Source organism: Martes martes, assembly GCF_963455335.1.
Source record: "Martes martes genome assembly, chromosome: 1".
NCBI lineage: Eukaryota > Metazoa > Chordata > Mammalia > Carnivora > Mustelidae > Martes > Martes martes.
In genome coordinates this window covers 207,455,275-207,591,390 of record NC_137888.1, presented here as the reverse complement: position 1 = coordinate 207,591,390, position 136,116 = coordinate 207,455,275, and the positions used below count along the sequence as shown (strand labels likewise).

Genomic DNA, 136,116 nt, shown 5'->3' with positions numbered 1-136,116 from the left:
TCCTTAGGGGGACCCTGGGGCCCCAGCCTGGGAGGTGGGGTGGAATCCAGGTGTCCAGCCTGCAGGAGGAGACAAAGGGTCCATTGTCAGGCCTGGCCTGGGTTGGGGGTCAGGGTCGGCCAGCGACCTCCCACTTTCTTCCCTGGCTTCCTGGGGCTTCCTGGCTCAGGGACAGCTGTCTGGACTCACAATAGCTGTGCCGCCCTCCTGGAGCCGCAGCTGGGTTCATCCGTGTGGGGGCTGGCCCGGCCCCTTCCTCTGCCATTGTCTCCCAGGCAGGGGGCTTCCTGTTAGTCCCCCTCCAGTCAGAGACCCCATCTGACCCCCCACTTCAGCATGGGCTGGCGTGGGTGCTGGGCATAGGCAGGCAGCACAAGAGGCTGGGAGGCAGGACCCTGGGGTCCCCTTGTCTCCCTCCCCACCGCAGCAAAGAGAAGGGGCATACCCTAAGAGCTACAGCTGCTATTCACTGAGCGTCCCCTCCTAGCAATCTGTGCTCTCTTTTATGACCCTCACCTGTGCTTGGCAAGGTACCAGCCATCTCACAGATGAGGAAACTGAGGCCCAGGGACATCACCTGCCCAAGACCCTATGGTCCCAAAGGGGAAGAGATGGGGCTTGCCGGGGACCTCTGATCTGAGATGGGCGTGCCCTGTGACTGCAAATCCGGTTATGGTGCTGTGCCTCCGAGAGCCCGCCGCGCGAATGGAAATCGCAGCACCTGCCTTCTAGGGCTGTGAGTAAGATCAGGGAGCTCAATCCCTGTAGAGTGCTTAGAAGGGGGCCTGGTATGCAGTAGGTGCTGGATGAGCACTGCCTTCCACCAGGATGATTTGTTACTGCTGTAGCTACTATCATCAAAACATAGAATAGAATACAGTATAAATAGTATTATTATTATTATTATTATTATTATTGGTTGAATAATCCTGGCTCAGCCACTTCCTAGGTGAGGAGCCTCGTGCCAGTGGCCCAGCACTCCAGGTGCCAGTTTCCCCTCGGACACATAGGGACCCATCATGTCCCTGGCTCCCTGCTGTGGAACAGAGGTCACAAGATTGTCTGGGGAGGTGGGGGTGGCACTGCCAAATAGGTCAGCGGGGCTGGAACTTAAGGACAGAGGGAAGGAGAAGGAACAGTGTGACACCCCAGCAAGGGCCAGATCAGGAAGCCTGAAGGGGGTTTCCTTCAGCAGGGGGCAGCAACAGGGGTGTGTTGGGGGGGTGGGTACTAAGTATGGAGCCTTACTGGGTGCAGGCTCTGTGCCACGGACTGCAGAGACGCGAATGGACCGGAGTCCTGCCCCCGGCACTGACACTCTGGCAGGGGTGTGGGCAGACAGTAAGCGAGGTAAGTAGGTATAGTCCGTGATGGGAGGCGGTGAGAATACAGAGAATCGAGAACATTGGGAGGAGCTGGGGTGCTGAGGATGGGAGGGGATCATATGTGGACTTGAGGGGTGGGTCAGGAAATTGAACCAAAACATGAAGGGGAGGACGGAGGGAACCAGATGGTTATCTGGGGTAAGAATGTTCCAGGCAGAGGCAACAGCTCGTGCAAAAGCCCTGAGGTCAGACTGTGCCTGGTGTTTTCCACAAGGAAAGTGGGAGCCAAGTGAGCACGGAAAGAGCAGGAGGAGGTGAGGACACAGAGGTGACGGGGCAGAACACACTGGGTCTTATGTACTGTGGGAGGACTGGGGGGTTTTTACCCATGAGCTGGGAGCCATGGAGGGCTCTTGAGCTGAGGAGGGGTGTGACCTGACTCAGGTGTTCGCAGGTGCCCTCAGGGTCACTGTGAGGGGAACAGAGTGTGGGGGCAGGAGCCAGAACACTAAGGCTGGAGATGACAGCCCTAGACCAGGGTGGGGGGCCAATGAGAAGGAGAGGTGGGGAGATTCTGGGTTATCTGAGGGCAGGGCCCCAGGACTTGCTGACGGGCCAGATTGTGGTGGTGATGCTAAGGTTACCCTTCCTTGTGCCTTCCCCAACCTTGGAGCCAACATCTCCGAGCCTTTTCTCCTGTTACCCTGTTCCTTCCTCACCCTAACTTGTGAGGCCAGTGGGCAGGCATTTTAACCCCATTCACCAGACAGGAAAACAGTCCCAAGGAATTCAGACCTGCTCCAAGGGCCCAAGACACACACCAGGGAAGAAAAAGCCAAAGAACAGATGGTTACCGAGGGTGAGGATAGGTGTGGGGACAATACCCAGGACGGCTCCTCCCGCCTCCCCCAAGCTGGACCCCCCAAGCCCCAGCTTCTCCAGGTACCCACTGTCTGACCTGCAGTCCTGTGGGAAGGGGATGTCCAGCCCTGAGGTTTCCAGATTCTGGGGAAAAAAAAAAAAATACAAAAATCCGCTCAAGACCTGGTCTGGCCCCCCCACCTCCCAGCCTCCTCCTGGGTCCTCCAGCCCCCCTGCCCAAACCCCGTGAGTCCCCAGCAAAACCCTTCCCATGCCCCACCCAGAACAAACGGATGGGGATGGGAGGGAAAGGGCAGGAAGGGGTTAATTCTGGCAGTGGCAGGGCTCCATCCATTCATGACCCTTTTTTTCCATGACCAGCAATCTTTCCCCTTCGACCTATCATGTACTTAATATTTTCTTTAATTTTCTACACTTCTGCGGCCCTGAAACCATTCATTTAAAGGAAACTTCAGGGGTGCCTTCAGTGGGTTAAGCCTCTGCCTTCAGCTCAGGTCCTGCTTCCCCCTCTCTCTCTGCCTACTTGTGATCTCTGTCTGTCAAATAAATAAGTAAAATCTTTTTAAAAAATTAAAAAATTAAAAAAAATAAAAAGGAAAACTTTATATTGACATTCTAGTTGCAAAACCCTCTCATTGCCCTAAGAGTTGGTAAATGGAAAAACAAATGATACTTGGGTTCAGGCTAGATACCACCACAGCTCAGCCCCAGGGCCCCAAAGGTGTTAAAAGACACATTAGCACCTCCGTGTAGAGACTTTCTTCTGGACCTTGAGCTGTGGGCAGGGACTGGAGGACTGGGTCCCTGCTCAGCCACTTGTCACCTGTGCCTCGACCTCCCCCTCTGTAAAATGGGAATCACAGCCCCACCTGCCTCGAGTTTGGCAGAGTCAATGGGTTAAGATAGATGCATAGATAATTCTAGGAGAATCACGCCTGGCTCCAATTAAACGTTTTATAAATAATAGTGTCTTTTTAAAAAATTATTTGATGGCTCAGAAGACAAGCCATTCATGTGATTTATTAGAAAAGGAAACAACTCTCTCATCATGTGATTCTCTGTTGCTGCCCAGGAGCCCCTGAGATGTTAAGTTTCCCACACAGGGGCAGGTTGGCCCAGAAAGGCCAGCGCCAGAAGCATGGCGGCCCCTGGCCGCCCAGTTTCTCCTCTTGGTTCCCGTTCTGGCCCCCGTGAGGGGCCCCTTCAAGCTACCCCCCTCACTCCCATTTGGACACTGTCTCTGGACCTCAGTTTCCTCACCTGGAAAGCAGGGATTGGGGGTGCTGTTGGCTCAGAGGCCGGCCCTGGAGACTCAGGCAGGCATGCCAAGGCAGGGACCACAGTTTGCCCCCAACACGTGAGCCCCAAGCCGTTTCCGACATAGCCTCCCCAACCTGAACACCCCTGCAAGAAGAGCCAGGCGGCGCCCCGGGCACAACCCCCCCCCCGCCCCTGCCTGCACAGTCCCACTTTCCACTGGGCTCTAGCCAGCCCAGGCTCATGGGGGCCAGAGTTTGTCAGTCGCTCACATGGTGGAACGGGAGGCAGAGGATTTGCGAGCAGAGCAGGTTGCTCACACGAGTGTGTGTGTGTGTGTGTGTGTGTGCCCGTGCAACGCCTCTGGGTCTGTGTTTACTGCACTTTTCCTGTTGGCTTCCAGCTGCCCCGCCAGTTCCGGGGAGGGCCCTGGGCCAGCCGCTGTCCTCTCCCCCCACCCCCCCCTTCATAAAGTCCCAGCCAGCCAGCCTCGGGACACCGCGCAGCTGCCCAGCCTGGGGAGACTGGACAGCCCTGCCCATCCTCTGCTTCCCCAGCCAGCATTTCAGACCATGGGAGGCCCCCACCGCTGCAGCTTCCTTCTCCTCCTTCAAGGTGAGGATTTGGGGACCCTGCTGGGAGGGACAAGGGGGCTGCGAAAGCACCCCTGGGCGCTTTGGCACTCCCTGCCCCGTGGAGAAATGGAAGGTGTGGCTGGCGGCTCTGGGGCCCCGCAGGGGAGGAAGCCACATGGCCAGGCGGGCACATGGAGAGAAGGGCTGGCAGAGCTGGGGCACCCCCAGCCTGGGCAGAAACCCCCAATGTGCTCTAGGAGCCCCCATGCCCACTCAGATCTCTGGGCTCTGTCCCAGAAACACTTTGGGGGCTGCCCCCCTAAGAGGAAAAACTGAGGCATGGGGGAAGGAGAGGAGGCTGAGACCCTGTAGGGAACTGCTTTTAACATAGGGCATGGGGGATGCTGAGGAGCTAGGAGACAGGACTGCTTCACTGGGGGGGGGTACTCCCAACATGTCCCCCATTGTCTCAGTGACAGGGGCAGCCCCAGAGAACCCCACACTTGCTCCCCCAGACCCAGCCAGGACTCCGCCGTGGGTTGGAGGAATTTTGCCAGCTGTGGGTTTGAACTTGATTTTTTACCGCGACTTCCCCCCACCCCACCCCTCCTCCCTTCCCGCCCCGCCCAGGGTGTCTCTAACGGTTATGGTTATCAGGACAGCTTGTTGTCTGAGCAACCAGGCAACAAAGAGAGTGGAGAAATGACATTTGAGGTGCCACAACCAGAGCTTCCCTGGGCCACAGGGACGGGGGTTCCCTGTGGTGGCCCAGGGTGCCAAGCGTGAGCAGAGCCCCACCCACAAGCTCCACCCTGGCTTTTCTCAGGAGCACGGCAGGAGTCTAAGTGGGACACAACTCATGGGGGGGGGGGGGCGTGTGTCCCTGGAGCCAAGTCATGGAGCCCCTGAGCTCACTTTCCACATCAGTAAAATGGGGGGAACCTGGTCTCCACTTTATAGGGTTAAGTGTTGAGTGAGTTCGACACAAACTATTCCTGGTTTACAGTAAGAATTGAGGAAACAGTATTTTATTTTTTATCTTAATTTGTCTTATTGCCTTCTGGGCAGACACTGGTGGGTGTTGGGTCTGGGCTAGGGGACCCTTAGCAGGAGGAGCAAGAGGAGGGTGGCTGCCCCGCCCCCTCCCCCCAGGGTCCCTAAGCAAGAATTTATTGCTCAGGGCTCCACCGGTGATGCAAACCAGATGCGACTGGGAGAGGATGACCAGCAGCTCCTCTCCCAGCTCCTGTTTGGGTGACTTCCAGGGCCCCAGATGGAGAAGACCTGGCCCGGCAGCCTTGGTTGGAGGGGGGGGGGTGGTGGCGGGGAGGAGATCCCAGCCCAGCCCCAGTGGAGAGGATAGGAGGATAGGGTACAAAAGAATCCCCACCCACACCAGGGTCTGGGGAACTTGAACTCAATTCTGCTTTCCTCAGTGCCCCTTTTCTCACCAGACTCCTCCTGAGCTTTTTCTGGGCTCCAAGCCTCAGTTTGTCCACCCATAGAGTGGACATGACCAGAGCCCCTGCCTCCTAGGGCAGTTCTGAGCATGACAGTTGCTATTTGGGGTTTTGGGAGCTGGGGACACATCAGTCCAGGTCCCACCCTGCCAGGGAAGGTGCTTTCGTGGTCTGTCCCACAAAGAGGAAGTGGGTGGAGGCTGAGGGACGAGTCAAGCCCTGTGGCCAGGGAGGAAGAAGAAAGGGATCCTCATTCAAGGGAAAGGAAGGGCATTCCAGCCTCAGTTTACCTTGGCTGGGAGGATCTGTGGGAGGGGGATCTCTGGACCCCCACCGGCCTAAGGGGTATCCAATTTAGACACAGGAACTAAATGTTTGGGGTACCCTCAAGTCTGTACCCCCCCATAGGCCCTCAAGCTGTGCTCACAATAGCCAAGCCCAGAATTCCCCTGGGAGCCCCATCCAGGGGCAATAGAGTGTGAGTCATCCCTTCCCCTTGGCCCAGGAAGTGACTCATGCCCTCCTGCCCTCCCTCCCGGCCCCCATCCTTCCACCCACCACCCTGCTTTGGGTCTCCCCGGATAAGGGGGTTGTCCATAGCTTCGCCAGCATTCCCAGATTGGCAGAGACTGGACACACCCCCGAGCCCTTCCCATGCCCCCACCTGCTGCTGAGCCACCCTCCTCCCCGTTCCCATTCACCCCCCTCCTTCTAATTGTGTCTCTGTCTCCCGATCCTTCTCTCACTCTCTCTATCTCTAAATCTCTTTGTCCAATCTCTGCCATCTTGGTCTCTGTCTTTCCATGAGTGCCCTACTTCTCTGTCCATGTCTAGCACTGCCTTAACTTCTGTCTCTTTCTCTCCCTCACACCTCTCTGCTCCCTCCCTCCGCGTTCTCCTCTCTCTCTGTCTCTGGCTCCTTCTCTCTCTCTCTGTTCCTCTCCCTCCCTCTCCTTATTTTCTCTCCATCACTATCTCCGAGCCTCTCTCACTGGTGAACAAGGAGCTTCCTGTCCCTAGAGCCCCTGCTGACTTGAGGAGGACCCCCAAACACATGCCTGGGACGTAGGGAGCCCCTGAGCAGCAAGGACGGCAGGAGAAGAGCACCCCCACCCCAGTGTGAACTCACAGTGTCTTCCTGTGTGCGGGGAGCCGGGGGTGAACTGTCACCACTGCGTCTCAAGCCAGTTGTTGGGCTGACAGATGTCGTGGGTGTGGTACGTGCGCACCTGTGTCCCTGAGCCAGGGTTCAGGGGGCTGGAGCTCCTTAGATTCAGGGGCATCTGAGAGAGCACTTGCTCCAACCCCTTCGCCTTCATGTAAAGCAACGATGATATAAACACTTGGACATACCAGGCAGCATTCACGTGCTTAGATCTCACACACCTCGAGGAAGGGTGGTCCGTCATCATTCCCTTTCAACGGATGGGAAAACTGAGACACTGGGAAGTGAGATCACCTGGCTAAGGTCTGGGATTTGAACCAGGGCCACCCATCTCCCATCTGTTTACTCAACTGTTGTCACAGGTCAGCAGGAGCCAAGACCCCCATCGGGCTTGGGCCCCTTCCTCACCCTCCGACTGAAACCCATCCCCAGGTGATGGTGGCAGACATTCTGGCTGTGAGCGCGGGTGTCCAGGGAGGGCTGCTCGCTCTCTCATTAGTGACGGACAGAGCCCCAGTCTGGGAGGGCTCGGCAGCCCTCTTCCCTCAGGTGTGTCAGCCTCAGTTCTCCGTCAATCCTTCCCTGCTCTGGGCACCCCCCAACACACACCTTCTCTCTCTCCCTTCCAGTGCTCGGTATCTTCCTGATTCTGTTGGAAGCTGGGTCCCAGAAAACCAGTGGTAAGTCTGCTGGGAGCAAAGTAGTCCACAGCCAGAGCCTGGGGGAGGGTCCCTGGACCCCCACAGCCCAGGCAGGAGGGATGCCTGCTACAGGGGGAGGCCAGGGTTGCCCCTCCCAGCAACCCCTCCTTTGGAGATGGTCCTGCCCTCCTCCTGAGCACCTGGCTCAGACCTTACCTTCTGACACTGGTAACCTTCCCCACAGACTGTGCTCGCTGGTGCCCTCCGAATTCCACGTGTGTCAATGCCACCGCCTGTCATTGTTCCCCGGGATTCAGTTCTTCTTCCGGGGTGATCTTCACCAGCCTCTTGGAGAGCTGTGATGGTACAGGGGCTTGGGGTGGTGGAGGGGCGCGGAGACGGTGGGGCATAGCCCAGTGCCTGTGAGGGATGTGAGTGGTGGTTGGGTTCTCAGCCTTTGGTCTTGGGATTGTCATCAAGGGCAGAGAAATAGAAAGGACAAGATAGAAAGGTGGAAAATAAGTAAATAAACATGGCTTTCTTGGAGAGAGAGGAGCTCTGGGGTTTGGTTTCACTTTGCCCTTCCAGGATAGGGGAGGAAGATGCAGAGCTGCCACCCACGCCCCACCCCCATCTCTGCACTCCCTACTGAACTCAAATCCAGGATGCCAGCCAGAGGACAGAGAAGAGAGCTGAGTGGGCTTCAGGAATGTCTTGCTCCAGCTGCAGCCCAGCCTCCGCAGCATAGCTTAAGAATCTAATCTTTTCCCAAAAGACACTGATTAAGCATCAGCCCCCATGCTGGGGAGTCAGGTGATGGATAGGGATCTCTTCCTGAAGGAACTCATGTCTTTGGGAGGTGACCCTTTGCCCCATTGTGTTCCAGACATTAATGAGTGTGGACCACTCTCGGCAGTGTCCTGTGGAAAATTTGCAGACTGCCAGAACACAGAGGGGAGCTACTACTGCACGTGCATTCCGGGATATGAGCTTGCTTCTGGGGCAAGAATGTTCAGAAATGAGAGTGAGAACACGTGTCAAGGTAAGAACTGCCCCACATCTTCCAGCTCCCTGTCCATGAGGTTGGAGGTCACCAGAGCCATTCCTGAATCATCCCCAGGGGCAGGGCCCAGGTGAGAGGGTGCAGCACCCATGTCTGCATGCCTGTGCCTGAGCCGCCAGCACAGAGAGGCAGGGCAGTGTGAAGGCCAAGGGCCAAAATCCCTGCTTTGCTACTTGATAGCAGTGCATCTGTGACACTGGCCAGGACACTTATTCAGAAATCACTGTTAATGTACAAGGTATGATAATATTATTGTGATTTTGTGTGTGTGTGTTTTTTTAAGAGTCCCTATTTTTTACAGATAAAAAGAAAAGTGGTTTTGCCTTTTGTTAACTGTGTGACCCCGGACAAGTTCTTTTGCCTCTCTGTGCCTCAGTTTACCTATCTGACAATGGCGCTTACCTCATAGCATTGCTGGGAAGATAGAGGCAGCAAAGCACAGAATCGTGGCTGTCTGATTTTGAATGACCCTCATAATGATCTAATGCACCCCCTCCAGGATGGGCACCCCTAAGGTCCACCCCAGGGTGGGCACGCAGAGCAGCTGCTCCTTGTGCGCCCCACACCATAGTCACATCTCTTGCCGTGGTCTTGCCCAGCGATGCCATGGTTCGGGCCCAGGAGAAGCCTGGCCTCCATGCATCATCAGGCTTTGCCCCTCTTCCAGGGAGAACAGCAGGCAGGGGAAGGGTCTTTGGGTATCCACAAAGGGCAGAAAGGGCCAGCAGTGGGTGGGCAGGAGCGACCACTTGCCCAGAGAGAGGGGGTTAGTGCAGAATAGAGAGAGAGAGAGAGCAGAGGAGGCGAGCAGGAGTGAGAGGTGAGAACGAGGTGCACCTGAGGGTCCAAAGGACTCTGGGGTGGGTCCATAGGCCTACCCCACTGTGGAGAAAAGAGCCCACAGCCTGATCCCTAGCCCCATCCAGACCTGCATGCAGACGGAGGGCTGCAGAGCCTCACTGGTGGGAGGGAAGGGAGGACCCGCACTTTTGTGGAGCCCAGGGGGAAGGCTCTGTCCAAGGCACTGCTGGTCCCTAGGGGCCTCTGGGTGAACATTGTGCCCCAAACATGTGGCCTGGCCAGAGGACAGAGCCTTTAAATGAAATGGAAAAAGGCTCATCATCTCCAGGTGAACACAGCATATTTGGGGAATGGAAAGTGGACTGGGTTTCGACTCCCACTTGCCTCCTGGGCCTGACACTTTTGCACTGAACAACCTGCACAACTGTACATGGCGATCACAGATCCCACTCTGTGTGCCTGGACGGGGGTGCTGCCCACCAACTGTTGTGAGCCCCCAGCACAAATAGGGGCTATGGTTACTGAGAGGCTGCATTGCTGTATTAGAACAGGCCAGGGCTGAGAGAAGGGGATTCTGTCAGGTGGGTAGGCAAGGACACGGACGAACAAGAGACGGGAGAGGGACCACTGTGGACCTCAAGCTGGGCGACAGTGAGAAAACAGTCTGCTGGCTTGGCCCAGGGCCTGCTGCCTGAAGACGGAGCTCTGCCATGGGCTCAGCCTTTGCCGCAGCTGAGGACACATGTAGCCGTGTCATGGCCGTGGGATCTGCTGCTGGCAGGAGACCCAGGCCCCTCTGTGGACCCCTTGCTCCACTTTCCCCAGGCATCAGAGGATGTCCTGGGCACCCGCCTGGTGTCCCAAACCTCTCTGAATCCCAAGGCTCAGAACTCTCCCCAGAGGGTCACTTTAGGATGTCTAGACTGTCCCCCTACATCGTGGGCATCTTATTTGCATAAAACAAGAGGCGAGTGTCATTCAAGACACTTTGCAGGAGGTGGGTTCTGGCGCAATATCCGTCCTCTTCACCACCATCAGTAACTGCCTGGATGTGACCTGGCCCCACTGGAGCCCACATGGGCCTACCCAGACCAGGAGCCCTCTCAGACCCTTGGCCACCATGGACCCAGGGACCTCATCAGGAAAGGCGGGAGGATGGAGATTTGCCAGGAGGCACACAGCCTCTCGCCCACCTGCACGGCAGGCCAGCATCCCACCTGGAGAAGGCTCCTCCTGACGCCCAGCCTCTGGCTTCTCAGCCATCCGGCCTGCCTGTTTCCCTGCACCGGGCTCTGTCCTGATCCTTCCCAGTAGCTTTGGTTCAGCCTGGATGACCAGGACCCAGAGGATGTTGTGCCTGGGGTGGGCCCGGTGACACCCACCCACCACCCCACATACACACATGCACACACACTCGGACAGTCAGGTGAACCAAGAAGCTCCTGTGTGGACCAGATGACCAGAGAGGCCATTATCCAGGACCACTGCCCCAGGTGTGACCCTCTGCTGAGGAGGTCAACCCAGGTCCCCCAGGAGCACCGGATCCCTCAGGGACAGAAGACGGAGCCTAGTCATTGGAGTCCAGTGTCTGCATCCCTGCATCCTGGTGGGAGGCCAAGGGCCAAGAAGACAGGAACATTTGCCACCTCTCACCCCCAGTACCTGCTCCCTCTCTGGCCACCACCCTCACCTACTGCTGGCCTTGCTCAGATGCGGGTTCTCACCACTTCCTGCCAGTCCGGGGGATGCCTTCCCAGGAATCAGAGAAACACATCTTCACTGCCCCAAGGCTGCCTGACTGGACATCAGTGACACAGTCCACCCCAGCCTGGTGCCCCCGTCCCGGCAGGCCCTGGCCTGTCTGGCACCATCCTTACTATCCCTGCCTTGCCCAAAAACCTCATCCTTGAAGGGCCTGGCTCTGGGGTGGGTCTTGTCCATCTCCGTGGAGCTGGAATCTCAGAGTGAGCGTGGATGGGAGCATCCTGTGAGCGTCACCAGGACTCCAAGCGAGAACTCAGCCAGTGAGTGGCCATCCTGGGGGAGTTAGGACAAAGGCCATCGCTGGGAGCTGTGACAGGTCCCAGTCGGGATTGCAGCATTTCCTCTGTACACGGTTCCTAGGAAGGCCCACCCTGGACTTATCCAAGTCCTCAGGCTGGGACACAGGTGGTTACGTGACCCTGCCCCAGCTGGGAGCTGCCCAGAGAGGAGGGAGCCAGAGCTGGCAGAGGGGGCGGACTTGGACCACTTCTGGCTACATCTGGAAACAAAACATCTGGGCCACCATGCTTGCCCATAGCACGCCTCCATGTGAATTAGAAAAGGCACCCGCTCACTGAGGAGGAGAGAGCAGAGGCTTCCAGATGCTTCTATCCGAGGAAACAGCTGCAGGCACCCATCACCCTCTCCTTCCCCCTGCAGATATGGACGAATGTCAGCAGAAACCCCGAATCTGTAAAAGCCGGGGCATCTGCACCAACACCCAGGGCAGCTACACCTGCGAGTGCCCGCCCGGCTTGCAGCTCAACCCGGGCGACCCGAATCTGTGCACAGGTAGAGGCCCTGGCAGACACTGTGAGGCTGCGCTGGAGCTGGGGAGGGGCCAAGGCGGATCCCACAGCCCCAGGAGGAGGGAGAAGACCCTCAGGTTCCCGAAACACCAGGGGTTTGTTCTGCCCAAGGAGTCACCTCCCAGGAAGTTCCCACCACAGAGCAGGAAGGCCGCAGGGCCTTCTGGGCCTGGGGTTCCCTTGTGGAGCCCTCGGCCTCTGTGTACGCTTCCCGGCCTCATCCCTTGTCCTCTGTCACATGGGAGCAGAGGGAGTTATCACTTCCAGTTTCCAGAAAGGGAACCTGAGCCAGAGCTGGGGAGGGAGTAGGCAAGAGAACTTGGAAAATTCAGGCCCCATGAGGCAGTCTCCCTTCTGGTTTCACAGTCTATAAACCGAGGACCATGGTCGCTGCCATGCCTGTCTTGCAGGGAAGCCATTGTAAGGTCCATTGAAGTTGAAGTTGAAGGTCACCAGGTGGTAGCAAGTGCAATAATGGTGGGGTCCTTGGTGCCAGGCAGTGAGAACGGGTGCAGTGAGTGGAGGGACACTGACCCTCTGGCTTTGTCCTCAGATGTGAATGAATGCACGTCGGGGCAGAACCCATGCCACAGCTCCACCCACTGCCTCAACAACATTGGGGGCTACGAGTGCCGCTGCCGCCCTGGCTGGAAGCCCGTTCCTGGGTCCCCCAATGGCCCAAACAACACCATCTGTGAAGGTACAGAGCTCAGATGCCACTTCCTGGAGACCCACACTCAGAACATCTGATCCCATATTCAGAGACACCCACCCAAACCAAGCAGAAGGAACCCCGGGTGCCCTGCTGTGCCAGGCATTAATTCTTTTGAGTCTGGATGGGAAGCGATCTGCGGTGGGGGGGTGGGGGGGGCGCGGTTCTGGGGAAGGAGCTGGGGTGCCCAGGAGCAGGCTCCTTGGAGACCCCAGGCAGCAGCTAATTACCACCTGGGACAAAGGTATTTCTATATTCACAACCTGCACATCTGTACAGGGCTTCTCAGCCATCCGGCCTGCCTCTGTTTCCCTGCACAGGGCTCTGTCCTGACCCTCCCTGGTGGGCTCCCATGTCAGGCTCCTCACACTCCCCATGACCCCTGCATCACTAGGATGTGAGGTCAGCAGGTGATATCACCTCCAGCCAAGGTGGGGATACTAACACAGGGAAGAGCGGGCAGGACACAGGGGGAAAGGCATCCTGACTCCGAACTTTGTGTCCCCAGATGTGGACGAGTGCAGCTCCGAGCAGCCTACGTGCCATGAGTCCACCATCTGCATCAACACCATGGGCTCGTACAAGTGCCGCTGCCGCCGGGGCTGGGAGCTCAAACCTGGATTCCAGAATAAGCAGCCCAACACCACCTGTGAAGGTACCTGGTCTGACCTGACCCCAGACCCCGCCCCCAACACACACAGACACTCTCACGCCTAATGAACTGCTGCTCTATCCCCTGCAGAGATGTCCTTCCCCATCTGGACCCCACCCCCCGGAAAAAAGACCCAGGTGAGTGGCCCCAGCAGGGACCGGGAGGCAAAAATCCCTCCTCGCAGTCTGTCCGATCCACCCTCTTTCCCCAAGCTCCCCACCCACACGTGAGTCTCTCTGACCCCCCTCATGTCCCTTCCCCACAGAGCATGTCCCACTTCTTTGAAAGAGTCCAACGTCTGGGCAGAGACTTCAAGCCAGCCTTGGCTCAGGACACCATGAAGGTAAGAGCAAGAGCTCAGGGGACCCCTGGACAGCATGGGGGGTGGCTGAGGGATGCTTCCATGGGGGTGGAGACAGCCCAAGCAGGGGTTACACAGATACAGACACATATACACACCCCCCACACACATACACACACACAGAAGGAACACAATGCCAAAAAATGGAGCAGTTAGGAATTTCACCTCCAAGGTTAGACCACAAAGGTTCAAATCCTCCCCATCCCTCCCACCCTACCCCCACCCATTGCTACCTTCTGCTATGTGACCTGAGGCAAGTGACTCCCCCTCTCTGGGCCTCAGTCTTAACTGAAAATAGTGCCTGCTCTATATAGTCAGTTCGAAGGTTTCATGTGAACTAATAGAAGTGAAATCCAAAGAAAGGGCAGGGCCTGGCATGCGGTGAGAATTCTGTGTAAGCTTTCGTCTCTGTGCTAAGCCAGGTGGAAACGGGTGAGGCCCTGTGTCCTTTTAAATTTTCCAGTAGCTACTTTAAAATAAACAAGTAAAAATACACGAGTGAAATTAGTGTGAAGACCGCATTTAATCCAGTGGATTCAAAATATGACCACTGCAATGTGGAACCATATTCCGGGTGCTCGAGAGCACCTGTGGCTCGTGCGCAACTGTTCTGGGCAGTGCAGACCTAGACCAGAGCCTGGCAGGAAGCCTGTGCCTGGGACAAGTCAGGCACCACTATTACAGTCCACGCACACAAGCCTCTAGTCAATCCCCTCCCTTGTCTTCTGACCACTGCACCATCTCAGTGATTCCCCCATCAACCCACTGTCCCCCAGGCCACCCCAGGTGGTTCTGCAGTGTGCCCCTTGGTGGAGGGGGCTGGTGAGGTCAGGGTCCTTTGGGCAGCCCCTGCGGGACAGTGACCCACCAGCTGTCACCCATTATTCCCAGAATCTCATCATGTCAGTGGATGACATGCTGAATGCTACCAACGAGACCCCGGAGACCCTGTCCCTGACTGAGAGGCACCGCATGGCCACCAACTATCTCTTGGGCCTTGAAACAGTCCTGAGAATGCTGTCCAAGGCCATGCCCGGAGCCTCCTTCACCTATGTTTCCCCTTCAGATACAGGTGAGATTTCGCCCTGCCCTGCCCCAGCCGGGGACCCCATCCCACACCCAGAGCCCCCAGTCACTGCCCCTCTCTCCTCAGAGCTATCCCTGATGATCCAGGAGCACGGGGATGGGGATGGAAACATCACTATCGGTCAGAGCCATGCACGGATGCTGCTGAACTGGGATGTGGCAACTGGAGCCAGGGATTCGGGTACCGGCAGGGAATCCGAGGGGATGCCCGCAGGACAGGGGTGGGAGAGCAGGGATGTGGCTAGAGGTGAGGTTCTGAATATCTAACAACTAGAAACTGAGCTATCGCTAGGGCCCCAGGGGGCATCATGGTGGGCTGGAGAGCCTGAATCAGAGGTCTTAAGAGGCAGGATGGGGCATGGGAGGAGGGAAGGCAGGAGAAGGTAGCCAGCCTGTGTACCCCTCAGGCCCCACCGTGATGGGCATCCTCTCCAGCTGGAACATGCAGAACTTGCTGGCCAATGCCTCCCTGAAGCTGGAGACTGAGAAGGAAGTTGAGCTGAGCAAGATCCACCAAAGTACAGTCCACGGAGCCCAGGCTGAGATCGTGTCGGCAGTCAACTTGGTCTTTCTGAGCAACACAAACACGGAGAAACTTGACTCCCCTGTCACCTTTGCCTTCTCCCACAGAGTGAATCCTCAGGTGGGGAGGAATCAGCCCTACTGCTCACCCCTTAACCAAGGTCACAGTAGTTCCTATGCAGCCCTCATTTCCCCACTCTGCTCCTTCTTCAAACAGACCTCAGGGCTTTGGCACTTGCTGTACCCTCTGTTTGGGACACAGTTTTCTCCCACCTGACTTAGTCCTTTACCTGGTTCCAGTCTTTGGAACTCCTCCTTTAGGCCTTCCCTGACCTCCTTATTTAAAATTACAATTTGTAGTTATGCCCCACCTCCCCCATGCTGTTTCCTTCTTATTTCCATAGCACCTACTCCCTCCTAACATGCTATCTAGTTGACTTGTTAGATTTATTATTTACATCTGTCTCCCGCACTAGCATGACAACCCCAAAAGGGCAGGGACTTGTGTCTTCCCCATTCATTGTGTGCCATGCCGGGGGACACAGCAAAGTAGCTGCTCAGTAAATATTTATCAAAGGAAAAGTAGCCCTCCTCGGGCTCAACCCAAGCCCAGGACCCAAGAATGGGCTCCAGACTAACCTTTCCAATCATTCCCATCTGCCCACAGCAGGAGGAGACACCTAGGCCACGGCAGGAGCTGATCTGTGCATTCTGGAAGAGTGACAACAGGAGCGGGCACTGGGCCACCACAGGCTGCCGGACCCTGGGCACCAGGAATGGCAGCACCACCTGCCAGTGCAACCACCTGAGCAGCTTTGCCATCCTCATGGCCCACTATGACATAGAGGTGAGCAGCCAGGGGCCACCCTCAACAGCCCACAGCTGGCCAGGCTGGCCTAGGTTAATATAGGCAGCTGTTTTTTTGTTTTTTTTTTTTTTTTAAGAGCTTATTTATTTGACGGAGAAAGAGACAGCAAGGGAAGGAACACAAGCAGGGGAGTAGGAGAGGGAGAAGCAGGCCTCCGGCTGAGCAGGGAACCTGATGCAGGGCTCCATCCCATGACCTGGGATAATGACCTGAAGGCAGCTGGTTCTTGATGATACGGCCCAACTGGCCTTATATGGTCACACAGGCCGGGAGCCCCACCTCATGGCCCCCAGCCCCTTCCCTGCACCCCCACCCCCACCCCACAGACCTCCCCATGGTTCAGCAACTAAACCGTGTGGCCTGGCACTGCAGACCCTGCTCTGGCTAGCGCCCCTTCTGACTGTCCATTTCAAATTGTTTTCAGTTGTAAAATATTACTAAAAGCTCCTAAGCGAGCACCACTTTCTGTTTGTGGCCTCAGAGATCCATAGGCAAGCTGGTCCACACGTTTCATTGGAATGGGCCAGGCAGAGTAGGGGAGGCTGTGGTTGAGGCCAAAGGTCCAGGAAGGACAAAAAGGTGGGTTTCAGCGAGTTAGCAATACGGCAGGTGGAGAAGGGGTGAAATTTGAGATGAGGGAGAAGATCAGAAAGGAGGGCCCATCAGTATTAGAAAAGAAGGATGTGGCCTTGAAGCTTCCCTGGGGACCTTCTCAGAAGTCTGGGTGTTTAGTGGGGAGACCCACCAGGAGGAACGGGGGACCCCTGCTTCCTCCATGGTTGTTGGGGGGAGGAGATGTGATATTTAGGAGGAGAGACACACAGCAGGCTTGCACAGGTGTTGAGGGCAGAGGATGCCAGGGTTAGGTGAGCAGCTTGATCAGAGACCTGCCAGGCAGGCCCCAGATGGGTCTCGGTGGTGGGGCCCATGAGGACAGGAAGTCCTCAAGGCGCTGACTGAGCCCCGCACACCCCACCTTGCATCTAGGACCCGAAGTTGGCCTTGATCACCAAGGTGGGGCTGGCGGTGTCGCTAGTCTGCCTGCTGCTGTGCATTCTCACCTTCCTGCTGGTGCGGCCTATCCATGGCTCGCGCACCACCGTGCACCTGCACCTCTGCATCTGCCTCTTTGTGGGCTCCGCCATCTTCCTGGCGGGCATCGAGAACGAGGAAGCAAGCATCCAAAAGGTGAGGTCCGGCGCAGTGGAGGGTCGCCCCCTCACCAGATGGCTGGGTCGGCGAGGCCCGGGACAGGGAGAGCTCCGCCCACTCCTGGGGCTCGGTGAGGACCACAAGCCCGGGTGGCACGCGGCTTGGCCATCGCGCGCGGTCTGCGCCTGCCGCCCACTCGTCGCCCACTCGTCGCCGAGCCCCTCACCCCGCGGCACCGCCCACCTGAGGGAGGGTTCTGCGAGGGTGGACCCAGCCGGCCCCGCCCGCACTGACGTCGCCCCACCTCCGCCCCGCAGGTGGGGCTGCGCTGCCGCCTGGTGGCGGGACTGCTGCATTACTTCTTCCTGGCCGCTTTCTGCTGGATGAGCCTCGAGGGAGTAGAGCTCTACTTCCTGGTGGTGCGGGTGTTCCAGGGCCAGGGCCTGAGCAAGTGGCAGCTCTGCCTGATTGGCTACGGGGTGCCCCTGCTCATCGTGGGCATTTCCGCGGCCGTCAAAAGTGATGGCTATGGTCGCAACAACTAGTGAGTGCAGGCCAGTGGTTGGGAGGGAGGGCAGGGACCCCAGTCCGGGCCACAGTGCCCTGCCCCTCTGTGGCTCTGACAGCACCCTCCCCTCTCACCCAGTTGCTGGTTGAACCCTGAAGGTGGCTTCCTCTGGAGTTTCGTGGGACCTGTGACCCTCATCGTTCTGGTAAGTGCCTCCACCTCCACAGCCTGAGGCACGTGGCCCCACAAGGAGCCCTGGGAGACCTGTTCCCTCCCTGCAGTTCCAAGGACTCCCCCTAACGTAAATTCTGTGCTGCCCTCCCAGTGCAATGCTGTGATCTTCGTGACTACTGTCTGGAAGCTCACACAGAAGTTTTCTGAGATCAACCCAGACCTGAAGAAACTAAAGAAGGCCCGGTGAGAGCTGGGGCCAGCGGGCAGGGGCTGGCAGGGAGGGGAGGGGGTGTGAGGGGGGGCCTTCCCCGCTGACAGCCTGTGCTCCCCGCAGGGTGCTGACCATCACGGCTATGGCTCAGCTCTTTGTGCTGGGCTGCACCTGGGTCTTTGGCCTCTTCCTCTTCGACCCGCGGAGCTGGGTGTTGAGCTACACCTTCACCATCCTCAACTGCCTGCAAGGCCTCTTCCTCTTCGTGCTCCACTGCCTGCTCAACAAGAAGGTGGGCGGCAGCCGCTATGGGTGGGGTGGATGGGGCCCCCAGTCCTGGGGCCTGCCCCTTCCCTAACCTGGCACCCTGGGCCCCACAGGTAAGGGAGGAGTATAGAAGGTGGGCCGGCAGGGTCACAGGGAACAAGTACTCGGAGTTCACCACATCCACGACTGGCACCAGCCACAATCAGACCCAGGTAAGGGCTGAGCCCGGGGTCGGGGTGCCGGGCTAGAGCGCACCCAAACCAGGCTCCCTTCTCATGGTGCTCCTTTCTCACCAGGCCCACAAGCCCTCCGAGTCCGGTATGTGACAGCGCAGGTCTGGCCAGGCCAGTGGCTCCTGTGGCCTCAGCAGCTTTTGCACGTGCCAAAGACTGTCCCCTCCTCCCTCACCACTCTGCTCCCTCTGCCCTCCTGCCTTGGCTGCCACGTGCATGATAGAAAGCAGGGGGGCAGCAGCTATAATCTGGCACTGACCCCAGGACACCCAGCCGGGTGGGACTGGACCTGCCAGGCCTGCTTCTGGCTGCCTCTCTGCTCCAGCCCAGCCGGGACCCAATGTGAGGGCAGAAGCTGGCCGAGGGCTGCAGCCCCCTTCCCTGCTGTACAAGGCCCGGACATACAGGACTCCTGTGCCCGGCCTGGCCTTTCCCCTCATCTGTCCTTGCCACAGAGCAAAAGGCCAAGGTGCTGGGGCTCAAGCTGCCCCTTAAGCTAAGACTGAGGCCAAGGGTGGGAGAAGGGCAGGGCCCCTCCTAGCCCCAGTGCCTGACGCTCACGGTACAGAGGCCCGTCTGCCCCTGGAGGCAGAAGGCTCTCACTGTTGTGAAGGTTGTGGATATTGTATGTTTTTGTTTTTTTTTTTTTAATCTGTAAAAAACCTTTCAATGTTGACACTTAAAAATTAAATATCACACTGATACCGAAGCTGGCTGTGGGTATGGCTGGAGCTCACTGGCCAGGCCTGCTACATCCATGAAATACTGAGAACTGACAGGGCGGGAGCCAGGATTCCGTAATAAAACTTTACTCTTACACAAATCTACAGCTTTTAAACAGTAAAAAGGCAGGCCCACTGGCACCTAGAAAGAAGCCTGGAAGCAGCACTCGGCAGACAGGGCAGCTCTGGCCATCAGCGCGTGGTTACCGGCTCTGCTCAACTGTAAGACACAGAGGGGAGGCCCATGAGATGAGGAATGGGGGTTCCTGTCTGGGCCCAGCCCCTTGGCCTGGCCCCACACTTACTGTATGTGGAAATGTCGATTTCTTCAGGAAGTTCGGCCACGTTCACCTCAAACCTGTCCTGAACGTCATTGAGGATTTTGGCATCATTCTCGTCAGATACAAAAGTGATAGCCAGACCTTTGGTCCCAAAGCGACCTGCACGGGCCACCTGCAGGGTGAGAAAAGCGGGGGGGTCAGGCCAGAGACACAACCTAACCTGGGAGTCTGAGGACAAGCAGGGCCACGTCCCCATGTGCCCCCACCCTGGGAGGGGGGCCTCAAGGAAGGGACACCTCTGTGGAACCACTCACTCGGTGGAGGTAGGTATCTGAGTCCTCGGGCATGTCGTAGTTGAAGACGATGTTGACTCGCTCAATGTCCATCCCTCGGCCAAACAGATTGGTGGCCACCAGGATCCGCCGCTGGAAGTCTTTGAACTGCTGATAGCGCGACAGACTGGGTGCAGGAGGAACAAGAGGTGGCCATCAGACACGGGGTTCCTGGGTGACACTCCCCATGAGGTGCCTGCCTGGGGGCCTCTGAGGGCGGCACGCACTCACCGCTCCTCCTGGGCCATGCCCCTGTGGATAGCGATGGCCGGGAAGTTCTGTTCCACAAGGAGCTGGGCCAGGGCCATGCAGCGCTGCACTGACTTCACGAAGATCACCACCTGCAAGGGAGGCAGGCAGGAAGGGTGGTCAGGGTCAGAGCCCCTTGCACCAGCCTCACACAGGCCCAGAACCCCAGGAAGACCCACACCGTGTCACCTGGTTAAACTCCAACACATCCAAGAGATCAAAGAGCTTGCGGTTCTTCTCACTGTCCTTGAGCTTGACGTAGTACTGCTGCAGTCCGTGTAGCGTGAGCTTGGTCTCATCATCCACAAACACCTCCATGGGCTGTGCAGGAAGGGGCAGGCGGGGTTTACTTCTGGGCTTCTGGCCTGGCCAGAATCTTCTAGCGAAGGACTCCATGCTGTGAGGCTTCCCGGAGGGCCTGCTGTCCCCCAGTAAACGCCTTTCTCCCAACAGCTGACCTAAGCTCTGGTCTGACTCGGCTCCCAGTCTGACAAGACACAGGAGGGAAGGCAGGCCCCTGGGCCCCCCAGCATTCGCACGCAGTGAGGGAAGCGTGGGTGTCCTGGAGCAGCAACAGCTCAGAACCAGAAGCCAGCAGGGCCAGAGCTGGCACACGGAGGCCGCGGCCGCTGTCCCGCCCCACTCACGTCTTGCATGAACTTCCTGCAGACGGGCCTGATCTCCTTGCTCAGGGTGGCGCTGAACATCATGCACTGCTTCTCGTGGGGCGTCAGCCGGAAGATCTCCTGCACGTCCCGCCGCATGTCTGCGTGGGGAAGGCGACAAGCAGGTGGGCTGAGTGCCTGGCAGACCGGGACCCCCACCCGAGACCAGCCCCAGCTCCTCCCAACCTGTGCCAGGGAGCCGTTAGCGCCATGACGAGGGCGGTGTGAGCCGAGGAGTGGAGGGAGGGGCGAGTCCCAGGTGCCTGAGGGGCTGGACTCGGGGTGAGCACAGGCGCGGGAGGAGCTGCCATCCACTTACACGCTGCCAGAGCGGAGCAGCCGTGCCAGCGCGCCTCGAGCCACGCTTCAGGGAGGGGAGCCTGAGGCAGAGACAGCCGCTGGGGTGAGAGCTGCAGCCGCCTCCCGGGACACAAGCCCCATCTCCCACTGGCCCTGGCGGGGCTCACAGGGCAGGCGGGGGCGAGAACTAACTCAGCAGGCGCAAGGGCTGATGTGTACACAGGCCCAGACATGGCTCATTTGGGCCCCGTGGCCCCACTCGGCTTGGGCTCAGAAGCAGCAGAGCACTCTGCCCACGCTAGAACTTTCCCTAAAATCATTTATAGAAGACCTGGGCACCAGCTACCCACCTGACCCCGCGTCTGGAGCAACCTTTGACCTATCCTGTCAGGGCCCACCTGGCTCTGAAGTTTGGGGGTTAGGGGTACTGTGAGGGCGGAGAGGGTGTGGCTGGGTGGGCCTCTGGCAGCTCCCAGACCCAAGCAGGACACTCACCCAGCTGCTCCAGCATCTTGTCACATTCGTCCAGCACGAAGTGTTTCACATTCTTCAGGTTCAGGCTCCTGTTCCGCACTAGTGCCAGGATTCGGCCTGGTGTCCCCACTACGACATGGGGACAGTTCTTCTTCAATACCTCTTCATCCTTCTTGATGGAAAGGCCCCCGAAGAACACGGACACCTATGTGGGTGGAGAGAAAGGTGCTTTTGCCTAAGCACTCCAGGCTGATGGCCACACAGCCTGTAGCCCTGCCAGCTTCTGCTCCAGCTGCCCCTTAGTCCCCTGGGCCTAGAGCCTGGCCCTGACTCTGGTGGAAAGCAGCCCCACGGCTGGGACCAGCACAGGCCTCTGGGGGCCATGCATAATTCAGCAGGCTTTTAAGGAACATAAACCACTGCAAACCTCAAAGGCAGCCTCTGCAGCCAAGCTTGGTAAATGGTAAACACTGGCTGGGCCAGAGCAGGGAGAGCAAGTCTGCAGAGGACCATGCAGCACACCCAGCCCAGGCTGAGGAGGCTCACCTTGACACTGGGCATGTACTTGGAGAAGCGTTCATACTCTTTGCTGATCTGGAAGGCGAGCTCCCGCGTGTGGCACATGACCAGGACTGAAACCTGCAGGACAGGTAGAAGAGAGACACTCAAGGCAGTGTCCCAAATCCTGTCCCAGCCAGAGCCCAAGCCTGTGTTCTCTCATGGGGGCCCACTGGGCCACTATCCCTCCAGGGTGCCTGCCAGACTCACCCCACACCTCCAGCCGCTGGAAGGGCCAGTCTGATGCTCTACCTTCGCCCCACCCTTCACCTGCCATTCACTCCCTATGTCCCGTCAGCTAACGAGGTCCGTCTCCCACTGCCAGGATCCACAGTGAGACGTAGCTGGTGAGGTAGCCCATGTTAATGGCTTCCTCAGAGTCTGCTCTCTGGCTGGCCCATGACCACCAAAGAAGGATGCTGCTCCTGCCTTCATGCCCACGATGCCAAGTGCTGTGACCACACCACAACCTCCCACTGAATCTCCCTCTCCTTCAGTTGACTGTAAGGAAACAAGGGCTCATGCAATGACACAGCCCAAGGATGTGTGCCCCAGTGTGACAAAAGCACGGCACAGGAATGCACCCCAATTCTCCTCCAGCAAAATTCCTGTGTGAGGAAGTAACTGTCAGCAGCAACCGTAATAACAAATCCTTATTCGATATAATCTCACCTGAATAAACCTGCACAATCTAGCAATGCACATGACAAATTAACAGCTGTATCTCTGGCAAGTAAAACCGTGGGCACTTTTCAGTTTTCCCCCTCAGCTTCCATTTTGGGGGAGATTCTGTCACAATCTTAAAAGCCTACAAAGAGCACATAGGAACGAGAAGGCCAAACAAGGGAGCCGTAGCTCCTGATGCCTCGGGCACTGGGCCCCACACAGAGGGCCCCCACCCACCTGTCCGCTGACTGGCTCAATCTGCTGCAGGGTGGCCAACACGAAGACCGCCGTCTTGCCCATCCCAGACTTGGCCTGGCACAGGACGTCCATGCCCAGGATGGCTTGCGGAATACACTCGTGCTGGACTAAGGGAGAGAGCACGTGTGAGCGACCAGAAACCGGATGCTCCCTGTGTGCGGGCTCCTCGCCAGGTGGCTGAGGAGGCCAAAGTGAGAGTGCTCAGAGAAGGTTCCTGGCAGGGAGAACCAGGGAGGCATACCCTCGGACGGATGCTCAAAGCCACAGTCCACTATGGCCCTCAGGAGCTCTGGCTTCAGCAGAAAGTCCCGGAAGCCAGAGCTGTGGATGGAAACATAGGAACCCTTGACGTCTTTCTTGGGGGGAGCAGGAGTGCTCTCCGGAGGAGCCTGGGGCTCTTCATCTTCCTCATAATCCAGAAGCTCATTTTCCACATCCTGTTCCGCCATGCTGGTAAGAAAAGAAGCAGGAAGAAGAGCTGAAGGAGGAGGATGAAAAAACCCACCCACTGAGGGTCATCGAGGGAGGCCGCCCAGCAGCTGCAGTCTGTTGACACAGGTCCAAGAAGGGCAAGGCACTGGAGCCGTCTTCCAAGCTGGCACAGAAAGGACCCAGATGACGAAGCTGATGGCCATCACTCTCTGACCCCCTTCCCTCATGCCTCGCCAACCCTGACTCCTGCAGAAAGTCCCACCATCTCCATTTGGGCAGCACCCCCAGCCTCAGCCTGTCGTGGTCACACCCTGTCCTTCTGTAAGCCACCTCATCTTTGTCGGGGCCCCTGTTCCCCACGCCCACACATGCACACACCCCTCCGCTTCCCAGGGCCTCCCTCTGCTCTCAGAGTGAAATCCCCACACTTCCCCATGGTTCTCACATCCCTCCTCATTGGCCCTTGCACAACTCATTCCACACTATCCCTTTCGAACCACCCCCAGCCTTGCCTGGCTGCTCAGACTCACCAAGCCCCTACCCCAAGCTTCTGCAGCACCTCGCCCCCACCAGGAAAACTCTAATGACCCACCTCAGCCCACCTAACCTAAAGGAGCTCCCTCCCCATCGCCGCCCAAGAAGTCCACCGGGCCTGCACAGGGTAGGCCCCCTGAGACCAGGAGAGGTGGCTGCCAGGATGCTGGAGAGAGCAGAGTCTGCCCTGCCCCAGCTCCGCCCGCTATTTGTGGTCTGCACAGGGGAATAATTAAGTACTCTCATGAACAGGCCTCCCATTGGGCCCCGGCCAATAAAAATAGAGCTGAGATGGTAAATAGAATTAATACAAAGGTTGCTTACCTCCTGGTTTTATTTAATCCAATACACGCCCAGCACCTACTGGGTGTGAGCTACAAGGGACCCAGGAGTGAGAATAAGATCTTTTGTACCCCCAATCCCACCCTAGCCTCCAAGTCTAGAGGGAGGAAGCGCTGAAGCAGTCAGTCAGTCAGTCAGTCACTCTTCTTTCTGAGCTGGATGCGGAGGGTCCTGGGCCTACTTTCCGGCCCTCCCTCTGTCATTCTCTCCATGACTTCATCCAGCCCCAGGGTTTTAACCACCTCTGTGAGGAAGACCTCCCAAACTTATGTCTCTATCCACTGACAGCTCCCTTCAACAGCCTCTGTTACCCAGCTGCCTTGCCTACATCTCCCCTCAGAACCTGAACTTAAAATACCCAGACCAAAACCCTCTGTTTCTTCCTGTAGACCTGCTTCTCAAAAAACCAATTCCATTCTCTCACTGGCTCTTTCTCTCCCCCTGTCCAGTCAGCCAACAGGTCCCAATAGGACGATTAGGCCACTTCTTACCGCTGCTACCTCACTGGTCCGAAGTTACCTTCACCTTTCTTTCTTTTTATATATTTATTTAAATAATTTCTACACCCAACGTGGGGCTCAAACTCAGGACCCCAAGATCAAGAGTCACATGCTCTTCTGACTGAGACACCAGACGCCCCCTCACCTTCCTTTTTTAAAATTAGAACAGCTTTGGGCGCCTGGGTGGCTCAGTGGATTGAGCGTCTGCCTTCGGCTCGGGTTATGATCTCAGGGTCCTGGGATCAAGTTCCACGTTGGGCTCTTTGCTTGGCAGGGAGCCTGCTTCCTTCTCTCTCTCTCTGCCTGCCTCTCTGCCTACTCGTGATCTCTGTCAAATAAATAAATAAAATCTTTTAATTAATTAAAAAAATAAAATTAGAACAGCTTTACTGATATATTCACATGCTCTACCAGAAATACATGCAACGATCACCACAGCTGGAATGCATTACACATTTCAGTTGGTCTTCAAAAAGACCGTACGTACCCTTACCTATCATCCTCCCCCTTCCAACCCCTTTGGCCACTGCTAACCTACTTTCTTTTCTATGAATTTGTTGTTTCAGACATCTCATAAATGGAATCACAATATGTCACCATTCATCCAGCTTCTTTCATTCTGCATGTTTTGACATTGATCCGCTTTGTGGTATGCATCAGTACCTCATTCCTTGTCATGGCTGAACGTTCCCCCGTAGGGCTACTGGTTCACCCATTGTCAGCTGATGGGTATTTGGGCACCATCGTCTCTTGCCTGGATTTATGCTAATAGTCTCCTCACTGGTCTCCCTGTTTTCCATCACCCTCCATCTTCTCTCCCCACAACAGCCAGAGGAAGCCTATTAAAGCGATGTCAGAGAATGTCACTCCTCTGCTCAAAACTCTCCACAGGCTCCCACTGTGCTCAGACTAAAACTCGAGTCCTCACCATGACCTACCAGACCCTACACGAACCGATCCCCTCCATGCTCAGACCTCATCTCCTCCATCACTCTTACTCACTGGCCTTGCTGCTGTGCCTCAGACCTGCCTCTGCACTTTTGCACTTGCTGTTCTTGCTGCCCACAATGGTCATCAATCCCCCCTACTTCCTTCAAACCTCTTGCTCCAGAAGGGTACTTCTTGCAGGCCACAACTAAAAAAGCACCCCTTTTAAGGTCATGCCTGATAGCCCTTTTGCCCAGAGCCTAAAACAGATAAGCACTCAACAACAAGGGCTGAATGAATAGAATTAGAATTAAGGCCTCAAGACAGAGTTTAAGCACTAAAGCATGCACATACCCTTACTAATTCTTGAAAAAAAAAAAGTAACCTGAACAGGAAGGGGTTATTTCCCAGGCAGCAGAGAAAAAGAAGAGGAGCTAGGAAAGGTCAGTCCCAAAACACCAGGCCCTTGTGAGGAATGGAGAGCAAGACTGGCTGGTAGAAGTAGATGCAAAGGACAAAGCTGGGAAAGCTGTTCAAGTTGAGGGCATTCATACTTTATTTGCTAACCTATAGGGAATCGCTGATTAAATTTTTGAGTGACTCAGTTGTCCCAGAGCAATTTACTCTGGAGTAGAAGACAGTGGGGAATGAGTCCAGAAACAGGGAAAACCAGTCACCAAAAGAGGATTAACCAGCCGTGGGGGTGTTATGAGGGAAGAAGGTGGATCATTCAGCAGGGCAGGGCAGGGTACTCCCTGGGCAGAGAAGAATGAGAGTCACCTACTCTGACCGTCAAACCTGGTGACCAAGAAGAGATGGTGCATTTAAAAGATACAGATCAAAATAAATCGTTTTGTTCTTATAGGGAGACAGATTCAGGACAGCCTGAGTTTGAGGCACAAACTTTTCTAGAAAGTGGCTAGACAACATGTACAGCTCAAAACAAATTAGAGAGGACGAGGACTGTTGGGGTTTGTCCCACCCAGCGGGGATAGCTGCGACGGCTGAGGCCCCAGAAGCAGATGAACTTGAAAGCTGACACCGGAGAAGTGACAATTTAGACACACCCACGGGTACCCATTCACTGTCAAAGTGCCCACAGGGAAGACTTCCACGTCAGTTTGCCTCTGAGACATCTTTTTTGCACTAAATCTCTGGAACCCCGAATCCCCTAAGCACAGAGCAAAAACACAGCAAAGTGGGGGTAGGCAAGGCCCTCGGACTTGGGGAAGCCTGTCCCGTCTACAAGCTCGGGTTTCTGCCACCGCAACCCCAGACCCTGGCGTCGCCCCCCCGCCCCCAATCCCTCCCCAAACGGCCTAGGCGGTCTTCTCGGACAGACAGGCTTTCTCTCCAAATCGGGTTCGACCCGTGGGCCGCCATGACAGCCTACTCCCGGAAGCGGGCACGCTCCTCGCCCGCCAACAGTCACGGTCCCCCTTTGCGCATGCGCTGTGGCATTCAACGGCCGAAGCCGCGCGGCAGGCTCCCCAACCGCCCCGCCCCGCCTTGTCTCGCGCCCCATCCTCTTCCTCTCACCCTTAGCCCCCGGCGTCTCCCCTCGCCAGCTCGCCCGCAGGTCCGAAGTCTCTGCACCGCGGCCCCGCGCCCCGGGCCCCGGGCCCATCGCTCACCTGGTACCCCGTTCGCCTCCGCGTGCTGCGAGAAGTGCCGTCCGACTCCGGTTACCGGTCGCGCGCCCCAGCACGAGCTGTAGGGCTTCCTGCCTCCTACGTCCGACTACGGCTCTGCTTAGTGGACTGCTGCCTTTTCATTCAAGAGAGGCGGAAGCGATGATTGGGTCCTGCAGGAGGCGTTTGGAGGCTATTGGTGAAGAGAGGAAACAGGGCGTGCCTCTTGCCTCGGGTTCATTGGTCAATCTGAAAGTAGGCGCCCTGGGCTGAGGCCGACGTGAGGCCGTGCGCTGTCACGTGACTGGCGGTTAGCCTTCGGCGGGCGTCTCCATATTTAGTGCTGGCAGCCGAAGTCGGGGATGATTTGCTTTTGGCGAGTGTCTCGCCTTTCTGTTACGTGGCTTCTACGCCTGGCATGGAATTCAGGGCTCTTGAAGTGGGCGTGTGCCCGCGGCCACTTAGTAGTCCAGGGTGGAGGCTCTGAAAGAGTCCTGAAAAGGATTGGGAGGTCGGAATGACTGCAGAGTGAAGAAGACAGTTTGCATCCGCCGTGACGGTTCCCATTTGCTGAGAGTCTTGTCCTGGGTCAGACTCTGTGCTGGTGGCCATGCAGGTTCAGGCCACAAAACCCAAACCAGGATGTTTTAGTCATAAAACTTTTTTTTCTTTTTCTTCGTATTATTATTATTTTTACTTTTTCCTTGTATTATATTTTCTCCACCTTACCCACCACCACCACCACCCCCCCCCCCAACTCCCGGTACTTTACTGAGGTAAAAGTTAATAGTAAAAAGAAAAGGTCCACTGAGTTTTGAAGATTGACAGCCAATGACAATTGCCCAATGAAGATACAGAACATTTCCATCACCCCAGAAAGTTCTGTTGTGCCCCTCTCAGGTGAACCGCCCCCTTCTCCCTGACCCCTAACCAGGCAAAAACACTATTTGTATTTCTATAATTATGGATTAGTTGTGCTCTTGAATTTCATAAAAACAGAAGCATGCAATAGTTTGTCTTTTGTATCTGGCTTCCTTTGCTCAAAAAACTGGTTGGTTTTTTTTTTAGATTTGTCGATGTGCTGCCTGTATCAATAGTTATTATTCCTTGCTGAGTAGTAGTCCATGGTGTGGCTATACCACAATATAGCCAATATAATTTCTCCATTCACCCAATAACAGACATTTGGTTGTTCCTAGTGTTTGGCCGTTATTAATGAAGCTTGTAGAAGTATTTTCATAAACATAAGTTCACTTCTCTAGGGCAAATGCCAAGGAATGGAATGGTAGGCTGTAGGTCATGTATATGTTCAATTTTAGTAGATCGTGACAGTTTTCCTAAGTTGTTCTGCTTTACACTCCCACTAGGCACCCTGTGAAAGTCCCAGTTACTCCCAATCCTTGCTTATACCTGGTATCATCAGTCTTTCTCAGCTGTGTTTTGATTTGGGGATTTGGGATGGTGGGGGGAAATGGAGGGGAAGGAGATAAACTGGTCAAACATAATAATCCTGCTACAGCAATCCAATCTCCCCAAGCCCCTGACACAGTTAAACCTTGCTCCACAGTTCTCCAGGGAGATTCTAGCCTTTCACTTTTATTTAGTGTAGGCTATTTTGGGGTCCATGTTCTAGACAACAGATTCAGAGCTGAAAACCACCAGAGGTAGAGCTTCAGTCAAAAAGCCCAATAAAGGGGTGCCTGGGTGGCTCAGTGGGTTAAGCCTCTGTCTTCAGCTCGGGTCATGATCTCAGGGTCCTGGGATCGAGCCCCACGTCGGGCTCTCTGCTTGGCGGGAAGCCTGCTTCCCCCTCTCTCTCTGCCTGCCTCTCTGCCTACTTGTGATCTCTCTCTGTGTGTAAAATAAATAAATAAAATCTTAAAAAAAAAAAAAGCCCAATAAAGAGAAACCAGTTAATTGAGAGGGAGGATTTACATAATAAAGGTAGATATTGTAGGTACCATAACACTTACTGAGCACCTCCCGTGTACCAGCTTGAGGGTGAGGCATGCAAAATTTAAGGGGCACCGAAAGCTGTCATCTAAATAAATAATTTTAATGCACTGTTTTAAAATCAAAATTAACTTTTTAAAATCTGTGATAAACAAAACACCAAAATGTTAAGTAAAAACAGGATCAGTAACAGTGCTGCATGGAGCAAAGCCATATCAGCGCCTGAGGCAAAAGGGAAAGATTAGGATTACTGATCCTGTCTTTATCTGGACTTTTTGCATTGATTCTGATTTCAAAAATTATTGCACTAAAGCATTCTGTCTTGAGTTTTGGGACTCCCTTAAATGTTGTGCCTGAAGCAAATGCCTCACTCTCACCCTAATTCCCACACTGGTGTGCTTGGTCTGAGAAATCTAAGCGAATCAACTGACTAAATCCCCCACCTGGAGCAGATTAGTGCATATATTAGCATATCCATTGTCAGGCGGGTGACCTGAGGTCCAGAGAGGGTTAGTCCCAGCCTGAAGGTCACACAGCTGGCAGGGACCCAAGCCCAAACCACCTCCCTGCATTAGACTTGGTCACATCCCACAAAGGTAGAGTTAGAAGTCAAAGCCAGGTAACTTGGAAGCCCAGAGAAAACCTGTCCCTGGGGAGAGAGGAGGTGCCCCACGAAAACAGAGAAGAGGCAAGTTTGGAATAATTAATCTAAAGTGAGTTACAGAGGAGACAGCCAAAGCCAGTTAAGTCCTGTTGAGAGGTGTGAAATTAGTAAAAGGAAATCTCACTAAAATAGAGTCGAGAGGCCAGAAGGGGGCGCTCTCACACAATACCACCCCTTGTCAGCATTTTACATTCTCACCTGGAAGAAGCCTCTACTTTTACTGCCTTGGCCGTGGGAGGATTTTCTTCTGAGCTAGCAACAGCCCAGCCAGTGAGAGACCGTCACAACTCAGCCAATGAAAAGCCATTACACTTTGAGGGGCACCTGGCTGACTTAGTGGGTGGAGCATGGAAACCGTCTCAGGAAGTGTGAATTTGAGGCCCACACTGGGCATAGGGATAGATAGATAGATAGATAGGAGGAAGGAAGGAAGAAGGGAGGGAGGGAAGGAAGGAAGGAAGGAAGGGGGGGGGAAGTAAAGAAAAGAAAGAGGTACCTGCATTATTCAGTTGGTTAAGCCTCCAACTCCTGATTTTTGGCCCATTATCTCAGGGTCTCAGGCTCTGCACTGGGCTTGAAGCCTGCTTAAGATTCTCTCTCCCCGGGGCGCCTGGGTGGCTCAGTGGTTTAAAGCCTCTGCCTTCGGCTCAGGTCATGATCTCAGGGTCCTGGGATCGAGCTCCGCGTCGGGCTCCCTGCTTGGCGGGGAGCCTGCTTCCTCCTCTCTCCCTCTCTGCCTGCCTCTCTGCCTACTTGTGATCTCTGTCTGTCAAATAAATAAATAAAATATTAAAAAAAAAAAAAAAGATTCTCTCTCCCCCTCTGCCTCTCTCCTGTAAAACAAATAAACAACAAAAAAACCCTCTACACTTTGAACTCCCAATTTATTCCAATGGAATTTCGTCTATAATAGCTCCTCCCAACTCTCTCTTTCCACTATGAAAGTGCATTCTTCCACCTTGTTCTCTGGACTTGCCTATGGGTTTGCCATAGCTTGCTTGTCGCAAATTACAATTCTCTGCTATTGCCAAATAAACTGATTTTGCTGGTAAAATAACTAATGGTTCTACTTATGTATTTTTTAAGATTTTAGTTATTTATTTGACAGAAAGAGAAAGAGACACAGTGAGAGAGAGAATACAAGTAGGGGGAGTGAGAGAGGGAGAAGCAGACTTCCTGCTGAGCAGGGAGCCCTATGCAGGGCTGGATCCCAGGACCCTGGGATCATGACCTGAGCCGAAGGCAGGTGCTTAATGACTGAGCCACCCAGGTACCCCTGATAGTTTTATTTTTAAGGTTAGCAAAATTCTGGGGAAACAGGAAAATACCCCAGCACACCTCCACCCATGCAGCCAGGGGGAGCTTCTACTGTTCAGAAACAAAACACCAATTTTAAGGCCAGAGAAGATCAAATCCTCCTAAAGCACATCCACCATTCAAGATAAACAAATGTTAACCTTTGTCATATTGGCTTGATTCACTTCAGAATTATTTTAAGATATAAACTATTTTAAAGCACACCCACTCAAAAAAAAATAAAGAAAAGAAAAAGCACTCAAATGGCTAAAAAGAAAAAAAAAAAAAACTGACACAACCAAGAGCTAAAGAAGCTCTGGCGTGACCAAGAATTCTCATCCACTTGCTAGCAGGCATGTGCAACGGGAAAAATACTTTGGAAAAAGATTTGGCAGTTTGTCATAACCAATCTTGGCACTACTGGCACTTGGCCTGGAACATTCTTCCCAGTGGGACCATCCTGTGCATTGTAGGATGTGGAACATCATCCCTGGTCTCCAGCCAGTAGATGCCAGTAGTGGTGACAACTAAAAATGTCTCCAGATATTGCTAATGTTCACCAGGTGGAGGGGGAAAAATCACTCCAGATGAGATCTTTTGGGTTAAATATGATGACGTCATGACTAAGCAATCCTCCTAGGTACAGATCTAACAGTTAATGAAACACTTACTGCCCCCAAAAAGATATGAACAAGGAAAGTTCTTTCCATAATAACCCCAAACTGGAAATAACCCAAATGTCCGTCATCAAGGGAATGGATAGGGGCACCTGGGTGGCTCAGTCGGTTAAGCATCTGCCTTCAGCTCAAGTCATGATCCAAAGGTCCTGGGATGGAGCTCCACATTGGGCTTCCTGCTCAGTGGGGAGTCTGCTTCTTCCTCTTCCTCGGCCCCTGCCCCCTGCTCCTGCTCTTTCTCCCTCATGCTCTCTGTCTCTCTTTTAAATAAATAAATAAAATCTTTTTAAAAACCCAAAACAATAGTGAATGGATAAAGAAACTGTGGTCTGACCCAGTGATTCCACTTCTGGGTATTTACCCAGAGAAAATGGAAACTAATTTAAAAAGATATATTCATCCCTAAGTCTCCTGCAGTATTATTTATAATAATAGCCAGGCTATGTAAGCAACCTAAATGTCCATCAATAGATGAATGTATAGAGAAGATGTGATATACATATACAATGGCATATTACTCATCTATTAAGAAAAAAAAAAGTGACATTTGGAACAACATGGATGGTCCTAGAGGGTATTATCCTAAATGAAATAAGTCAGACAAAGACAAATACCATATGATTTCACTTATAGGTGGAATCTAAAAAAAGAGTCAATCAAACAAAATCAGAAACAGACACACTAACACAGAGAACAACCTGGTGATTGCCGGAAGGGCAGGGGCTGGAGGGATGGGCGAAATAGGTGAGGAGATCAAGAAACACAAACTTCCAGTTTTATTTTTTTTTATTTTTTTAAAGATTTTATTTATTTTTCAACAGAGAGAGATCACAAGTAGGCAGAGAGGCAGACAGAGAGAGGAGGAAGCAGGCTCCCCGCCAAGGAGAGAGCCCGATCCGGGGCTTGATCCCAGGACCCTGGGATCATGACCTGAGCCGAAGGCAGAGGCTTTAACCCACTGAGCCACCCAGGGGCCCAAACTTCCAGTTTTTTTTGTTTTTTTATTTTTTTTATTTTTTTTATTTATTTATTTGACAGAGTGAGAGAGATCACAAGTAGGCAGAGAGGCAGGCAGAGAGAGTGAGAGAGGGAAGCAGGCTCCCTGCCGAGCAGAGAGCCCGATGTGGGACTCGATCCCAGGACCCTGAGATCATGACCTGAGCCGAAGGCAGCGGCTTAAACCACTGAGCCACCCAGGCGCCCCAAACTTCCAGTTTTAAAATAAATAAGTCACAGGACGAAAAGTACAGCATAGAGAATATAGATAATAATTTGTATGGTAACAGATGGTAACTATTCATCAGTGGGGAGCATTTCATAATGTATATAATTGTCAAGTCACTATATTGTACATCTGAAATTAATATTATATACAATATAATATTTATGCCAACTATATTCAATTAAATACATACACACACACTCATACATACACACATAATCAACTATTAATAAAAGAAGAAACTGTGGTCCATCCATATCCTGGCATACCAGTAAAAATAAAAAGGAATAAATTATTGATATATACACTATTATGGATGAATCTCAAAAACACATCATGTTCTTGGGGCTCCTGGCTGGCTCAGTCTGAAAAGCATGACTCTTGATCAGGGTCATGAGTTCGAGCCCCAAGTTGGGTGTGAAGATTATAAAAAATAAATAAAGAAATAAAATTAATAAAAATAATGTTTTTGTGAATATATTGAAAAATCAGTCAGATCGTACACTTAAGAAAAGTAAATTTTATGGTACATGAATTTCATTTCAATAGAAAAAGCAAAACATGTTGAGTGAAAGAATCCAGGCATAAAAAACACAGATTTTTTTTAAAAATCATAAAACAATCCCATGTGGTACGAAGTTCAAGTACAGGCAAAATTAATCTATGATGATAGAATTTCCCTAAGGTTGCCTGGCAAAGGACACAAGTCAAATGCATGCAACAGGGGAGAAGACTAGATGGTGACCACAGGCCACATATATGTATATGCATACATATATAAAAATTCACAGAGTAGGGGACCTGGGTGGCTCAGTGGGTCAAGCTTCTGACTACTGATTGCAACTCAGGTCATGATCTAAGGGTCGTGGGATGGAACCCTGGGTCGCTTAGTGCGAAGTCCTCTTGTCCCTCTCCCTCTAATCCTCCCCCTGCTCTCTCTCTTTTTGTCTTTCTTAAATAAATAAATAAAATCTTTTTTTTTTTAAATCGCAGAGCTTCACACCAAAGGATCTGTGCACTTCACCAGATGTAAGTTGTGCCTCAATCAAAATAATTAACAATCAAAAATTAAAATTAAAAGACACACCTTATAGTTAATGGAAGTCACCTGTGTTCACTTTCCCACTTCCCCTTGACTGCCCCACTGCAGAAACAACAACCTAAATAAAAAGAACGACACTGGAAAAAAAAAAAAAAGGGGATGACACTGAACCGACCCCTTGTTCTGTGCTTTACAAGACTTAATTCATTTAAGCTTCCCAGCAGCCCTATGAGGGCAGGTGCCACTCTATCAGCCCGTCTCACAGATGAAGAAACTGAAGCACAGAGCAGAGAAGTAACTTGCCCAGAATCGTACTGTTAGTGTGTGTAGTGGGGCCAGGATTTGAACAGAGATGACCTCACTCACCTCATCGTGGGTGCCAGGCACACCAGGAACTTGTTTCTCCCTGCCCCCCCTTTTTAAAAATAAACTTGATACAGAGTTTCACTTTCTGTTTTTCAGTAATTGATATAAGCAGTATCAAACGGTATCATTTCTTTCTTTCTTTCTTTTTTAAAAGATTTTATTTATTTATTTGACAGAGATCACAAGTAGGCAGGGAGGCAGGCAGAGAGAGGAAGGGAAGCAGGCTCCCCACTGAGCAGAGAGCCTGATGTGGGGCACAATGCAGCAAGATCCCGGGCATGATCCCAGAACCCTGGGATCATGACCTGAGCCAAAGGCAGAGGCTTTAACCCACTGAGCCACCCAGGAGCCCCTGTATCATTTTTTCCTACTTATTTTTTTTTATCCTCCCCCCAACCCAAAGTTTTTGAGTTTAGCTTTGTTGATACATTTAGCCTTTCTGGTATCAGATGAATCTACTCCCGTTTCTTTTTCTGCCCCCCAGTTGGCTGGTGGGAGACTTGGTTTGCAAAGAGCCTTTTGAGAAAGAATCCTCATTCAGTTCCTCCTCTGCTAAGAATCCATCAGCAGCACCCACGATCCTCAGGGTCAAGTTCGAACTTCAGGGAGGTGCTGGAGGCCCTCCATCCCCATCATCTGTAGTATCTGGAGACTGTCCCTGCTCCAGGTTCATCAGCACTAAACCCTCCAGCCATACCCCATGATGCTCTGCTTGTTCAACCACCTGTACATTCCATAGCTATTTATTCCAGCACTTCCCGTTTGCTAGACACTGTTCTAGAAGCTGGGGACTCAGCAGTGAACAAGACAGACAATGATCCCTGTTCTTGGAGAGCTGACATCCTGATTGAGACAGACAAGTAAGAAAATAGAGTAAAATCTATTAAAATTTGCAAGGAAGAAAAAAAATGGAGCGATGGGAGGGGTAGAGTTTAGTAGAGATGGGGTGGGGCCTGTTTTAGGTGGAGATGCAGTCAGGGAGTACTTCTCTAAGGAGGCATTTGAGCCAAGATGGAAATGAAGTGAAGAAGAAAGAATGCCAAGAGGAGAAGGAAAACACAGCAGGCCGAGGGGAACAGCAAGTACAAAGGCCCTGGAATAAGGGATGAGGAATGATAGGAATAAGAGTTTCCTAGGGGCGGTGAGGAGACCATCCGACCAGAGTGATATGAATGAGAGGCGCGGAATGGAGATGAGGGTAAGAATCAGGACATCCCAGCTTCTCCCTCAGCAACTTCTAGGACATTGCCCTGCTTTTCCTTTAATCAGACACCCTATTCATCTTTACCACCCTTGTAGTTTCCCAATTTGTCCTTAGTGTCAGCCCTTCTGCCTCTCCCACAGTGGGGCAGCTGCCTCCTTAAGGCATGGGCTGTCTTGGGATACCGTTCTTCTGACACCTCACACTGTGTCCACTCACACATTCTGCAAAGACTGAGTGAGCATAGGCCCAATGTTGAGCAATTTCAGAGAGGAGTGACAGTTAAAGAAAACAGGGCCATATTTATAATAAATATGACGGGGTATGGAAAGGTCTCTCGGAGGAGGTGGCATTTAAACAGAGACCTAAATGATCAGAAAAGGCTAGTCTTGGGAGATGTGATGGAAGGACATTCCAGACCAGAAAACAGCCAGTGTAAAGGCCCTGTGGTTGGAAGTAAAGTGAGAATATTTGAGGAACAGAAGGAAGGCCCGTGTTGCTGGATGGGGATAAGGGGAGTACAGGGGGATGTGGCTGGACAGGTTGGCACAGGCCTGATAAGACTACCCTGTAGACAGGGTGCCTGGGTGGCTCAGTTGGTTAAGGAAGTGTCTTCTGCTTAGGTCCTGATCCTGGAGTCCTGGGATCAAGTCTCACATCGGGCTCCCTGCTTGGCGGGGAGTCTGCTTCTCCCTCTGACTTCTCCCCTCTCATGCTCTCTCTCTCTCTCAAATAAATACATAAAATCTTAAAAACAACAACAAAAAAAGACTACCCTGTAGACCAGGGTGAGGGGTGGGTGTTTTTCCTATGACCTCTAGAGAACCAGGAACAGGTCAGGGTTTCTGAGGCCCCAGAGTAGCCTGGAGAGGGGCCAGAGCAGCTGCAGGGAGGCGCCAGCGCAGTTATCATATTTGGTTGAGATTGCACAAAAAGTCCTTGGTCTCCCTGTCTCAAGCCTGAGTGCGACTCTGTTTCCAGTGCCACCAAAGTCCCCAGCGGGCATCGATAAATATTCACTGAGTAAACGAATGTTGGAAGGTTGGAGCGAGAATTTGGCAGGGTTCCCCAGCTCCATCCAGGGAAGAGGGAGCCTGGGACCTGGCAGGCAACAGAAAACCCATCCCTGAACACAGTGGCCTGATCCCTGAGCCAGCTTGGAGCCTAGCTTTGCCACATCCTCTCCACCTGTAAAACAGATGGGCAGAAGAATTAGAAGAAGACAGGACAAGGGCTGTAAACACCCCAGCTCCATAACTGGGGATTCTCCTGACACCCCACCCCTGTGTCTGCTCGCTCATCCCACAAAAACTGAGTGAGCATAAGCCAAATGCTGGGGAATTTCAGAGGAGTGACAGTTTAAATAAATAAAACAAGGCCATATTTTAAATAAATATGATGGTATATAATGGTCTCTTGGAGAAGGCGACATTTAAATGGAGACCTAAATTGTCAAAGCCTTGGGGAGATGTATGCCTCAGTTTCCTCATCTGTAAATTGGGAGCAAAAGAAATAGCGCAAAGCATTCTTTAATTCAATTGATAAATAATCGAGGGGCAGCCAGGAGGCTGGTGTAGCTGAATGGAGTGAGAAAGGGGAAGAGGTGAAAGGCAAGGTGAAGGAGGTAAATTGTGCAGGGCCTGTGGTCTTCAGGCAGGACTTTGGCTTTTACTCTAAAGAAAGTGGGAGCCATGGAGGGATCTAGGCAGAGGACAGATGTGACCTGACTCAGGGGTTCACAGACATCCTTAGGCTGTTTTGAGGAAAATAAAGTAGGAAGTAAAGGGCAGAGCTGGGAGTCCTGGGAAGAAGCTCCTGTGCTGGTCCAGGTGAGGGATGAGACCAGACCAGGTGGGGTCCATGGAAGGGGTGACAAGTGGGCAGATTCTGGATGGGTGTCATTCTCCTCCTCCTCCTCCTTTTTCTTTCTCTGTTAAATTAAAAAATTAAAAAAAATTTTAAATTAAAAAAAAAAAAAAAAGGTTGGCGGGGGTGGGGAGAAAACATCGCGCCCTGGTCTCTAGGTAACCAAGGTTCCCGCAGCCCTCTGTGTTTGGACCGGTCCCTGCAGGGCTCCCGTGTTTAGGCTCAGTCGCCAGGGAGCGCTCCCCGCCCGGAGCCCCGGGGACCAAGGACCAAGGTTTGGCTCACTCACCGGGTTTCCAAGGGAGTGCGGGTTGGCCAAGAGCCAAGCTGCACGTTCTAGAGACCCCGACGAAGCTCCGCAGAGGCCTCCATTGTCTTCCGCTTGGGCACAAGTCTGCATCTATGGAACTCCACCTGCATGCAACAGCTCTGCAGACAAGGTCTGCATTGTACAACGGAGCGGAGAAAATTGAGGCTCAGCAGCCACGGGATCTTACAGCGAGTCAGTGAAGGAGTCGGGATTCAAGCCATTTTCCTAACAAGGGCAATAACATTAAAAATGACAACAGCTAACATTTATTGAGCGCTTACTGTGCTCTCAACACTTGGCACGCATGATCTCATTTAAGTTTGTTAACACTGAGGGGTGGGTGGATAAAACCCGTTTCACAGATGAGGCACTCTTAGGACTTTGGGGCTCCCCCAAGCATGGGATGCTGGAATTTGAACCCAGATCTGCCCAGAGCGTGTCTCCAGGTAATAGGGGAATCCTTCCCAGAAGACCCGAGCTTGCAAAGGAGGGGCGGAGAGATACATATTGTTCTTGTTTCTAGAGGGGCTCCGCGAGGCCCAAAGGCCTCTACCACTCCCGGCTTTAACGTGGTTCAGTCTTTTCTTCGGGTTCCCGCGCGCTCAGATCGGGGACCCCTGGGCAGAGTGAGGATGCAGAACCAGGCAAGGGCGTGGGGAGCAGACGAGGTGATTTCAGTCGCGGACCGGGAAAAGCCTGCAGGCGAGACCCCGCAGCCCCGGGGGCCGCCGGGAGCCGCGCCCCCTCGGCCCCGCCCCCTCCCCGGGCGCCGACCTCGGTGGTCACGTGACCGGGCCCGGCGGCCGCTGGGGCCGGAGGGCGCGGCGCGCGGACGCGGCGGCCTGGCCAGGCGGGGCCCGAGCGGAGCAGGCCGGAGCGGGCCGCGCGCTGGCGGGGGCTTGCGCCGCGCCCGCCCCTTCCCCGCCCCGCGCGGGGCGCACGCGCGCTCCTCTTGCCGCCCCTCCCTCCGCGCGGGGACCCCTGGCGGGTGGCGCGAGGACATGGCCAGCGACGCCGTGCAGGTAGGCGCACCTGTGTCCGCAGCCGTCCGGCGGTCGGCCAGCGCCGGGGACCCCCGCCCGCGCGTTGCCGGGGCCCCCGGGCCCCGGGCGGCCAAGGTGGGGGTCTCCCGAGCGCCCCGTGCCCCCTCCCTGGGCCGACACCGTGGAGCCAGCACTGTTCACTTTTCGGCAGGTGGAGGTACGCACCGAGGGGGAGCGGGGAGGTTCCGAAGGCCCCCGCCGCACCCCCACGCTCCGCCCCTCCCCGAGAATTAGAGGGGGAGCGGCGGAAGCGCTACTCGAGTGTCTGTGGCTGGCTGTGCGTCCCGGTGCCTGTCGCACCCGCCTCTCAACGCCGCACTCCCTCCTCCACCAGCACCCCGCCCCCAGCGTTCGGTTCCCGGCAGGTGCCACTCCACCTGGGGCAGGTGCCTGGCGCAGTGGCCCGGAGGGGAGGAGGCCGCTCATTCCGTGCCCCTCCCCCTCACAACAAAGCTCTGGCGCCCCCCACCCCCCACCCCCGCCTCCAGACTGAGCTTTATAATGGTCCCCACGCCACCCAGATTGGCACCTGTTGGCGGAAGTGCTAGAGTCACCTCATTAGGTTGAGGAATGGGGGACCCACATGGCTACGCTCAGGGCTATCAGGTGGAACCTTATCCCAGAGGGGGATTCTCTTGTACCTGGAACCCTACCTGGGCACGGGTGGCAGGGCTGGGTCACCCCTCCCACACACATAAACACACACAGCCTGGCACCAACCTGCCACCAGCCAGGTTCTCCATGTACCACCTTGTGAACATCACAGCCTTGGACTCACCTTCCACATCTGTGACAAGCAAGGCCTCAGTGACTCCTGAGCTTTGGTTCAGAATCCGAGGCACATCCTGTGGCTCTGGTGCCCTCAGTGCCTCAAAATCCCTCCGTTGTCCTGTGGTTGCTGTGTAACTGGGTTTTCGTCTCCTTCTGCACCTGCCCCCAACCCCTCTGTGTCTCCCCCCATGCTCCCCTGTCCCCCACCCCAGTCCTGCTGATGGCCTGTCAGCCTTGCCGTGGAGCTGGGCGTATCTGGTGTTGCCGATCACATAAGGTCAGACCTTGGGGCTGGGTGGGCTGGGGTTTCTGCCTCTACCCTCAGCCCTGGGAGGGCTCTAGAGGATTCCTCTGGCTCATGCATGCACTTAGCATGTGCGAAACATGACCCGGGTGGAGGCTGTGATTCCTGGAATGAGGCTGGACCTGTGCTGTGGTCCCCCCTCCCATCTCTTCCCCACTCTTTCCCCCTCCTGGTCATCCCTTTCTTGTGCCTGCTTGGGCCTGCCACCCCGTATTCTGTCTGTCCCGACGTATGCCTGTCTGTTCTGTGTCCGGCAAACGGATGTCCTGTCCAGATTCCGGAAACGCCCAAAGCATTGAAATTTCCGGACATGAGGGTCTAGGTCTCTGGCTGCTCTGGGAAGGGGGGGATTCCGCGAGATGGACCCTCTGGACCTGGGTCCCGTGTGCCACGGTGGGAGGTGGGGGAGTAGGGATTCTCCAAGGCTGGGCCAGGCTCCTGATCATGTGGTTTGCCTAGCTGGCCTTTGGGTGACCCGTGCCCTCTGGGTAGGAGTGAGTCACCCAAGGGAAGAGAACCCAGGAGGCTGGGACTCCCTTCTTCCCCCCCTGCTCTGGGTATTCTCAGGCCTCAGCTTCTATTCCTCTCTGCCTGGACTTTCCTTATTTGAGCTGGCTTGATCCTGGCTGTCCCCTGCTCTGCCCGCTAGGGATGGAATGGGGCTGGGTGGTGGGTGAGGACTGGTCACCAGCTAGCAGTATTAGGTGAACTTGGGTTTAAATTCCAGCTCTGTCACTTTCTCACTGTGTGTCCTGGACCCAGTGTCTTTGCCTCCCTGAGCCACGGTTCTGCCACCAGAAAAACCGGCATGTTCATCGATGAGGGTGTTCATTGTCCAAAGGAAGAGGTGTAGATGGGCCTGTGTTCTGCAGGTGGGGCTGCTGGGCAGTCCTTACCGGTGGTCGTGGTCAGCAGCCCTGGGTGTGAGTCTCTGTCCTTTAATGCATGGTTTCTCAATCTCAGCACTATTGACGTTTGGGGCTGAATCATTCTTTGAGGTGAGGGGCTGTCCTGTGTACGACAGGATGTGGAGCAGGTTCTCCGGTCTCGACCCAACAGACGCCAGGAGCACTCCCTCCCCACCACCAGCTGAGACAACCAAAAGTGTTTCTGGTTGTTGCCCGGTGCCCCTGGAGGTGTGTGTGGTGATCCCACTCCACCTGCCCCCCGCCAACCCTGTGCCCCAAACTGCAGCTGTATCCTCTCTCAGCCTGTTTCCTTGCCTGGAAAGTGGGGGAGAATTGTGGCAGCCGCTCGGGATTCCTGTGATGGGTTGGTAGGATGGTGACCTGCGCTAAACCTTGCTGGGGGCAGCTGTCCTCCGGGTTGGCTGGGAGCCAACAAAGACTTTCCTCATCTGTGAAATGGTTTCACCCAGTGGGGATTCTTATTTAGTGCCAGGCCTGATGCTTAGCTGGTGATCAGGTTGTGGGCACTCCCCTTTTAAATCCCAGCCATTCCTCCTGCTGGCTGTGGGGCCTCAGGGCAAGTTATGTCACCACTCCAGGCCTCAGTTTCCTTGTCTTGAAAATGGGGTGATAACAGCACCCACCTTGTGGACCTGCTTTAGGTGACCTAGGTGGAGCTCACAATAATTTGTCTTGTTATTAATAGTCGTACTTGGCCTTTATTGGGCTACTGGTTTGTCGGCACCCTCACCCCAGCCCTCCAGCACTGTCTCCTCATGTTGTAGGCCTCAGGGAGGTGCCTCTGGTCTGGGTGGGCCCCAGCTGTGGTCACAGCGGTGGGTGACCGGACTGAGAGGAAGCCAGAAGTTGGGACGGCCTGTGTCTGCAGGGAAGGGGCCGGCCCATAGGAGCACTCATTGGCTGGCATGTGCATATCAGCGTACATGGGGTGGGCACAGGGGCGTGCACCCACCTGCCTGCCTGTATTTTGTGCACATGCCTGTAGGTCAGCCCCTGGAGCCTATATACACTCAAGGGAGCCTGGTCTCCATGTCTACACCAGTAAGCGTGCGAGGTGTGTGTGCACGTTAGCAACCTCCTAGGACGTAGAGCGGGGGCTATCCCTGGTTGCCTCCTGAGAAGCAGACACTGAGGAGGACACTGAGGGAAAAGGTCCCCTAGATACCTCAGAGCCCCAGAGCTGGCCCCACGCAGGGGCTGCTGGGAGCGAGCAGGAAAGAGGAAGTGGCGGTCAAGAGGCCCTGACAGGGCTGAGGTTCAGGAAGAGGGCGGGGCCCTCAGCCGGGACCCAGGATGGCGGAGGCCAATCCCCCTTTGGGCCAGGAGCTGGAGGTGGGGGCTGGGGTCGGGGTTGGGGGGCAAAGAGGACCCCAGTGACCCAGGCCGGAGGCCCCGCCCTCTCTTGATTTTGGACCAAGGGGAGGAGATGGGTTTGGAGTTTTCTGGTTTGAAGATGAAATTATGTGGGGTTTTTTGAGGCTCCCAGGTCGGGGGAATAGAGAAGGAAGCAGACAGCGCTCTGCTTTTTTAGGGTCTAGTTGTAGAGAATGAGAGGAGGGGAGACAGAGCGTCCCAGGACCTCCTACTTTGAGGGTGCAGCAGGAGAGAGATGGGGCCTCAGGACGTAGTTTAGGGGTATAGCAGAGGAAGAGAAGCCTGCCCTTGGCACCTCCAGTTTGAGGGCATAGCAGAGAGGGAAAGGGCCTGCTTTCTGGATCTCAAGCCCATTGTTTTTTTGGCGGAGGTGTGTGGGCAGCAGAGACCTACCCTGATACTTCCTTGTTTGAGGAGCAGCAGAGGGAAAATGGAGCCTGCCCTTGGGACCTGGTTTTAGGGAAAGTAGAGGGGAGTTGGGGCCTATGCTCGGGACCGCCTAATTTAGGGGGACAACAGAAGGGAGGGGGTCTGCCCTCAGGAACTTTTTTGGGGGCGGCAATGGGAAATAGGGCCTGAACTTGGAGACCTCCTAGTTTGGGGGCACACTGGTGACATAATGGGGCCTGTCCTCCAGAATTCTACTGTATAAGGAATAGATGAAGGGAGACAAGACTGTATTTATGGGGTCCCCTAGTCTGAGGGGACATGGAAGGAAGAGGGCCCTATAGAAGGGACCTCACTGTTTGGGGTACTCAGGAAGCAGGGTCAGGACCTTGTCTCACCTCTCAGTTTTGGGGGGCCAGAGTTTATATCTCAGAAGCACCCAGGCCAGGAAGAGGCCAGGCCAAGCTGGCTGAGTGTGGTCCATGCCCTGCCCCAGACTCCCGGCCCCACTGACTGTGCTCCATCTCCTGCAGAGCGAGCCGCGCAGCTGGTCCCTGCTGGAGCAGCTGGGCCTGGCAGGTGCTGACCTGGCGGCTCCTGGGGTGCAGCAGCAGCTGGAGCTAGAGCGGGAGCGGCTGCGGCGTGAGATCCGCAAGGAGCTGAAGCTGAAGGAGGGCGCCGAGAACCTGCGGCGGGCCACCACGGACCTGGGCCGCAGCCTCGGCCCCGTGGAGCTGGTGCTGCGTGGCTCCTCCCGCCGCCTTGACCTGCTGCACCAGCAGCTGCAGGAGCTGCATGCCCACGTGGTGCTGCCCGACCCTGCAGCCGCTGCCCGAGGTGAGTGGGGCTTGGGGGTTCCACTGTGGTCTCTGGGAGCAAGGCTAGCCCTGTCCCTGCGGATCCCCAGGGAGACATGCCGGGTCATGACAGCCGCCAGCCTCGACACGCGATCAGATGAAACACCAAACCCAACACCCAGAGCAAGGTCTGCACTGTCACACCAGCACCTAGACAATACCCAAGGACCTAGACGCTGTTGTGGGAATACCCAGAGACTTCCACGCCGCCACCCAGCACCCAGAGAGATGCACACACAGTCACAGTGACACACAGACAGTGTCTAGAGCTGCTTACACATGGTTACACCAACCCCAGGATTCACACCCACACAGCTGTCCGACCCTTACAGACGCACATGGTCCCAGCCACAGCTGGTTGCTCCTGCATACAGTCAGACAAGGCCTGCAGACTCCGTTGACACCCACACAGGACCGTGGCAGGTCAGCAGCTGGAGAGTGACACTGTCATGTCCAGGCTCAGAGACCATCTGGTGCAATGAGCTGGGCACATAGGGTCTGCCCTTCCCCCAGTCACACCACTCCCCAGCACACACACAGCTGTGCCAGCATCCAGGGATGCATGGGTCAGGCTGTACCAACACCCAGACAGACCCGGTACAGACACAGTTGTACCAGCACCTGGAGACCTGAATGGACCGTTTGCCAACAGCTGGAAATGTGCTCAAGGTCACCCCAGCACCCAGACCTCACATAGTCATGCTGAGTAACACCTGCCATTTCATGTAGTTACATGAGCACCTGGGGAGACACATACTCAGCCATGCCAGCTCCCTGTGGGCATAGATGTGGCCATACCCAAACCCACAGCCAGGGAAGTAGTTGGGGGCTCCTATACACAGTCACACCAACACCAAGGACTCATGTACACTTGGATGCTTGTCCACACTCATTCATGCTGGTCCTGTGCTGGGGCTGAGGACATTTCCCTGGGAGGGCTGGGGTGGGGGGATCTTCTGGGCCCTGGCCCTCATTTTCTCCTCTCCCTGGCTTTGGGGGCAGAACCCAGGCTGGGCAGAGGGTAAATCCTCTCAGCTGGGCAAAGCCTCTTAGGCAGACAGAGGTGAGGCCTGTTGTGACTCTGTCCCACCTGCCCCCCCCCCGCCTTTAGATGCCCCCCAGTCCCCCGGGGCAGGTAGCCAGGCCTGCTCGGCCACCAACCTGAGCCGTGTGGCCGGCCTGGAGAAGCAGCTGGCCATCGAGCTGAAGGTGAAGCAGGGAGCAGAAAACATGATCCAGACATACAGCAATGGCAGCACCAAGGTAAGAGCGGCTTGCTCACTGGGAAGCAGAGGACGGGCTGTGGGGTGGGAACCGGGGAGCCACCTATATCTGTCTGTCCCTTGGGAAACTGAGACCCTTGGGGTTGAGGATGGAGGGACTGACAGGTGACTTGGAGGCAGGACCGGGATGTGGACAGCTTGTGGGGGCATATGAGAAACAGGGTGGCTGTGTGTGGCATTAGACGCAAGGCAGAGGCTGTCCCCCCAATACCCAGTTACCCCAGAGACTCGAGAGATGTCCACAGTCAGGGCGACTTTCACCCTCTGCTGGTGGCCTCTCTCTGACACATAGACACATGGTCAGGTCAACGCTTGTATGTACATATGCTATCATCCTAACATCCAGAGACACCCCCACGGTCAGAGCAACATCTAGAGACACACAGGGTCATATCAACACTTAGGCACACGTGTGCCCTATCATGACATCCGGAGAGACGGCAGTAACAGCGGAGACATGTGGAGGATAGCCACCCCGGCCTCCTCTAGACGCAGAGACACAGCCCATCATATAACACCCAGGACACATGGCACAGGCCCACAGCACACCTGGACACACAGACACACAAACCATGACATTCAAACCCAGAGACTGGAGCTGTCACACAGACACCCCCACAGCCCAGTTCTGGTGTCTCCCACACCCACCCTGTCCCCCTTGGACTCCCCGATGTGGCTGTAGTCAGGGCCCCACCCTCCCCAGGGGACCCTCACCCACATAGGTGCCATTCTGACAGCTGACAGATACAGTGCCTCCCGATGCCAGGCATGGGTTGGAGCCCTGCCTGCGGATTAGCTCCTTTAACCCTCAGCCCGGTGGCAGATGGTACTGTTGGTACTCCCCTCACTGCAGATGAGGGGACAGACCCAGAGAGGAGGACCGGCTCACCTGGAGTTATCCAGCTGTTAGGTGGCAGGGATTCTAGTGCTGGGGGCTACCTCTCCCCTCTGCACCCGGGAATGCACAGATAGCCCTGCTATCACACCCACACATCCTCCCCTATGACACAGTCACCAGAGCCTGCGCAGTGTGGATAGAAGGCCAGCAGTCAGACCCCATTCCCCAGCCTGCCCCTCACTGCCCTTTCCCACCCGCAGGACCGGAAACTGCTGCTGACAGCCCAGCAGATGCTGCAGGACAGTAAGACCAAGATAGACATCATCCGAATGCAGCTTCACCGCGCCCTGCAGGCAGGCCAGCTGGAGAGCCAGGCAGCCCCGGATGAGGCCCAAGGTGAGCCCCTTGCCCCAGTATAGTCTAGCCTGCGTCCTGCCACGCAGGACTCAGCTCCTGGCCCCATAGGGGGATGCTGCTTGAGGCAGGGAGGTTGCTGTTGTGACTCACAGGATGACCCATACCCATTCCTGACTGTCCCTGGGCCTGTTTCCTGTTTTGTCCCGTGGAAGCTTTGCACTAGGTGGTCTACTGGCCAACCACACCCCGGGGGCCCAGTCCGCCCCTGCCTTTTTACTGGTGTGAATAAAGTTTTCCTGACACACAGCCATGTCCATTCATTTACTATCTCTGAAGGCCACTGTTGCACGGCGGCGGCAGGGCCAAGCGGGGGCCACGGAGCCCACATATTCCACAGAGTTGAAAATACCTACCCCCGGCTCCTCAAGAGAAGAAATTGCGGGCCCCCGGACTAGGTGGCTGCCTTGTCACGTGGCCTCAGTTGTGTAGAACTGTGGGCGTCCACCGGGCATGTCTGTTTCCATGTGTGTGTCTATGTGAATGCCCGGGGGCACCTTAAGCTAATTGTCCACCTGAATTTGTGACAGGATCGTGACTTGTGCAAGGGCAACAGAGGCCGTGCTGTTCATAGGTGCCATTGCTGGGGGGACACTGACCGTGGGGACCAGGGGCTGTGTGTGTGGCCCGGGAACTACGGCAGTCTGTGTGTCACCACAACAGAGAGAGCGCTGTGAATTGTTAGTGGGTATTAGTGCGTTCGGGCTGCTATAACAACAGTTCTAGAAAACAGAAATGTCTTGCTCACAGTTCTGGAGGCGGGCAGTCCAGGATCAAGGTGCCACTCCCGTGTCTGGCCAGAGCCCTCTTCTGGGTTCACAGACAGCTGCCTTCTTGCTGTGTGTGTCCTCCCATGGTGGATGGGGTAGAGGAGCTCTCCGAGCGCCTGCCTTATGAGGGCTCCATCCTCAGGACCTGATCACTTCCCAAAGGCCCCACCTCCTGACCCCTAATACCATCACATTAGGGGTTGAGTTTCAATATGTGGATTTGGGGGGAAGAAAAACATTCAGCCCATAGCAGTGGGGTCTGTAACTCTGTGACAGTGTGTGTGTCTTTGGGGTAGGGGAGGCCTCCGTGTGATTGCTCACCTGTGCTGGGAATACTGACATGGGCTTTTCAGTGACTGTATATTATGGTGTGATCATGTCCCTGTGCCTCTGGGTGCCATCGTAACCTTGATTACTGGTGCAATTTTGTCCCTTTAAGTGTAAGAGTCTTGGTGACTATCTGGGTACATGTGACAGCAGGCCAGGGGGCAAGAGTGTGACTGTGTTTGTAAGATGACATGCCTGCGGACATGAGGTTTACTGTAACACTGTGTCTGTGTTGTTGGTGCCTAGGTGAGTGTCACACATCTGTGAGTGATACTGTGACTCTCTCTGAGTGCCACAGTCTGAGTTGGGGTCAATATACAGGACAGGGGGACTGTCCTTGGAACCTACAGCCATGGATACTGTGGCCACAGCCTTGTGCCTCTTGTGTCCTTATGGCTATCCCTGTGCCATTGGGTGACTGTGGCCATCCTATATTGGGCCATGGCTGTATCCCCGGGACTTCGTACTGGGACATAGCCAGTCTGTTTCCCTGCAATGTTGGGTCTCTGTGTCTGTGGGTGCCTCTCCATATGTGTGACAGTGTGATGGCATTTCTTCACCTGTCCCTGTGCGTTATCCATATGCCAGTGTGATTATGATTATCCCGGGGCCGGAGTTAGAGCCCCAGGAGCTTTGCCATGTGTAATTGTTTCCCATGAGGATGTTTGTGTCTTGCGATCATGTCTCTCTGCCATGTGACAATGTCCCTGTGTGGCAGTGTAACTGTATCTTTGTGAGAGTGTGTGTTCCTCTGCCTGTGGGTGACAGTGTGCCTACACTGGTGACAAAGCGATAATGCCACTGTTACCCTGTGAGTGACAGTGTGATGATCTCTGTGTGACAGTGCCCTTGTGCTCCCAACTGCTTTATATTTCACCGTGTGGACGGTCACATTCATTTACCTGGACTCCTCCTGCAAGAAACAGGGTTATTGCCGATCTTTTGTTCCTAGAAAGAAGCTGCAGTGAATACCATGTACACGTGTCAAGTGCAGAGGTGTTTCTGTGGGATAAAGTTCCTGAACTGGGATTGCTGAATCGAAGGGCAATTTCATTTGTGATTTTGATAGATCTGGCCATTCTGCCTCCATGTGTCCCTGTGTGATTATCTCCTTCTGGCTGTCCAAATGCCCACAGTGTCCCTGTGATAGTCCCTGGCGATGAAATGGGACCCTGCCAACACGTCTGTCCTTTAAGCCTGTGTTGATAGTGTACCTGTGTATATGACTGTCCCTGTATGACAGCCCAGCTCTGTCCCTGGGATGGTCCCTGTGGGTGTTTAGAAAAAGAGCGATTGCATCTCTGTGGGAATGTGCCTAACTGACCGTGAACCCTCGCTTGGGAAAAACGTGATGCATTCTGGTGGTAGGTGTATCTATCCCCAGTGCGCGTCCCTGCGCATGAGTGCATGTCTGGGGCTGGGGTGGTTGGACCCGGGTTCTAGGCTGGCCTCACCACCTGGTGCTCAACGCCTACAGGGTGTCCAGACCTGGGGGCTGTGGAGTTGCGCATTGAGGAACTGAGGCACCACTTCCGAGTGGAGCACGCTGTGGCCGAGGGGGCCAAGAATGTGCTCCGCCTGCTCAGTGCAGCCAAGACCCCAGACCGCAAGGCAGTCAGCGAGGTGAGGGGTGAGGCTTCAGCGAGGTGAGGGGTGGGCCTTCGGTGAGGGGCTGGACCCCAGCAAAGGGGCGGGAATCGGCAGCAAGGGCCTTAAGGGTGAGGCTTCTGCAAGGGGCGGTGCCTCGGTGGGGCGGGACCTCGGCCAGGGGTGGGGCATCAGCCAGGGGGTGGGGCCTAGCTTTCTGGGGAGCCCAGGAATAGGACCCAGAAGATTTGAGGGCTTGGGCCGGGTGAGACTTAGCCAGGCCCCACCCCAGCCCCACTCTGTCCCTCCTATTACAGGCCCAGGAGAAGCTAATGGAGTCCAACCAGAAGCTGGGGCTGCTGCGGGAGGCGCTGGAGCGGCGGCTCGGGGAGTTGCCCGCAGACCATCCGAAGGGTCGGCTGCTGCGTGAGGAGCTTCTTGCGGCCTCGTCCGCAGCCTTCAGTGCTCGCCTGACTGAGCCCTTCCCCCCCACGCAGTATAGCACCCTGTGCAAGCCCGCACCACTCACAGGTGGGTCCCTACCTACCCCACCCATACCCCACGTCCGCAGTTCTGTACTCCCAACCTCTCCCCCAAGTCCTGAGGCCTCCTAACCTAGATCTCTGCTTTCCCTACCCCTGGACTCCCATCCTACTATTCCTTTGTTCTCTATTCACCCCAACCCTGTAGCCCTGGGCCCCATGCACTCTGGACTTTTGGTCCCAGTTTGCCCTCTGATTCTGAACTCTTGCCCCTATGCCCACCATGTCCCCATCACTACCCCTTCATACCTGGCCATTTTTCCTTCAGCCATAGCCCTCCAGCCCAGTCCCACAACCCCTCACTCCCAAAACCCTGAGCCTTGAACCACTGTCTGCCTCCTGCCCCCAAAGCCAGCCAGCTCCTCCTTCCTTAGACCCCTCAGCCACTACTTCTGCCTTAGACCAGCCTTACCCAAGGCCCCTGCCCCCATCTCGGACCTCAGGTCAGCTCCCTGAGTCCTACCCTGAACCCCCTAGTCCAACCTGGCTCCCCACTGCCTCCATCATTGACCTATGCCTTAAACCTATCTTCTGTCACTAAATCCCAAGCATTCAGAGCCCCTCCCCAGCCTGGCCCGCCCCAGCCTCGCCCCCTCCCCCTTGCCCCATATTTCTCACTTCTGGGCACAGTCATCCCAGGATCAGACCCCCCCTGCTCCACTCTGATTGTCCCTCACCAACTCCCACCTATATGCTGGCCACTTCTGGACAGGCCCACTTCCCCTGCTGTCCCCTCCCCTTGGCTTGGCCTACCTGTGGGCCTCCCTGAGCCTGCCCCTCCCTCAGGAACCCTGGAGGTACGTGTGGTAGGCTGCAAGGACCTTCCGGAGACTATCCCCTGGAACCCCTCCCCCCCAGTCGGGGGGCCCGGGACCCCTGACAGCCGCACCACCTTCCTGAGCCGCCCAGCCCGGGGCCTTTATAGCCGAAGTGGAAGCCTCAGTGGCCGGAGCAGCCTCAAAGTGGAAGCCGAGAACACCAGTGAGTGGGCGTTGAGCCCTGGAGGGATGAGATGCCGTGGGGATCCTGGGATGTCACACACTCGTAACATTTTTAAAAAACTGGTATATTCCAGTCAGTAGGATGGATTGTTTTAAAAGAAAAAAAAAATACAAGTGTTAGGGAGGCTGTGGAGAAATTAGACCCCTCTGCCGTGCCGTTGGAAAGGTAAAGTGGTTCAGCCACTGTGAAAAATGTTACGGCGGTCCTCAAAAACTTAAACATGGAATTACCCTATGATCAGCGATCGCACTTCTGAGTGTATACCCAAAAAAGTTGAAAGCAGGGACTCGAGTTGGTATCTGGACATTCAGGTCTTTAGCAGCATTATTCACATGGCCAAAATGTGGCAGCATTTTGCCTCCCAGTGTATACCTGCATGCATTTTTCCAGGGTAAATTCTTAGGAGTATATTACTGGAAGTTGCATATGAAGTAAAAGTGAATTTGGATCTCTACCTCACACCATATGCAGAAATCCCCTGGAAGTTGGTTAAACACCTGAGGTGAAAGGCAGAACCATAAAGCTTGATTAGGGTTGCATGGCAGAGTGTAATGTGCAGGGGGAATTTCTTTACTAAGATATGAGCTATGCTCCCCCCAACTCCAAACATTTTCTGATACTCTTCCGTCCCCTCATTCCAGGCGAGGTCAGCACTGTGCTCAAGCTGGATAACACCGTGGTGGGGCAGACATCATGGAAGCCATGTGGCCCCAATGCCTGGGACCAGAGCTTTACTCTGGAGCTGGAAAGGGTGAGCTAGGTGGGGGATGGCAGGGCCTGGAGGAGGAGGAGGGGTTCCGGACCTTGGGCACCCCCAGTGATGGCCCACTTCCTCTCCCTCGAGGCTCGGGAACTGGAGTTGGCTGTGTTCTGGCGGGACCAACGAGGTCTCTGTGCCCTCAAATTCCTGAAGTTGGAGGATTTCTTGGATAATGAGAGGCATGAAGTGCAGCTGGACATGGAACCCCAGGGCTGCCTGGTGGCTGAGGTACAGCCCTGACCCCTGACCTTGCGAAAACACTTGCTGCATCTCCTGCTGCCAGTTTGCTAGGAGGGGAAGATCTGTTCTCGATTGGTCTCTGAACCTTGATAAAAAAACACATGTAATTAGTTAGTAATTAGTATTAGTTATGTCACTATGTCAGTGATACCACTTAAGCTGGGATTGGTTTTGTTCCAAGGGAAGAAATTAAAAAAAAAAAAAAAAAAAAAAGAAATTACAAAATTTTACCAAGCCAAAAAAGAAAAGAAAAGCTTGGCGACATGTCAGGGTGATTGTTACCAAAGCTACAGTCCAGTAGAGAGAAATTCCTTCCGCAGTGATGTCAGGGTTAGGGTCTAAATCGGGGTACCCAACCCTTGGCACTATGGACAGGTGTGCCCTAACAGGCCATATCACTCCTAGTTGCCCTGTGGGATTTCGAGAAGTGTCCCTGGTTTGCACGCACAGGAAGCCAGCACTACCCTTCCCCCAAGTTGCGACAGTCAAAACGGTCTCCAGACATTGCCACCCTAGCTGACCCCTTGTGGTGTGAACCAAGCCCTGTCCTACATGCTTTGCCGGCATTAATTTGTAAATCCTCACGACGACCCACTTCAGCCCAGTTCAGGAGGGATCATCCTTAGTCACATCTGACAGAGGAGGAAACAGGCAGAGTAGGAAAGTCAGCCAAAATTTTCCTCAATAATTCTTTAAATGTGCCCCTAACATATGCATGTGCCTGAAGGAAAAGAGCAGAAGGGCTGACTTCAGCGCCGGGCAGTGAAACAGTTTTCCGTTAGGAAGACCGGCCAAAACCAAGTGGGAAAGGTGGGGGTGGGAGTGGGGGCGAGTTCTGAGGCAGTCCTGCTCACCCTCAAGGTTCACTTAGAGCATTCTTTATGGTTTTTCTGCCTCCCCTAAAGTGCCAGCCAATAGAACTTTCTAGAATCCTCTTGTGGATGAGCCTACAATAGTTGCATTCTGTTGTAGGTGGAAATGTTCTATACGTGGACCGTCTAGCATATTAGCTGCCAGCCACTTGAAGTGTGGCTAGGGGGACCTGGGAACTAAAGTTTTAATGTTACTTAAATTTTACTGAATTTAAATAGCCTTGCATGACTAGTGGCAACGATATCAGACACACTTAAGTCACACAGTTCTGTGACTTTTGCACCTTCCAGAAGATGCTTCGGAGTTGGGAGAATTCAGCTAGATTGGGGGCTTCCCCATGTCCGCTGGAGGGCTTGTTGAAACACAGACTGCAGGGCCCCACCCTTGTGTTTCTGATTCAGTGGGTCCAGGCGGGGGCCCAGGAATCTGCATTTCTGGCAAGTCCCCATGTGATGCTGCTGGTCTGGGACCACACTCGGGGAAATCAAGACCCTAGATGATGTAACTCCAAATAGGTTACATTCTCTTAATGTGCTGTTTTGGATGTGGTGCCATAGTGATTGGAACCCCCAAAACATAAGGGTGTGCATACGGGTACTCCTAAGGGCTTCCCACCACCTAGAGGTGGGGGTGGGTTCCCACCCATTGGCCCCTCTTCCCAGGTTACCTTCCGCAACCCTGTCATTGAGAGGATACCCCGGCTCCGAAGGCAGAAGAAAATTTTCTCCAAGCAACAAGGTGAGGGGGTGGGCAAAATGGAGAAGAGGCCAGGGGTCTCAGAGGTATCATGAAGGGTGAGCCCATCCTTGTTGCCCCAGGGAAAGCATTTCAGCGCGCTCGGCAGATGAACATTGATGTTGCCACCTGGGTGCGGCTGCTTCGAAGACTCATCCCCAATGCCACGGGCACAGGCACCTTCAGCCCTGGGGCTTCTCCAGGAACTGAGGCCCGGTGCACAGGGTAAGGAGGGAGGTCCCTGAGGTCTAGGCTGTCCCTGCTTGCTTGCCAGGGTGCTGGGTCCCACACACACCCTCCTTCCTTGTTCTGCAGTGACATATCTGTGGAGAAGCTGAACCTCGGGGCTGACTTGGATAGCTTGTCCCAGAAGAGTCCTCTGGGTCCTCCTTCCAGCCCATCGAGCGTGGTGAGTGTCCCACTCCTGTCCCCCTAAGCCTGGCTTGGGCAGCGTCAAAGCTTCCTCCTCCAGGCCTCTCTCCCAGCTCAGAGCCCAGAGACCGCCAGGAACTTTCCTGGGTCACGCATCTCTGCTAGAAGCAGGGTCCCACTTTCTATCCTTATTCAAAACATAAGCTCAGGAGCCAGGCCACCTGGGTCCGTGTCCTCCGCCAGTTATTAGCTGTGTGACCCACGGCAAGCTGCTTCACCTTGCTGTGCTCTGTGCATCGGCCCATAGAACGGGCGTGTTTAAAACTCACTTTGAGGCTAGAAGTCATGAGGGTGGTTTTCTCCAGCGGGGCGGTTACTGATAGGAGGGAGATACAAGGCAGCTCTTCTCTAGGTCTTCTCTAGGTCAGAGATCAGCGTGTGCCTTCTCTGTAAAGGGGCGTGGAGTCAGTATCTTCGGCTTTGTGGGCCAGAGAGTCTCGGTCACAATGACTCAACGTGGCCGTTGTAGAAAGCAGCCCTAGATGATACACACGTACGCCAGCGGGCATGGCTGTATTCCGCTAAAGCTTTCCTGATGGCCACTGAAGTTGGAATGTCATGTCACTTTCACAGATCCCAAAATGTCACTCTCCTTTTTATGTTCCCCCAACCCTTTAAAAATGTAAAAGCTAGTCTCAGCTCACAGACTGTACAAAACCCGGTTTACCCACCCCCGCTCCGTGCGACCCATACCCAGGTGGACCCGTCTGCAGGAGCATGCCCCTCGGCCCAGCTCACTGGGTGCGTTTCATACCTCGTTAAAAAGAACTGAAGATGACAGTATATGCTTCTGTATTATATTTATAATAATAACGTAAGGAGATACATCCTCAGATGAGTTTGGCAAAACAAAATCCCAAAGTTTAATACTGCCAAAGGCTGGGCAGGACTCGGGGAAGCACAGTCGGTGGAAGGGGTGCAGTTGCTCCATCTCCTCGGGAGGGCATGGCTCGCTGGGCTGAAATCAGGACGTCGTCCTGACCCAGGAGTTCCCAGTCTGGACACTCACACACGTGCACCCCCAGGAAGTTCGCCACAGCGGCTTAGTGTAGGCAAAAGTGGGCACGTCAGAGTCCATCCGTAGGAGAGCCAGCGCTAAGTAAACCGCACAGTGGAGTAGGATGTGTGTGTGACAGGGGAGGCTGGCCTCCCAGGGCTGGCCTGGGGTGATTTCCCAGACAGATTGTCCAGCAGCAGAGGCAGGATGAAGGTGCCAGGAAAATGAAGCCTCTACCGGCACTTTGGCTTGTGTGGGTATAGACGGTATCTAGAAAGGTACTCAGGAAATCATGAACAGTAGCTGGTTCTAGGGAGGGTGGTGGGCGCCCGAGAGGCCTGTGTGTCCCACCAGATGCCTATTTGGACTGATGGCCTTTTAGAGCTGTGTCTGTAGTGGAGGATGACGGACCGGTTGTCATGTGTTCCCATTTGCAATAGTAATTTTGAGTCTTTTCAAAGTTACAAGCACACGTGTGCTATGAAGAATTAAGTAGTTCTTAGGGCAAGTAACCATAAAGGAAAAATGTAGGGAAACAGGAAAAAATATTTACAGCGTGAAAGAAAAGTGAAAGGGGTCAGGGAGTATGTGTGTGTATGGTGTGGGGGGTTCTGCTGGTTATTTGCTGTGATGGTGGGCTGACCACCCCTGACCACCCGTGAAGGTGACATCTGAATGAATGCCCGCAGGAGGTAAGGGAGCAGCCGTGCTGATGTGGGGGGAGAAGGCAATTCCAGGTAGAGGGAATAGCCTGTGCAGAGGTCCTGGGCTGGAAACATGCCTGGTGTGTTCAGGGCACAGTGAGAGGGACAGTGTGGCTGGAGGGCAGTGAGCGAGAGGGTGAGTGGGAGGAGAAGCGAGGTCAGAGGTGTTGGGAGCCTTGGCAGCTCTTGTGGTTATGGGGTGCCTCTGACTTCCCTCTCTCTGCTGCAGAGTTCCCCGATTCCAGAAACTGCCACCACCCCCGAGTTGCCTTCAGAGACTCAGGAGACCCCAGGCTCTGCCCTGTGCAGGTGACACCTCTCCCCTACTCACTATCCCCCTCCCCCCCCCCCCGCCTGCTGTCCTTGTCTCCACCAGTGTCCTCTCTCCACAGCCCTCTGAAGAAGTCACCCCTGACCCTCGAGGATTTCAAATTCCTGGCAGTGCTGGGCCGGGGTCACTTTGGGAAGGTGAGGCGGGGGGCAAGGAGTTGGGGGAATAGGGAATCCCCGGGCTGGCCACGAAGGCCATCGCTGCCCACTGTGGTTCCAGGTGCTGCTCTCTGAATTCCGGTCCAGCGGGGAGCTGTTCGCCATCAAGGCTTTGAAGAAAGGCGACATTGTGGCCCGAGATGAGGTTGAAAGGTGGGGACCTGGCCCAAGCCCTCTGAGAACATCAGTCTTCTCTTCTGGGAAATGGGAGACAGAGCAGTCCCCTCTCTGGAGCTGCTGTGACAGTGATTCATACCAGTCACTGGCACTTATTAAGATAGTAACTCTTGGAAAGCACCCACTGTGCGCCTTTTGTTCAGTAACTCACTTGCTCTCCATGACAGCCCTATGAGGTATTGTTATTGTTCCCGTTCTGCTGATGACACAGAAAGGTTGAGCAAGTTGCCCAAAATCACAAAGCCAGTGAGCAGCAGGTCGGGGATTCAAACCTAGGGACTCAGGCCCTAAAGTCTGTACCCTTTAATGGCACCATTGCCCAGCCTCTGCTTTGGATCAGGGCCCTGGGTTCAAATCCCACCCTGCCACAAGTGTGTTTAGAAACCCTGGGGAAGTCACTTTGCCCTTCTGATCCTTGGCCTCCCCATCTATAAAAGGGGCATAATAATGCTTTTCTTGCAGGGGTTTCAGGCAGATGAAGTAAGAGGATGCATCTAGAGCATTCTACAGTATCTGGCCCCCTGTAAGAAGGCCCAGTAGAGGCATCGAGGTTGTCCCTAATCTTCCTGACATCCTTTTGTTAATCAGAAACCCAACTCGATAGGCTTAAGCAAAAGAGGAGTTTATTGGTCTGGGTCAGAAAAGTCCAGGGGTGGAGTACCTTCAGGCATGGCTATATCCAGGTGCTCAGATGACATCTCTGTCAGCTTTCCTTTTTGTAGGCTTTGCTTGCAGTCCTCTCCAGGGGGCAGAAATAGCCCCCTACCCCAGCAGAGTAAGGCTTGTCCACTAGTTTTAGCCCTTCATCCTTAATAATAACCGCAGAAATCCTGAGATTGAGCCCCACTCCCTTGGCTTGCCCATTCCCAAACCAATTTCTGGCCAGGAAGATGGGTGCTCCAGTTAGCCCTCCCTGGCTGTGTTCCCTAAAGGGATACTGGGGGACTATTACTGGGATGACAGGTGACTTCTGGGTACCTGTTTAGCAGACAAAGCTGCTGAGGTTCAGGAATCTTAGGGAACTTGCCCAAGGTTGCACAGTCATGCAAGGTCCTCAGCAAACAGCTGACAATCAGGGACTTCTTGGGATTATGGGAGTTGGGGGTGGAGGGGGCTGCTGTGGTCTCTGAGCCCCGCCCCCTACGCCACCCAGCCTGATGTGTGAGAAGCGGATCTTGGCAGCAGTGACCAGAGCAGGACACCCCTTCCTGGTGAACCTGTTCGGCTGTTTCCAGACGCCCGAGCATGTGTGCTTCGTGATGGAGTACTCGGCCGGCGGGGACCTCATGCTACACATCCACAGTGACGTGTTCTCGGAGCCTCGTGCTGTGTGAGCTCCCCCACCCGTGCCTCAGCCCCCAACAGGCTGCGGCAGCCCCCTTCCTACCCCTCCACCCTTTGGCCCCAGCTTCCCCCCGCAGCCTCCTGGAGTTTTGGGGGACTGGGGAGCTGTCGAGGATGTGGGAGCCCGGCTTCTGTGGCTGGCCTGCCTTGCTGGGAGGCCTGGCTCCATCACACTAGCTTCTCTCTGCAGCTTTTATTCAGCCTGTGTGGTGCTGGGGTTGCAGTTTCTCCACGAACACAAGATCGTCTACAGGTGTGTGCCCTTGCGTCCCCGTGCTCCTGTATGCACCTGCTGCCCACTAGGGGCCCTCAGGCTTCAGGCAGGGCCCAGACCCCCCCCCTCATCCCTCTTTACATCCCCTCAACCCATCACAGGGACCTGAAGTTGGACAATTTGCTCCTGGACACCGAGGGCTATGTCAAGATCGCAGACTTTGGCCTCTGCAAGGAGGGTGAGGGGCGGGGCTGGGATTTGAAGGGCTGGCCTCTGGGGATTAGACAGAGTGGGGGAGGGAATGAAGTCCCAAGCCCTACCTGGGTTACGCCCTACCCTGACCCTGGGATGGGGCTGGCAGTCTGGGCCACCCCATGCTGGGCTGGGCTACCACCGGGAGCCCCCTTCTCCCCATAACCTCACAGAGCCCTACTGTCCCCAGGGATGGGCTATGGGGACCGGACCAGCACATTCTGTGGGACCCCGGAGTTCCTGGCCCCCGAGGTGCTGACAGACACATCTTACACGCGGGCAGTGGACTGGTGGGGGCTGGGCGTGCTGCTCTATGAGATGCTGGTTGGTGAGGTGAGGCCCCAACCTGCCCTGCCCTGCCTGACCCAGGGATCACGCTGGAAACTGCATGTGCCTAAGGGTGGGATCAAAAAGTGCCTCCATGTGCTGTGTGATGGGGACAGCTGGCTTTGCCTCCCTAGCCTCAATTTTTGAGTCTGTAAAATGGGGTGCTTCCCTTCCCACGTCAGCCAGCACCCAGGTGGAGTGGTGTGAGGAGCAGAGGGCTCAGATGGGGCTGGGAGGGGCGTGGTCAGAGGTGGGGCCTAATTCATCCTGGCTTTCCCTGTCCCCAGTCCCCATTCCCAGGGGATGATGAAGAGGAGGTATTTGACAGCATAGTCAATGATGAGGTTCGCTACCCACGCTTCCTGTCAGCTGAAGCCATTGGCATCATGCGCAGGGTGAGGAGTCCCCCAGCTTGGGCCTGGGGAGGGGTTGGGAGCCAGGAAGGGGAAGACTGATGCCTCCCCTCCCCACCAGCTGTTGAGGAGGAACCCAGAGCGGAGGTTGGGATCCAGCGAGAGGGATGCAGAGGATGTGAAAAAGCAGCCCTTCTACAGGGTGAGGTCACCCCAAGTGCCTGGCCAACTGCCCACTAGAGACCTGGTCATTCCCCCCACCCCAATCCCTCGGACCTGTTCATTTCTCCCCTTCCCGGATCTAGGTACTTCCCCTCCAACATTGTCATCTCCATTTCCTACACCCTCCTTTACACCCACTGACCCTCCTACACCCACATCTACTCCAGGCTGGCCTGGTGGGGCCACTGCCCTGTGTATGAACCCCTCTATCCCACCCCAGGGCTCCCCATGCTCACACTGTGATCCTTACTGGGCCCGCAGGCCCTGCTTGTCGCCTCTCTCTTGTAACTCCTTATGTTAATCCCCACAGATGCAGGGCATCTGGATGGGACACAAAGGGCTGGCCCCTCCTGCAGTCTGCAGCACCCCCTCTCCAGCCCCCCCACCCCTGGCTGACCTCTTCCTCTCTCTCCCCCTTCTCCCCCACTTAGACACTGGGCTGGGACACTCTGCTGGCCCGGCGCTTGCCACCTCCCTTCGTGCCCACGCTGTCAGGCCGCACTGATGTCAGCAACTTCGATGAGGAGTTCACAGGGGAGGCCCCCACACTGAGCCCGCCCCGCGACGCGCGGCCCCTCACGGCCACAGAGCAGGCGGCCTTCCAGGACTTCGACTTCGTGGCCGGGGGCTGCTAGCCCTCTCCCCTACCCCCGCCCTGACCAAGCTCTCAGTAGTTTTTAAAAAGGCCTTTGGGGTTTGCCCCATCCATGCATCTTCTGACTCCTCGTGTGTGCAGTAGTGGTGGCAGGGGGGGCGGGGCGGGGGGTCGTGTACTTGGAAATGGGGAGAGTTGGTGGGTGCAGATCCGGTGGGTGGCCAGGGGCATAAGGAGTGACGGGGAGATGCCTTGGGTTATGGGGGGGGTCACTTGATGAGGGTTAGGGGGAGGTGGGAACTCTGGGCATGGGCAGGCGAGATGGGACAGGGTTGGGAGCTGTGTTTAGGGGCACTGGAGTTTGAGGCCCTGATGGGGTGTGGTTTGGTAGCCTTGGGGATGTGTTAGAGGAGCAGGGCCACAATGAGAGAATTGTTGCTGGGGTCAGCCCTGGCGGCGGCAGGAGCGCAAAGCGCCGAGGATTCCGACTCAGCTGCTCCTCGGCACAGCCAGGGCTCTGGGACTGGAGCCGTGGCATTCTGCGCATGCTCCAGCGGCTCCAGCTCCGCGTGTGGCGCCTCTGCGCCTCTGCGTGGAGAGTCCCGGAACTGCACACCCCGGAGGCTCAGGCGGCGCCTCTATCGCCCTCGCCTGGTCACAGGGTTGCCGCAGCCCCCACCCGACACATGCCCCGCGCGCAGGTCCTCAAAATGGCTTTATTCCCCGAAGGCTCCGCGCTGCGGTCCTGGGCCCGGCCCGGGGTGGTCTGACTTAGCCGCTGGGACTCCTGGCTTGCCTACAGGTGGCTGAGGCTACTGTGCCTGGAGCTGCGCAGCGAGCTGGCCTCCCAGGCGCTCCTGGTTAGGCCCAGATCCGCAGGGCTGCCCTTGGTGCCGGCCCTCGGGGGCAGGAGGCGAAGCAGTTGGCGCAGCACCGCCTGGCGCAGCAGGATGTACACCCAGGGGTCCAGGATCTGGTTCCATGAAGCGAGGCGCACGGCCAAAAACAGCGGCCGCTGCAGGGAGCTGGAGCCCCAGCCCCCGACGGCCAGCACCACTAACACCTGCGGGAGAAGCCGGTGTGAGCGGTGGGGCAGGTGGAAGAGAAAGGGGCTGGCCGAGGGTGGGGCTGGGATGGATGGGAGCGTGGCCGGAAGGTAAGGGAGCTGTGAGGGGGAGCAGGGGCTTACAGGGAGGGGAAATGGAAGTCTTCGTAAGAAGGAACTATGGAAAGAGGGGCGAAGAAGGCGTGGCAGAAGCATTGGCCTTCAGTGAGTGGGGGCTCGAGAAAAAAGGAGAGAAGTCCCAGGGATCCCGAAGGGCTGGGGACCGAGGGGAGAAGAGAAGCGGGGTGGGGTGGTGGTGGAAGGTGCTAGGGAATGAAGCGTCCGGGTCTGAGGGGTGGGGCTGGGAGGAAGCTTGCCAGGCTGGGGTGAACTACAAAGACCCCGGGCGGGAGTAAGAAAAGGGGACTGGGTGGAGGGGGTGGGATGTCAGACAGAGAGGCCAAAGGGCGGTCTTTCCTGACAGGTGGGGCCTCGAGGGGTGGGGCCCCGGCTGCGGAAGGGAGAACCCAGGTATCCTAGGAGGGAAAGGGGTGGGAGGGGGCAGGGAGGAGCCTGGCCGGAGGGGCGTGTGCGCCCCTCACCAGCAGCGGGCTCCAGCAGATGCACGACACCACCATGATGCCCACGAGCTGGCCCACCATCTCCACATCGTGAGCGCGGGCTCGGCGCGCTGAGCCACGGCCCGGGGAGCCGCCGGGGACCGAAGCGACGGACGAGGAGGACGAAGCTGAGGCTGAGCGGGGCGCGCGCGCCCCCCGGAGACGGCGGCCATCGGGGCCGCACGCAGGAGGACGGCGTCGAGAGCGGCGGCGCCAGCGGGCGCGCAGCAAGGCCAGGCCGCTGAGCGTGTTGCACACGAGCGCGGCGAGCAGTGCGGCCAGGCCGAGGCCGGCGAAGAGGCTGGCGAGCAGCGCCTGGCGCCACCCGCCCGCCGGGCGCAGGCCGATGAAGCACCACGTGCCGGGGTACTGCAGCTCGTAGCGGCCCACGCGCGCCAGGGGCAGCAGCGCCACCGCCAAAGCCACGGCGGCCAGCGCGGCCAGCGCCAGGCGCGCGCGGGCGGTGGAGACGCGCGCCGCGTGCAGCAGCGGCCGCGTGACGCCCACGCAGCGCTCCACGGCCATGCCGCAGCCCAGCAGGAGCGGGCACAGGCCGAAGAATACCATGCAGCCTCCCAAGAAGTGGCAGGCGCCGCCGGCCGGCGAGCGGCCCGCCGCGTACAGGCGCAGCACCAGCGCCCCGGGGATGACGTGGCCTGCCAGGTCAGTGGCCAGAAGGCTGGCGACGAACAGCAGGAAGGTGGCGGCCGATCGGCGGCGCCGCAGGCGGCCCGCGGCCTGCGCCAGCAGCGCCAGCGCCAGCACGTTGGACACGGCGCCCAGGGTCATGGAGAAGATGGGCAGCGCTGGCGACGCGCCGGCCCGGCCGGAGGGAGGCCCAGCCGACGCGTTGAGAGCCCCGGGCTCCGCACATGTGGTCGCCTCGCCCGCCAGGCTCAGGTTGAGGGGCCCGCAGAGACTCATGTCAGGTGCTGGGGTGGGGGCAGGGGAGAGGAGAAGAGGGCACGGTGAGGCCAGCTAGGAGCACAATGCCCACCATCCGAATGGGACTGGCAGGCAGCCCCACCTCAGACCAACCGGACCCATTTGATGCCACGGCATTCTTCTGTCGACTCTGCCTACCGCCACTGCAGATGACCCTGGCTGCCCTATTCCCCACCCCTTTGTCCTCCTCTGCCTCATCAGCCCATCTCTTGCTTGGGGCCTCATTCTTGTCCTCACCACCTTCTCTGTCCACCTTGGTTCCTGGGTCTTTGGCCTTCGAGTCTGGCCCCACCGCTGGGCGTCACAGATCTAGCTCTGACATCCACCTCATTTTTGTACCACAGTGAATTCCTTGCCCCTGGCTCCATCTGACACCTGCTAACCCATTTCTGATCGCAGGCCCCCACCTGACCTCATTGCCCCATCCCGACCATCACATGTCACCTCTTCTCCAGTCCCATGTTTGATGTTCACAGCACCCCTCTGCCACCATGGGCACATCTCTCCCTGCTTCATTGTTCTTTTCCCCCACATCTCTGTCCCCACCGTCCCTGCCCCTACACTCCCGAGGGTTCTGTTACTGTCTCACCCTGGCTCTGCCCCTGACCACAGCTGCCTCCCCATGGATGCCCTCTGGTTCCCATTCCCGCCAACTCCAGGTCTCTGCCGCAAAGACCTCAAGGCGGACCCAGCACCACCCATCCCTGATAACCTGGAGGTGAGGACTAAAAGGGCAGACCTGCCTGCTGGCCACATGGGAAAGGCGGTTAGACAGACAGTTAAGACTGACAGGGACAGACAGATGGGGCTGGGAATCAAGAACACAGGACAGAGTGACTTAAGTAGCCATGGTCCCATCTTCCAAACCCTCGTCCCCCACCAGAGATCCCCATGCCCCAGGCTTCTTACCCACACAGCTTGGGACTCCAGGTCCCCATCGCCTGCTGCTTGGCCCTGCTGCCTGCTGCACCCGCGCCCGCTGCACTAGAGCTCTCTGGCAGGCCGGGCCGCTCCCTCTCCCTCCCTCCTGGGGCGGCTCCTCAGCTCCCTGCCTCCTCCTGCTGCCCGCTCTGGCCTCCAGGGGCCGCTCCAGCCATCTCGCTCCCACAGCCCCTCCTCCCAACCCCTGGAGTGGCAGAGACCCCTCTGTGCTCCTGGCAGTAGGCAGGGGCCCCTCTGGACCCCAGCTGCCCCATCAGGAAGGGGGCTTCTAGGAAGTTGGCCTGGTTCCCCATGACCCCCTCCCCCTGGCAGGGCGGGAGCAGCCCTCTTCCTCCCCTCCCCCCAGCCGCAGGCCTTTCGCTTGCCTCATTAATAAAGCGGATAAAATCTAAACACTGGAAAATGTGAGCATCGCCCAGGGCGGGTGCACTGGGGCGGCTGCAGGGGGTGCCTCTGCCCCCACAGGAACTGTGAGGTCAGGGGGCTAACCCTGTTTGGGGGCCGCAACACCCTCTTGCCCTGCCAAAGCCTTCATGGATGCTGGGTCGGTGGTGGTGGGCAGTGCCTCACGTGGACCAACTTGGGTCAGGCCCAGCCTGGCCAGGAGACTCGCCCACTATTTACACAGGGGCTTAGAGCTCCAGCCAGGGCCAGCAGCAAGTCATACCCTGGGGGAGGGGGGCAGGGGAGGAGGCTGAAGAGGGGCAGGGGAACCAAGAGGTCCGGTGACCAGGGGACTCTCTCCTGAGACACACAACTGCAGCCTCACATCCTGCCCTGAGAAGGAAGGGCACACACACACACACACACATCTCACACTTAGACACCATCATACCTCTTAACACCCTAAGACTAGATACCGTCAGTCTGTCTCCGGCTCAGCAGCAGCCATGTTCTTCAGAGTTTTGGGATCGGCCATTGTCATACACCTGAATGCACTGTGACCATGTCACCTCCATGACCCCCAGAGGTGCCCCCATTGTTACTTGCTTTAATTTCTCTCAACAACGCTGAAATGCATTCCCCTGAGAAAGTGCTGGGAGATCCAGTCTCAGCACCGAGACCCACACAATCCCTACTCTGAGACAGCCCACCAGCCACACTCCATATCACCCACAGACACCCCTAACAGTACAAGACCAGCACCACGAATACACTCCATACACCATACACATACAGGAGTGCTACCTCCTGGACATCTGGAGATCTAGCTGGTCAACACCTACCCCACGAAGGTGTTAGGTGTTTCCTAACACCCAGAGACACACACCCTCACAGCCTGGGACCCCCCCCCGAGCTGCCCTTACAGGGCCACACTCCACACAGAGAGCTGCAGGTTACACCCACAAACACCTTGGAACATGAAGACAGTCATTACATCCTGTTCCCTCGACGGAGTCAAAAACCACCAAAACTCTGACAGACACAGTCTTACTGTCTAAACACTGAGACACACGGCTACACCCTTTCATGACCTGAGCTGTTTACCTCAGAGACATTGAGAGGGATCCTACCAACAGCTGTCTCCATCCCACCCCGAGAAGGCTGCACACACACCCCCAGCCTAGCCATCCCTCCCAGCTCCCCTCTCCCGGGCAGGCCCATCGCCCTCCTGTTGAAAGGAGGGATGAACATGGGGAGCGGGCTGACCTCAGACATTCCTGCAGGGACCTCTGGTCTGGCTCCCCTTGCTTCAATTCCCGCCCTTCCCTCCAGGTCTGGCCAGGGGCCCACCCCCCTTCCCTGATCCCCACTCAATCCTCAAGGATGAAGTAGGTTGTCAAAACAAGCACGCTGGGTTTATGTCCAGCGCAGACCGTGGCGCGCCATGGACGCCAGCAGACCCCACACATCCAGCGTCCACAGGAACGGGGGCCACATCATGACTGCTCCCCTCGGTCTTGGGTGCAGGGCTCCTCTCCACAGCATTTGCCTTGGCAGGCCTCCATCCCAGGCCCCCAAGCCAAGCTTCTGCACCGCCCTGCAGCCTGGCCCAGGTGTTCCCTATGGCCCTGGGCGATCAGAGCCTTGCACCCACTGTTCACATCAGGCCTGAGGTGGCGGGAGGCTCTGTTCGAGAGGGAGCAAGATTTGAACCTCAGTAGGCCAGAAAGCTCCGGCCTTTGACTGGAAGCCTGGTGGCCTGCAGCCAGAAACCTCATCAGGCGGAACGGGTTGGGGGGGTGGCCCATGCAGGCTCCTAATTCAATTTGGAGCCCGAGGAGGATGGATTTCAGCTGCTACATTCTTTCCCAGCCTTGGCTCACCCCCTTCTCCCACCATGAAACCAAAGCTGAAGCCGCCACACAGGTCCAACAGCAGATAGATTCTTTATGTTCAAGACAGCAAATTCAGATACAAAAGCCCGCTGCCATCCTCCCTCCTGCCCCTTCTGTCTGGGACTGGGCTGAGGGAGACACAGAGGGCAGGGGAGGGAGGGAGGTTCGGGGTTCACAGCAGACTAGTGTTTCCAATGCGGAGGTAACAGACTCCACAGTGAGGGGGCTCCTCTCTGGGTGGGGCACGGGGGGGAGGGCATTATTGCATTTGCTGAGGGGGGGATGCCCCCCTTCTGCATTCCCTGCAGCAGGAAACGAGGGAGGTCACGACCCCCAAACAGGCCCCAGGGAGATGAGAGACCAGTTTGGCAGCTGATGCGGAAAGTGTTGGGGGCGGGGGTGGCCACCCGATCTGGCTGGTCCCTCCCCCCACCCCCTGTGCCTGACCCAGCTGAGGTAGGTGGGGAACATGGCAAGGGGGGACCGGGCACCCCAGCCAGGGTGGGAACTGGGGAGGGGTGGTACCGATTGGAGTGGGGCAGAGGCCCGGGCCCACCTCCACTCTGTGTCATCCTTGGGGTGCGGAGCAAAGGTCCAAGCCAGATGCTGGGGTCCAGGCCATGGTGGCCCTCCCACGGGGGGCTCCCACCAAGCGGAGCCAAGTCACTGAGAGGTCTGGAAGGGGGCCTAGAAGCGGCCGACCTTGGCATCCCCAATGGCACCCCAGACGTCAAAGACGAACTCATCAGGGAAGGCAAAGTCACCGAGCCGTTCGTCCAGGGCCTCAGCTAGCTCATCTGGGTTCCTTTTGTCCTTTCCAAGCTCCACCATGGTGGCCGCTGCACAAGGGTGGGGGGAGGCAGAATGGAAGCACAGATGACAGAGGTCCTCAGGGTAGACCCAGCCCCACATGACCTAGAAGCCCCCTCCCCCAGGCTCGCACCCATCCCCAGATCCAGACGTCTCCACTCACCCAACTCCGTGTCCCTGATGCCCATGTAGCTCTCCAGCAGGTCATCTACCTTCTCAATCGCCTTCTCCTCAAAGGCTGAGGGCTGGCGGGGGGAGGGACAATGACATCACAATAATGTGAATGTATTTATAATTGTACCTATTAAGTGCGGGACGCTCTTTTCACCACTTTACACATACTGACCCACAGCTCATCCTCACCACAACCTGTGACGGTATTACTATCCCCCCTACTTTACAAACAAGGAAACTGAGGCCCACCTGCCCAACAAATGTCCCAGAGCTGGTGTGTGGCAGAGGTGCATTTGAATCTATTGCCCAGAGCCACCTACGGATGCCCGGGGAAGGAGGACTGGGCCCTGGCTAGAATACTCACCACATCTTCAACTGTGGCAGGGCCACGGGATCTGAGCCGGAGGGTCCCTCGGCCAGTGCCCAGCTGGGGGCCAGAGCCTGGGCGGCCACCCCCTGAGCGTACACCGATCATGTCTGTGGAAGGCAGGGAAGGGGTAAGGGTCTGGGAAGCCCAATTCCAGCATACCTTGGGCAGGACCCCCAGCAGCCTGGCCTCTGATACCCCCTTCTACCTTCTCCAAGCTTCTGCAGGCTCTGGGGATTTGAGGTCTGAGGTGACCCCAGGAGGGCAGGACTCCTGACCCAGGCTTGGCATGGAGGGGGGAGCGGGGGGGGGGGGGGGAGGGGGTAAGGACAGGCAGGGGCTGAGAATAGAAAAGGCGGAGGGGAGACAGAAGGGGGCCCTGTTCCCAGGGCCTGAGGGACAGGAAGGGGGTGGGGCCTGGGTCTTGAGCTGTTCTCCCCAAGGCCAAGGGGATACAGCTGCTGGGTCAAAGACCAGCCCTATCTGCCTGGGGAAGTGTTTGAGAGTCCCCCACCCCCACCTCAGGGGCCTCAGGCCCATTCCAGAGAGTTAGTGAAGTCAGACAGAAAAGTGGGGGTGCAGGAACAGGGCAGCCAACCCTGGCTTTTCAGGGCTGGGGGGGTAGCTTGCCAGGGTTGGGGGCGCTTGGCTGGGCTAATGGTTCCGGGAAGCTGGGTGTGGGGGCAACTTCCTCCTTGTTCTCTCCCTCCTCCCAGGCTGGGCGGAGAGCCAGCACCCCCTCCCCAGGGCAAGGCGGAGCTACCCACCCCCCCACTGCAGCTGGCTGGCCTTGGGCGCCACCTGCTGGTGCCTCCCTGCCACTGTGGCCTGAACCCAAGCAAATAGGGCCTCCACGGAGGTCCAGGTAGAAGCCCCCTCACCAAAGGCCTTGCGGGGCTCTGTGAGCTTCAGTGTGAAGGTGCGGCCTCGGGGCAGCTCCTTGAGCAGACGGGCCACCTCGTAGTGCCGGCAGCCCAGCAGACTCTGTCCGTTGATGGCCTCAATCATGTCACCCACACTGATGAGCTGGATATGGTCGATCACGCTTCCCTCCTTAATGCGCTGTGGGGAGAGCAGCTGTCAGCGCCCAGGGCTCCGGCCTCCGCTCTCACGGCCCATCCTCACCCTCAGGACTCCGGGCGCCCCATCCTCCCCAAGCACCTTGATGAAGGCATAGCCGGCCCCGTTGTCAGTGATGGTGAGACCCAGCGCCTCCTCTGACTTGAACACCTCTACCTCCTTGCGCTGCCCCTTGACGTGGGCAAAGATGAAGTCCTCCAGCCCGATCTGGCCCCCCAAGAGCTTGTCCATGTCCACTTTGTGGGTGTTGAGGGTACAGAACATCACCTGCATGGGCGGGAGACACTCAACCCTTACCTCCCTCCCTCACCCTTTGCTAACCACCACCTGAGGGGCAAGGAGGGAGCTGGGAGAGGGCTGTAGGTCCCCACCCCAGTGCCTGACCACCCCAGAGTGCCCCCCCCCCCAGGAAGCAGCTCTGCCAGGGCTGGGATTTCTGTTCTATCAAAAACTCCCTGCAGCTCCCAGGGCACAGAGCCTGGCACACAGTGGGTGCTCAGTAAGGGCTTGTGAACAAATGAAGGGGCACAGGGTACCCACCACACCTACTGGGACCCCTGCACCTACTTCCTGCTCCGTCCTACTGTTGCCCTTCTTGCCTCCCTTCCTTCGGCTCCCAAGTCCTTGGGGTAAGGCCTCCGAATGCATCACAGAGAAATCAACCTCGCATCTGACCTTCAGATCCCATAAGCAAGTGGGGCGCAAGCCTCCTAATGCATGATAGGAATGTCGCATCCAGCCCTGGCCACCCATTTCTGCTGTCCACGGGGCACAGGCCTCTCAGTGCCTTATGGGAACTCAGCACTCAGCCCTAATCTTCAGCTCTCCATAGTTCACTGGAGTGCAGGCATCCTAATGACTGATGGGAACGCGGCATCCAGTGTGGCCACCAGCTCTCACGATCCACTAGGGAGCAGGCCTCAGTGTATGGAACTTCAGCATCTGAGCCGCAGCTCACGAGGAGGAGGCATGCCCAGGTCTCAGCCCACCATCAGGGACCCTGGTGCCCAGCTCCTCAGTGGGTACCTCGGCAGCTGGCAGCCGGAAGGCCTCAGCGATCTTTCCATACAGCTCCTTGACGTTGGTGAAGCCCTCAATGCGGCCCGTGGGACTGCCGTGGGCCAGCTGGGTGTGGAACACGAGGCGGGGCCGCAGGGCTGGGGGAGGGGGGGGCAGGCCCATTTGGGGCCCCCCTGCCCCACCCCCACCCAGGGGCCCTGGCTCCCCCACGCCCAGCCCCCCACGGCCTGGCTCAGCCTCCTCATTTTCCACCAGAGGCGGCGCCTTTTTCCGCCGCCCCAGTCCCAGCGGCATGAGCAGCGAGAAGCGTGAGCTCGCTCAGGAGATCTGCAGGACAGGAAAATGCACTCAGGGCCTGGGCAGTGGCCGCAGGTTGCCTCTCCCACACTGTTAGCCCCCTACTGGCCTAGGAAATATTTAGAGAACAGACTGGCTTTGGTTCAAAACCGGGGCCCAGCACTTACACACCTTGTAGAGAAGTAATACGAGCAGCTAACACCTGCTAAGACCCCAAGCAAACTACGCTGTGACCTTCCTTTATCCTCACCACATCGGGATGTGGGGACAATATTATGTTATGAGGATGCCCATCTAGCAGATGAGAAAATGGAGGCTCGGAGTGGTTACATTCCCCTTTATTTTTCTATTGGCACTGATGGTCACTAGTGCTGCGCACAAAAAAACTGACTCTCCCTTCAAAGCACACAGGCAGGTGACACTTGCTGACCTCTGTGTGACTGGGCGGGCATACGACTATAATTCTGCCCAATGAGTTGTGAGAGGAAGTGACCCATGACATTTCTGGGCTGAAGCATTTGCTCACTGGAGTGAGAGATGCCGGGGGTCTCTATTTCCCGGGCAGGCTGCATCTGATGTGGTAGTGACTCCATCGGCCAGGCCCTGAGTGACTATAATGAATGGATCCTCCTGCTGAGCTATGATGATGTAGCAGGAACAAAAAAAATAAACCTTTGTGGAATTCAGCCATTAAGATTTGGGGGGTTCTTTGTTACTGTTGCAAAACTTGTCCTGACTGATATAGTCTTTTTCTTTCCTTTACCTCCACTCTCCCTGTTTTCTTCCTCCCTCCTTTCAAACAAACATTTTTTGCATACTTACTATACTCCATGCAGCACTGTAGATCTTGCCTTCAGTAAGATAACCAAGGTCCCTGACCAGGGCCACTATGTGCAGTTACACAGGTTGTTCACTGTGCAAAAACACCAGACCAGGGTTGCAAGTGGGATTGAAATTCAGCCTGTGCTCTGCTTGTCAAGCTGATGTGTTTGCCGGGGGAGAAGGGCTGCCTCCTTCCAATTCCCTTCTAGGTGCCATGTATGCTAGCTGGGGCTCTGTCCAGCTGTCCAGAATATATAGTCCAGAGAAGACACACAGTGAGCAAGCACATGTGTGAAAGTCTAATATAATTCCTAATCGTGCTATGAAGACAATAAAACAAGGCAAGTTCTTCTACACCCAAGTTCAAGAAGGGCCTTTCTGAGCAGGTGAAACTGAACCTGAGACCTGAGTCACAGGAAGCAGTATCCACATGAGGATGTGAGCAAGCCGGCTCTGGGCAGAGGGAACGGCCAGTACAAAGGCCCTGAAGTGGGGACGTGCTTGGTGTGTTTGAAGAACAGCTGGAGGCCTGTGTGGCTGGAACAGAGTCCTAAGGGGGACAGCAGGAGGAGGTGAGGGCAGGGAGGGGATGGGGCAGAGCTAGCAGGGCCTCCTGCGCCCAGGGAGGACTTAGGCCTTTGCTCTGAGCAAGGTGGTGGCCACAGGAGGGCTCTGAGCAGACTCTCAGGCTCGCAGAACAGCAGGAGCCCAGTGTAACCAGAGTGTAGCGAGCAATGGGAGACAGAAGAGGGGTTCTACAAGAGGCAACGGGGGGTGGGAGGGGTCGACTCTGCAGGCCTTCCAGACTGGGAAAGAGCTCAGATTTCATTTTTGAGTCACACGTCCAAAGTTACAGAAGCCTGCACTCTCCGGTCTGTCTGACACCCACGCAGCATGGCTCCCTAAGCAACACCATCCACCCTGGGCTTGGGATGTCTGCTCTGCAAGGAGGGACATTCCACCCACCTGGCCAGGCTGTGGTAAGGATCTCCTTATGCCACATTTTTCTGTGTAAAGAGGACTTCCGGCTTCCTTCCTTAAAACCTCTTCCTCCAGGGGGCCATCCTGGATTCAGCTAAGCCCAGTTGGCTGCACCCACTCTCGTACCTCTATTTGTTTGCACCTGCATTCATTCATCTGTTCTCCAACACCTCCTCCAGTCGCCCCTGCTCCAACCCCAGCATCTCTCACCTACACTAGTGCAGTCGCCTCCTCCAAGTCCGCCGGCTTCTGCCCTCACTCTCCACAGTCTGTGTCAACACAGCAGCCAGAATGATCCTGTAAAACATATGTCACATCACACCTGTCCTCTGCTCTGACCATCCCCCCCAACCCAGGGCTCCCACTTCCTTCAAAGTAAAAGCCAACATCCTTCCCTCGACCCACAGACCTCCCCAAATCTGCCCTCCATCACTGCCCTCCCCTCCTCTCCTCCCACTCACCGCCTTGCTTGTACCTCCCAGGCACACAGGCCTTTCCCCTGCTCCTTCGGCATCCCTGGTGCAGCCTAGACTCAGGGCTTTTGCACCTGACTCTGCCCTCTGGCATCTCCCACAACTAATTTCATCCACTGTTCTTGTTCACTGTTTTCTCAAAGGGCAAGGAATTTTGTCTGCCTTTTTCATTCCTATACTCTCAGTGCAGAGAACAGTGCCCGGTGTGTAGCAGGTGCTCAATAAATATTTGCTGAATGAATGGATGGATTAGTGATCCTAATATTCCTTAGCCCACCAGTCCCTGTGCCTGGCTCTGGGGAGGCAGAGGAGCACAGGCTGGAGGCCCTGCCCCGAGGGGGTCTTGTCTTGACAGCAAAAGCGCAAGCCCCACCTCTGTGGTCCTCATCCTTTGCCTCCCAGCACAGTGCTAGGGACAGGGCAGGTGCTCCATCCAGCCACACAGACACAGAATATCTCCCTCACTTTTCACTGTGGTTTTGTTTTCACTCCCTTCATAATCAAGGATGCATAACAACTTTTTTTTTGTAATGGGTGGTGGCAGAGAAGGGCAGAGGGAGAGGGAGGGACTTGAATCTTAAGCAGGCTCCACGACCAGCGCAGAGCCCACTGAAGGGCTTGATCTCGCAACAGAGATCATGACCTGAGCCGACATCAAGAGTCGGATGCTTAACCGACTGAGTCACCCAGGCTCCACATTTAACAACTTTTAAGACATTTATTAACTGCTTGGATGTGTCTTTTTGTGAATTGCCTGTTTAAGTCTTTGCCTATTTTTAAAAATTGCAGTTTGTTTGTTTTTTATTGTAATGCCTGTCTTTCTTTTCTTATTGATTTGTGGAAACTCTTTATATATTTGGGATACTAGTATTTTATTGGTTACTTCATCTGTCTATCCACAACACCCATCACGGTAGGAATTTGCTGAATATTTGACAAAAAACAAATTCTGAATGAATAAACCAATGCTGTCCCCTCAGATTATTTCATCGCACTCAGTGATGCTTAAAAAGATTAAAACAAGGGGTGCCTGGGTGGCTCAGTTGTTAAGCATCTTCCTTCATTCAGCTCAGGTCATGATCTCAGGGTCCTGGGATCGAGCCACACATCTGGCTCCCTGTTCAGCGGCAAGCCTGCTTTTCCCTTTCCCACTCCCCTTGCTTGTGTTCCCTCTCTCGCTGTATCTTCTATCAAATAAATAAAATCTTAAAAAAAAAAAGATTAAAACAAAAAAAATCCCAAACTTCTTATCATCACCTCCTCTGGTTCTCTTCCTGCTGCCCCTCACACATCTCAGCAGGATGCTGTGAACCCGACCTCTCCACTTACTATCGGTGTGACCTTGGGCAAGTGTCTTATCTTCTCTGAGCTACAAGGAAATCATACATGTGCCTGGAACAGTTCCTGGCACATGAGAAGGGTTCCATAAATGGTGATCTTTTTTTTAACTACTATTTCCATCTGTACCACCTTTCGGTCAGTTGACAAGATTCAAACTTCCTCCTTGACCCAGGGCCCCAGCATCCTGATCACCAATTCCCAATCTCATTACTCTGCCTAAGCTTGCTGCCCTGGTTCAGGTGAGTTTCCATATCCTCACCTGCAAGGAGGGAATAATGGCAGTGAGGAAAGTAAGTGATTAATGAATTTGCCTTCCAGGCTAGAAGAGGCAGGGCAGCCTGGGTTCTAATCCCACCCTTGCCACTTACCAGCTGTGTAGCCGTGGGCAAGTCACTTCATGTGATGGGGCCTCAGTTTTCTCATTCAAAAAAACAGCAGAATTCCTGTACAGGAATCCAAAGAGATTATGCAAACAACCTGATTAGCATTTTGCCTGACATTTGATTTAAGGAAACTGTTACTATTATTGTCATTATTACTATGGCCTCCTCCCCTGCCTGGCCCGGCCCAGAAACCTCCCAGTCCACTCCACTCTGCCTGCCGAAGTCTAGGCTAGGCCACCACCTCCAGGCAGCCTCCCTGGCTTGCTTCAGCCTGTTGGAACCGCCCCTGTGGTCCAGACGGCTCAGGCCCATGCACTTAATTACATGTTGCCCTGGCAGAACTCTTGTCTTTCAGTCTTAGGCTGCTATTTCACTTCGTGTCTCTATTTTAAAATGTAAACCAGATCGTGTCACTCCCCAGCTTCAAAACTTACAACAGTTTCCCACCTTACAGAGGAAAAGCTCCAAACTCCTTAATATGAGCCACAGACCCCTGCAGAATTGACACTTTAGCTGCAGCTGGTGGCCCAGCTACACTATTCCAAGCTCCATCTAGTGTCAGAGTCCTTAACGGGGCTGAGCCCCTTGCCTGATCTTCGCATGGCTACCGTCTTTTTGTCCTTAGATCCTGTCTCCAAAGTCACCTCCTCCAAGAGCTCCCCCCCAGATTCCACCATGCCACCCCCTCATATTTTATTCATAGCACCTAGCACTTCTACCATCTGCAGGTACCTTCTTTATTTACTTGTTAACTTGCTTGTTGCCTGTCCCTCTCCCCCCCCCAACTAGAATGGCAGCTCCTACAGAGGAGGGATTTTTGTCTTGTTCGCTATTGCATCCTCTGTACCAAGAACCGTGCCTGGCACATAGCAGGTGCTCAATAAATGTTTGTAGAATGGACAGATGTGCCTGATGTCCTCATTCTGACTACTCTCTGAGCCCTCCTATCCTCAGAACATGCCATGGAGTTGCTAACTGCCACCCCCTCCCCACGTTCCGAGTCTTCCCTTAAACCTGAACATAGGGATAGAGAAAAAGAGTGCCAGCCTGAGCACCAAGCACATTGGCTTGAATCCCAGCACCCCACCGTCTCTTCTCTGGGAAGGGCCTGAAACTTAGTAACTCCACAACTACGCAGAATCACGGTGGGGGCAGCAGGAAGTGGGGAAGGGGGTTCCTGGGAGCTGACATAAGCTGGGGGCAGAGTGCCACCAACACCTAGCCTCCCCTTTCTAATAGGATATTGCTTTGGAGAGGAGGGCGGGAAGCCTCTGATTCAGTCTTGAAAAACCGGCTCCTGGGCGTTTCCGGGGAGAACGCCTACTGCCCAGGCCTCAGCCCAAGCTTCCCAGAGGGGCCCAGCGGGCAAAGCAACCCCAGGCCCCTTGTCTCCTCTGTAGGTGTCACTCTCTTCTGAGGACCTAAGTGTTCGTGTCTTGTCTTTCTAGGACAGGAGAGACAAGGTAGGACTGGTGTCTGGTGACCTCTTAAGGGTAAAGCAAAGACCAGCAGGTGTAGCCCAGAGGTGTGCATGGGTGGGGGGTGGGAACAGCAGCCGGCAAAGGAGCTGGTCAGGAACACCTGAACCATGGAGCCACTGGGCCACCAAGTCATCTAGTCTAGGGGTTGAGACTGCAGTTCTGGACTCTGAAGCACGGGTTCGAGTTCCAGATCTGTCACTCACTAGCTGTGCCACCTTGGGCAAGTCACTCCACCTCTCTGGGTTCGTTGCTTCACCTCTGAAAGAAGTAACAGCACCTCCCATGAGGTGTTTAGACTCAGTGATATGCATGGTAAATACCTGACACGGAAGCGTTCAGTAAATGCTAGCCGGGGTGATGTTTTCATTATTATTATCGGGACCTCGGTCCTCTCCAGGTCCCTCTAGGCCCCTGGAGGATTGGGACGAGGCCAGCTCCAGAGAGGTGCCCCGGCAGGGCTCAGAAATACCGACCCCGCGCCCGTCCCCTCGGGGACAGGGACTGTCCAGAGGACCGCAGGGAGCAGGGTGGGCTGTCGACTCCAACCCAGCGGCGGCAGGCGTTTGACCCTAACCCGTCGGGGAGACAGGCGCCCCTCTGGGAAGGGGCCTCGGGCATCCTGGAGCCCAACCTAGACCTCCAGCCCTGTCCATGGGGCTGGCCCCACCCCGCTCGATCCGCCGAATCCCCGCGGGTCTGCTACCCCGCAGGTTCTTGCTGGGGTCCCCGGAGCCGCTGTGCCGCGCCCCGCCCGCGGGGGCACTCACCTGCGCCGCCGCCGCCACCCTGCGCGCGCCGGGCTCGGCCCTCCGCAAACTCCGGCCCGGGCCTCTCCCGCAGCCGCGGCCAGGGGGGCGGGGTCCGCGCCCGCGCCCGGCCAATCAGAAGCCGCCGCCCGACGCTCGTGGCCAATCCTCGCCGTGCCGCCCTGCCCCGGGTGGGCCCGACGGAAACATTCCAGAGGGATCCCTCCGCCTCGCCCTGCTCTTCCCGCCCCCCCCCCCGGCGCCGCGGCGCAGTGGACCTTCCCACCCCGCCTAAAGCCGCGACAGACTGTACCACCGCAGGACGCGGAGGGGGGACCTGGGCTGGGCCCCTGCCAATCGCGAGGAAGGAAGACCGGCAACCAATGGGAAGCTGGGCCCCCTGGACCACGTGCTGTTGGCTGAGTGTCGGTCTGGGGTGTCCGGGGTGGTAAGGGGCGGGAGGGCTGGTCGTGGGAGTCAGGTGACCGGGGCTAAGTTTCGGGCAGAGGCAAACTCCCCACATCCGGAAAAGCTGACCCTTTAGGAGACCTGGGAGGGGGCCGAGGGCAGCCCCCACTCCAGTGCTCCTCCCGGTCTGCCCCTGCCCCAGCCCGGCCATCCTCGGAGCGGATAAAAAGGATGCATTCATTCTAGGCAGGCGGGCGAGCGGGCGGAGGATCGAGATGAATAGGGAGGGTCCCGAGTGTCCCTGCTTCCTGGGGTGTACAATGGACAAGGACATTCATTCATTCATTCATTCACTTGTCAAATATTTCATGTGCCCCTGCTCCGTGCCAGGCTCTGTCCTATCTCTGCAGATATTTCAACGAGTAAGCTGAATGTGCTTCTGGTAGAGGTAACAGCGCGTGCAAAAGGCCTGGAGGCTGGACAGAGAGATACCGCACATTTTGGGAGAGTGCAATATCCTAGGAGCTAGCAAAACTGTATGAAACGGCTCATGGTAGGGAAGACAAAGGCGAGATGGACTGACTGCTCGGTTGCTGGTTAGACCAGCGAATATTTACTGAGCACATAATATGTCTAGGTTTCAAAGGGTATCCAACGAATCCAAGCCTCTCTCATGCCCTCTCATGAGGCTGTCTCCTCCATCTAACTGCCTCCCGGCCCCTCTCCCCCTGCCTGGGTCTGGAGACAGACACCGAGGAACGTCTCAGTCAGTACATGTGTGAATGAGAGGACAGGTGATCTCACCATCATCAGGTCTGCCTCCTAACTGGGATTTCTCAGGCAGGAGTAGATCCAAGAAACAAAGACACAAACGCACCTCATACAGACCAGGACTCTCAGTTCCCAGGACAGGTGAGATTTCCTTGTTCTACCTCCAAGCCGACCTCTGGCGCAGTTGGTGTTGGACCAGGAGCTTGTTCTGGGAATTTTAGTTCTTGGCGGCCTCTAATGGCTGCGACTCTGCTCAATGTTCATTGAATGACTGGGTCTCTGGGTCCCCAGGGTGAGCTGTTGTGTATCCCAGCCCCATCAGGTCCTACAGACTGGCGGAGTGAAAAGGGGAGAGTGAGGCCTGGGCTTAGCCACTGAGGGCTGCGAGTCTGGCCCCACCCAGCTGGCAAACACTGCCACTGCCGTGGCAACAGCCACAGCTATTGTCCTTCTCTTCCTGTGCTGCTGACCTCTGCCATTCTCACTGAGTGATCAGTTGCTATGGCTGGGCCACTGTCCTCTGTGGGACTGTACCCACTGCCCTGTTTGCGCCTGGCATCTGAGCTGCCCTCTATACACCTGAAGAAAACAGTATGTGGGGCCACGGGGACAGTAGAGTCCTGAGCAAAATCCACTTGAACCCCCCTGTTGGCTGATGAGGAGGTCCCCCAGGGAGGGGTGAGGGGGTTGTCCAAGGGCACAGAGCCGGCCACCTCTTTATCCAGTTTTGTAGCTCAAGAGGCTGGGAGGCCCAGCTGCTGAGTTCAGACTCCAGGGCTGCCTCTGCTCCCTTTGGAAAAAATAATCTGGAATGCCAGCTAATACATTACAGAAGGAGGGGCGCCTGGGTGGCTCAGTGGGTTAAGCCTCTGCCTTCGGCTCAGGTCATGGTCTCAGGGTCCTGGGATCAAGTCCCACATCGGACTCTCCGCTAAGTGGGGAGCCTGCTTCCCACCCCCTTCTCTGCCTGCTTGTGATCTGTCAAGTAAATAAATAAAATCTTAAAAAAAATACAGAAGGAAAGATTGAGTTAGAAAATCCCCATTTTGCAGCCAGGAGAGAAATAATTAATTCAGGCGAGGCTCCTCAGTGGAGGAAGTACGTATTCACACAGTCTCAAAGGACCAGGCTCCAAATTGCTCGTTAATTACAGTGGGGGAAGGATACTTTGGAAAAAGCACCAGGGAGAAACCTGGCAGTCACCACTTTCACCAAGTGATCAAAACTATTATATCCAGTGATGGGACAGGCCAACCTCACATGCCCCTTGCTGTGACAACATCACCTACAAAGTACCTAGTCCTGCTCAAAGTGTTTAACCTGGATCTACTCATGAGGACACAACCAGATACTTCCCGATTAAGGGAGTTTCAGCCAACAAATAAACAAACAACCCCAAACCAAAAAACAAAACCCAAAAATGCCTGGAGTGTTCAAATAGATGTATATCAGGAAAGGAAAAATCAATCCATTAATTGAATGAATGAATGGAACGCTGGGTAACAGTTCTAGTTTGAAGGAGATAGAGGTGACAACCCAAATCAGTGTATGATCCTTGATTGGATCCTTGATAAAAATTAAAAAAAAAACCAGCTATGAAAGATATTCTTGGGCTACTCGAGAATATTTGAATGTGGAGTGGATATTAGATAATACATCCATATTAAATTTCCTGAATGTAAGCATTGCTCTATGGTTAGATAAGAGAATGTTCTTATTTTGGGGAGAAACACACTGAATTATTTAGTGGTAAATTTGTGATAGCGGTAACTGCCAAATGGCTCACAAAAATATATATGTATATATTCTATATACAATATCATAATATGGTATACATTAATGTTAATATAGAGGAGGGATGCAGAGAGGGACTGGGGAGAGAGAGTGCATACAGGTGAGCACAATTGTGGCAAGGTAATAACAATTGCCACCGAATCCAGGAGAGTAGCGTATGGATTTTCATTTTACCATTTTTGTGCATTTTCTATATCTTTGAAAATTTCAAAATAAAGATTAGGGGAAAATACCCCCAATTCCCTCCCATCTCTGGTACAGCACTGCAGGAGGCTCAACATGCCCCCTTTTGAGCGTTTTCTTGAAAATGTGCAATTTTTCAAAGATTTTGTGTATTTATTTGACACAGAGAGAGAGAGAGAGAGAGCACAAGCAGAGGGAGCAGTAGGCAGAGGGAGAGGGAGAAGCAGGCTCCCTGCTGAGCAAGGAACCTGACAACAAGGGAACTCCATCCCAGAACCCTGGGATCATGACACTAGCTGAAGGCAGATGCTTAACTGACTGAGCCACCCAGGTGCCCCTGAAAATGTGCATTGTTTTATGTGGGTGTTTTATTATACTTGGGCTTCCTACTTTTGTTTTCCAGTTAGCACTGTATCGCTTGCTTGCTTGCTTGTTTGCCTGTTTTGCTGTAGGCCTTAAAGATCCATCCATGTTGCCAATCTCTTAAATCTGTTTTCTTCTCATTTCTACTTGGTCCTCCATGGATATATCCCTCACATCTCACTACTGTGTCCCCTGGGAATGGACACCAGGCAGCCTCCAGCTCCCCACACTGCTGCCTTGGACATGTCCCCTTACTGACCTGGTGGGAATCCCCCTAGGAGAGAAACCTGGATGCAGAGATGCTGGGTCACAGGGCACAATCAATTGCTATGTGACCTCTTGGGCTTGCTGTCCCCAGTCACATCTTCTGTCAGTGCAGAAGTTAGCTGTTAGCTTTTTCCATCTTCTAATTTTTGCCACTTGGACTCACTGTCAAGTGCCAACAGCATTGCTATCTTTCCCATTTTTCTGATTTCTGGTCACTTTGAGCCTCTCCTTATTTACTCAGTGGCCTTCAGTTTCTCCTCTTTTGTAAATTGCCTGTTCATACTCTTAGCCCTGTTTGCACTTGGGTTGCTATCTTTTACTTGTTGATTTGCATGTGCTCCTCATGGAGGCAAGACCTGCACTGTCCAGTCTGTTCCGTCTCCGTGAAATCTCCACATGTGGTTATGAGCATTTGAAATATGTCTAATACAGACTGAGATGTGCCAGGGATGCCTAGGTGGCTCAGTGGGTTAAGCATTTGCCTTCAGCTCAGGTCATGATACCAGGGTCCTGGGGTGAAGTCCCACATGGGACTACTTGCTCAGTGGGGAGCCTACTTCTCCCTCTGCCTGCCATGCCCCCTGCTTGTGCTCTCTCTCACTTTTTAGCTAATAAATAAATAAAACCTTAAGGAAAAAAACCAACAAATTGAGATATGCTGGCAGTGGAAAATACACACCAGATTTCTAAGACACAGTACATAGAAGAGCAGTTGTAAAATATCATATCTCATTAATTCATTTTTATGCTGATAACATGTTATAATAATAATAATGTGGATATATTGAGCTACATAAAATGTGTTACTCAAATTCCTTTCACTTATTTCTTTTATTATTTTAATGTGGCTGCTAGACGATTTAAAATTACACGTGCGTTTGCATAGTTCTACTAGGTAGCGCAGTGATATTGAGCACTTGGCAGCTTCAGTAATGTAAATACTATTTAGACAGAGCTTCCCACGTGCCAGACACTGTTCTAAGAACTTTACACTTATTAAGCCATTTAACTCTCCTAGCGACCCTGGGAGGTAAGGTAAAGTATTAGGCATCACAAACATATTCTCCAATTCCACCAACATGATGATTTGCTTCATCCATTATATCCTTCATTGGGAGAAAATTCCTAAGTGTGGTTGGTATAACAGGACTTATCTGCTTGTGGTTCACACCCATGAAATTTCATTAAAGAGGTTCTTCCCTTAAAACACAAAGTTATTCTTTTTTTTTTAAGATTTTATTTATTTATTTGACAGAGATCACAAGTAGGCAGAGAGGCAGGCAGAGAGAGAGGAGGAAGCAGGCTCCCCGCTGAGCAGAGAGCCCGATGCGAGGCTCGATCCCAGGACCCTGAGATCATGACCTGAGCCGAAGGCAGAGGCTTAACCCACTGAGCCACCCAGGTGCCCCCACAAAGTTATTCTATATTTTCTTCTATTTGTTCTACAGTTTTAGTTTCCCTGGGTCTCTTATTCCATTTCTAGGCCGCCTCAGGTTGTGGGATAGGATAGAGTCTTCTTTTTCTCCATCATCTGTGCTGCTCACCAGCTGTGTGACCCTGGGCTTCGCCCTGTGTGCCTTAGTCTCCTCCTCTGTGAAATGGGAAGAATAATAGAACACACCTCCTAAAGTTGTTATGATTATGCAGAATGAAATGAGCTATTCTGTGTCAGATGCCTGCAGTGGTGCCGGATAGATTGTAAATGCTCAGGGAACACCAGCTGTTGGTAATGAACAGTGTTGAGGTCAGACAGACGAATAAACACACTATATCATAATAGAAATGGACAGAAACAGACACCTTTAAAAAAAAAAGATTTTATTTATTTATTTATTTGAGAGAGAGGGAGAGACAGCGAGAGAGGGAACACAAGCAGGGGGAGTGGGAGAGGGAGAAGCAGGCTTCCCGCAGAGCAGGAAAGCCCAATGCAGGGCTCAATCCCAGGATCCCGCTGGGATCATGACCTGATCCAAAGGCAGACGCTTAACGACTGAGCCACCCAGGTGCCCCTGGAAACAGACGCCTTTATTAAGCTCTTACTATTGTGCCATGGCCTGTGCTGCCTGCTTTTCGTGAATAATCACACTGGATATCACCCCCATTCTATAGAAGGGGAGACTGAGACTCAGAGTGGGGGAACTACTGACTCAAAGTTGAACAGTGACTCATGGGTATGGTGCTTTAGCTTCAACCCCAAGACACATGACATCCCTCTGGGTGGGTGGGTCAAACTTGCCTCAGCGTGGGGCCTGATGATGAGACTTGGGAGGACAGGGAGGACCAAGGAGGAAGATTGCTGAGGGACAATTGCAGAGTGATTGCAGAGTGATCTCAGAGTTTGTGGCCTGTGTTTGGGCTTGCCCTGTCAGCCTGGTAGGAGTGATCTTAGTGGGGCAGACCTGGAGGGGAAGCAAAGGAGGTGGCCCTTACCGGGCTGGGTCCTTTGGCCCCAGGTCCCTCAGACCCAGGGCAGGCACCTGCCTTTTGCTTCTGGGTTTCAGAAAGTCATGATAGAACCCAGAAGCAGTGCTGTTTTCTTTCTTTCTTTTTTTTTTTTTTTAAAGATTTTATTTATTTATTTGACAGAAATCACAAGTAGGCAGAGAGGCAGGCAGAGAGAGAGGAAAGGAAGAAGGCTCCCTGCTGAGCAGAGAGCCCGACGTGGGGCTTGATCCCAAGACCTTGGGATCATGACACGAGTGGAAGGCAGAGGCTTTAACCCACTGAGCCACCCAGGCGCCCCGCAGTGCTGTTTTCTGGAGGGCCAATGGGAAGACCTCTTTTTAAAATGCACCACTGGTAATTTCCCACCGCCGCCTTGGCCCCCACCCGGGTCCAGCCCCATCATCCCCAGCAGTTGACTTCTTGCACCCCTCCTAGCTCCGTCCGCTTTCCACTCCCAGGTCTGCAACCCTAACAGCGGCCAGAGGGCGCCTCTGAGCAGCCGAGTCAGGTCCCGCCCCTCCGTTGTTGAAGACCCCGCACCCCGGCCTCTCCCCGACAAGAGGCCATCTGCCCTCAAAACACCCTTTGCTGTAGTATTCCATCTGGAGACAGGCTTAAGCTATGTTGCTGTCCACCAATTCCTTCCCAAAGAAAGGTGGCCCCCCACTGAGACAAACTACCCAGGCCTCAGCTCCAACTTCCCGAAAAGGCAAATCAGGCCATGTCTTTCCTGACTCAAACTCTTCCAACAGGCTTTCCTTCTGCCTCAGGCATGTAGGCCTGCCTCCGCAGGGCCCTGGCACCTGGCCTGCGTCACCCCAGCCAGGCCCCACCCGACTTTCTCCTACTGTCTGTTCCAGCCACCCCAGGCTACAGGGTCTCATGCCCCTCAGCCCAGCCTTTGTCAGTCTTCACCCGTCAGGTGCCTAACAGCCTCATCCGTGGGGCTTTGGCTCCCACGGCCCATCCTGACATATGCCGGTCCCCTGGCCTGTTTCCTCAGGGCATGCCAGACCTCTTCCTTCCAAGCCCTCTGGTCATGGGAAGTGCCTTGCCCAGTGTAACGGGCTGAATGGTGCCCCCCCCAACAAAGATATGTCTGTGTCCCTGATGCTGTCAATGTGACCTAATTTGGAGTAAGGGTCTTTGCAGAGGTCATTAAGTTAAGGATTTTGAGATGAGATCAGCCTGGATTAGGGTGGGCCTGCATCCAACAAGTGTCCTTAGAAGAGACAGAAGAGAAGACACAGAGGGGTACAGGGGGAGGGCCGTGTGAGGTTGTGGGGTGGGTGGGGAGCATGGAACACCCAGGATCCAGCAGAGACGCATGGGACAGATCCTTTCTCGGAGCCTCCAGAAGGGACCAACCCTGCTCATACTTTGGTTCCAGACTTTCTGCCTTTTGAAGTGTGAAAGGGTGACTCCCTGCTGCTCAAGCCACGTTGTTTGTGGCACCTTGTTATGGAAGCCACAAGAACCTAAAATCTCTGTTTTATTTTTTTTTTTTTTTAAAGATTTTATTTATTTATTTGTCAGAGAGAGAGAGAGGGAGAGAGAGCGAACGAGCACAGGCAGGCAGAGTGGCAGGCAGAGGCAGAGGGAGAAGCAGGCTCCCTGCTGAGCAAGGAGCCCGATGCGGGACTCGATCCCAGGACGCTGGGATCATGACCTGAGCCGAAGGCAGCTGCTTAACCAACTGAGCCACCCAGGCGTCCCCTAAAATCTCTGTTTTAGTTATATCTGTGTTTCGGAGAAGACGATGAGCTTCTGGAGGACTGCCCACATCGCCTTGTCCCAGGGTCTCCCGGGGCCTAGCATTGACCTGATGCTCAGGAACTGTGCTTAATGACTAACCCGTTAATCATGAAGTAGGACAGGTCCCCAGGAAAGAGGGGCTTTCTTGGAGCCAGAGAACTTCCACTTCTACCAGGTGGGAACTGGAGGAAGTGGGCCATGGGGATCCTTCCCAGGGGAAACCACCAGCAGCCCCCTGGGGCTGGGTTGTTCTTCCTCTGCACATGGTCTGACATGAGTGGTCATAGGATAGACGTTGCAGGTCCTCTTGTCCTAATCAGTTGGCCACTCGATTACTTATTCACCAAACACTCAGAGCGCAGTTCTGGGCCAAGCACTGCTCTCAGCGCTGGTGATGAAAGATTATTAGGGCATGGTTGGTGACCTTGAGGAAGCTAGGGTTGTTCTGGAGGGAGACCTTGTGGATCATTCCCGAGGTTTGTCTCCTCCCTTCGTGACGAAGAGGGGAGATGTCTGGCTGAATCATCACATTTTGAGAACTCAGAATTCAGATGCCCCAGGTAGGCGTGGAATCAGCAGACCAGGAAAGCATTCTCAGATCTGTGGGAGGGAACATGAGTACATGTACTTTAAAGACTAGATTTTATTTATTTATTTATTTATTTATTTATTTATTTATTTATTTATTTATTTTTAAAGATTTGTTTTATTTATTTGACATACAGAGCGAGAGCACAAGCAGGGGGAGCAGCAGAGGGAGAAGCAGGCTCCCTGCTGAGCAGGGAGCCTTATGTGGGGGCTTGATCCCGGGGGCCTGGGATTATGACCTGAGCCGAAGGCAGATACCCAACCAACTGAGACACTCAGGCAACCCTAGGGACTAGATTTTAATAGAAAATATAGACACTTGTGTGTGTTGTGCTGTTTTCAGATGAAAGTTTGGTGCATTGAAATTTCAAGAGACTGATAACATATATCAGGGACTTCAAGTTATACAATCAAATGACACTCCCCACCTCCCATCCCAGCAAAGGAAAATGAAGAAAAAACCAAAACCCGAGTGCTTGCAAGCTCCTGCCTCATTCCGAGGAAAAGCTGAAGTTTTCCCAGGAGTCCACCAAATCCTGCACCGTCTGCTTTGCCTCCCGCTGCCCTCACTTCCTCCCACTCACGCCTTGCTCACTCTGCTCCAGCCTCGCTGGCTGCTGTCTGGTCCTCAAACAACTCAGGCACACTCTTACCTCAGGGCCTTTGCACAGGCTGCTCCCTCTGCCTGGAACACCCTTCCCTCAGTATCCACCTGAAGAAGTTACCTCCTCCAAATCTTCACTCATATGTCATCTTCTTGGGGAGGCGTTCCCTGACCATGCTATTTAAAAAGTACCCCAAACTCTCTACCCCCCAATTTTTTATATTTCTGCATCACTCTCCCCACTCTCTAGTACATTAGATGTTTTATTTATTTATCTTTATTTTCTTTCTCCCTTGAGTCAATCCTTAGCTCTAGAAGAGCAGGAATTTTTGGCACTTTTGTTCACTGTGTCCCCAGCATCAAGCATAGGGCAGGGCACATAGTAGGGAGTTAAGCAATGTTGACTCAGTGGAAAAATACTTATTATGTGTCAGGTGCTATGTTGTGTACTTCAATAATTAGCTACTAAGAATAATATTAAAGAAGACCTGGGACATGGGGTGCCTGACCGGTTCAGTCAGGAGAGTGTGTGACCCTCGATGTCTGGATTGGGAGTTCAAGCCCCATGTTGGGCATAGAGCTTAGTTAAAAAAAAAAAAAAAAAAAAAAACTGAGGTTGCCTGGGTGGCTCAGTTGGTTAAGTGTCTGCCTTCCACTCAGGTCATGATCCCGGGTCCTGGGATTGAGCCCCATATTGGGTTCCCTGATCAGTGGGGAGTCTGCTTCTCCCTGTCCCTCTGCCTGCCACTACCCTGCTTGTGCTCTCTCCCTCTCAAATAAATAAAATAAAATAAAAAGATTTTTATTTATTTGAAAGAAAGAAAGAGACAGCAAGAGAGGGAACACAAGCAGGGGTAGTGGGAGAGGGAGAAGCAGGCTTCCCACCAAGCAGGGAGCCTGATGGGAGGCTCAACTCCTGGACCCGGGATCATGACCTGATCATGACCACTCCAGGTGCCCCAAGTAAATAAAATCTTTTTAAAAAAATTGAAAAGATGACTTGAGACAGGATTTTTGCTAAGTGCTTTAGAAATAGAAATATTTGCTCATGTTGATTGCACACTTGTTCTGGGCCAGGCCTGTAGCACAGAGGCCTTCTCAGGGGTTAGCTCTAACTTGGGGGAAGTGAGAAGGCTAAGTTGTGGTGATTGTCCTGTTTTACACGGGAAGGACCTGAGGCCCTGAGAAGTTTTGTCATTTGCTTGGGAGAATGCAGTGAGCGAATTTGAACTCAGCACCCCCTGAGGGTGCACAGAAGCCGAGATCATGACGTCTTGTTCCTTGCTTCCCGGATGCATTACCTTGCCCACTCTTCACTTAGACCACCATGAAATCTGCACCTCATTTGTCTCGTTTTTTAAAGGCGGCCACTGAGACCCAGAGTGGTGAAGTCACCTGCCCAAGGACACATGTCAGCAACGTGACAGAGTCGGGATTCAAACTGGGAGCTGCTCAGGTCTGGAGCCCGGTGCTCTGCTGTGTCTTTCCAGTCAACTGGTTGTCACAACAGCATGGAAGTGAGCCTGCTTCAGGTAAAGCTTCCTCAGGTTGGGTCTGGGCCAGGATTGGAGTGAGTGTCTCAGGAGATCATCTGGCAATTGTGTTCCTGGAGCTCAGCTGAGAGCACCCCCAAAGGCCTTGGACTCGCCTCAGCCTTTACAGCTGCCAGCTATAGACAAAGAAGTCTTCACATGGTGACTGGCACACAGCGCTTATTCTGTGCCGGGCCCTGGTGTGTGTGTTTGTGTGTGTATCTCCATCTCTGGAAACCTTACAACCCTGGAAGAGGTACTATTATTATACCTGTTTTATAGCCGAAGAATCTGAGGCAGAGAGAGGCTAAGTCACTTGCCCAAGGTCACACAGCTAGAAAGCGATTGCCATGGGATTCAAATCTGGAAGCAAGAACAATGACTAAGGGAGAGGTAGGGGCCACTAAACACCGATCTGGATCTTCACTCCCAGGTAAGTAGTCCTGGCAGAATAAGGTGAACAATAACAGGAATGAGGAAGCTCTTTATTTCCCCCGTATGTGAGGGGAAAAATTGCAGTGTACAGTTCATCTCATTTGTGTAAAAATAGAAAAGCTGATCTGTGCAGCATCTCAGGAAAGGTACCTGAGAGATGGGACATTTGTTGGGGGCAGACTTGAATTGCAGGGTGGGGGAGAGGATTTTCATTCTGTCCCCTTCAGAGTTTAGTACTGTGATTACACAGCTCCAAACCCTAGAACTTTAGAAATTATGCTTATGCTTATATATACAGACTCCTGCACCAAAGTCTGTTTTCTTCTGTTTCTAAAGGCATCTCTGATGCCATGCCTTGTCCATAGTGCTATGGCAGAAAAGGGAACTGCAGGCCCAGAGGAGGGAGGGGATTCAACTGCTCTTCATAGGCCAAATGTACATTTCAAGTTTTGTACTGTTTAAATCATGTTAAAACGTGCCCCCTGCTCGTGTGGTGGATTCAGGTGAGGTGGGTTAGAGAGGCAGCTCCACACTTACCAACATGGGAGGGGCTCTGAAATGTGCTGAGAGTCCATGTGGGAAAGTAAAGCCAATCCGTTAAATTGAAACCAAGGACGCAAAGCAGTCTGCCGGCACGTACCCCAAACACTGCTGGGCACATACTTGGTCCGGTATGGCAAAATAACACGTGTCTGAGGGGCCGGCTTTCTGCCCACCCAAGTCCTCTTTGTCCTTTCCACTATGAACATTTGCCTAAAGAAACCCACTGCCCCACACACCACTCTAAGTAGGTAATTTCTACTTCCCAGAACTGTGTGCTTAGAGGCTTTGTCCACTTCTGAGTTGGTGACTTTGATATGAAGGTCACAGGGACCTCTTACGTAAGTAGACTGGGGCACAGGGGTGGCACTGACCAATTGACCCCAACTGAGGCCAGGGCCAATTCTGTAGTAAATGTCATCTTGGTGCTTGAGGCAGGTCAGCATACCTCTTTTAGCTCTGATACGCGGGGTCACCTCCCAACTAGGATGGCATCTTCTGGGCTCACTGCATATGCTCTTCTAGGGAGAGACCTACATCCTACATCTGGGGAAAAGCCCTCTGGATTTGTGCTATCCAACAGCTGCTACTAACTGTGTGTGACTGCTGTTGAGCACTTGGAATGTGACTGAACAACTGAGAAGCTGAATTTAGTTTACTGAATCTTAAAGCACTTCCATTTAAAGATGACAGAAAACACTCCCATCACTTACAGAAACTTCTCTTTGACAACACAGCTCCTACACCATTTTCAGTGGCTAAACCGTTTCAGTGGGAAGGGAAAGCCACCCCTGGGTTGATTTTAAACACACTGGCATTTAAGTTTTTACTTCAAGACATTTTGTAGCAAAGTAGCAATACGTTGTTTTAAGCCTATGTAATTACTTACCTTGTAATAAAACCAGTTCCTTAAAAAAAGTAACAAAGGAAAAGCAGTCTCAGTGGCCTGCCAAGGGAGCCAGGGCAGGAAATGGGTCTTCTCCAGGGTGGGGTCAGCCCTGGGCTGGAATTCCAGTCTGGTTTGGCCAGAGCCTGCCTGACACCCAGCCTGTTCTAGCAAGAAAGGAGTAGAGGGGGATCATAAGCGCAGACCATGCACCTCCCCTGGGCTCCAGCAACTGGGCCCTGCAGGATGGGAAAGGGAATTCCTTAACTCCAGCCCACCCTTCCTAAAACCAGCTCTGAAATCCACAGGGCTCTTTGGGTGCCTGGGTCGGGTCCAGGTGGGCTGAGGTTCTCTACTCCGCATGCAGCCCAGGAAGGGAGACTTATCTCTCCCTTGCAGAGTTCTCCTGCCTGTGCCCACCCCCAGCCTTCCCGGGCCCTTCCCTTCCACCCTGACTGCATCTGGAGGGACACCCAGCCGCCGCCCCAGCCCATCAGCAAAACCCTCAAACAGAGTCGCAGGACTGCTCCCCTGAGGTTTAGCATCAGTCTTTAATGCTGTCGTGCTGCACATTGACAAGTCACACGCTTTGGTCTCATGTTGGCAGTGGCAACTTACAATGAGTCTAAAGGTCTGAGCACCAGACTGGCCTGCAAGGAACAGACACTTGTTCCAACCCAGCCCCCCTCCCCAACTCCCAAGGTTCCTTTTGAATTCCATCGTGGCCCTGTACAGAGAGCAGCAGCTGCCGTGGACTGGTTTCCTCTGAGGGCACACCAACATTACACAGAATTATAAAAACATATTTACAGACGTTCCACAGTGCTCCTGTAATCAGAAGCAAAGACCCTTTTATCAAAAGGGATTATATCTAGAGCTGTGCAAAATTCAAAAGGATCAGATCCTTTTGAAAGAGTCCAAAGTCCATTAAATGAAAAATTACCTGGGCCACTTGTAAGCCCCAGGTGTGCCAAAAGATTGCCTTATAGATAAAAGAAAAAAATAAAAAAAAAAGAGTGTGACCCATAAGTGAGTGCACGTGGCCTCAGAGTCAGGGGTCGAGAAGGTCCCCGACTCTGTCTAGGGCCCCTGACCCTCTAGGGAGAAGCATCTGTGCAACTCCTTCACATGAGGCTGGCTCCCTTGGTCCTGCTGGAACAAGAGGTATTGCTTGTGGGTGCCAGCCAGGCAGTTTTGCAAAAATAATCGAAGTTGGTTCTCAATTTGAGATGGCAAAAGAGAAAACAGGATTCTTCAGGGGAAGAGCAAGACGTGGGAGACAAATACAGAATAAAACACAAACTGATCACACAACAGAAACTGAGGAGTGTACAGGGTCTGGTAACCAAGATGGCAGATTGGCACCACCTAATGGTCACAAGTCAAGGGACTACAGACACATCAAGTCCAGCTGTGGGTCTGCCTCTCGACCGTGGGCGGGGCCTGGAAGAGGGTGCGGGCCCACCCCGGAGGGCTGCAGGAACCAGTGGGACAGACTGGAATGCCTTTTCCTGCTGTCCCCACCACCTGCTGCCCTATCGCTCGAAAAACCACTTAAGTCTAGTGCACGACTTTGAAAGATTGTAATATATTCTCTGGAAAACATTCAGCAGTACGAAAGCCCTCCCTGGGCCCTCCCGCCCTCTCACGGGTCCACAACTGGTGGAAGGTTCCGGAAATCCTTGAGCTCTGGAAAGAAAGGTCCCTGGTCAGTCCTTGGGAAACACAGGTGCCTAGATTGGAAGAATCTGCTCAAGTACGGTTCTTGACGTCTGGGGAATCCTTTCAGGGAAGATTACTTCAAACTCAATAATGAGGTCCCCGCGTTTCTCGGGTGTTTTGGGGAGGGGGAGGCCTTCTCCAGGAACTTTTCGCCGCATGCCAGGCCTGATGACATCTTTGAACACAACGGGTATGGTCCTGCCGTCCAGAGTGGGTACGTTCACTGTGCAGCCACACAGAGCCTTAGAGAGCAAAGACAGAACGTTAGATGGAAGGTATTTAGGATGCTCAACTCCTGTCCAGAAGCCGTTTAATGTAGGGGAAGCACCACCAAGCCCCTGTAGCTAAGACCTTGCCCCCAGATATGGAAAACTCTGGAACAACAAGAGCCCTAGTCAGTCTCGTTTTTGCTGTAACCCCCAAGCCTGGCTCCAAAGTGCTCAGACATATCTGTCAAGCAAATATCCAACGACTTCAAAATCCAACAATCTCCCTCCATACATACTACCATACTTATTAGTATCCTACCTCCCGAAGGCTGATCTTGGCTGGGTAAATGACATCAGAGCCATCTCTCTTAAAGATATTGTGTGGCTTGTCCTTTAAAACAAAGACAATGTCAGCTGGAATGTTGTTGGAGGTCTGGTCGCCTTCCTTGGGGAAGGTGATTTTGGTCCCTTCTTTCCACCCCCGCTTCACTTCGATGGTCAAGATCTTGTCTTCGTTGCGAATGCTCTTTCCATCGGGGTTCAGCCGCTTATGGGAGATTTTCATCTTCTTGGTACAGCCGCTATAGATCTCTTCAAGCGAGACCCTAAGGTCGTGGGTGACGGGAGGATCTTGCTTCTTTCGGGTGGGCTCTTGGGCAGGACGGGAACGGCCAAAGTTCATGTTGGTGAAACCACCCATGCCCATGGGGAAGCCAGAGAACGGGTCATCAATGTCCATGCCTTCCTCCCCGTTCCGCTGCCCAAAAAAGGTGTCAAAGGGATTTCGGCCACCGAAGAACTCTGCAAACATGGCATGAGGATCTCCGTGGAATGTGTAGCTGAAAGAGGTACCGTTAGCACCACCACTGCTCCCGCCACTGGGGCCACCACCCTTTAGACCTGAAAGACAAAATCAGAACAAATTAGATGGTTGTTGGTGAGCTTCTCTCCCCCTGCCTCTCCCACCCTTTCTCTCTAAAAGCTTTCACTAAGGAAAAAAGCTTGAGAACCATTAAGGGTTGGGGGTGGGAGGAATTTTTTTTTTTTAGCCTGTCAGGAAGAGTAAAGAACCCTAAGCCAGAGTTAGACTCCCCCCTCCAGGTGCTTCAGCGTGCCAGGACAGGGGCAAGGGGCTCAAGCGCCCTCTCTAGGGGACACGGAATTCCCACTACTTCTTGACTAACCTATTCTTCCTACAAATAAATATTAAGATTTACAAAAAATTCATTAAGAGATCAGCTGAAAAAGGCAGCTCTAGGATCAGTGCTCATTAAGTGTTTACTCTTAGAAATACTCAAGAGCTAGGAAAGTGTGAGGAGCAGAAATGAAAGCAAAACCATAAACGCAGCTTTTCAAATTCTCACACCCTGGCACTAATTGCCACCATCCTTACAAAAAAGCCACTTCATTTCTTAAGACCCAGCCCAGAAACCAGTCTGAGTCATCCACGGGCAACTGGACAAGACAGCTTCCTTCTCTGGGCCTCAGAGGCCTGCGCCGCTGCGGCCGGGCAGAGGCGGGTTCCTCTGCACCTGGACTGCGTTCGGGCGCTGGCTGCCATCTACGTGCCTGGCACCAGGTTAGGTAAGCACTTTACAGGGATTATCTCACTCCGCCCTCACAGGGGCCCCGGAGTGAGGTTGGCGCTAATCGGTGCGCTCATCCGCAGGCTCGCCGATCCCAGGTCGAGCCCGACGCGCAGCCACAAGCCCCACCCTGCGCCCCTGGACGCTAGGCCTGCCACCTCGGCCCAGGTGAGCTCCGCACTGCCGGGGCCGCGATGCCACGGGCCCGGCTCGGCCTCGGTCCCCACTGCGTCGCACCCGCACCCCTGGGACCGCTCGGGGACGTGGGTGGAGGCGCCTAGGGAGGGGCAACCGCAGACATGCTAGAAGCTTCTGGGCGAGCAGCGCTGCCAGGACTCCTCCTCCCATCCGGCGGCCGCCAATCCGAGGGCGGAGGCCCGCGTGGCCGGAGGGCGGGGGCCTCTCGCCCACCGGGCCCGGGGCGTCCCCCGGGGACGCTACAGCCCGGCCGCCGGGCCTTGGTTCCCCCTCCTGTCAAACGGCGGGGGCGCGCCCCTAGCCGCGCGCGCACGCACCTTCTTCCCCGTAGCGGTCAAAGATCTCACGCTTGCGCGGGTCGCTGAGCACGTCGTAGGCCTCGGCGATCTCCTTGAACTTCTCCTCGGCGCCGGGCTCCTTGTTCTTGTCCGGGTGGTAGCGTAGCGCCTGGCGGCGGTAAGCCCGCTTGATTTCCTCGTCCGACGCGCCGCGGGCCAGGCCCAGCGTCTGGTAATAGTCCTTGCCCATAGCCCCCGCCTGCGGCCCGCCGCCCAGCTGTCGCCGTACCCCGGCTTCGCCGCCGCCCCGTCCCGGACTCTATATACCCGTCCGGCGGAAGCTTCCAGAGCCCGCCAGCCCCCTCCAGAACCTTCTGCCCCGCCCCCCGCGCCGCTCCGACCAATCGCCGCCTCCCAGTCGGCGACGCGCGACGTCCGGGGCGGGGCTTAGCCGCCAACGGCCGCCCGCGCGCGGCCACGCCCCTTCCCGCTCCGCCCTCGGCAACGCCTCCTCGCGGCGCGCGCACCGAGGGACGAGGGCCCCGCCCACTTGACGGGGAGCCAATCGCGACCTTTTTTCACTGCCTTCGCTGACCCCCGTCGGCCGCGTGTGTCATCCCCAGCCTGGGTCAATAGGTTACGGCACACCTCTCGGGAAGGGGCGGGGCCGGATGTGGCCCCTCCCCTTAGGGCTGCTCCGCTCTTCTCCTGGTGACAGTAGAACTGCTCTCCGGCTTCTCACAGAGCTCCGAGAATGGGGGTTCTCGCTCCGGGTGATTCTGAGAAAGCTGGCTAACCTTGCCTTGCCCTAGGTTCCCCCCTACCCTGACTTCTGTAACAAGGGAAGAAAAATACCCACCCGCCCTCTTCTCTTGGCTGTGGGGAGAATGAGATAAGGAGCCCCAGAACTGTCCCTGTCCTCACCATACAGGTTCCTATAAAGCAAGGTGAGGCCCCGGGACAAAAGCTCACCTCCCCGGAGTGATCTTCTCTCCGGGGAAAAAGGCTCCTTATGCCTTTCACTTTACCTTTTTCTCAAGAACACCTGTCACTGAAATCTGAAATTATCTTGTTCTTTGGTTTTCATGCTAAATCCATCTCCCTCCCAGCCCGCAGTTGCCAGAACCCAGATACTGGAACAGTATCTGGCATCCAGTCGCAGTGGACACTTCATAAATATTCCTGCCTGTTTTTAATGCACCTGCTTCATTTTTCTCCCCACTACATTTATGATTTGGGGGGGCATGGGTGTGTCATACACCTCTCAGGGTCTACGATCCCCTTTGGCTCTGAGAGTCTGGGGTGCCTGTGGTCAAAGGTAGGGCTGATGGGGAAAGGAGGCTCAGAAAGGGGTACCAACTGAGGAAGCCATAGGGAAGAAGGGGTAGGCAGTGGTGATGGTTGGGGTGGGAGGTTCCTGGAAGAGCTGCTTGGGAGGTGAGGGTGGTGTGATGCTGGCTCTGGAGCCAGACAGCAGGTTTCATTCCCAGTTTCAGCACTTCCTGGCTGCATGACCTTGGGCTGGTTACTGAACCATCTGGGGCCTCAGTTCTCTCATCTGTACAATGAGGATTGCAGTTGTATTTGCCTCATGAAGTCGACATTTGTAAAGTGTGCAGGACAGACCTGGCACAGAGGAAGTACTATCAAAGGGGTGACTAACCATCTTGGTGAATGATGGGCTGCTGAGCCACCCCCTTCCTGGCAGCACCACAGCAAAACGCTTCTGGTGACTGCTGCCTTGTTGTAAGCTGAGACTTCTGAGAAAGAAGACCATGGCTTTCCCCCGCTTTCCTGTTGGGGGATGCTGGCGATCCTTGGCCACTCACTGACCCCACCAACAGTAACCATGTCAGTAAGGACTGGATTAGTACACACACTGGCCAACCTGGGAGGATGATGGGTCTGGCCTGGGCATCCATAACTATACTACAGCAGGGGCCCTGAACCATCATAAGGGGAAAATAATACAATTTTTAAAAAGTTTCATAAATAAAAAATAAGTTACATAAATAAATAGCAGAAGAGTTCTCATCACGAAGGAAAACCCAGCACTTGTGAACTTCCTCATGGTTACATGCTAGTATTTTATGGTATAAATTTAATTTAGAGTTACAGATGTGAAGACCTCCAAAGGTCCTCACATGGTGTTGGGTATCTTTGTATTTGGAGGCAAACTTAGGGTTGGGAACTCCCTCTTCCTAGGTAAGCCGGGGTCATGTTCGAGAATTTTTGTCTGCCCACCCAAACTACACAGTATAACCACAACACCTCTCCTCAGGATTTTTTTGTCCTGGACATTCACTGGACACTTCAAAACATTACTGGAAAAGTGGCCTCGACAGAAACCTCAGCAGATCTTGAGCTCTCAACTCAGAGAAGATGGGATGGTTTAATTTTGCGCATCGGTTTGGCTGGGCTTTGGTACCCAGATGTCCAATTAAACTCAAATCTAAGTGTTGTTGTGAAAGTATTTTGTAGATGTGGTTAAGTTAATGTCTATAATCAGTTGACTTAAGTACAGTAGATGATCCTGGATAATGGGGATGGGTCTTGTCCAATCAGTGGAAATGCTTTAAAAGCAAATAATACCGAGGTTTCCCTGAGGAAGAAGTGTCAGCTCCTGGCCAAGAGTTTCTAGCCTGCTGTTTTGCCCTACAGATTTCAGACTTGCCTAGCTAGCACCCATAATCATGTAAGCCAATGCCTTGAAATACACCTTTTATACACACACACACACACACACACACACACACACACGCATACTCACAAACACATATATCCTGGTTCTGTTTCTTTGGGAGAACCCTGACTGATGTAGGAACAAAGCAGGTGAGTCTCGAGCCAGTCAGCCTCAGCTGAAATCTGGGACCCACTATTTACTTATTTACAGCCTGTGTGATCTTGCGTAACGTGCTTGATCTCTTGGAACATTAGGTGTGTCCTCTATAAAATGGAGATAAGAATAGATCTTAACTCCCAGGGTTGCTATGAGGATGAAATTAAGAGGGGCCAGGAAATGAACATTATAATGACAGCTGACACTGACACGGCCCTACTATGTGCCAGTCTGGCTGTAAGTGTTCCATATGTATTAATTCATTCACTCCTTGCAATAATCCTGTGGGGTTGGCCTAGTGTTACTTGCATTTTGCAGGTGGGAAAACTGAGGCTCTGAGAGGTCATGTGACTTGCCGCCTGAGGTCACCCAGTGAGCAAAATGCTGAAATGTAAAGTGTTTAGCACACTCAGTATTTATGGTAAGCACTCAGCTTGTGTACAATGTGATTCAGATGATGATAAAGCCTTCATTTTAAATAAATGATCGCTACTATTTTCAACTGTGCTTCTCTTCATCAAAAAGACCTTCAAAAGCATTACAACCATATAAACCAACAATTCCACCCCTGGTTGGAATACCCACGTGAAATAAAAACCTGTGTTTACATAAAAGCCCATGAGGGGATGTTTATCAAAGCTTGATTTGTAATTATCAACAGCCATTAAAACCTAAATGTGCTTCAGTGGGGGATAATCAAACTGTGGCCTAGCCACATGATGGAATAGTATTCAGCCATAAGAAAGGACCGAGTGACTGGTACAGAAAACAATGCAGACGAACCTCAAATGCATTATGTTAGTGAAAGGAGCCAGACTCAAAAGACTGTCTGAGTCGTACTGTTGTGATTCCATTTTATAAGGCATTCTGGAAAAGGTAAAAGTGTTAGGGCAGAAAGCAGATCACTGGTTGCAGGGGGCTGGGATGTGCTACAAAGGGAGACAGGGGAATTTGGGGGGGGGGATGATGGAAATGTTCTGTATCTGGACTGTTATGTTAGTTACACAACTGTATATATTCAGAGCTGTACAGTAAAAAAGGTAAATTTCACTGTATGTAAATTACAGCTCAATAAAAAAAAAATTCTACGGACCTAAAAACAAAAAAGGCAAGACTGGGTAGAACTTGGGAAGCCTCTCTCTGGGGTTCCTGACACAGTGGAAAGTTGCTAACCAGCCCTGGCTTGTCTGGTCTAGGCTTCACCTTCTCTCACACAGCTCGAACCAGCTCCATCACATACCCCAAAACAAGCCAAGCCAGGTTCCCAGAGAAATCAAGATCCTACCTTACCTGCACATGGGAAATACAAAAGGAGCTTGTGAGACAGACAGACACACCAGAACTTCAACATTCAAATGACCATGGGTTCCCCCAAATCTGAGATCCAAGGAGCCCCCCACTCATCCTTCAGTACTGCCACAGCACCAGACCTTTCTGGAATTTCCCCTTTGGAAATTGCCATAAAGGGCTTATGACAGTTGGCTCAGCAAACTAGCTGTGACTGTTATGAATTAGCCACTGTGTTGGGGGTGATGAGGACACAAGCAGGGTCTAGCTGTCCCTAACTGACAGGCATAGTGGGTTCTGTTAGTGAAAGAAGCCAGACTCATGAATGGTTTGAACAAAGTGGCCAGTCTTCATTCTGAAGATGGATATTATTTCTGCTGACAACCTGGTTACTGGAAGCCAGATGAGGCCAATAAGGAGTGCTTGCACCTGCAATATCCATCAAAAACAGGGGGTATTGTCCTTTCTGAGCTGGATCCTGCCCTTCTATGAGCTTCTTGTGGATGAGGAGAGGGTGGAAATTATTGGTATGCTCTTGTTGGCACACAACAGAGTAGGTTCACAGAATGATTTGGTGCCTATTGAGTGAGTGTGGGGCTCAGGAAAACAGTATTGAAGGGTAAATTCCAGAATGTTCTGAGTCTGTAGGGATGTACATGGACTCTGTCCAGAATGACATCAGTTTGGACCCCACACACCTTACCTAGCTGGAATACAGCAACAGAGAAGGCACACTGACCGACCCAGCCCACATTACAGAAGCTGGAAATTGACAGGGCAAAGTAGCAAAACTTGGCTGGATTTTAGGGGTTCAACTGTTCCCCTCAGCACTTCACAATTAGATGTCTCAAGTAAGTCAACTTGGTAAGATTTTAACTTTTGGTTTCTAAGTGATTATTCCTCCTGTCCCCCTCAATGAAGACAGGGAGGAGTGAAGCCTGTCAGGACACAAAGGATCTCAAGATACTGTGAACACTAACTGCCAACAGAGAAAAAATCTGTGTTTTTGAAAGCACAATTATAAAACGCTTTTATGTTTTCATTTCTTTTGCCCAGATAGGCCTGGCGAAAAAGATAGTGAGTTTCTCAAGACCACAGCCTTAGATTCCTTTACTGGAAGTCACAGGTCCCCAAAAGCTGTAGCTTTAGAAGTTTCCAGAACTGAACCTGGATGACTAAGTGTTAAGCATTGACTCACCTTGCCCCACCCTGCTCCCCTGTGAATCAGTGATTTACCTTTGATGACTTCTCACCACATCTCTGATGTCAGGCCTCTAAGCTCCAGAGGGTTCCACAGTTGATGAAGGCTCAGGGGCGGGGTCTGGAATGAGGAGAAAGGAGAGAAGGTGAGGGAGTGTGCCAGGTGCTACTAACTCTGTCCTGAAATCTTGAGTGTGTGCAGGAGGCTGTGTGTGTGTGAGTGTGTGTGTGTGTGTGTGTGTGTGTGTGTGTGTGTGTGTGTGGTGGCATGCAACTTCCCCAGCCTGCTCATGATAAATAATCAAAGGAGCAAAAGCATGGCGTGACCCCAGACCAGCACTGCCCAGTAGAGCCAGTGCGACGCAATACAGACAACCACAAATGCGAGCCAGGTCTGTGATTTTAAATTAATTAATTAATTTCAGATTTTATTTATTTATTTGAGAGACAGAGGGAGAGATCACAGAGGGAGAGGAAGAAACAGATGGGGCTCGATCCTAGGACCCTGAGATTGTGACATGAGTCTAAGGAAGATGTTTAACTGAATGAGCCACCCAGACACCCTGATTTTAAATGTTCTAATAGGCATTTTATTTTTTTATTTTTTATTTTATTTTTTTTAAAGATTTTATTTATTTATTTGACAGACAGATCACAAGTAGGCGGAGAGGCAGAGAGAGAGGGGGAAGCAGGCTCCCCGCGGAGCAGAGAGTCTGATGTGGGGCTCCATCCCAGGACCCTGAGATCCTGACCTGAGCAGAAGGCAGAGGCTTTAACCCACTGAGCCACCCAGGCACCCCCTAATAGGCATTTTAAAAGAGTAAAAAGAAACAAAGGAACTTAATTGTAATAATCTATGTTAATCCAATATATCTAAAATATCATTTCAACTTTTAATTAACATAAAAGGTTATTAATGAGGGTTTTTTTTTTTTTTACGTTCTCCTTTTTATACTAAGTCTTTGAAATCGGTGCGTGTTTTACCTTTACAGCACATCTTGATTTGTACCAGCCACGTTTCTAGGGCTCACTAGACGCATGGCCAGTGGTGACCATACTGGATAGCACAGGTAGAGAGGTGTGGGCCCCTGGCCTACAGGGCTGGGCTTGCACCCTCCAGAATGGGGCGAGGACTCAGTTTGTAAGTTGGGGGATCCCTCGGGGGTTTTTCGTCATACATGTCCCCTTTCTTTCCCTCCCATTCATGACAGATGGGGGTCCCCTCGCCGGAGAGGCCTCTCCATCCAGGCGCCCCAGCACACGCCCCCAGCACCTAGCCCTTTCAGGTTGCTCCCCATAACCTAGGGGGCTGCCCACCTGGGAATTCACACAGTCGTGCCCCCAGCCATGCGGATGCCGTCCTCCCTGTCACTCAACTTTTTGCTCCCGCCCCCAGCTGTAAGGTAACCGTCGCTTCCCTTGGTTTCCACAGCGACGCCACCAAGGGGCGGGAAAGGGGCGCGCGGCTCCGGGGCCCCATTTTGATTGGTGGGTGGCCAAGCACCTTTCTGCTCGTCCCTGTCGGGCCTGCGCTCCTCCCCCTCGGTGTGTTCCGCAAGCTGATTGGCCAGCCTTATAGCGAGAGCGGCTAGTTCTTGCTCAAGACCAGCCTCACGGGGCGGGGTCGAAGGTGAGCTCCCCGCGCGCTGATTGGCTGTAGGGGCGCGCGCGGCAGGGAGGGGCGGGGCCGACTCAGAACCGAGGTTAGTGTCGCGCGGCCGTCGCGAGCGCGTGAAGGAGTCTGTTCCTTGTTGCGCGCAGGTAGTCAGCGGCGGCAGCAGGCGCAGTAGGGGCCGTGTGAGGGAACCATGAAGCACTATGAGGTAAGGAACGAGGAAAGCCGCACTGAGCGGCCGCCGCAGATTAATTCATTTTTCTTCTTCGCGGGACCACGGGACCCCCTTTCTGCTCCCGTGCCCCAAAGGGCAACCGGGACGGCGCAGGCGCAGTGGGCGCGCGTTGTGCCCCGGGCCACTCGTAAATTGCAGTGCGCATGTGCAAAAGGGTATTTATAATTCTGCAACCCAGGCTCTTTTGGGGTTTCTTTTTCTTGGGGTCTCTGCAGGATCCGGGAGGCTGGCAGGTTCCTTGCAGCTCCCCCAGCGGGATGGGACAGACTTGGCAGGGGAGGAACAAAGTACGGGACGCTTGATCCCGATTCGTGGGTGTGTTGTACAAGCTTGCACCATGCCACCTCCTCAGGTTTAGTTAGGAAGGGGCTTTGCAGTCAGCCTTCTCCGGCACGAACTTTGGACCCCTTCCCTCGACCTGGACGTCCCCGAGAAGCTTAGGCGGTGAGGGAGGTGCAGTTCCAGGGCTGGCCCCCGTCGAGCAGCAAAGCTGATCTTGCTCTTTGGTAATCTAAGAGATCATATCAGTCAACCCCTGCACCAGGGAGAAATCTCACGGCCACAGCCATCCGGGAAGCCCAGGTCTTCTGACTCCTAACTTGGGCTTCTTTTCCCCTTAAAACGAAGTCTTCTGATGCGCCTAGCGACCTAGCTGATTACATAATATTAATAACTTAATTATTTGATCATTACTGACTTTTAAGTAACATTAAGTAATAAACTGTTATTTAAACGCATAATAATAATTCAGTTTGGGATTATTCTTGTGCTATGAGATTCTTCTACTTTATTTTGTTATTCTCATAGGCCTCTGAAATTGGAGACTGTTACTATTCCTATTCGTATAGGTGAAGAAATAGTCTCAGAGATGTCGGACGACTTGCCCAAAGGCCCCCAGATGGTAAATGCAGAACAGAGAGATGAATTCAGGACTCCAGAGTCTTAGTTGCCAGCTCCTAAGCCATGCTGGTTCTCAAATGAAAGTTAGCAGGTAGAGATATCTTTTTTCTCTCCTCGATTTAAAAAACTGGCAAAATACACGTAATATCAAATTTACCATCTAATCATTCATTGTAAGTGTCCTGTTCAGTGGCATTAAGTACCTTCACATTGTTGTGCAACCCTCACCACTATACAGTTCCAGAATTCTTTCCTTTTGATTTTGCAAAACTGAAACTTTGTCCCATTTAAACAGTAATTCCTTATTCCCCATTCTGCACAACCTCAGCAACCACCATACTGCTTTCTTTTTCTCTTTTTTTTTTCCCCTTCTCTCCTTCCTTTTTTTTTTTTTTTTTTTTGGTAGGTTCCACACCCAGCGTGGAGCCCAGTACAGGGCTTGAACTCATGACCCCGAGATCAATACTTGAGCTGAGATCAGGAGTTGGACGCTTAACTGACTGAGCCATTCAGGCACCCACACCATATTGCTTTCTGTCTGTGAAGTTGACCACATTAATAGTCTCACATATAAGTGAAAGAGATTCCCTGTTTTTATTTATAAGTTGAATACCACTACCTGGTTTGTCCCTTTTATAATTATTATTTTTGGGAATTTACCCAGAATCTTTGAAACATTTATACCAGAAGTTCTCACTCATTTTTGACATAATGCCAAGAATGAGGAGGTAGAATTCAATAGTCTCTGATGTCCCATTCAACTCTAAGATTACAGAATAAAGTTGTAATCTAGTTTTTCTTCTCAAACCCTCTTATAATCCTAGAGAAAAAGCCACAGTTCAAAAGATGCAGGATGGAACATCCACGTGACATTTTGCAAAATGTAGTTTTAGCTTTCTTACTTAGCAGTCAGATAAAGTAAGCCTCTGAGGACCCTTGACATCATCACTTTTGTTCCAGAAGCTGAGAACAGCCTGAGGCCCATGGTTTGGACTGGAAAACATGTTCTACTTTACTGAAATCTTTTCCCTCCCAGAAGGAAGGTGGAGCTTCAAACCCACTGTTCAAAGTGACCTTGGAGGGGCACCTGAGTGATTCATTCGGTTGGGTGTTTGATTCTTGGTTTTGGCTCAGATCGTGATCTTGGGGTTGTGGGATAGGCTGCCTGCATCTGGCTTCATGCTCAGAGTGGAGTCTGCTTGTCCCTCTCCCTCTATCTGCACCACCTTCCTGCCTGTGCATACTCTCTCTGTCTCATAAGTAAAAAAATGGATAAAATCTTAAAAAAAAAAAAATAAACAGGGTGCCTGGGTAGCTAAGCGGGTTAAGCCTCTTCCTTCGGCTCAGGTCATGATCTCGGGGGTCCTGGGGTTGAGTTCCGCATCGGGCTCTCTGCTCAGTGGGGAGCCTGCTTACCCCCTTTCTCTCTGCCTGCCTCTCTGCCTACTTGTGATCTCTGTCTGTCAAATAAATAAATAAAATCTTTAAAAACAATATTAAACAAGCAGACAAACAAAATCCCCAAAGTGACCTTGGAGAAAAAAAAAGTTAGGTATTTAGCTGTGTTCTCAATTATTCTTTGCTAACATTTGCCAAGTAGTGTCTGAAGTGATAGCTACAGTTTCTGTGTGGGAGGAGTCCTTTTCTCCTGGCCCAGTTTCACACCAAGCAGATTAGTGTTACTCCAGGTGTTTGTTGCAGATCAATAAAAATAGAGGGGTGCTTTCACTCAAATTTAACAGTTTGAGTAAAAGTTTCAGTGATCTACATCAAAGAATATATTTCTATTCTGGATCTTATGCATCCATCCACCCCATCCACCCCAAGTGACCCCCTGTCTACTGAGAGCATAGCCTTCCTCAAAAGACCTTTGTGGCTCTGAGAGAGACCTCGAGATTATGAAGTGCAGTTTACAAAGGATAGAAGTGATGCTTGAACCGTTTGAGGTGTGTCAGGTGTCATGCAGTGGATTCATGAGGGCTCATGTCTGATGTTATGGCAGGTAGGGTTCCAGCTGGAGGGGACATTTGTTGCTGTTTCATTTACAGTTTAGCATCATTGCCAGTCTCCCCTCTGTGATCCGGGAGGAAAAAGTATCCCTTCAGCCTAACTGAGATGAAGCAGATAGAACAGGTCACCCTTGGGACCTGTCTGAAGTCGTTTCCTTGGAAGCCCAGAGCAGGCCTTGGGATTGTCTTGGGTTCAGAGCAGGGATGATAGGAGAACTGCTTATTCTGCTTATCCCAGGCTACAGGATATATTTTTTTTATTGCTGTTTTTGTCATTGCCGATGGGAGGTCAAAGTAATGATCCCAGTAGTAACTGGAGAAACAGCTGCTGCATCTTGTAAATGAGACTGTTAATTCCTGGGAGGATCAGTGCCTCGCAGTCTCCTTGAGCCTAGATCACTGCCCATTCCCTTTAGCTGGGTACATGGAGATGAAGCCTCATCCTCTTGGGGTCCCTACTGCCCTCATTTAGGATCTTCCACCCCCACAAAATGGGTAATTCTCTTGGTGCTTATTTTGCAAATAATTCCAGACCAACATGGTACCTTGCCTGAGGCAAGTTTTGTTTCAGCTTTCTCTGCAGGAATAAGTATGTGAAAGTTCTGAAAGTAGAGTTCTGGTCCAGAACTCTATTTAGAGTCAGAAAACTGGGCAGGAAAGGAAAATTAAGGAGAAAGTAGACTGACCTGTCATTGTGTCATAGGTGTGTGGCCTCTGAACAGGCCTGGGATGGAATCCTGGCTCTGCCACTTAGCAAATGATTATGTGACCAGGACAGCTTGATTTTCCTCTTTGAGCCTTTCTGTGACTGCTCCTTGAGGGCAAGTGAAACCTATGTAGTTGGGAAAGCAAAGGCCAGTATTAAAGAACATTACGAAATTGCAGGGAATCTATCATGAAAGGGTATGCATAAAAGGGAAGGTGCACAATTCCATTATATGAAAGAAAATCTTGTTTGATTATGCAGTCCTTTAATAAATCTCCAGACATCCTGTTGAGTGGAAAAAAGCAAGTTGCAAAAGATTCTATACGTTTAAAAAAGTACCAAATGAGCTTTATATGTAATGTTCATGAATATGTATATAATAAAAGGATAAATTGCAGTTAGAGGTCAGAAATATGTGGGAATTACACAGAGGAACCATAGCTTGGGGAAAGAGGGTTTGGGGAGAGAGTGGTTGGGGAAGGCTTCAGCTGTGTCTGTTTTATTGGGGGAAAAAAGGAATCTAATGTAAATATCTGTTAAATCTGGGAGATGGGATCTTGGGTGTCTGCTATTTTTTGTACTTTTTTTTCCTTGTGAATTATTGTGTAGTTTTGGAATAGGTGAGGGGTAATTAGGGTTTTTCTGGCTATTGAACCCATTTTAATGTGTGCGTCTCTTTGACTTTTGTGCTTTCAATTTGGTGCCTGTCTGCAGAAAGGTGTTGTGTTCTGACACAGGGACTGCTTGGTCACTTCACTCTCACACCCTTCTGCCTGCTGCAGCGAAAGAACAGGCCTTCCGAAAATGCCTTTGGGATTGATTTTGCATTTGCAGATAGACTGGGATGCTGGTTGTGATCCCCTCTTCTTGGGCTGGATAATCCTGCTGGACTAATAGCAGGGACAGGTCACATTTATTGTGTCCATCCAGAAACCTAAGAGGTTGGGTACTCTTTGTCCCCCCATTTGTGGATAAAGGACCTGAGGCCCGGAAGGGTGAGGGAACTTGCCCCAAGATCACATCGTGGTAGAGACGGGATCCGGACCCAGGTCTGTTTGATTCCTCATCCATAGAAGAGGAATCAGGTGGGCACGAGTATTACTTCTACTTGACACATAAGAGAAACAAATTAAGTTGCAGTGTAGCTGGGCTTTAGCCTTGAGTTTGGCTATTTTGTTTCTGGCCCTGTCCAGAGGCTGCTGGTGGCAGGGCTGGGCTGTGCTGTTCCATTGTTCTAAGAACAGAACATCCCTGGAGGGAGAATGGGAGGGGATACTGTGGGCTGCTGGCAGCGGGTCTCCCTTGGCCCTAAAATTGGATGGACTTGCCCCTCGGAATTCTAGAGGTGAGAGTTCGATCGGGACTGTCAAGCCCGGAAAGCCACGGAGAAGTTTAAAGACCTTCCTTGTGTGGGTGTGCTTCAGGCCGAGCCTGGAGTTGGGAGGGGTGGGGGTGGGGGCGGTGGCTTAGGTAGGGAGGTGGGGTGGAGGTCGGGAGGGCGGGGCCTAGGCTGAGGAGGAGGGGTGGAGGCGGGGCTGAGGTGGGGACGTGAGTGGGAAGATCTGAGTGGTGGGAGTGGTGGGTGTGGGTGCGCGCGTGGGGTGGTGGGACTCCCTTGAGCCTCTTGAATAGCAGGTTCCTGAGGAGAGGTAAGTGGAGAGTTGACAGCCCTGAGTGGGGACTGTGCTAGAAGGGGACTCAACAGCACGGTTGAGTTTGGTTGGGAATCCCTGCGCTTTCACTGACAGGTTTGGCCAGAGACCTGGGGCTGGTTGGTTGAGTTCAGCCTCTGTGTTAACACCTTCTAGCTGATGTTGCCAGTGACAGCTGAGGAGGTTTTAATACCCAGGGACAGCCAGCCAGAGCATCATCGTTGTCGTCAAGCCACTACTAATGTAATACTTACTCTTAGTGCTTTTTATTTGTTAACTCACTTAATCCTCATAGTAAAGCTATGAGATAGGGACTCATCTTGTTTGACAGATGGGGAAACTATGACAAAAAAGTGAAGCGAAGCGCCCTTGGTCCCACAGTGAGTGGGAGAGCCAGGGTTCTGCTGGACCAAAGTGGGCTTCTCTGTGGGTGGGCCCCGGTGTCTGTGCACTGAGGAAGAATGAAGTATGTGGTCGGAAAGGACATGTTGGTCTTTGGTGGCCACCACGTCTGCCCTTGGGACAGACACTTTACCTGCTTGAGCTTCTTTGTTCTCACCCAAGAAAGCAGAATAAAGACCCCTATCTTGGAGGGCTACCTGTGGGGTGTAAAGTGCCCAGCACACTTTGTGGCCCACAGTCAAGATACAGAGCATTAGATGGTTAAGGACAAATCATTGGACAGTTGGTCAGTCAGTCAGATTATCTGAAATGCTTTCTGCATGTGACCTCTTTTGAATGACTTCAGACTTGCCTGTGAACAAGCCATGAGGCTTGATTCATTGAACGTGCTGCTGGAGATGGGTTCATGCTAAATATATGCCCAGAAGATGGAGGAAGAAGCCCATGCTCAGTCTTGATACACTGTCACACACGCTGGAAGTCACATTTTGGGATGATCTACTCTTTCTCTATGGGAAGATCCCTGGCCAAATGGAATCACAGTCAGAACCCACTTTTTGCCTTATTGTGACCAAGAACCATCCCAAGAAGTGGGTGCTTCAGGTGGGCCTGGTCGTCTGATGTCAGTCATAGCCTCCTCCCAGCCATGCCCCGTCCCCCCCCCCCCCGCTCCCCTCCCCCTGCGGCAGCCGCAGGGGCTTCCCCCACATAAGTAGGAGGATCTTAGCACTTGTGGCTCAAAACCATCCCTCAGAGACTTCTTGGCGTCTTCTGTCCCCTGCTGTCCTCATTCATCACTACACCTCTGTTTTACATCTCCTCAAACACCCGCAGCCACATTCCTGCCCTGAGCACATGCCTGTTCCTCAGCCAGAAATGCTCTTCCTCTGTTTTTCCCTGGCCACTCCTTACTGTTGAGAGCTCAGCTTCAAAGTCCTGCAGAGAGGCCTTCCTGGACCATCCTACCTGGGGTATGACCTCCGCCCCCTCCCCTAGCACCCTGTTCCTCTCCTTCTGGCTGTGGTTGCATTTTCATCTGGGTACTTCACGGTCAGACTGTGAGCTCCGTGAGGGCAGGGACTCCTTGTGTCTCATTCCTGCAGCTTCCCCAGCATCTGGCCAGTGCGTCCTTGTTGAATGAATGATTGGATGAATGAATGCATCTTCTCCTTGTGGTCAGGCTCCTGGAGGGCCAAAGGGTGAGTGTGGGGCTGCTGCTGCGACCTGGCTGAGGACTGTGTCTCACGTGTTGGGCTGAGCCAGTCCTTAGTGATCCTGATCGGGGGAAGCTGGCTTCTTATGGCCCCTTGGCCTCGAGCCACAGGTCCAGCCCAGCCACTTCATCCTGCTTCTCCTCACACTCGGCCTCACCGTGAGCTGCTGGCACTGCATCTGCCGACGGCCTGCCCCTGGCTGCACAGGGTGCTGGTAGGTTGTCCTGGTCCAGGCGTTCTCCTGTTGTGGGGTTCCACTTGTCTGCTTCCGTCTGTCAATTACTCATTCATTTGTTCTAGTGTATTTCTCTCTACCTGTCCTGCACCAGGAATACTGGGCTGAACTAGCCATAGCCTCTGCCCTCAAGGTCTTTCCATCTAAGCTGAGGCCCAGAGGAGAAGGTTTTTAGGGAAGGGATGAGGGGCAGCAGGTGCCGAGGCCTGGAGGCCAGACTTTGTGGGTGTCCCATGTTAAGGGGTGAGGTCAACAGGGCAGAGACCTGTGGACTTTATCCTGAGGGTGATGAAGTCCCTTTTCTCTTGATTTTGCCTAAGAGTTAAAATTTTCAGAGGGTGGTTTATTTTTAAGTCCTTGAGGGGCCCTTGTGTTAGGTTTTTGTTACATAAATGCACAGAGTAGTTTTTCCTTATTACTGACTAATGGGTGGTGGATGGTGTTTGGGCCCCCCCCCCCGCCTCCTCTAGTCCCGTGGTTCATTAGAGATGGGCCACGAGCCTTTCCCAGCCCTCTGAGGGATAAAGGGCCTCTCAGTAGGTCACAGTGACTGGCAGGCTGGCACAGCCCTGTCCCTGTCCCTGCTCGAACCAGGCTCTTATGTAAGCAGTGTCCCCAGGCCGTTACATGGGCCCTGTAGAGTACAGGGCTTGTGTCATTGTCTGGGTCCTTCTTAACTTTGTTTTTCCTTCTTAAAGGGACCAGGGAACACTGGCTAGGGCCATGCCAGTTTGTGATGGGGCCCATGGGAATGGTGCCTGTCCTCGGGGTGGGGGCGGGTCGGCCGAGTTTGGGGGAGGGTGGTTGAGCACTGGCACTGGAGTGTCAGCATCAGGAAGCAGGTCGGAGCTTGAGGGGCTCACAGAGCTGGAGCCTCCACTCTTCTTGTGGGGAGCAGCTGTTTCTCAGGACCCCTCAGGAGTCTGACTCCCCGTTGGGGGAAGGTGGGGTTGGGGAAACATATCTCTTTGTGGGGAGTGGGGGCGTATCAGTCAGAATTCTTGAGGAGATACATGTAGTCTGAAACAGTATGTTGTTGAATACTGTTTACTGCAGAGACTAAAGTCTAACTAATCTCCTGGTTGGGGATGGGGATCCACCCTCTGTCTACCGCAGGGCAGGGCTGGGCTGGGTTGAGCTGTGCAACCCCTGTCCTGAATACCAGTGTTTCGGGAGAGGTGGCTTTGCCCTTCCCATCTGGGAATCCCATCATTCAGGGCTCAGCTTGAATGTCACCTCTAAGAGGTTCCCTCTGACCCACCCAGGCCATGCTCACCACCCTGGCCCGTCTCCTGTTTCAGTTCTCTGCTCATAGCACTTAGCACCTACTGATAGTTTGTGTGTGGGAGCCCCTCGCTCTTTGTAAGCCTGGGCCCCTGGCGGGGGCTTCAGCGCATACCTTGGAACGAGTGATGATGTGCATGTCTGTTAGAGACCCTGGCCTACAGAGCAAGGCACAGGGCAGGCTCACGCAGTTTGCCACATCCTCGATGCACCGCCCCCACCCCCAGCCCCCACTGCGCCGCAGTCCCATGATGAGCAAACACCCTTGCACGCTTGGGTGTGCGGCTGCTCCTCGGGACTGGCAGTTCTGGCTCTGAGCACGTGTGGCTACCTTCACTGTGTTAGTGTGGGCTCCTGGCCTGGGGTCAAGAAGCTCATTGTTTGGCACTCTGGAGTGTGACACCCCCCCCCCCTTTTGGCCCAGAGTTACCTGAATTCTGAGTTTTCATGTAAGGATAAGGTGGGGATCCTATGGATAGTGCTAAGCCACAGACCAACAGACCCAGGCACAGTCTGAGGAGTGGGCATAGGGACTGTACTGTCTGCCACATTCTGGCTCACCTGGGGTGTCAGTGGATGGCACACAGAAGTGCAGTCATTGCCAGTCTCCCTGGCTAGGCCTGGGAACATGCACTCTGGAGAGAGAAGGCACGGGGAAGGACGTGCATACAGAACTCCTGGGTTCATTTTCCCTTGCTTCATTTTACTGCTGACCCGAGGGGTGAATGGAGCCAGCAGAGGCCTGTAGGGCTCAAGGTGGTGCTCACAGGTAATGCTGCAGGTGGGAAGACAGCCAGGGGGATCTTCCCACACCTTTTTGTCAACTGCCAGAGCCAAGCTTTTCCTCTTAATTCACCATTCCATTTAAAGATGCAGGTAGGCCTGTTAAACATTCCAGAAACCCTGTACTTCTCTGCTGAAATCCTCTTGTTACTGCTCCCCTCCCTCCATCCCATGGTGCACAGTTTCCCCTCTTGGTGTTTTCCTGTTCCTTAAGTTGGGCTCCATCTTTTGATTGAGGTGTATGTATACATCCCATATTTACTTATGTAGTCCTTCCTCGCGCCTCCAACCCCAACTGGTGACTTGGTTTGAGTCAGTGGTGTCTCAGGATCCAGGAATCAGAGTGTCTTTTTCCCCACTTGACACTTATGTGCCCTAGTCCAGGCTCCACTGAGGTCTCTGGCCTGGGTTGTTTCTGAGACTCACTGCTGTGTCTGCTTCCACACTTGCCCCTAGCAGCAAGAGGGATCTTTCTCAAAACCAAAGCAGGTTGTGGCACTCCAGCGACTTCCCAGAGTGCTTGTCTGGGCCTCCCTCCACTCCAGCCTTCTCCTCAGCTGCTCACCCTCAGGTCCGTTCTGCTGCAGCCTTTTCATATTCCACAGCCCTCCCAAACTGTGCTGCCTCAGGGCCTTTGCACTTCCCACAGGGAGTCTCTTGCTGGTCCTCCCTTTGGCTTCATTCTAGGTGTGGCTCAAATTACACTTCCTTAGAGAGGCTTTCCGTGACCACCTCCTGTGGTGCTCTGGGCCCACTGCCCTGCTTGCTTTTCTTCACAGCACCTGGTGTATCCTGACCTTGAGTTAGGTGATAGATGATCTGCGCCTGTTCCCCTGAGCATGAGCAGGTCCGATGGGGGAGCATGGCCCCTTAGCTGTGCCCACCATTCTATCCCAGCACCCTGGAGTGCTGCCCAGCACACTGCTGTCACACACAGGTCTTTTCCATTCAAGCTCAGCACCTAGCATCGGCCCAGCACATCGAAAGGCTCAGTAAGCATTTCCTGAGAGCATGAAAGGGAACTTCTCAGTCAACAGAAAAGGCTTGTAGAACTTCCAGAGGACCCCCACCCCCAACCTCTGCCTTATGTGCTTTCTCAGTGAGCTGGAGTGCTCCGTGGGGCTGTTAATGGGTATTTCAGACTAAATATCCAAACCTGAGCTCCAGATTCCCCCTCAAACCTGCTTTTCCCCATTCCAGTTAATGGCACTTCCAGCCTTCTGATCACCCTACTTCTAGGCTGTTTGACTCTGCTTGTTCTCTTGTGCCTGGTGTCCTGAAGTCAGCAAATCTGTAGCTCAGCCTTCAGAGTACTTCTGGAATGCAGGCCCCCCCCCCCCCCGCCCGGCCCAGGTTTGGGGTCGGCAAGCTTTATCCATGAAGGGCCAGATGGTAAATATTTTTTTTGGCCTTTGTGGGCCATTCAACCCCTGTGACATCTTCTCAACTCAGTCGTTTTGAGAAAAGCAGCTCTAGATGATACATTAAACAATGAGTGTGGCCATGTTCCATACAACTTTGTGGATACTGGAGTTTGAATTTCATGTAGTTTCCACATGTCAAGATCTCTTAGCTTGTATAGAAACAGGCAGTGGGCCAGAATTGGCTGGTGGGCCATAGTTTGCCGACCCCTTGGTATAAGCCATCTTTTATTTTAATTTGATATTATTGGGCTCCCTGCTTCCACCCTATTCCCCTGTAGTCCAGAAGGATTCTTTAAGTCAGGTCATATCCCTGCTTTGCCCAGAGCCCTCCAGGGTTCCCGTCTTACTTGAAATAGAAGCCAAAGTCTTAATGTGGCCTCTGAGACCCTGCACAACCTGTCACCTCGCCCAAGTGCCCTTCTTGCTCACTCCCTCCAGCCACACAGGCCTCTGCACTGTTGCTTGAACACACCAAGAATGCTGTACCTCAGGGCCTTTGCATAGGCACTTTCTCTGCCTGATCTGAGGACAGATTTCTCAACAGCTCTTTCCTCCAGCACGTTCAGGAATTGTCTCAACGTCTCCTCTGAAGGCCTTTTGTGATCACTTGATATAAAACTGCACACTCCCCCTTCCCCTCCCACTGCCTGTCCCCTTTTCCTGTGCTGCTTTCCCTGGGGCAATGGCGTCTTCTAATATTATGTGTAACTTTATTTATCTTTGTCCCCCCCCCAAAATGTCCCTTGCACATGGGCAAGGATTTAGATCTCTTTCCATAGCTGAATCCCCAGAACCTTTAATAGTGCCTGACATGTAGCCACTGTTCAGCCAATATTTATGCACTGAATGAATGAGCCTCAGTTTCCCCAAAAGGAGATTAATAGTAAAAGAGATAATTTGTGTTGAGAATATTTCTGGCACATGGTGAGCCCGCAGGAGGCATTAGCTGTTGGCTGTGTTTGTAAGGCTGCCCTGGGGATCCTAGAGTGGGCTCTTCCGGAAGAGCTTCCAGGGTGGACTAACCTGCCTGCCCCACTGGGCCAGAAGTGCTGGAAGAAGTGCAGGTGGGGGGTCGGCTTGGATGAACTCCTCCTGCTGCTCCCATCAGCTTGTGGCTGCAGGGCTGTGTCTCCTGCCTCGTCCAGCCTCTTGGCCTGATGGCACCTTCCTGCTCAAGAGATGCAGAGACCAGACATGGTCACCAACCTCGACTGGCCAGGCGGTGCAGGGGTGCAGACCTTGGCCATCCCCTGAGGGTCTGGGGCCAGGGACAGCCCTGGAGGAAGAGCGTTCAGTTCTAGGGCGCAAAAACAGATGGGGTCCTGCAGCTGGAGCTTGTAGCTAGGGGTCATTGGGCCGCGACTTGCGCTCCTGAGCCTCATCCTCCCTGTGTATGAAATGGAGTAACAATGGCAGTCTAACAGAGTCAGTGTGAGCTGGTGATAGCTGGGGGCTTGGTGTTCACGGCCCCAGGGGGCAGGGCAAGGAGGGGTTGGAGAGCCACTATGGGAAAAGGCTGGGGCCCTACTGGGAGGGGCTGGGCCTGCTGAGTCCCTCAAAGGATTGATGTTGGGCTTCTTCCAGGGGGCAGGGCCTGTTTGAGGAAGGCAGGCCTGCTTGAGGTGGCTGTCCCCATCAGTCACCTGGGAGCTTTTGGAGCTGTGAGTGCTGGCTCCCCTGTCGGAGACCCTGTGCTGCTCCTAGGTTGCCCCGGCCAGGGCTCCTCAGCCGAGTCACATAAGCGGGCAGGGTTCTGGACCGTGGGGCAGAACTTCTGCCACATGTGCCATGAGACTCATCTGTGTGAGGTCCTCTTTCTCACATTCCCATTGACCAGATGGAGAGGCCAAGGCTCAGGCAGGGAAGGCTGGGCTGCCTCGGGCCTCTGCAGAACTATGTCTTGCTCAGTGTTGGGTACTGCTCCCTCCTAGGCCCTGCTTTTCCACCCATGACGGCCTCAGCCCACAACAGGAAACTATGTGGGAAGCATTAAGACAGCTGCTGAGCCTGCCTGGGCCCTTCCCTGTGATGTCAGAAGGTGACAGGCCTTTTGCCTTGGTATCCTGAGTGTGCTGGGGCCACGGGAGGCTGAGGCCTGGGGAGGAGCAGTCTCAGCCCTTGGGGTCCCTGTGGGGGGCACTCCTGGTGGAGGTGGCATGTTCTGTAGGGTCTGGACCCTCCAAGACTAGTGTGCTGGAGTTGGAGTGTCAGCAGGGAGCGGGGTGCCTTTCAGATGATCAGATCCAGGGGCCCATTTCTCCCTTTCCCCTGTTAGCAGTTAACCCTGCTCTTCAGCGTGGCCGTGGTAGTGCATCGTGGTGGTGAGTGGGGGCTCTGGGCCCAAGCAGGCGGGTTGGCACTGGCTCTGGCACTTCCTGGCTGTGAGCCTTGGGGGTGGGCCCACTTGTTTCTGAGCTGCCTAACGGGGGTCACAGTCCTTAGCTTTCAGGCTGTGTGAGGCTAGGTGTGCTATGCACCTGAAGGTCTTCGCGTAGTCCTTGGCACAGGTAGGCATCTGATAGACATTATTCCCAGAGGCACTTCCAGATGGCACAGGCCCCAGCAGCTCTGCTCTGGGTGGGACAGCACTCCCTGGAGGCCGGAGAGATGCGGCCTGTGCCGGCTCAGGGAGCTGCGTGGGCTGTGGGTGCCAGTGAGCAGCTGGTCACCAGGCCTGAGATCGAGTCCCTGCCATGTTGGTTCAGTGTCCCCTTCAGGTGGGGCTTTGTGTGGTTGCAGCGACCAACCTGGGGTCACACGAGCACCCAGAGAATGCTCTCCAGGATGCTGCTGGGCTGCATGGGGCTCTGCCAGCTTCTCTTGGCCCCCATCCCGGAGCCTAGGGATGTTGGCAGTCACACACTGACTCCTCTTGTCTGGCCAGTGGGGGTGGGAGATGGAAACTGGCTGGTTGAGGGTCTGGGAGTGGGTCAGGGTCTCCCAGCCTTTCCCAGCCTTGGTGATGCTCTGTTCCTACTGGGGCACATTGGGGAGGCTGGTGCAGCTGCCCCGTGCACCTCAGAAATGGGGTCATGAGCTGAGGCCACTGGGGAAGGAGGTATTTCTGGCGGAGCAGATGCGGCCTGTGCTGGCTTCTTGGCAGCTGAGCCCAGGGTCTTCTCAGCTACTCTGGCATGAGCAGTGTGACTTCGATATTTCTGGAAAGTGGAAGGGAAAATGAGCTGCAAGTCTCGAGTCGCTGAGTCCAGGCAAATGTGTCCAAGCCTCTGCATCTGTGAAATGGGTGAGCGGGCTGGGTGCCCTGCTGCTTGAGGCCGGACCTCCGTCCTCTGGGTGCGGCAGCCCTTGGACCCTGAGTGGGGGTCTGTGGGGGCCACGAGTGCCTGGGCCAGTCAGCTGAAGGACCTGTCAGGGCCTTTGCATCTTTGCCTAGAGTCCTAAGTTGCACTGAGCAGGGCCTGCACCCACAGCAGCCCTCTTGTGCCCTGGGCCCAGGAGATGTCACCCACCAGGGCGCACACTCCCTCACAGCCCCGGCTGCCCTGCACAAGATGGCCCAGATGCATGGCCCTTTCCTGGCAGGCAGACCCCTGTGGGGTCCCAGAGAGCCTGCTGGAGGCAGGGTGTGCTGCCTCACGCCATCTCTCTGCGGGGCCCCTGCAGAGTGTGTGCTGGCTGGGGGTATGGCCCCAGAGGCCTGTTTGTGGTGGGCGCTGGCCTTCCTTGAATACACAGGAGTGTGCATCTGGGCTGAGGTGAGTGTGCATCTGGGCTGTGGTGGGTGTGCCCCTCACCCTTTGGAACTCGGCTTCCTCGTCTGAGAAGTGGAGCTACAGCCCCTGCTCCCTCGGCTGCTGTGCAGTTGGAAGGGGAGGATGAGGGGAGGGGCCTGCGAGGCTGCTGCAGCTCCAGGCCTGCTGTTCTTGACGCAGACCTGTTGGGCAAGTCCCATCTTAGGAAGCACAGAAGTTCCAGGTGTGTAAGTGGGAGTGGATGAGGGCAATCTGGAAGCCAAGGCGACCCTCAGGCCTGTGCCTGCCCCTTGTTCCAAGGGGTCCTGGGATGTGGACTCTGCCCTGAGGCCGCTGAGTCTTGTTCGCAGATGGGAGGTGCCTGGGGAGCAGTGGGCCTGGCTGTGTTGGTAGGGATGGGGACACTGAGGCTTGACTGAGGGACACTGATCTCCTCCTTGGCTGCAGGCCGTGTGGGCAGTGGTGCCTGGGCCCTGTGTGCCTGGACTCCCCAGCTCCTGCAGGAGCAGGATTTGCAAAACTTGGCTCTTCACACCTGGGCTCCGGTGGTGCCTACTCCTCCCGCCGCCCTTCCTTCTGGGGCTCAGGTCAGAAACTTCAGCCTCCCCCCTGTCCCCCTTCAGATCATCAGCAGACCCTGTGCTTCTGCCTTTAGAGTCTGTCCAGACTCCAGCACTTTTCACTCCTCCATGGCCACTTCCCTGCTCCCGTCCACATTATTGCCAATTCCCAGGGGGTGCCTGTGAGCACCCGATCCCCTCCTTCCTCTATTCACGAACCCTCCCTGGCACCCACTTCACTCCGGGTAAAAGCCAGAGCCCTCCCCGTGGCCCACAAGGCCCTTTGTGACCTGCCCCATCCCTTCCGTGGCTTCATGTTCTACTCGCTCTTATTCACTCTGTTCTGGCCACCTAGCCTTCCTGCTCCTAGACGTGCTAATAAGCACAGTCCAGCCACAGGGCTTTTGTCCTTGGTGTTCCCTCTGCCTGGCGTGCACGGTTTATTCCCTCACGTCCACTGGCCTTTGCTCAGATGCCCTCTCCTCAGGGAAGCTTTCCCTGACCACTGTGGAAAATGGTCTTCCTCCCCCCACCCTGGATCCCCTGCTCCATTCTGCTTTTCTCCACAACTGTTGGTGACAAAACATGTCACTGTTGTCTGTCCCCCCTCCCCCACAGCCTGCACAGTCTGGGGGGCCGTCCTGTGAAGGCATGGGCTTGGTTTTGTTCACTGCAGTGCCTGAGATGCGGGAGGAAGGGAGGCAGGAATGGATGAAGGAAGGAATGAATGGATGTGGGACAGTGGCTGCCAAGACCCTCTTAGCTAGTAGGTGGCAGAGCCCTAACTAGTGCTCCCTTTCTTGGTCCCGTCCTGGTCCCATCCTGCCCCATCCTGCCCCCATCCTGCCCCCATCCTGCCCTGGAGTTGCCTGCTTGGCAGGGCTGTCTTCCGGCAGGTGGGAGTGGAGTCCACGGCCACAAGGGGGCAGTGGAGAGCAGGACCGCCTCCACAGCTCAGCTTGGGAACCATAGTAGGGACAGCACTGCAGCCCTGCCCCTCTCCGGCCCTGGGGTCTTGCTCTTGTTAGGGTTCCCAGATACTGTCACCAGCTGGATGGAGCGTTATCACACCACCTCTCTGACCTTGGAGTCCTGTGGTTGGGCCCCTTCATGGCCCTGGTCAGGATTATTTGCATGTACTATTTGCCAGTATTGGTCTAGTAGTATTTATTCTTCACAGGATGACTTTTAGGCTGGGCGAGTTTATGTACTTTTTTGGGTTGTTATTAGCTTTGTAAATCTTATAGTAATCCTGTGAGATGGCAGGTGGGGGCAGCCCACTTTATAGATCAGAAAATGGAGGCTCAGAGAGGTTGAATAACTTGTCCAAGGCCACACAGCCAGGAAATAGATGCGTCTTTTTGGCCTCAGAGCCTGGGGAATGTGCTAATGGCCAAGAAGGCCTTCCTTGAGCCTTCCTTGTGAGGGGGCCATTGGGCCTGTGGTAGTGCCTCTAAGGGCCCAGGCCATGTAGAGCCTGTCAGCGTGGATCCCCTTCTGTGTTGGGATTGCTGGTGAAGAAAGACAGCAGGGTTCCCCAGGAGCTAGAGCTGGCTTGGTCACTGACCCTTTCCCTTGATGAGCAGTGCCCCAGAGCCTGGGAGGAGGGCCCAGCTGTCAGAATGTGGGGCCCCCCCAGGGTCACTGGAGCCGGAGGGGCATGTCTGTGGGCCTCACAGAGGCTTCTCTGGAACTAGGTCCTGGCCTAGGATAGGGAGAGCTCCAGGAAGTAGCTTCCACCCTTCTGCTCTGGGGTTTGGCAAGGTGGGCATGGCTCCTTGGCTTGTGGTAAAGGCAGAGCAGGGAAGGGCCTTGGCTCAGAGGGTAGTGGGGAGGGAGCTTTAGGTCCTGGTGTGTATGACCTTGGTCAAGCCCAGTTGCCTCATGCAGGTGTTTACTGAGCCTAGCTCTTTGCTGGGCTGTTCGGTTGCTGGGAAATGATCGAGAAGAGTCCTTGCCCTCGGGAGCTGGTATGTGGGAGTTGCTATTCTGAGTCAGGAAGGACCTCACTTGGGAATTTGTCTGAAGGCCCGAGGATGTGAAGGAGGAAGACCTGTAGGGTCTGGGGGGCAAGGAGTCCAGGCAGTGGGAACAGCATGTGCAAAGGCCCTGAGCCTCTCCTGTAGTTGCATAACTGCTCTGCTTTCCTACTGCTCTGGGTTTCTCATCTGTTAGATGGGGTTCATCCCTGAGTCTTGCCCTGGGCATCAGTACTGGCTCAGAATGTCACCCCCATTTCTGCTAGTGCTGTGCTGATCTGCAACATCTTTTATTTCCATGAAGACAGCGAAGGCCATGGGCCCTGCTGCTCAGCAGTGGCTCTGGGTGCTCCTCTCCAGGCTGGGGAAGGTTGCAGCCTGGTCTCCACCGCTCTTTCAGGGTGGGCTGTGTCCCCACCCTTTGTCCTGCTCCTTCCCCCCACCCCCCATGCCCTGACCTCGTGGCATGCCACGAGTTGCTCTTGGCTGGACCCTGGAATCTCAGGCGCCTGGGTGAGAATTCCTCCCAGGCTAGTGGAACTGTCATCGCAGAGCCACGCTCCCGTGTCTCAGGCCAGCACGTTTGCCCTATCCTTGTCCTCTGTGTCCATTGTGCCTGAGGCTTCTGTGCCACACCCCTTGCTTGTGGTCAGTGCTGGGACCTTGGGCCAGTGACCCTCCTCACCCATCTATCGAATATAACACCCCTCCTAGCCCTTACCCTGCCTCTAGCTCCCTTAGGAGGGCAGATCTCTCCTCCTTTCCCCTGGCCTGTCTTCTCCCCAGGGATGAGGTCTGGGCCTGCTGCCTTCCCTTGTGTGTTCGGGAACTCTGCCTAAGGGCTGTGCTCGGCAGCTGCCTGTACACTCTGACCTGGGCTAGGCCTGCCCTGGGTTCCGATCCCAGGCTGGCGTCAGGCCTGGCAGGCGTGTATGTGTGTGTGTGAGAGAGCGAGGGACCCGGGGGAGGGAGAGAGAGAAGCACAGGACATGGGAGGTATGCTCAGCACAGGGCAGGGGGTGGGTTGGCAGTGGGGTGGAGACGGGTGCGGTGCGCGGGTAAGCTCTGGGACTGGAGCCTGGGAAGCACAGGACCAGGTCCCCTATGTTTCGGCCCTCGGTGTAGCGGGGGTGGATGTGGGTGAGGAACCCTTGCTGCTCCCTGCCCTGGGACCTGTTTTTAGATGGGGAATTGGCGCCTGTTTGTTAGCCCTCCTCTTAAAAATGATTGAGGTGAAATTCACATAAAATTAACCATTTAAAAGTGGAAATAGTTCAACAGCATCTAGTATATTCACACTGTCGGTTGCCCCGCTGCAGCCACCATCTCGATTTAGTTGCAGAATATTTCCGTCATCTCTAAAAGATACCAGGTTCTCATTAGGCAACATTCCTCACCGCCCTCTTCCTAGCCCCTGGCAACGCAGTCTTTCTGTCTCCTTGTGTCTGCCGATTCTGGACACTTTACATAAATATGTGACTCTCTGTCTGCCTTCTTTTACTTAGCATAACTTTTTTTCTTTTTTTTTTTTTGCCCCCTAGCATAACTTATTTCACTTTTTATTTTGGATTAATTATAGACGTATGGGGAATTGCAGAAATTGTACAGCGAGGTCCTGTGTCACACTTCCCCTCACCCCTCAGGGCCTTTCAGACCTCCTCCAGGGCGAAGGCTGCTGGGTCCTGGGACTTGGGGGCAGGAAGGTGGCCCTGAGCAGAGGCAGCCCTCACCCTGGTGGGTTGGGCCCCTGGGTGCCGCTCCAGAGGCCAGACTTACCTCCGGGAGAGCGCAGGCTCCTCTCCTCCAGCCTGGGACCGGCCTGGGTGCTTCTGTGGCTGCGGCTGCTGGGAGTGTGCCCCTCTCTGGCCACCCCTCCCGCCACCCAGCTTCCTCTCCCGGCAGCCAGTCGGGGGCCCCCGACTCTCCCCGGGACCCTGGTCTGGTGCCCAGGTTGGGGGAGAGGGTAGGATTTCAGCCCTCCCCCAGCAGCTGGCCTGCAGGGAGAGGGGCTGGTTGTATTTTAAGCTATTGAGTGGTTCAGCAGGAACTCAGAGGCCTCCTCTCCCAGGAGGCGCAGTGCTGCCTTCCCGCCCCACACGGGCTCCAAAGGCATGTGGGCACTGCCCCCCTGGGACCCAGGAACTATTAATATACTTGCAGCCACGGGGCAGGCCCTATGCCTGCCCAAGGCCCTGCTATTCTAGCCCTTTCTGGCACATTCTGCATGTGCCCCTTCCCTTTCCCATAAGTCCCCTTGGTGGGGCCTGGCACTCTGGGTGGTAGGACCGATTTTCTTTTTCTGGCCCTTCTGTTTGGTTTTGTTATCCGTGTGGCTCAGAGGGGCTCAGTAACATGCGCCCCAAGCCCACACAGCCGGGCAGAGCCCGCAGTCGGCAGCAGGCACCCTCCATCTGGTGCAGCATCAGTAGGCGGCATAGGCCAGGGCTGGGGTGTGGGGCGGGCATAGTGTACGTGGGCCAATAGGCCCACATGCTGCCAGCCACTAGGGGGTCTGGGATCTGCACCCAGGCCTGTGCCCTTCCCACCGGGTCTCCTCATGCCCAGTCTTATGGCCCCAGGTTTTGGGGCCCTGTCAGGCACCATGCTGGTGCTTCACTCGAATTATCTCATGAGACTTAATAGCTACTGGAGGTACATGCCTTCCTACCTGCCCCCTGCTGAGGCTCAGAGAGAAGGGAGGGTCTAGTCACCCAGGGACGGCACAGCAGGGCCAGACTCAGTCATGTCCGCTGCCCACCACACCTCCTGTCATTGGGGGACGGGTGAGGGGAGCCCTTTCCTTCTGGGGGTGCTGGCTGCGGTGGGTCCCTCTGCCTGGGCTGTGGATGGGGGCTGTGCCCTCAGAGAGCCCTGGCTGGGGCCCTGCCCTGGGTTTCTTGTCCTGCTCCTTTCCCCATGCTGCCTCTGACTGAGGCTCTACCAGGGGTGGGAAGGATTCTCAGCACCTGCTGGCCAGTGGCTGACTTGAGGTCAGACCCAACCCTGTCTGCCATGGCCCCATGTCTAATAGCATCTGCGCCAAGACCTCCACAGGGGCACTTGGGCCTTTTGGGATCAGCTGGCTGTTGCTACGCCTCCCCCCAGCTCCAGCCGTTCATGTGTTCACTGCTCCTCTTAGTCCTCCTGGTGCCTTCTCTAACCTGCTTGGGACAGGTGGGTCGGATCCCCCTGAGGGCTCTCTCCCTGCCCAGCTCTGCCCCACTGCTCTGCTACAGACCGGTCACTCTCTGGGGGCTCAAGCAGAGCAGTGGGGTGGGGGGTGGCCAGGCTCTGTGCTCTGGGCTTTCTGGGGGTTAGGGCCTAGGTAGGGGTGCTGTGTTGGGTTGATGCAGTGGGAAGACTGCACCAAAGGTGGCCTTGAACAAGGCCTGGGTGGAGCTAGTGAGAAATGAGTGGAGAGGGAGGTCAGGGAGGCAGGGGCCCAGGGCTCATCAGTCCAGGCTCGGGATGCTAGCTGGAAACTTCCTGGTTTCCTGACCCTTTCCATACTTAGGGAGAGGCTCTCTGCACCAATAACTCCGGAATCTGTCACCTCCCTGGGAACATAAGTGCACAAGGCAAATAATCCGCAGCGTCTCTTACAGCTCAGAAGGGGAAATGGATGATCTATCTCTCGGATTCTCAAAATAGCTGGGATTTCTTCAAGCCAAGTGAACTCTGCGGGCTGGAGCTGGGCACCGGGGCTCGGGCTGCCTGCGGGCCGTTCACTCTCCTCCCGTGCCTGAATCCACCCTGTACTGAGCCGGGGCGGGAGGCGCCTCCGTGCCTGCCTTGGGGTCTCCCTGCCTCCTGGGGGCTGTGTCCACTGGAGATCCGCACTTTCAGGGGTCCCAGCCCCCGGGGGTTGCCCCCAGGAGGTGTGTGGCCCGGCTCCTGGGGGGCTGAGTCTGGGGCAGTTTTATATTTAGCTGGGCCATGGCTGCGGGGCACTCAGGTTACAGCGGCACAGAAGGCAGCGGTGCCAGGGCAGGCGCGGGCTCCCTTCCAGCACCGCGGCAGAATTTGATCACGCCGGCCCGGCCCAGAGCGCTTGGTGTGGGGAGGTCCGCGGTGGGGGCTGACGGCCGGCAGCTGGGGCCGCTGGCTGCGGTGGGCAGAACAGGGCAGCATGGACCTGAACATGAGCATGGTGGCCCGGGAGGCCAGCCAGGGCCTCGGCCCGGGCCCCAGCCTCGGCCTCAACGGCCTCCCCCGGATCGCACCCACCAAAGTGACCAAAAAACCTAAAAAGGCCGTTCTCTTCTTTGAGGTGGAGATTTTGGACGCAAAGACGCGGGAGAAGCTCTGCTTCCTGGACAAGGTAGGACCCTGGTGCCGGCTGTACTGGGCCAAGGGCACTGGGCCCGGGTCCCTATTCCTTCCTGGGGCTTCTGGTTCTGAGGAGATGGGAGCTGTCCAGCTGGACCCTTTGTGCCCCTCCAATCTGTGTTTTGACTCCCCACCTGCTCCTCAGGCATACAAGGGACACTGTCCCCAGGCCTGTCGCTGCCAGCTTGGGGTGGAGTGGGCAGCGATGGCCTTTGGGTGTGGCCAGGAGCTGGCTCCTGGTGGGAGGAGGCGAAGCAGCCTTGGTGGACCCTGTAGGGCTTTGGGGCCTGGGAAGAAGGTGGGAGTTCTGAGAACTGCCGCAGGGAGTTCTGGTCCCTAGAGGCCTTCTTTCTGAGGGGAGCTGTGGGTGGGGTGCGGAGGAGAGGCAGAGAAGCAGGTCTGGTGAAGCAGGGGTATCCTGGCTGCCTTTGGTAAAACCAGGCCTCAGGCCTACAGCTACCCCACTCTGGTAGGGCCCTTGCTGCTCCTTTCGGCCATGTGGGGGGTGGGGGGCTTGGACTCCACCCTTCCCCCTCCCATAGCAGCTTCCTAGGCCCCCTGTCCATCCCCCCTTACCAGGAAGGGTCCTTGATCATACCCCACCCTGCCCCGACTTCTTTGTGGCCTGTGCTTCCCCCAGGTGGAACCCCATGCCACCATTGCCGAGATCAAGAACCTTTTCACCAAGACCCGTAAGTCCAGGGCCCATTTGCACTGCCCTCCATGACCCCTCTGGGCAGGTGCCTCTGGGTGGGACCCGATTCCGAACTCCTCTCCCCCAGGGTTCTGCAGAGATGCCCCCAGTGTGGCCCAGGTTTCCTTGGCTTGCCTGGGGCAGGTGTCCCTGCGTGGCCATTGGCAGGAACGCCCTTGCTGGCTTTCGGAAGGACAACATCCTGCCTCTGCCTGGGCTGTTTCCAGCTGTGTCCCGGAGGCACAGGCCTCAGAGGCCTTGTCCCGGGACTGGAGACGTGGGGTCCCTGGGCTCTGCTATGCTGTGTGCTGTGATGCCCTGCTCTCCCCACAGATCCACAGTGGTACCCTGCCCGCCAGTCCCTCCGCTTGGACCCCAGTGAGTACAGCTGTCTGCTCGGCTGCCCCTAGGCTCCCGGGTGGTGGTGGGCAAAGGTCTGGGCAGTCCTGAGCCCTGGCCTGTCTCTGCAGAGGGCAAGTCCCTGAAGGACGAGGATGTTCTGCAGAAGCTGCCCGTGGGCACCACGGCCACACTCTACTTCCGGGACCTAGGGGCCCAGATCAGCTGGGTGACGGTGAGTCCCAGACCTATTCGTGGCCTCCTCTCCCGTCAGCCACGTTGGGGTGACTCACCTGCTCCCCATACCCTCAGGTCTTCCTGACCGAGTACGCAGGGCCCCTCTTCATCTACCTGCTCTTCTACTTCCGAGTGCCCTTCATCTATGGCCACAAATACGACTTCACGTCCAGCCGGCACACAGTGGTGCAGTGAGTGGGGCCAGGTGGAAGGGGGCAGTGGGGGACGGGGGCAGGCCTGCTGGACCTGCCCCAGCTGAGCTGGCTCCCCCACCCCGCCCAGCCTCGCCTGCATCTGCCACTCATTCCACTACGTCAAACGTCTGCTGGAGACACTCTTTGTGCACCGCTTCTCCCACGGCACCATGCCCTTGCGCAACATCTTTAAGGTGAGTGCCCTGGGGTCCCCCCCCCCCGCCCCCGCTGTGGGACATGTCTGTCCCTCTGCCAGGCCAGGCCTCATCCCAGTGCTGCTTGCTTTCAGAACTGCACCTACTACTGGGGCTTCGCTGCCTGGATGGCCTATTACATCAACCACCCTCTCTACACCCCCCCCAGTAAGTGGCCTTGGACCTGCCCCACCCCACCCTGTGAGCCTCCCACCCCACCGGGCTCTTCCCTCATAGGCCTCCCTTCTCTGCTTCCTCTTCAGCCTACGGAGCTCAGCAGGTTAAACTGGCGCTCGCCATCTTCGTGGTAAGCAGGCTGGGAGGAGGGGAATGGGGTGGGGAGTCTGGGGGGCTCCAGGCTGACCCTGCGGCTCCAACAGATCTGCCAGCTTGGCAACTTCTCCATCCACATGGCTCTGCGGGACCTGCGGCCGGCTGGTGAGTGGCCTGCCCCAGGCAAAGGGTGGTGGTGAGCAGGCTGCTCCAGAGGGTCTCACTTGCCCCTCCTGTCCTGCCTGCCAGGGTCCAAAACCAGGAAGATCCCCTACCCTACCAAGAACCCCTTCACCTGGCTCTTCCTGCTGGTGTCCTGTCCCAACTATACCTATGAGGTGAGGGTCTGCCCTGCTCTCCTCTCCCTCCAGGGGCTGGGGTCCCACCCACATGGAGGGGCCAGCCCCTAAAAAGGGTGCCTGGCTCCGCAACTGCTTTAGCTGCTTGGAGCATCTGGAGATGCAAAAGCTGGCCTTTCTGGGTGTTGGGGCGTGGTTAAGGCAGCTATAGGGGGCTGGGGGTGGCTTCATAAGGTTCCTGTTTACTCAAGGCCTCTCCAGCACTGGAGTTTGGTCTCCACCTCCTCGCTCTGAAAGGGCTGGGGGGAAGAGTTGGCCCCGGGGGGTGGGGGGGGAGGGGGTGTGGCGAGGCCTCTGCAGAACAGCAGGCATTGCCCACCCTCACCCCTGACCGCTCTCCCCACAGGTGGGGTCCTGGATTGGCTTTGCCATCATGACACAGTGTCTCCCAGGTGAGCCCACTGTCCCTTGCTCCGTGGGGCCCAGCCCACCAGGGCTGTGCAGCCCCTCCCTGACGCCCCTGCTCTGCCCCACAGTGGCCCTCTTCTCCCTGGTGGGCTTCACTCAGATGACCATCTGGGCCAAGGGCAAGCACCGCAGCTACTTGAAGGAGTTCCGAGACTACCCGCCCCTGCGCATGCCCATCATCCCCTTCCTGCTCTGAGCTGCTCCTGCCTCACGGGCTCTCATCCCTCTGCCCCAACGTCATTCTGGGGGAGGAGTGGGACTATGCTCTCCAGCACTTGGAATAAAACCTGCCTTTCCCTGACAAACTTGGACTCAGGCTTTCTTTGGGGCGGCGGTGGCGGTCTGGAGGTGGTTTTGGGACCACACCACAGAAGGAGGCGCGGTTCCAGCTGAGGGGCCTGGAGGCTTTTATTTATCAACTTGTCCACAGGGTGGGGGCAGACCCACTACAGGGCGACCTCAGGGGCCACCTCACCGGACCCCTGGCCTCGGGCCACATCTGCCTCCCTCCGCTCCCGCCGCTTCTTCCGCTGGAGCAGTCGACGTTCCCGCTCATACTCCTTCATGCGCATCACGTAGCTGCAAGCAGAGCACGTGAACAGCAGTCAGGCTCCCCAGCCAGGCCCTCCCACGCCCAGGGGAGCCGAAGGGACAGGAGTAGGTGCCCCACAGCTTTCTGGGAAGCCTCTGAGTTGGGAAAGACCTGTGTGCCTGGCTTAAGCATGGGGTGTGCCTGGGCCGGAGCTGCCTAGCTGACACCAGTGAGCCCAGGGCTGAAGCTGGGCCTCCAACCTGGAACCTGGCCTGGCCATTCCTCCAGGGGTCTCAGAGCCATCCAGCCCTCCTGCAGGCCCCTAGAGATTCCTCTGAACCAAGCTGGGGCCTGGCCGGAACCTCGGAGCCAGCTGGCTGTCTTGTCTGTGGGGCAGTGTCCTGCTGGGGGCGGGTCTGGGGCTCACTCGAGATGCTCGCAGTATTCCCAGTCGTGCTGCTCGTGCTTGCAGGCCAGGAAATTGGGGAAGCTGTCACGCTTGCACTTGAGCAGCCGGATGAGGTAGTGGGCGCAGTAGTCCCGCTGCTGCAGCACCAGCTGTGCGTCGTTCATCTGCTGTTGGGTGGCCACCATCTCTGCAAGGAGTGGGCAGGCTTGCTGGGCTCAAACTGCCCAAGACCCGTCCCCCACCCTCACACCAGACTCCTGGGAGCCCCCACTGGCATGTGGTGCCTGCAGTACAGCCACCCTCTGGCAGTGTCCTTTCTAATGTGCGCAAAGACCACTCCGGATGCTGAGGCACAGACACGGAAAGGGTCCCTCCCCATCACCCCAGGGTGCCTCCGCATCTGTACTGGATCCTTGCGTCCCCTTTCCTGGGGCTCCTTCCCCCAGGCTCACTCTCCAGACAGCTCCACCCTGCAGAGCCGGTGCTCGGAAACCACCTTCTCTCAATGTGTCGTCCCCCGAGGGCCACACCCCAGCGCTGCCTGGGGCACCTGCATCCCGGCCGGACCTGCCCTGCCGGCAGCCTCCACCTCCTCTGCTAAAAAGTGGAGTCATGTCCCCAGCTCCAGAGTCAACAGTGTGCGAATACATGTGAAGCACTTGGGCCCATGCCTCAGAGGAGCTGAACTGGCTCCTGGTCCTGGTGCCGTGGCCGCCGGGCACATCCGACGGGGTGAAATCACCCTTACAAGGCTGAATGGGGCTGGTAGGACTGGACACCTACCCCAGCCTATGCCCCACTCTCTTCAGCCCAACATGGGGCCCTGGACCCAGGCATCCTGCATCCTCAAGGCCAGCCCTACTCCCCTCGACATCTTCTTGGTCCAGGTGCCTCCGCATCAGCCCCAAAAGGTGTCCACGGTGATTTGCATCTTCCCCTGGCTGGCTTCCTTCCCCTCTGCTTTCCAGTCCCATTTTTCTCTCCCCCAACCGGGCCTCATCTCCAGCCCCTGCACCCATGCTCTTCCAGCCTCCACGCTGCCCACACACGGCTTTCACCAGCGCCTCCCGAGATGCCAGGACTCCATGCTTCCTCAACTTCCTGCCTGCTTCTTTCTCGAATGTTCTTTTCCCCACTGCTCCCTGGGACCACTCTCTGGCTGCCCAATCATTAAATGGTGGCTTCCAGCGGTCCTTGCTAGGAGCTCTCTGTTCATTCTCATCCGTGGCTCGATCCCACTCCACAGGTGGATGAGCCACAACTTGGTCCCGCCAACCTCATCTGAGCCCCAGGCCTGGGTATCCACCTGCAGCCCCCTGCTGGCTTGCACAGCAGTGTGGCACCAGCAGCAGTGGGGTCTCTGGCGTCAGCCAGGAGTCACATAGCACCTACTGTGTGCTAGGTGTTGGAGATACAGCAGGGAACATGCCAGACAAGGGTGCCTGCCCTCGGAGGCAGACACAACAATGAGGTGGAACCAGCTTATCACAGAATGTCTGGCAATGCTCAGTATTAGGGAGAAAAGTAAAGCAAGGAAGAGAGGGGCAGTGTTGGGGTGTGGGTCACCCCTTAGATGCAGGCGTCCCTTAGAAAGGCATCTGAAGGTGAGGAAGTGAGTCATACCTGGGGGAAGGGCATTCCCAGTGGTGGGAGAGCAGGTTGAAAGGCCCTGAGGTGAGAAGAGGTTCAGGATGCCCCAGGGATCTCGGCCCCCCACATAAGCATGTGGCTGGAGCTAGAGCCAGGGGCAAGCTTGGTGGGGAAGTCAGGAATTGTTTTGGACCTGCTGAGTGGGAGATGCCCACGAATCTGGAGTTGAGGGTCCAGGCCCAGCTGGAGATAAAAAACTGGGAGCATCACAAGGCACCAGGGACTGGCAGAGACCCCCAGGGCTGGGTGGGCGTGAGTGGAGATGGAAGGCCCAAGCAGCAAGGCACCTCACCATTTATAAGGCAGGGACATGGGGAGGAATCCTGAGGGCCCATCAGTGAGGTGTGTGGGCATGCGGGGGCCTGGGCACCAGGTGAAGAGGGGTTTCCAGGAAGTGGTAGCGATCAACTTGGATGCCAGCTGCAGCGGGTTAGAACAGAGAACTGACAACCGGTTCAGGGATACAGACAGAGTGGGGGCTGCATGGGAAGCTGGAAAGGAGCCCCTTCTGTGAAGGGTGGGGATTCAGCTGGAGGGATTTTTGAAACGGTGTTAATAAGTGTGTTTGCATGATGATGGGAAAACCAGTGTTGCACAAGGAGAAGGGTTGGGGCAGACAACAGGCAAGGGGATGTGACAGGTGGCACAAAGGGTTCGTCTGGAGTGGGGGGGGGGGGCGGCGCACGCCTGGCTAGTGCATGAGCAGATAATCTGGAGGAACAAGAGAGAAGGCCAGGTCGCAGGGATGCAGGGAAGCTGAGCTCTTTTGGTTGCTTGTATTTTCTTAATAAGAGATATAAGTGACTAGCTGGAGGGAGGTGCTTGAATTCTGAGAGAGAAAGTATGGGGTTTAGGAAGGCACCAGAATGAGCCAAGTGCCAGAGAAGGTAGCAGGAAAACCAGCAGTGTGAGAGTCACCAAGGGGAGGCATGGGGAGAGCAGTCAGCCAGGTTGGGTGTTCTTCTCCTGTGATGTTCGACTGCACAGGGATAGATGCCAAGGAAAGCCCAGTCTAAGCCCAGTTTTAGTTTAGCCAACCAAGAAAGAGGCGCAGGGGCCTGTGCCATTATGGGCAAAGGATTCACATGATAAGGAGTTGGGGGACTGACTGGATGCAGGTTCACGTGGGACTGACGGACCATCAGGATTTGGGACACTGGAGGAGTCCACCACCTCCTAACGTTCTCTCTGCACACCACTGGCTTAGAGGTCTCCCTGTCGCTCCCCACGCAGCAGCCAGCATCTTTTGACTAAGCAAGTCTGGTCATGTCCCTCCGCTTAGAAACACGGACTCTCCCCTCTCCTTGTATTTTATCTGGCCAACTCCTACGTATCCCTCTGAGATGTCGCTTCCAGCCACCGCCTCCTGGAAGCCTGCCTTGATACCCCAGGTGCCGCCCCCCGAGATATGCCCGGTTCCGCTGTCTTTCCCACAGGGCTGGAGTTCCCTCTAGGCAGTGTCTGCTGTATGGACGGTGCCCAACTTGAGACTTGGCCAGGCTGCCTCTCGATATGCTTGTGATAATACTACATAAAAAGAGCAACGAGTAGGACATGTGCGGCGTGAGGAGGCCCTTGTTTTTGTGTATGCCCTGAACAGCAATACCAACTGGACAGAGTTACAGCGGACAGGTCCCTTCCGTGATACACCCTGCCTTGGCTCCCCACTGTCTCCAGGACCAAGACCGGCTCCGACCGCCTCTCGGCCCCAGACTGCCACTCTCGCCCCCGGGCTTTTTGCTCCAACTGTGACTTCTGCTTGGGATGCCTCCATACTCAGCCAGGCTCACGCGAGTCCTCTAGACTCTTCCGGGCCGCGCTGCCGGGGCTGAGCCCAGACACACAGCCGGGAACCCGAGCCCAACCCTGGGGACCCCGCGATTCGGGAGTTCTGGGCGTCCGCGTCCCACTCCCGCCGGCCGCGGCTGCGCACTAGGCCTCACCGCGCTCCTTGCGCCCCGGGAAGCCGTAGTCGGGGGGGAAGGTGGGCATCCGCTGGGGATCGGGCTCCCCCGATGAATCGGTCACATAGCGCCGGACCAGATGCGCCCCCATGGCTGCAGTCGCCGCAGATTCCCGCAGCAGCCGGGGGGTCACCTCGCTCCTACCCGGAAGCACTACCCCTTTGCCAGCCACAGCTTCCGGGTCGCACAGGCTGCGGCCGGGATCAGGGAGACGAACGGCTCAGGAAGACTTCCGTTCTCTCTGGCGCCTCCTGGCGGTCAGGCGGAGACCGCACAGGCGCCGCAGTGCCCTGGAGAGATCAGGTGGACTCCAGAAAGGGTCTTCCGGCTTCTGGAGACAATCTTTTTTTTTTTTTTTTTTTTAATTTTTTATTTCTTTTCAGCGTAACAGTATTAATTGTTTTTGCACCACACCCAGTGCTCCATGCAATCCGTGCCCTCCCTAATACCCACCACCCGGTTCCCCCAACCTCCCACCCCTCCGCCCCTTCAAAACCCTCAGGTTGTTTAATCTGGGCGGGCCGTGAGGAAGAGGTCGACCAGGGGCCTTTTCCCAACCCTCCCTAGGCACAAACGAAAATTATTATTATTATTTTTTGAAAGATTTTATTTATTTGGCTGAGAGCGAGAGGAAACACAAGCCTGGGGAGTGGGAGAGGGAGAAGCAGGTTCACGGTGGAGTAGGGAGCCCAACACGGGGCTTGATCCCAGCACCCTGGGATCATGACCCTAGCGGAAGGCAGACGTCTAACAAGTGAGCCACCCAGGTGGCCTGAAAATTGTTTTTCATAGCGTGTTTCCAAAAACCCGTTTTTCTTTTAAAACATTCAAATTTCAATTAGTGAATCATTGAACACTACATCAAAAATTAATGATGTACTATATTGGCTAATTAAACATAATAACCAAAAAAATAAAACATTCGAATTTGTCTTAAAAAAAACTCCCGCGCAGTATTGATGATATAATTAGCAAACATCAAAAGTTTAAATGCAATTATTCAAAATAAATGTTTTAATTGATTAATTTAAATACTCAAAGTTATAAAAAAAGATTTAAAGCTGAAATTTTAATTTTATTTTTATTACTTATTTATTTACTTTTAAACAATTTTACTTATTTATTTATTTGTTAGAGAAAAAGAGCACAAGCAGGGGGAGCAACAGGCAGAGGGAAAAGCAGCCGCCCCACTGAGCAAGGAGCCTGATTCAGTCTCCATCCCAGAACCCTGGGATCACGACCAGAGCTGAAGGCAGACGCTTAACTGAGCTACCCAGGTGTCCCTTATTTTATTTTTAAAGATTTTATTTATTTATCTGAGAGAGAAAAAGAGAGCACAAGCATGGGGAGGGGCAGAGAGAGAGGGAGAAGCAGACTTCTCTCCAAGGAGAGAGCCCTACGTGGGGTTTGATCCTAGGAACGCTGGATCATGACCTGAGTCGGAGACAGATGCTCAAATAACCGAGGCCCCTCCCCCTGGGCCCCTAAAGCTGAATTTTTAAGTCCTTTTGGGTACTTTTGTAAAAATAAGACTCAATTCTACTATCCCTCTAATTGCCACTGTAAAGAATTGATATTACTTTTCACACTTGTTACATTAGGGCTTACATATATGCAAATTTAAGAGTATAGCACGTTGTTTAGTACTGCCAGATACTACTTAGCCTCAATATTCAACTGTAACAAATGGTGTGTTAATTTTTTACTCTCTGGAAACCTGCCTGGGGACACAAAGAGAAACCATTCAATGGGTGCTTGGGGGGATTGGGTGCAACTGTCAGAAAGGAAATTAGATCATGTCATTCCTTGGCTAAAACCCTCCCTTGGGTCCCCATTTCATATGGAATAAAAACTGGACCCAGCCCGAAAGTGTCTGACTCAGGAGGTATGGGGTAGGGCCCCAGAATCTGCATTTCTTTCTTTTTTTTTTTTTTTAAGATTTTTATTTATTTATTTGACAGACAGAAATCACAAGTAAGCAGAGAGGCAGGCAGAGAGAGAGGAGGAAGCAGGCTCCCTGTGGAGCAGAGAGCCCGACACGGGGCTCGATCCCAGGACCCTGGGATCATGACCTGAGCCGAAGGCAGAGGCTTTAACACACTGAGCCACCCAGGCACCCCTGCATTTCTTTTTTTAAAAAAGATTTTATTTATTTATTAATTTGACAGAGAGAGCAAGAGAGCGAGAGAGCGAGAGAGCAGAGGTAGGGGGAGCAGTAGGCAGAGGGAGAGGGAGAAGCAGATGCCCTGCTAAGCAGGAAGCCCCATGTGGGGCTCAATCCCAGGACTCTGGGATCATGACCTCCACTGAAGGCAGATGCTCAACAGACTGAGCCACCCAGGTGCCCCAGAATCTGCATTTCTAACAAGTTCCAGGTTGTGGTCATGTTGCTGATCTGGGGTTCACCCTTCGGAGAATTGCTGAGTTAGATTTTCATGTGCTGATACAGAGAAGTGGCCATAAGGTATTAAGTGGAAAAAACGCCCTATGGAGAATGGACCAATGTTGAATGAAACTTTCTTTCCAGGTCTTACTTGGAACCTGACCCCAGACCATGACATAGATTTGTGATTCTTGTGCTCTTTCTGACTCCAGGGGGCAGCATTCACATTGTAGTCTTTCTGAATGACACTCCTGGAATTGTGCAGTGCATGATTTGCACAGCTGTACCAGGCAGCCCTGCCTTGTTCCGGTTGTCTCTCCTCCCCCCCACTCCCCCGCCTTTCTCTGTGCTTCAGCTCTTACGCAGAGGTCAGAGCTGGGAGGAGATCTGGGAGGGCAAATTACGATCCCAGCTTGCTTTCTCTGCATGACCTTGGGAAACTCAGTTTACTCATCTGTAAAATGGGATCAATAATACTAGTCCCATCTAACCTGAGATCCCTTTGGATTATATTGTTTACTGTTGGTCTCTCCTTTTGAATGTCAGCTCCATGGAGCAGGGAATTTTGTCTTCTTCACTGTCGTATTCCTGCACCTAGAACGGAGCTGGCTCGCAATGAGTGCTCTGTAAGCACTTATCAAGTCAACAAATGAATAAATGAAGTGGTTTGGGGGAGTCAGGTAGGTGGTTGCATGAAAAGCACTCATTGCCTGCCATATAGTGGGCGCCCAACACATGCTTGCTGTTATTACTCTTGTCCAGGTTGCATTCTTTTTTTATTTTTATTTTTTTAAGATTTTTATTTATTTATTTGACAGAGAGATCACAAGTAGACAGAGGCAGGCAGAGAGAGAGGAGGAAGCAGGCTCCCCGCTGAGCAGAGAGCCCGATACGGGGCTCGATCCATGACCCCGCGATCATGACCCGAGCCATGACCCCGCGATCATGACCCGATCCATGACCCCGCGATCATGACCCGAGCCGAAGGCAGAGGCTTCAACCCACTGAGCCACCCAGGCGCCCCCCAGGTTGCATTCTAACGAAAAGGTATGAGGCTGAATAAAATGAAGTGGGGAGGCCAGCAGGGGGAGTTCTCATGCCCTACCATCCTTGGTCAATTGCAGACTATACTGGAAAAGAGGTATCTTGCATTTACCACCCCATCTGGGTGGAGGCAACAGCCCAGACAGCGAAGCACAGTCACAACTCAGCCACTGAGAAGCCACTACTACTTGGAACTCCCATTTCATTCCAGTGGGCTTTTTTAAAAAATTGACATATAATGTATTATTTGTTTCAGGGGTACAGGTCTGTGATTCATCAGTCTTACACAACACATAGCACTTACCACAACACATACCCTCCCCAATGTCCATCACCCAGCTACTCCATCCCCCCTCCCCTTCCCTCCAGCAACCTATAGTTTGTTTCATGAGATTAAGAGTCTCTTATGGTTTGTCTCCCTCTCTGGCTTTGTCTTGTTTCATTTTTCCCTCCCTTCCCCTATGATCTTCTGTCTTGTTTCTTATATTCTGCATATCAGTGAGATCGTATGATAATTGTCTTTCTCTGATTGCTTTACAATACCCTCTAGTTCTATCCACGTCGTTGCAAATGGCAAGATTTCAATTTTTTGATGGCTACATACTATTTCATTGTATAGATATACCACATCTTTATCCATTCATCTGTCGATGGACATCTGGGCTCTTTCTATAGTTTGGCTATTGTGGGCATCGCTGCTATAAACACTGGGGTGCATGTGCCCCTCCAGTGGAGTTTTGTTCATAACAGCCCCTCCCAACTCCCTCTTTCCTTTATAAAGGGGTGGTTTTCAACTTGGTTCTCTGGACTTGCCTATGGTTTGACCACAACCTGCTCATTGTAGGTTGCAATTCTCTGCTATTACCAAACACACTCATGTTGCTTATGAAATAACTGGCTTTTTTTTTTTTTCAGGTTAATGAAGGGCAACCAAGACAGCAGGATACTCCTGGGACCAGTCATTTTGGTAGAAGCTGAAGGGGTCCAAGCCACGGATGATTCTGGGTGGGTGGCGGGATGTGGCCCATTTTGTCCTGAGGTCCCTGGACTCCCTCTATTGCCTCAGCTGGCCTGTCCATACTCAGAGTTGGGACCTGGAGATGATATTAGGGTGAGGGTGGTTTCAGGCAGTCTGTGCCAGGGTGGAGGAAGGGGCTGGGCCTTGGTCACCTGTGCCACTCAACCTTCCTTTTTTTTCTCTACCAATCATTTGATAAAGAGACTTTCCGGTGTCCCCTGCCCACACCCCCCACGTACCCTGCTTCGCTGCTCACAACTTCCCCACCCGTCCTTCCTCCTTCCCTCGCCCTCCTCTCTGGCCCCATCTGGGCTGCCCCCAGGCAGGTGCCGTGTTAACATTTTGTGAGCAGAACAACCTCAGAGGCCCAAGTGGGACCGGGGGCGGAGAAGGAAATTCTGGGTGGCATCTGTGCTTTACCACGGTCTGCTGGATGGGAGATCGGAAGCTCTGGGTAATTCAGTTCAGGGGGGAGGAGGAAAAAACAAGGTCAGGAAGACCTAGAAAGCCCCTGGGGAAGGCCTTAATCTGCCTATAGGGCAGACAGGACAGTGCCTCTAATCTAGCCTGGGAGCTGTCTTGGGATGGCAGCTGCCTGTATTGAGGTTGGCTGGTTGGTGTTGGAGGGATGAGTGAGCCTGGGGGGCTTCGCCTTGTGGGTGGCCTTAGTTAGAGCTTGGCAGGCTGGACAGTTACTCATTCGTTCCACAAACTCCCATTTGACACCTGCTGTGTGCCAGGCAGTGGAGCTGAGCTGCTAATGGGGGGGGGGGGAAGACAGGCAATAGACAAGATAAAGAAATGAGATATATGGAATGGCAGATGGTGATAACCATTAAGGAGAATTATAATGAATGGAGTTTATGGGCTGGTTGTTTTAGAAAGTCTCATGGAGGAGACATTTCCTGTTTTTCAAACACACCAGGAATTTGCTGTCCTCAGGGCCTTTGCACAGCCTGAAATGCCCTTCCTCCAGATATCCACATATTATCCATGGCCTTCCTCCACCTCTTCAGTCTATTTCCTTCCTTCCTTCCTTCCTTCCTTCCTTCCTTCCTTCCTTCCTTCCTTTCAAGATTTTATTTATTTATTTGAGAGGGAAAGAGAGCATGAAAGAGAGAGAGAGTGAGTGCATGAGCGGGGGGAGGAGCAGAAGGAGAAGCAGGCTCCCCACTATGAGCCAGACACACAGCTCAATCCCAGGACCCTGGGATCATTACCTGAGCCGAAGACAGATGCTTGACCAACTGAGCCACCCAGGCACCCCCCGTCTATTTCAATTGTCAGGCTTCTCTAGATCACCTTTTCCTTCTTTTTTAAAAAACTGAGCTGTAAACGACATATGACATTATATTAGTTTCAGGTGCACAACATAATGATTCCACACATATCTATATTGCAAATATGCAATTAACAATAAGTGTCGTTAACATCCACGCAGAGTTACAATGTTTTTTTTTCCCCCTTGGGATGAGAATTTTTAAGATCTAGTCTCTGAACACAGACTTATTTCAGGGCATGAGTTGGGCATACATCCTGTAATGCATGTCAGGAAATGTTTATAGACACACGCGAAAAAGATGGTTCTGGAAGTGTTAACGGTTCAGGGAGAACAGAAGGAGCATCACATCGGCCAATGCATGTACTGACCATTTTGTAATTCATGGAGAGATGTATTTAAGGACACATGGGAAAAGATATGTTTTGTGGGTTTTTTTTTTTCACCACTGTATCCACTACAAGCCATTTAATGCATTTTTTTGTGTTGGTTTTTTTTTTTTTTTTGAAAAGATGTGTTTTTATGAGTGTTCCCTATTTGGTCAGTTGTGAACTGTGTTAGTGAATGGATGTGTAGGCAGTTCTCTAATGAATGTAGAGAACTGTCTAAAGACACATGTAAAAACAGATGTTTCTAAGAGTGTTACTTGAAAACAACAACAAAAGGACTCTTAGCAGTTTTCAAATATACTCGATCACCTGCTTAAACGTAAGGACGTAGTGTCCTATATTTCCTCATTAACATGACTTTTGCTGCACCCACATATTTTGATATGGTACGCCTTCACTTTCATTCAATTAAAAAACATATGTTTTTTAGAGAGAGAGAGAAAGAGAGAGAGAGATTGAGCACATGAGTGGGGGAAAGAGGCAGAGGGTGAAGGAGAGAGACAATCTTAAACAGGTTCCATTGCCCAGCACGAAACCTGACACGAGGCTGTATCTCATGACCCTGAGATCATGACCTTACTGAAATCAAGAGTCAGAGGCTCAACTGACTGAGCCAGCCAGGAGCCCCCAATTAAAAATATTTTTAATTTTTGACTTCCTCTTTGATCTGTGGGTGTTATTTAATTTCCAAATACCTGTGGATTTTCCAGATGTCATTCTGTGATTTCTAATTTAATTTGGTTCTAGTCTGAGAACATGCCTAGTAAGATTTCCATTCTGTGATTTTCCTTTTTATTGCAATGGATTTTTTTTGTTTTGTTTTGCTTTTTGTTGTTGTTCAGCACTGTATCCCTGCTACTTAGAACACAGCTTAACACATAGTAGGTTGTCAATACAATCTGTTGAATGGATGAATGCACAACTGAATCCCCACTCCCCATTGGACATATCAGACGACCTTTGTTCAGAGATGTTGTTCTACTCCCCTGAGGTCACGCAACAAGAATGGGGCAGAGCTGGGGTCAGTCTGGGCCCATGACCTTATGTTATATCTAGTTGATGGGACTGGATTGCTCTGCTAGTTCCTGAGTACCTACTGTGTGGTAGGTCCTGAAGGATGGCCTTGGCTGTGGTCATTACCCCCTCACAGTGAGACCATCCAGCCATCACTGCACTTCCTTGCCCTGGGCCCACTCACCTCAAGGGGCGCCCTCGATGGACAGAGATGCTATCAGTCTACTTGGCTGGTGTAACCCCACCTCCGTCCTCTCCCTCCCCTCTGAACGCCCCCCCCCCTATTCATCTGGAGCCTGATGGTCCTGTGTGTGTTCAGCAGACAGGCTACTTCTTTCTCACATGTCTCCATTTCTCCATCTGTAGAATGGGAACGGCTGCATCTACACCTCAGGCAGGCTGGGGAGGTTCTGCACGTGACGTCATGCAGGGTTAACAGCGGAAAGCCCAGCCCCTGGGGTGAGCTTTCTCTGCAGAGGGAGGCTGGTCTGTTGCCACCCGCCCCCCCCCCCCACCTCAACAAGGGCTATGTCACTCTCCTTCCTCATGTGCTGGTGAAGACTTTCCGCTTGTGGAGACTGTGGGTTGCTTATATTGATCTGTGAGGCAAGAAATTCTATTTTAAGTTGCTCTTGTTCTGAGCAACAGAACAACAGAACAGAATATTAGCTCAGCCTAATATTCTAATGTGTATACGGTCTTGATGGTTATTTCCATGTTGCTCAGCCCATTATGAATTGTGATTGTGATTTACTTTTAGTGGAAAGCCCCTCAGAGGGGGAATTGGGGTCTTGCCCCTTGCAGTATGGAATAGTTTCCTGTGGTTACCATCACAAATCACCATAAATTTAGTGGCTATACAGCAGTAATGGACTCTTTGATAGTTCTTGAGGTCAGAAGTTCAAATTGTTTGATGGGGCTGAAACCAGGCGTCAGCAAGGCCACATTCCCTCAGAGGATCTAGTGGGAGAACCTGTTTTCTTGCCTTTTCAAGCCTCTAGAGATGCATTCCTTGGCTTGTGGCCCCTTCCTCCATCTTCAAAGCCACCACTGTGGGATAAAACTTCACAGAAAGGAGAGAGAGGCTTGAGACACAGGCACACACAGGGAGAAGCAGGGTGACCATGGAGGCAGACACTGAAAGGACGTGGCTTCTTCCAGGGCTTCTGGTGTTTCCTGTTTCCTGTTTCCAATTTCCTGGGGCCAGGAAATTTGTGTGGGGAATATTTCACAATGTACAAACTGATGACCTGATAAACATGTACATTGTGAAATATTCCCCACAATAGGGCTGTCAACATATCCATTGCCGGATCGTTCGTTCGTTCTTTCTTTCTTTTCCCTCTTCTTCCTTCCTTCCTCTCTTTCTTTCTTTCATAGAAGATTCAAGATCTACCCTTACAGTGAATTTCGAGTACACAGTACACATCCTTGTACACCAATCCTCCAGAATTTATTCATCTTACAGAACGGAAACTTTATGCCCCTTAACCAACATCTACCCAACTTCCTCTTCCTCCAGCCTCTGGCGACCACCTGTCTGCTTCGATGGGTCCCGCTATGTGGAAGAAGGCAGAAGCAGGCAGACCAGGTGGAGGCTATTGTTGTAATCCCAGTGAAAGCTGCTGAAGGTCAGACTGGGAGGTGAGCCTGGCTCAGATGTTGGGTATATCATGAAGCTAGAGCTAACCAGAATTTCTAACAGATTTGCCAGATTTCCAATATCTAGGCTATCAAACAAATCACCCCAAACTTAGTGGCGAAAAACAAACAAACAAACAAACAAACAAAACTTCAGTATGCTCACAGTTTCTATAGGAGAGCTGGTTTCTGCTCCACGATGTTCTGGGGCCTCAGATGGGAAGAATCAGTGGGCTGGAGGTGACTCTACCGTCCTGAGGT

General features: G+C 54.1%; 8 protein-coding genes across 24 annotated transcripts; 3 read left to right on the top strand and 5 right to left on the bottom strand.

The window, feature by feature from the left end:
* The first annotated feature begins 3,969 nt into the window (after positions 1–3,969).
* ADGRE5 (adhesion G protein-coupled receptor E5) lies at positions 3,970–19,308 on the top strand. 6 transcript variants are annotated; one of them, XM_080803893.1, is made up of 20 exons: positions 3,970–4,079; positions 7,294–7,344; positions 7,550–7,669; positions 8,192–8,347; positions 11,594–11,725; positions 12,296–12,442; positions 12,963–13,109; positions 13,197–13,243; positions 13,372–13,449; positions 14,359–14,539; positions 14,621–14,734; positions 14,961–15,196; positions 15,746–15,922; positions 16,931–17,131; positions 17,413–17,639; positions 17,742–17,808; positions 17,929–18,020; positions 18,112–18,280; positions 18,369–18,467; positions 18,552–19,308. In XM_080803893.1, exons 1-20 carry the CDS (start codon positions 4,037–4,039, stop codon positions 18,579–18,581), a joined length of 2,514 nt encoding a protein of 837 aa, XP_080660019.1. In that variant the 5' UTR covers positions 3,970–4,036; the 3' UTR covers positions 18,582–19,308. The 6 variants fall into 6 exon arrangements, with proteins under 6 accessions (XP_080660019.1, XP_080660018.1, XP_080660017.1 ...); XM_080803892.1 differs by having other exon boundaries at positions 15,743–15,922; XM_080803891.1 differs by having other exon boundaries at positions 14,621–14,800.
* On the bottom strand, positions 19,277–27,499 carry DDX39A (DExD-box helicase 39A). Of its 7 annotated transcripts, none has more exons than XM_080803981.1 (12): positions 27,363–27,472; positions 23,235–23,443; positions 22,973–23,100; positions 22,058–22,150; positions 21,533–21,716; positions 21,057–21,117; positions 20,720–20,838; positions 20,262–20,393; positions 20,055–20,164; positions 19,806–19,950; positions 19,516–19,663; positions 19,277–19,430 (listed from the first exon to the last, which is right to left on the bottom strand). In XM_080803981.1, the coding sequence occupies exons 7-12, from the start codon at positions 20,834–20,836 to the stop codon at positions 19,414–19,416; spliced, it is 669 nt and encodes a 222-aa protein (XP_080660107.1). In that variant the 5' UTR covers positions 20,837–20,838; positions 21,057–21,117; positions 21,533–21,716; positions 22,058–22,150; positions 22,973–23,100; positions 23,235–23,443; positions 27,363–27,472; the 3' UTR covers positions 19,277–19,413. The 7 variants fall into 7 exon arrangements, with proteins under 7 accessions (XP_080660107.1, XP_080660109.1, XP_080660105.1 ...); XM_080803983.1 differs by having other exon boundaries at positions 20,924–21,117; positions 27,363–27,431; XM_080803979.1 differs by lacking the exons at positions 21,057–21,117; positions 27,363–27,472 and adding exons at positions 24,284–24,333; positions 27,071–27,142.
* Positions 27,500–38,779: 11,280 nt separating this feature from the next.
* PKN1 (protein kinase N1) lies at positions 38,780–59,215 on the top strand. 3 transcript variants are annotated; one of them, XM_080803861.1, is made up of 22 exons: positions 38,780–38,978; positions 43,298–43,601; positions 44,733–44,884; positions 46,003–46,138; positions 48,731–48,876; positions 49,158–49,371; positions 50,169–50,363; positions 51,026–51,135; positions 51,229–51,372; positions 52,920–52,995; positions 53,076–53,217; positions 53,308–53,401; positions 55,355–55,434; positions 55,518–55,593; positions 55,676–55,767; positions 56,945–57,121; positions 57,326–57,388; positions 57,511–57,587; positions 57,792–57,934; positions 58,216–58,323; positions 58,403–58,483; positions 58,935–59,215. In XM_080803861.1, the coding sequence occupies exons 1-22, from the start codon at positions 38,958–38,960 to the stop codon at positions 59,136–59,138; spliced, it is 2,835 nt and encodes a 944-aa protein (XP_080659987.1). In that variant the 5' UTR covers positions 38,780–38,957; the 3' UTR covers positions 59,139–59,215. The 3 variants fall into 3 exon arrangements, with proteins under 3 accessions (XP_080659987.1, XP_080659986.1, XP_080659988.1); XM_080803860.1 differs by lacking the exon at positions 38,780–38,978 and adding an exon at positions 42,276–42,335; XM_080803862.1 differs by lacking the exon at positions 38,780–38,978 and having other exon boundaries at positions 43,381–43,501; positions 44,847–44,884; positions 58,935–59,209.
* A 679-nt stretch (positions 59,216–59,894) lies between these two features.
* Positions 59,895–61,687, bottom strand: PTGER1 (prostaglandin E receptor 1; the record flags this gene model as incomplete). Its single annotated transcript, XM_080804042.1, has 2 exons — positions 59,895–60,161; positions 60,746–61,687. 2 exons carry the CDS (start codon positions 61,685–61,687, stop codon positions 59,895–59,897), a joined length of 1,209 nt encoding a protein of 402 aa, XP_080660168.1.
* Positions 61,688–64,956: 3,269 nt separating this feature from the next.
* Positions 64,957–74,980, bottom strand: GIPC1 (GIPC PDZ domain containing family member 1). The gene is made up of 9 exons (XM_080804113.1): positions 74,926–74,980; positions 72,663–72,737; positions 70,691–70,777; positions 68,387–68,707; positions 67,442–67,627; positions 67,162–67,342; positions 66,278–66,390; positions 65,903–65,984; positions 64,957–65,768 (listed from the first exon to the last, which is right to left on the bottom strand). The coding sequence occupies exons 4-9, from the start codon at positions 68,672–68,674 to the stop codon at positions 65,617–65,619; spliced, it is 1,002 nt and encodes a 333-aa protein (XP_080660239.1). The 5' UTR covers positions 68,675–68,707; positions 70,691–70,777; positions 72,663–72,737; positions 74,926–74,980; the 3' UTR covers positions 64,957–65,616.
* A 12,253-nt stretch (positions 74,981–87,233) lies between these two features.
* DNAJB1 (DnaJ heat shock protein family (Hsp40) member B1) lies at positions 87,234–117,401 on the bottom strand. Of its 3 annotated transcripts, XM_080804079.1 has the most exons (7): positions 117,282–117,401; positions 110,277–110,421; positions 102,240–102,385; positions 96,831–96,915; positions 91,508–91,637; positions 89,726–90,306; positions 87,234–89,439 (listed from the first exon to the last, which is right to left on the bottom strand). In XM_080804079.1, the coding sequence occupies exons 6-7, from the start codon at positions 90,215–90,217 to the stop codon at positions 89,209–89,211; spliced, it is 723 nt and encodes a 240-aa protein (XP_080660205.1). In that variant the 5' UTR covers positions 90,218–90,306; positions 91,508–91,637; positions 96,831–96,915; positions 102,240–102,385; positions 110,277–110,421; positions 117,282–117,401; the 3' UTR covers positions 87,234–89,208. The 3 variants fall into 3 exon arrangements, with proteins under 3 accessions (XP_080660205.1, XP_080660204.1, XP_080660203.1); XM_080804078.1 differs by lacking the exon at positions 102,240–102,385 and having other exon boundaries at positions 117,282–117,400; XM_080804077.1 differs by lacking the exons at positions 96,831–96,915; positions 102,240–102,385; positions 110,277–110,421; positions 117,282–117,401 and having other exon boundaries at positions 91,508–93,917.
* On the top strand, positions 97,738–122,837 carry TECR (trans-2,3-enoyl-CoA reductase; the record flags this gene model as incomplete). Of its 2 annotated transcripts, XM_080804056.1 has the most annotated exons (13): positions 97,738–98,617; positions 119,776–119,826; positions 120,475–120,526; positions 120,862–120,906; positions 120,999–121,102; positions 121,180–121,295; positions 121,387–121,492; positions 121,588–121,660; positions 121,756–121,799; positions 121,873–121,930; positions 122,015–122,103; positions 122,471–122,516; positions 122,601–122,837. In XM_080804056.1, the coding sequence occupies 13 exons, from the start codon at positions 98,603–98,605 to the stop codon at positions 122,726–122,728; spliced, it is 927 nt and encodes a 308-aa protein (XP_080660182.1). In that variant the 3' UTR covers positions 122,729–122,837. The 2 variants fall into 2 exon arrangements, with proteins under 2 accessions (XP_080660182.1, XP_080660181.1); XM_080804055.1 differs by lacking the exon at positions 97,738–98,617 and having other exon boundaries at positions 119,635–119,826.
* Positions 122,838–122,915: 78 nt separating this feature from the next.
* On the bottom strand, positions 122,916–127,329 carry NDUFB7 (NADH:ubiquinone oxidoreductase subunit B7). The gene is made up of 3 exons (XM_080804141.1): positions 127,067–127,329; positions 123,492–123,660; positions 122,916–123,111 (listed from the first exon to the last, which is right to left on the bottom strand). Exons 1-3 carry the CDS (start codon positions 127,176–127,178, stop codon positions 122,979–122,981), a joined length of 414 nt encoding a protein of 137 aa, XP_080660267.1. The 5' UTR covers positions 127,179–127,329; the 3' UTR covers positions 122,916–122,978.
* Between the last annotated feature and the right edge of the window lie 8,787 nt (positions 127,330–136,116).

What these genes read in the sequence shown, in the direction of transcription:
- ADGRE5 (XM_080803890.1), top strand. Translation starts at nt 4,037, where the DNA reads ATGGGAGGCCCCCACCGCTGCAGCTTCCTTCTCCTCCTTCAAG. An exon ending in GCCCAACACCACCTGTGAAG is followed by an intron (nt 13,110 to 13,196) that starts GTACCTGGTCTG and finishes TATCCCCTGCAG; the next exon opens with AGATGTCCTTCCCCATCTGG. An exon ending in CCCACAGAGTGAATCCTCAG is followed by an intron (nt 15,197 to 15,742) that starts GTGGGGAGGAAT and finishes ATCTGCCCACAG; the next exon opens with CAGGAGGAGACACCTAGGCC.
- DDX39A (XM_080803977.1), bottom strand. An exon ending in CTTTGAGCATCCGTCCGAGG is followed by an intron (nt 23,101 to 23,234) that starts GTATGCCTCCCT and finishes TCTCTCCCTTAG; the next exon opens with TCCAGCACGAGTGTATTCCG. An exon ending in ATGTGTTGGAGTTTAACCAG is followed by an intron (nt 20,165 to 20,261) that starts GTGACACGGTGT and finishes CCTCCCTTGCAG; the next exon opens with GTGGTGATCTTCGTGAAGTC.
- PKN1 (XM_080803860.1), top strand. Translation starts at nt 42,297, where the DNA reads ATGGCGGAGGCCAATCCCCCTTTGGGCCAGGAGCTGGAG. An exon ending in CCCTGCAGCCGCTGCCCGAG is followed by an intron (nt 43,602 to 44,732) that starts GTGAGTGGGGCT and finishes CCCCGCCTTTAG; the next exon opens with ATGCCCCCCAGTCCCCCGGG. An exon ending in ATGAGATGCTGGTTGGTGAG is followed by an intron (nt 57,935 to 58,215) that starts GTGAGGCCCCAA and finishes CCCTGTCCCCAG; the next exon opens with TCCCCATTCCCAGGGGATGA.
- GIPC1 (XM_080804113.1), bottom strand. Translation starts at nt 68,674, where the DNA reads ATGCCGCTGGGACTGGGGCGGCGGAAAAAGGCGCCGCCTCTGGTGGAA. An exon ending in TCCGGCTGCCAGCTGCCGAG is followed by an intron (nt 67,628 to 68,386) that starts GTACCCACTGAG and finishes CCGCCCATGCAG; the next exon opens with GTGATGTTCTGTACCCTCAA. An exon ending in CATCAGGGACACGGAGTTGG is followed by an intron (nt 65,769 to 65,902) that starts GTGAGTGGAGAC and finishes ACCCTTGTGCAG; the next exon opens with CGGCCACCATGGTGGAGCTT.
- DNAJB1 (XM_080804077.1), bottom strand. Translation starts at nt 91,718, where the DNA reads ATGGGCAAGGACTATTACCAGACGCTGGGCCTGGCCCGCGGCGCGTCG. An exon ending in TGACCGCTACGGGGAAGAAG is followed by an intron (nt 90,307 to 91,507) that starts GTGCGTGCGCGC and finishes TTTGTCTTTCAG; the next exon opens with GTCTAAAGGGTGGTGGCCCC. An exon ending in CCAAGATCAGCCTTCGGGAG is followed by an intron (nt 89,440 to 89,725) that starts GTAGGATACTAA and finishes TTGCTCTCTAAG; the next exon opens with GCTCTGTGTGGCTGCACAGT.
- NDUFB7 (XM_080804141.1), bottom strand. Translation starts at nt 127,178, where the DNA reads ATGGGGGCGCATCTGGTCCGGCGCTATGTGACCGATTCATCGGGGGAG. An exon ending in CCCGGGGCGCAAGGAGCGCG is followed by an intron (nt 123,661 to 127,066) that starts GTGAGGCCTAGT and finishes CACTCCTTGCAG; the next exon opens with AGATGGTGGCCACCCAACAG. An exon ending in GAATACTGCGAGCATCTCGA is followed by an intron (nt 123,112 to 123,491) that starts GTGAGCCCCAGA and finishes CTCTGCTTGCAG; the next exon opens with CTACGTGATGCGCATGAAGG.